At 42.1% G+C, this 144,179-nt stretch overlaps 1 protein-coding gene across 4 annotated transcripts; it reads left to right on the top strand.

Moving 5' to 3' along the window:
* The first annotated feature begins 46,676 nt into the window (after positions 1–46,676).
* ST6GAL2 (ST6 beta-galactoside alpha-2,6-sialyltransferase 2) lies at positions 46,677–143,795 on the top strand. 4 transcript variants are annotated; one of them, XM_084872475.1, is made up of 6 exons: positions 46,677–46,730; positions 97,518–98,473; positions 106,311–106,408; positions 107,934–108,035; positions 110,126–110,300; positions 139,112–143,795. In XM_084872475.1, exons 2-6 carry the CDS (start codon positions 97,567–97,569, stop codon positions 139,366–139,368), a joined length of 1,539 nt encoding a protein of 512 aa, XP_084728601.1. In that variant the 5' UTR covers positions 46,677–46,730; positions 97,518–97,566; the 3' UTR covers positions 139,369–143,795. The 4 variants fall into 4 exon arrangements, with proteins under 4 accessions (XP_084728601.1, XP_084728603.1, XP_084728600.1 ...); XM_084872477.1 differs by lacking the exon at positions 46,677–46,730 and adding an exon at positions 46,881–46,981 and having other exon boundaries at positions 139,858–143,795; XM_084872474.1 differs by lacking the exon at positions 46,677–46,730 and adding an exon at positions 46,881–46,981.
* The last annotated feature ends 384 nt before the right edge of the window (positions 143,796–144,179 follow it).

Raw genomic sequence — 144,179 nt, 5'->3', positions numbered from 1 at the left:
AAAAGAGCAATACTAAGGCATTCTTTTTGTCAAGTAACATCAAGCATCTGGATGAAAACCGACAAAAAAGAATCAAGCAAATTATCTACCATTGAATAGTCATGAAGTGCAGCACTCAGGTCTTTGGAAACATCAAACAACCTTTTGATGAATGTATCTCTCTTTGAAACTAAAATTCTATGAAGACTGCTTTGTGTTCTTACATTAAAATAATATGTAAGGACATAGAATTAGAGAGAAATTGAAGAATACTGGAGAGGCTGTATAAAGGATGGCATGTCCTCCGGCAGAGAAGACAGGAAATGGTGAGATTCTGTAAGAGATAATTCTTGAGAAATGGAATAACATGAACCATTATAGAGAGACTAATAGCTAACTTTACTGAAAGTTTGTTGGTATACAGTTTTTCATAGTATTCTCTTACAATCACTTGTATTTCTGTGGTGTCCAACAATCTGGACAACCTATATAAAATGGACAATTTCCTAGAAAAATATGAACCTGAATAAGGAAGTATCAGAAAACCTGAATAGGCCAATAACAATGGATGAAATTGAAGCAGTTATATATAAAAAAAAAATCCAATACACAAAAGCCCTGGTACTGATGGCTTCACATGGTATTTGTACTTAATATTAAAAAAAAAAAAAAAAAAGAGAGAGAGAGAAACAACAAAAACAAAAACTAACATCTATCTTCCTCAAACTATTCCAAAAAATCCAAGAGGAAGGAACACTTCCAACCTCTTTTTATGAGCCCAGCATTCTCCTAATTCCAAACACAGATAAAGACACTACAAAGAAACAGAATTACAGACAATTATCCCTGATAAACATAGATACCAATATCCTCAACAAAATATTACCAAATCAAATCCAGTAATACATTAAAAAGATAATAAACCATGACCAAGTGGGATTTATTCTGGGGATGCAAGGCTATTACAATATCACAAATCAATAAACATGATACATAGCATAAACAAATTGGAAGACAAAAATCACATGATCACAACAATAAATGCAGAACAAGCATGGACAAAATCCAACACCCATTTTTTATAAAAACTCTCAGCAAAGTGGGAAAGGAGGGATCATACTTCAACATAATAAAAGCCATATATGACAAACCTACAGCCAACATCATACTCACTGGGCAAAAACTAAAACATTTCCCCTAAGAATAAGAACGAGACAGGGATGTCCACTTTCACCACTCGTATTCAACACTAGAGGCCCAGTGCATAAAAATTCATGCACTGAGGGATGTCCCTCAGATCAGCCTTCCACTGCTCACAGTCTGGGAGCCCTCAGAGGCCGGAGGCGACCCAGCAATCAGGGGAAGGCAACACCGCATCACACCTCTGCTGCTGCCACTGCCAGCAGCACAAGCCTCAGCTGGCCCTGGTTACCTGAGCCTTGGGCAGCCCTAAGTGGCTGGACAGCTGCCATCTGAGGCTTTCTAAGCCTCAGTGGCCCTGGGTGGCTGGACAGCCACCATCTGAGGCTTACCTGTGCCTTGGGCTGGCCCTGGATCAGATGGCTGGGGGGTGAGGAACTCTAGAGGCAGACATGCAGAGTGACTGGATCCACCTGGGGGCAGGCCCAGCCTTGCCATGTGCCTGCCACCCTGGCAGGGCTGAGGGGACTGGGGACTGCCATCTTGTGGCTGTGGGCACCTCCATCTTTGAGGGTGGGGCATTCAATTAGCATATTCCCTCATTATTGGCTGTGGGCACTGCCATCTTTGCAACCGCATGAGAGTCAATTAGCATATTTCCTCTTTATTCAATAAGATAGTACTAGAAATGCTAGCCATAGTGATCAAACAAGAAGAAAACATAAAAAGCATCCAAATTAGAAAGGAGAAAGTAAACTCATTATTTGCAGGTGACATGATATTGTACATAGAAAAACATACTAAATTCAATAAAGGAATTTGTCAATGTAGCAGGATACAAAATTAACACCCAGAAATTGATGGCATTTTTGTACACCAATAATGAATTCTCAGAAAGAGAAACTAAGCAAACAATCCCATTTACCAGTGCAAAGTTTTGTTTTGTTTTGTTTTGTTTTGTTTTTAATATATTTTATTGATTTTTTTTACAGAGAGGAAAGGAGAGGGAGAGAGAGTTAGAAACATCGATGAAAGAGAGTCATCAATCAGCTGCCTCCTACACACCCCCCACTGGGGATGTGCTCGCAACCAATGTACATGCCCTTGGCCGGAATTGAACCCCGGACCTTTCAGTCCACAGGCCAACGCTCTATTCACTGAGCCAAACCGGTTTCAGCCAGTGCAGTTTTTTATTTCACCTTCATTTTTGAATGATAGTCTTGCTGGATAGATTAGTCTCAGATTCAGTCCCTTGGTTTTCATTACTTTGTGTACTTCATGCCACTCTCTTCTGGCCTGAAATATTTTTATCGGAAAATCAACTGACAGTCTAATGTGGGGGTGTCGAACTCAATCAGAGAAGGGGCCAAAATCTAAAATCCAGCCTAAATTGTGGGCCGAATGGTTTACTGACAATGTCATAAACTGACAGCGGAGTGCAGTGATGACAGCGCGGTGTGGGCCACATTGCAAGGCCTGGCGGGCTGGATTTGGCCCGCGGGCCTTGTGTTTGACACATGTGGTCTAATGGGAGTGCCCTTGTAGGTAACTTTCTGTCTCTCTCTCTTGCAGTCTTTAAGATTCTTTCTTTGGGAAAAAATTTTTTATTTAATTGTCTTTAATTTAGTTTGCCATTTTAAATATGATGTGGATGTGTGGCTCTTTGGGGGTTCAACTTTATTGGGAATTTCTGTTTCCTGAACTTTAGTGACTTTTTCCTTCACCAGGTTAGGGAAGTTTGTGTGCTTCCTTGATATGTCTCCTCCTCAGTGGGACCTGTTGGTAGTTCCAGGTGAATGTTTCCCAACTTAGTTTTATTTCCAGTCTAGCCCTGGGAGGAGTTGCAAGAAAGGTCTGCCTAATATACCACATCTCTCTCCTCCTTAAACCATTTTAGGAGAAATAACACCATATACTGGATGCTGATTTAGAACTTATACAGTCTCCTGGATAATCTTGTCCTGAAAGGTATTTCCACCTTGCTAACATTGTAGCCCTAAATCTTCAAAAGGCTACTCCACAACTCTATCAAGTCAGCTGCTTCAGGATGTAGGAAATACGGAAATATCAGTGAATTCCATGGTCGTGCCACACTTTATTTGCTGTGAAATGAGCTCCTTGCTCAGTAGCTATGCTGTGTAGAATACCGTGATGAATTATAAGGCACTTTGTACATACACAGATGATAGTTTCCACAGAAATAGTGCATGTAGAAAAGGAAAACCCTATCCTGAGTAAATGTCTCTTCCAGTGGGGAAAGAATGCTGCACCTTCTGTGATAAAGTGGTCCAATGTGATCAACCTGCCACCAGGTACTGGCTAGTCAACCTGGGAATGGTACCATATCTGAGACTCAGTGTTCATCTCTGCTGCTGGCATACAGAGACTCAGCAGTGACCATAGCCAGGTCAGACTTTGAGAGTAGAAGTCTGGGTTGCTGAGCCCATGCATGATTTCCACCTGCAACCGTGGCCACTTTACTCATGAGTCCATTGGGCAATGACAAAGGTACGCTGGGAAAAAGGGTGGCTGTTCTGTTCATTTGATTATTAAAATCCTCCTCTTCTGTGGTCACCATTTAGTGAGCACCCTCATAGTACACAGATATTTTCACATTTTTTTTACCCATTCAGAGAAGTCTATTCAATAAATCTTTCCCAGATTTCTTTATTGTCTATTTTCCAATCATGTTCTTTCCAGATCTTGAACATCCAGTAAAACCACAAGCCAGAGCCCATGAATTGATTTAAAATCACATGTCTGGCCATTTCTCCTTCCAGGCAATGTGAACAACCAGGTGCACTGCTCCAAGTTCTGCCCATTGGGATGATTTCTCTTCACCTTTGGATGGTGCGTATATGCCACCCAGAGCCATCCATAAACCAGGCCCAAGTCTTTCTTCTTCTCATAACTGATCATGGGGTCTTGCCATGAGGTTAAAGGTGCAGGCTAGAAAAGAGAAGGCAGTGTGTGAGAGAAGGCCACAGTGAGGACCATAAGCATCTAGGTCACTTTTTTTATAACTTACTTGTGCCTTACGGCCTACGTGGACCCAATCATATATATACCACTTCCATTTGGTGATGGAGTGCTATTCGGGCAACCCAACTTTAAGTTTGGTGAGTCAGGTAACATCAACTTCATGAGAGGCAGCTCAGGTCACATGGTAACCAATGGTTAAGTGTCCAGACTCTACTGAGGCCCAGTAGAAGGCCCAGAACTGATTCTCTAAAGAACAGTATTTATCTCCACGGAATAACAGAACATTGCCCCCAGATCCTAAAGGCTGGCTCTGTAATTCACCTGTAAGGCCTGCCAAAGGGTCCAAATAGTATCCTTATCTGCCACCAACACTTCAAACAACACTTCATCTGCTGAATATTATGGTCCAATGTGTAATATAGCCTGAGTCTGTTGCAGAGCCTTTACTTGTTGTGGATCCCAGCGGAAAGCAAACTGCATCTGATGGGTCATAATGACAAGGATGAAAAAAAATGGCATTTTCCAGATCAATAGCTGCATATCAGGTACCATTAAATGTGTTAATTAGCTCAAACAATGAAACCTCATTTAGTACAGCAACTGCAATTAAAGACAATACCTAGTTAAACTTACAGTAACCTACTGTCATTCTCGAAGATCCAACTACCATGTTTCCCTGAAAATAAAACATCCTCCAAAAATAAGACCTACTTACAGGTTTCCTTCTGAGTGAAATATAAGGCATCCCCCCACAAATAAGGCCCCCCTAGGCTCTGTCTCAGAATGAAAATTAATTTACCGTAAAATGGTTGCTAGGGCCGCCCTGACTGGCATCTAGCAACCAGTGACGTTATGTGGAGTCCTGACGTCACTGTTGTGTGGAGGCAGGGTGGGAGAGAGGAGGAGACTTTTGCAGATGTGTGTAGAAGATCAGGAAAATTAGAGTGGATGGGACTTGGTGAAGGTGGTGAGTGCTGGTCTGTCTCTGGTGACACTACCTGATGCTTGCGGCCGCCCTCATGATGACTAAAGGTTCTCAGTCAGTGGCAGACCCTGCTCCAGCCCAGATCCAGGCCCCAGCAAGCCCAGTGACAGTCCCCAGGCAGGCCCCAGGGGGTAAATGTCTGATAAAGGGGTAGGGGGGATGTCTGTTGAAGATGTTCAGTGGCAGAGGGATAGGGGGAGGGGATCACTTAAAATGACACAGGAGGATCAGAGGGGGCAATCAAAATGACACAGGAGGATCAAAAGGGGTCACTAAAATGATAATCCCCCCTCTGATTCTCCTGTGGCATTTTGATTCCCCCTCTAATCCCCCCTGTGTCATTTTAAGTGATCCCCTTCCCCCCACCTTGATACCCCAATTCCTTTTTTTTACCCCTAGAAATGAGCGCAAAAAAAAAAAAGCTACTCCATGGAGTACAAGAAAAAAATCCTGGAAGACTCTTGGGGCCAAAATCTTACTGCTTTCTGCAAAGAGAAGATGTTAAGTATTCGATTGGTCTGAAAATGGTAAGCAGAATATGGTATCCTCATTGAACACATGGACAAGGGAAATGCTAAAAAGCACAAGTGTGGATCAGGTCGGCAACTATTATTTTCCGAGCTAGAAGACCTGATCTGTGAATGGGTTGTTTACAGGAGAGCAAAGGCTTTGGTTGTAAATAGGGCTCAGATTCAAGAATTTGCCCTTGCAATGGCACCACAGTTTGACATAGCCCCCAAAGACTTCAAAGCATCACAACACTGGCTGGATAATTTCCTTCAGCGAAGTGAACTGTCTTTAAGAAGATCTACAACATTGTTTAGGTTGGAAGATACTCAAGTTATTAAGTGAGCACTTGCATTCAAGTCCTTTATTGATGATGCTGACTTCTCTAAATACAATCTTTCCAACATGATTGCTATCGATGAAACTGCAATGTTTATGGGCCAATCATATCAAACAACAATTGAACAGCAGGGTGCCTCCTTAGTGTACATTCCCTCCACTGCTTACGAAAGTGCACGTGTTTCCTGTATTTTGGCAATTCGTCTGGATAGCACTAAAATTCCACCTTTAATCATTTCTAAAGGCAAGAAGGAAAAGATTGAATGTGTTTTGGGCATTTTGTTCTTGAAACTGAAAAAGCCTGGGCCACACAAGCAGTTATAAGGAAGTGGGTCGATTTAATGCTGCCGCTTGTTATGCGAGGGAGCCAAAGAGGTCTGCTAGTCTGGGATGCAGCCAGCACTCACTGCACTAAAGACATGAAGACATTTCTTCACGAAAGAAAAATAGGTCAGATAATGATTCCCACAGGAATGACAGCCTATCTCCAGACTCTTGATATTGCAATAAACAAACCATTCAAAGACAATTTGCGCATGGAAATTAATGACTACATTGAAAATAGAATGGAGAGACATCAGTGTGGAAACTTTGTGAAACCTAAACTGCAAGAAGTTGTGACTTGGGTGAAGAATTCATGGGAGAAAATCACTGACAGTTGCATTGCAAATGCACTGCGAGCAAGCTACCTTGACAAGAAGTACTCATTTAAAGACAGTGCTATTGCTAAACATGAGAGATTTGGTCCACTGATTCTGAAAGAAATGGAGTCACAAGAAATTTACCAGGAAATTCAGGAATTGGATTGTTATGATGATGTTCCAGAAGATGATGACATGATTGTCATTGAATAAATGAGTAAATTCTTGATACTGTAGGATTCAGTTTGTCTGGTTTGTGTTGACAACTATCGTACTATTATACCATACTGTATACAGGTAATAAATTTCCTTTATTTTCATTTAACAATAAATGTGTACCGTATTCTTCTTCATGGAAAAATAATACATCCCCTGAAAATAATACCTAGCGCATCTTTGGGAGCAAAAATTAATATAAGACACTGTCTTATTTTCGGGGAAACAGGGTATCTTCTGCATAGAAAAAATCACTGATTTAAATAGGGATGTAGTTGGAATCCCACACCTGCATGTTTCAAGTCCTCGGTGGTGAAAATAATCTCTGCAATCCCTCCAGAAATATGGTATTGCTTTTTTGAATTAATATTTCTAGGTAGAGACAGTTATAGTGGTTTCAACTTTCACCTTTCCCACTGTAATGAACCCGACTCTAGAGGTTAGGAAACCAAATCAGGGATTATGCCACGCTGGTGAGTATGTCTATTCCAATTCTTCCTTTCACAACTGGGGAAATAATCACAGGATGTGTTCAGGGACACACTGAACCTACTTTGAGATGAACCTAAGCTAAAACTTCATTGTCACCTGACCTCCATAAGTCCCTATTCTTCTGGAGAACCACAGTGACATGTTGGGTCTCCAGGAACTGGGGTCAACTCAGAGATAGTACCCAATTGTCCCCAAAGGTTTTAATTATTTCTTTTTGCCCTTTTGCACTTATCCCAGTAAAAAGCTGTTTGTCCTTGTGAGGGAGGCTGTGAAAAAGATTTATAGTATAAACTAAAGGCCCAGTGAATGAAATTCATGCACTGGGGGGTGGGAGGGAAGGGATTGTCCCTCAGCCCAACCTGCACCCTCTCCAATCTGAGATCCCTCTCACAATCCAAGACTGCTGGCTCCTAACAGATTGCCTGACTGCCAACTTGATCACCCCCAAACCACTCCCCTTCCAGCCTGATTGATGCCTAACTGCTCCCTTGACAGCTCAATTGCCCCCAACTGCCCTCCCTTGTTGGCCCAATCACCACCAACTGTCCTCCCAGCAGGCCTGGTCCCCCCGACCCCAACTGGCTTCCCCTGCAGGCTTGGTTGCCCAGTACTTCCCTCCACTGCAGGTCTGGTCCCCCCCAACTGCCCTCCCCTGCAAACTGGTCCCCCCTAACTGCTCTTCCTTTTCTGCAAGCCTGGTCGCCCCCAACTGCACTTCCCTGATGGCCTGGTCCCCCCCCAATTGCCCTCCCCTGCTGGCCTGATCACCCACAACTACCCTCCTCTGCAGGCCTGGTCCCTGACAACTGCCCTCCTTCCCCTGCAGGCCAAGTCACTCACAATTGCCCTTCCCTACTGGCCATCTTGTGATGGCCATCTTGTGACCACATGGGGGTGGCCATCTTTTGCAAGCATGTGACAGTCAATTCGTATATTACCTCTTTATTATATAGGAGTTTTAGTATTTTATTAGGGTCTTTCCTCAAGGAAATTGCCTCTTTTTCTTTTTTCTCTTCATTCAAGAATATAGTTTTATTGAAATGAGAGAGGAAGGGAGAGAGATTGGGGGAAGCATTGACATGAGAAACATTAATCAGTTGCCTTCCATATGCCCTAAACCAAGGAGAAAACCTGCAACATAGTTATGTGCCCTAATTGAAAATCTAGCCCACAACCTTTTGGTGTATGAAACAATGCTCCAACCAACTGAACTACTGGGTCAGATGGATTGCCTCTTCTTGATTCAAGAAGTTCTAGATCTAATAATTGGTTTAACTTCATTGAGGAGCTTTAACTCTCAGTTTCTGTGATTCAGATTAGACATTTTTATTTGACCTAGAACTTTTCTGCTTGTATAGCTCAACTAATAATTTAGTAGGCTTTCTATCTATAGGGTCGGCAACTAAGTAATTGCGGGTTTCACACATGTATGGCTTCAGTTGAATTTTTAGGTTTGCAGACGTAGTACAAATGTAAAACACATTTTGTTATTTGATATTTGGCTATTCAGCTGTTAATCAGTAAAAAAAGTTTTTTGATCTGTTTTGTAGTTTTCGTTTGGCGTTCGTTAAAAAATGGAAAATCAAAAGGAACATTTTCGTCATATTTTGCTTTTTTATTTCCTCAAAGGGAAAAACGCATCGCAAGCTCATAAAAAGTTATGTGCTGTTTATGGTGACGAAGCCTTAAAAGAACGGCAGTGTCAAAATTGGTTTGCCAAATTTCGTTCTGGTGATTTTTCACTCAAAGATGAAAAACGCTCTGGTCGTCCAGTTGAAGTTGATGACGCCCTAATCAAAGCAATAATCAATTCGGACTGTCACAGTACAACACGTGAGATTGCAGAGAAGCTTCATGTATCACATACATGCATTGAAAATCACTTAAAACAACTTGGCTATGTTCAAAAACTCGATACATGGGTTCCTCACGAACTGAAAGAATCACAGTTAACGCATTAGCAGCTGCGATTTGCTAAAGAAACGTAATGAAAATGATCCATTTTTAAAACGACTGATAACTGGCGATGAAAAATGGGTTGTTTACAACAATATCAAGCGGAAAAGATCGTGGAGCAGACTCAAACAACATCAAAAGCTGATATTCATCAAAAGAAGGTTTTGTTATCAGTTTGGTGGGATTACAAAGGAATTGTCTACTTTGAACTCTTACCACCCAACCGAACGATCAATTCTGATGTCTACATTGAACAACTAACGAAATTAAACAATGCAGTTGAAGAAAAGCGGCCCGAATTGACAAATCGAAAAGGTGTTGTATTCCATCATGACAATGCAAGGCCACACACATCTTTGGTCACTCGGCAAAAATTAATGGAGCTTGGTTGGGATGTTTTGCCACATCCACCATATAGTCCTGACCTTGCACCATCTGATTACTTTTTGTTTCGATCTTTACAAAACTCCTTGAATGGTAAAAATTTCAATAATGATGATGATGTCAAATCGTACCTGATTCAGTTTTTTGCTAATAAAAACCAGAAGTTTTTTGAACGTGGGATTATGATGCTGCCTGAAAGATGGCAAAAGGTCATTGATCAAAATGGGCAATACATTACAGAATAAAGTTATTTAGTTCCATGAAAAAATTGTCTTTGATTTTCTTTAAAAAATCCGCAATTACTTAGCTGCCGACCCAATATTTCACATCTAGGACCACACTCACCAACTAGCCAATGTCATAGGTCTATGTGAGTCAGGCTAACTGACTCTGTGCCCACCTCACCTCTTGTGGCTAAATACTGCTTTAGGTTTTCCAATTATGTGGTAGCAGATTCTATGGGAAGGCCTGACCTGCAGAGAACCACTGTGGAGCTCCTCAAGGATGATACATTTTCCCTCGCAAATTTATTATTATAGTTGTGATGAAAGGTGTGTTTTATGGAGACTAACTATAAATGAATAGGTTCTAAATGACATATTCATCCCAACATTCCAAATTCCATAAGCTTTTGAATGCCATCCTCAACAAACCAAAGCAGGTCCAGCATTTCCAGTTTGCTCACTATAGGCCACCTTTTATTCATATTTAGTCAACCAATCACACAAACTGCTAGAGCCTCTTCTAACCCCTCAAGCTACAAATTGAAAGGAGAATCACTGTCTAGTGAGCTGATATTTATAATTCACTCCAATCTAAATGTATGTTTCTTCCACTATTATTTCACACCTTTATCTATTTCCATACATATTCCTTGGATTTTGTGTCTATATAAATCATAATACTCAACTTTTAGAATGTAGAACACCTTATCTTGAGCCACTCTTTGTATTAATCTTTAGGGACCTGCTGGGATTTAAGTCTAATTATAGGTCCAGAAGCAAAGGGGGAGTGAGAGGGTGGGTTCAGAGGAGAATCGCCAGGATCATGCATGGTAATTCGCTATAGTTTTCTTAGTCAATGCAGGCTTAATTCCCCCTGATGGAGATATGAAAGCTGCTTCTACTAGCAAAGAAGGTTCATCAGAATTTATAGACTCCATGTCCACAGCTTTATCGAGATCTTCCCACACATCCTGATTCCAACTTTTAGGATCCCATTCCTTAACCAGTGCCCTCATTTAAACAGTATATAACCTTCAAGGCTTTGTAGCTCAGCAACGTACAGGATGAGATTCTGGGTTTAGTTTTCAGCAAACTCTGTCTGGTGGTTATAGGAAACAGAAGACAATGAAGCCCTTAGGTCATTTATGTGCAACTTGAGATGGGAATTCAACTCCCTGAGCTTACTCTTTTTTCCCCACTTTGTCCAACACCATAAGGAGCAACCAGTCAATACAGTGGTGCCTCGCATAAAGAACGCCTCGCACAGCGAACGCTGCACACAACGAACTTCATTTCATGATTCATACAACGAACTTCGTTTCACACAACGAAGTCGCCCGAGCTTCCACGACCGCTTTGCCCAAGCTTCCACGACTGCTTCGCCCGAGCTTCCACGATCGCTGCCGATGTATTGCATCCTTCCGCGCAGGCACTGCAGGCAGTTGTTAGTCACTGCGCTTAACTTAAGCATGTATCGCGGCAATCGTTCTTCATTACGAATTAAATCATGCACGTATCACGGCAGTCGTCCTTTTAAGTTAAACTCAATATTTTTTTTATATCATGGCTTCTAAAAAAAGTAGGAAGGTGATTTCTGTTGAAATGAAACAGGAAATAATTAGAAGGAGTGAATGTGGGGTAAAACAGTGTGACCTCGTCAAAGAGTTTGGCCTCAGCAAGACCACCATTTTCACCATTTTGACAAATAAGGATGCAATCAAATCAGCCAAAGTAGCCAAAGGAGTATCAAAACTATTTCATGAAAAACATAGGTCTTCAATCCACGAGGAAATGGAGAGGCTATTAGCGATTTGGATTAAGGACAGGCAGGTGAAAGGTGACGTAACAACCCAAGATATTATCTGTCACAAAGCCAAGAGAATTTATGACGATCTAAAGAAAAACGTCCCTGGAAGTAGCAGCAATCAAGATAATGAAGAAGAATTCAAAGCCAGCAGGGGGTGGTTTTTTAGATTTAAGAAAAGGTGTGGAATCCACAGCGTTACTATGCATGGTGAGGCTGGCAGTGCTGACAAGAAAGAAGCAGAAAAGTTCTCTATTAACTTTCAAAAATGTATTAAGGATGAAGGATACTGCCCACAACAAGTGTTCAATGCCGATGAAACAGGTCTTTTCTGGAAAAGAATGCCGAGCAGAACCTTCATTACAAAAGAGGAGAAGAAATTGCCAGGACACAAAGCCATGAAGGACAGACTTACCCTTATGTTTTCGTCTAATGCCAGCGGAGACCTCAAGATCAAACCTCTATTGGTTTATCACTCTGAAAATCCAAGAATTTTCAAGAAAAATAATGTTATTAAGTCCAAACTGCCCGTCCATTGGAAGTCCAATCAAAAAGCCTGGGTGACCCAAGTTATCTTCAACGAATGGATTCTGGAAACCTTTGCTCCTGTCGTGAAGAAATTCTTGCTGGAAAAAGAACTGCCGCTCAAAGCCCTTCTGATACTTGACAATGCCCCTTCTCACCCAAAAGACCTAGAGGAAATATTGCAGGAAAATTATCCTTTTATCAAGGTGCAGTATTTGCCACCAAACACCACATCCATTCTTCAGCCAATGGATCAGCAAGTTATTGCGAACTTTAAAAAACTCTACACTAGAGCCCTCTTTAATAAGGTGTTTGAAGAATGCGAGTTTGGTGGAGACAATATGACTGTCCAAAAGTTTTGGAAGGAGAAATTTGATGTCCTTATGGCAATACGACTTATACAGAAGGCCTGGGAAGAAGTGTCACAAAGGACCCTCATTTCTGCTTGGAAGATGCTTGTGCCCTCGTGGACCCAGGAAGAAGCAGTAGTTGATGACACAGAAGTGGTGAAGGACATCATCACAGTGGCCCAAAGGTTGGAATTAGAGGTAGAGGAAGGGGATGTAGAGAAGCTTATTGAGGAACACGAAGAAGAGCTGACAACTGAAGAGCTCCAAGCACTTCTGGTCCAGCAACAGGACAATGCTCAAAGGGAAGCGTCATCTGATAACGAGGAGCAACAATCAAACAATTAACCAATCCCAACTGCTGACATCAAGAACATCCTGGTCAAATGGAAAGCAGTTCAGGAGTTTACCAATGCCCACTATCCGGATTCAGCTGAAGCAAACAGGATCAACGATCTTTACTCCGATACTCTTGTCCGTTATTTCCGGCAGATGTTGGAGAAAAGAGAAAAACAAACGACTTTGGACAGGTTTTTCATGAAACCATCGGCCAAAAAGCAGAAAATGGATGAAGATGTGCAAGATTCGGTAGACTCCACTTAGTCTGTCTTAAAACTAAAAAAATGTGTGTTTTTTTTTTTAAAAAATTATGTTTTTAGATGTATCTAAATAAAAATAATAATAAAAAATTTATCTTTTTTTTATGTCATCTTAGCATATTTTATGCTACAGAACGAATTATTTTTTTAACATGTATTGTTATGGGAAAACACGTTTCACATAACAAACTTTTCGCATAACAAACTTGCTCCTGGAACGAATTAAGTTCGTTGTGTGAGGCACCACTGTATTATTATACCTATTAGTTTGACACAAGCTTGTTTGAAAGTAAAAAGTGCATAATCCCCCAGAATTTTGCTTCATATACTGTTTGATTAGGACTATTCAGTGGTAATGTTTTGAGTATTTCTATTTTGAAATCATTCAATGGACTATATGTGATCCCTTTACTACTGGAAATTGAGTAGATAGAGTTTTTAAATATAATTAAATTAGATTTCCAGAAACCCCAGAATAAATTATGAAGACTTATCCTTAAGATTCTGTTCCTTTTATAACCACCCTTAACTGGTACCAAATCCATATTAGTTCAGTTTTTCCCAAGAAACAAAATCAATAGGATGTGTGTAATTGTGATATCCAAAGTATATAAGGAGATTCATTACACAAAACTGGTTCATGCAATTATGAAGGCTGGCAAATCCACATTTGCAATGTGGGCTGGCAGATGAAAGATCCAGGAGAGCCAAAGTGCAGTTCAGGCTAAAGGCCATCTTCTGCAAGCTTTCTTCTCTCTGGGGAGGCCAGTCTTTTTGTTTTATCCAGATCTTCAACTAATTGTGTGAGGGACCATCCATAATATAGGGGACAATCAACTTATACAAAGTTCGAAAATTTAAATGTTAATCTCATCCCAAAAAACCTTCTAAGTTGATACATAAAATTAAGTATCATATCTGGGGAGCTTTACAAAATACTGATGCTTAAGTCTCATCCTTGGTGGTTTCATTTCATTGGTTTAAATGAGTTCTCAGCATCCAGATATTTAAAAGTCTCTCCAGTGATGCTATTGTGCTGGTAAAGTTTAAGAACCTCATCTGATCAACTGAGATTTACAACCTTGAAGCTGGAGATGAGTCCTGGGAGCACAAAACCTTTTAATGCCTGAACAAAATTAGGATTAGTAAGAAATAAGCAGTTAGCAGTACCACAGTATCTAGATTGAGATTAAGAATTTACCATTTCTGCCACAAGTTTTGAAAATAAATTCTGTTTCTAAATGGTTTAATTACTCATTAATATCTTCTATCATCCTTGTTTTATATGGCTATTTAAATTTAAATTAATTAAAAATACATAAAATTAAATATTCAGTTTCTTAAATTTAAGTACTTTCTTAAAGTACTTAAGCTCCCTTTTAAGTACTCAGTATGACATGTAACTAGTAACTAATGTATCAGGCAGTGGACATATAAGATATTCCATCTTTGCTGAGTTTTGGGGCAGCTCTGATATAGCAGTGTTTAGCTAGTCTCTGTGTCAAAACTAAAATGAGAGATAAACACAATATTGCTCAAAGGATTTCAAGATGGCATCAGATTAAGTGGAAGCTACAATGACATTATCCCAAGATGAAACTGGAATTACTACTAAAATATAGAAAAATCATTCCAAATGACCAACTGAAGACTACCTGAAGAGAACCCTTATAACCAAGGATATAAAATGGATACCACATAGAGACTAGTAGGAAGTGCAGAGGTGCAAAAGGGCTGGTAGGGCTTCCATAGGCAGCAGCTGAAGTTCCAGAGGGATATATCATATGTAGTTGGTTCCCACTGAGAATACTGGGTTCTAAACCCTAAATGGGGTTCCCCAGCCCAAAGCACCAGAACTGAGGAAGGTGCCCACATAACATTTGGCTATAAAAAATAGCAGGGTGTCTGTCTGCCAGGGAGAGATGGCTAGAAATGCAGGTACCATCTTAAAAGGCCAACATACAAAATTTCATGTCCAGCCACTCATCTAGGGCTTGAGCAGAGGAATAGCAGAGTGGACTAGAGCTTTTTAAAGAGATTCCAGGATTGGTGGCTCTAGGGATAGAGCTCAGAGGGCAGCCACATGGTTTCCTGTGCTGAGTCTTTTCCCCGTGCTGCAGAAGACAACTTTCTCAAGCAGAACTGCACTAGTCAGACAGCTTTTACCTGGGGAGAAAGCAATTTTGCCACCCATTGGAAAACCTCTTGCTTCACCCTATAGAATTTACACCTTTCTATGGTCTCTACAGCCTGAGGCTCATTAAGAGACAGAATGGCAATCAGCCTACAGGCAGAAATGGATCTCTATATAATTTGAGTCTTTGCCTGATCTGCGTCTGGGCCTGGAGATAGAAAAAGCAGACTTTGGTATAAATTTTAGTCCTTTCCAAAGGCACCCAGCTCCAATAAAGAAAGTCACAAGTTGTGGATCGATGATAACTCCAAACAGGGCACTCAGGGCCAGTCACAAACAGTGTCTGACTATGTCCTGCTAAAAGACTGAGTCATAGTAGATCTACATAATACATAGAAACAAACCCAAATAGGCAGCCAAAATAGGAAAACAAAACAAAAAAAGCCCCAAATGAACAAAAATAATTCTCTAAAAGAGGTAACTGAAATGGAGATAAACAATTTATCAGATGTAGAGCTCAGAGTAATGAATATAAGGATGCTAAAAATCATAAGAAAAGAGCCAAAACCAGTTTGGCTCAGTGGTAGAGCATTGGTCTGCGGACTGAAAGGTCCCGGGTTCGATTCCGGTCAAGGGCATGTACATTGGTTGCGGGCACATCCCCAGTGGGGGATGTGCAGGAGGCAGCTGGTCGATGTTTCTCTCTCATCGACGTTTCTTAGCTCTCTATCCCTCTCTCCTCCTCTCTGTAAAATATCAATAAAATATATTTTTAATAAAAATCATAAGAAAAGATATAGAAACTATGAAAAATGAGCAATCAGAAATGAAGAATGACATAGCAGTAATAAAGAATGCATTGGAAGGAATAAACAACAGATTAGAGGAATCTGAAGATTAGATGAGTGAATTGGAAGACAAGGTAGAAAATATCACTGAATCAGAGACAACCCCCCCCCAAAACACACACACACACACACACACACACACACACACACACAATTAAAAAAACAAAAAAAATAGTTCAAGGGATCTATGGGACATGAAATATAACAATATACATACCATAGGAGTGCCAGAAGATGAATAAACTAAGCAAAGGATAAAGATCCTGTTTGAAGAAATAATGGCAGAAAACTTCCCAAACCTAAGAAGGAAAAAGTCATGAGTTCAGGAGGCACAGAGAGTCCCATGCAAGAAGAATTCAAACAGGACAGTGCCCGGGGACACCATAATTAAAGTGCCAAATATTAAAGATAAAGAGAGAATCATACAGGCAGCAAGAGAAAATCAATGTGCTACCTACAAGGGAGCTCCAAACAGGCTGTCAGCTTATTTCTCAAAAGAAACACCAAAGGCCACAAAGAATGGCATAAAATATTCAAGATAATGAAAAGCAAGGATCTGAAACCATTCAAGATAATGAAAAGCAAGGATCTGAAACCAAGATTACTCTATCCAGCAAGGCTATCATTCTAAATAGATGTAGAAATAAATAGTTTCTGAGACAAAAATAAATAAATAAAGGAGTGTATCAACACCAAATAAGCATTGCAAGAAATGTTAAAGGGATTTTTAGAGAGAGAGAGAGAGAGAGAGAGAGAGAGAGAGAGAGAGAGAGAGAGAATATAAGCATAAAGAATAAAAATGGCAAAAACTAAGTACCTATCAACAATAACATAAATTTAAATGTATTAAGTACTCTAACCAAAAGACATAGGGTAGCTGAATGCATAAGAAAACTTGACTCTACAAGAGACCCACCTTAGAACAAAAGACTCATGCAGGATGAGAGTAAAGGGATGGAAAAGAATTGTTCATGGAAATGGAAATGAAAAAAAGAAACTGGGTGGCAATACTCATATCAGATAAAATAAACTTCAAAATGAAAGACAATAAAAGAGACAATCAAGGTCACGACACAGAATTAGATGGACCAATCCAACAAGATGATAAAATACAGGTAAACACATGTATACCCATTATAGAAGCACATATATATATATATATATATATATAATATATATGGAGGATTTTGAGAGAGAGAGATCAACAGCAATACAGTCATAGTATGTCACTTTAACAAACCACTGACTTTACTAAATAGACTGTCTAGAAAAAAAAAAGTCAACAAAGAAACAGTCTAAATAACACAGTAGATCAGATGGATTTAACTAACAGAGAAGATTTCATCACAAAGCTTCAGATTATACATTCTTCTCAAGTGCACATTGTCAAAGATAGATGACATGTTAGAATGCAAAACAAATATCTACAAGTTCAATAAGACTGAAACATATTAAGCATCTTCTCAGATTACAATGGCATGAAATTAGAAGTCAACCAAAGTAAAAACACTCAAAAACATTCAAACACCTGGAGGCTAAATAGCAAGTTATTAAACAATGAATGGGTTGCCAATGAGATTAAGAAAAAAATAAAAAAAACTTCCTGGAAACAAGTGAAAATGAACACACAACAACCCCAAATCTATGGGACACAGTGATAGCAGTCCTGATAGGAACATTCATAGCACTGAAGGCCTACCTCTAAAAACAAAAATAAAATTTTAAAAACTACCTAATTCTACAACTTAAAGACAGAAAGAGAACAACAAGAAAAGCCAAGAGTAAGTAGAAATAATGAAATAATAAAGATCAAAGTGGAATTAAGTGACATAGAGACTAAAAACACAATATAAAATATCAATGGAACCAAGAGCTGGTTCTTTGAAAAGATAAATATACTAATAAAAGAGAAACATGCTAATTGACCATACTTTTGCGACACCCACCAGCCAATCAGAAGTGAGTATTAAAATTAACCCAACATAAATGGTGGGTTAATTTGCATAAGCAGGCGTTCTAAACCACCCCAGCCACTCGGGGGTTACTGGGTAGCATGGGAAGGGGGAAAGGCACCATTGGCCAGAATGAAGGTGCTGCCAGCAGCCAGGGGAAAAAAGGCCCATTCTTGCATGAATCTTCATGCATCGAGTTTCTAATTATATATATATATATATATATATATATATATATATATATATATATATATATATATAAATTTCATTTTAAATTTGTACTAGAGGCCCAGTGCACAAAATTTGTGCACAGAGTGGGGGTGTCCCTCAGCCCAACCTGCACCCTCTCCAATCTGGGACCCCTCGAGGGATATCCAACTGCCCGTTTAGGCCCAATCCTGGTGGGATCTAACTGCCCTCTCCTGCAGGCCTGGTCCCCTCCAATCTGAATATTACTCTTTTATTAAATAGGATTTCAATTCCTATGTTACTATTCTTCTTATATACCCATTCTCTTTTTACCTCCTCTATACTTAATTATGGCTATTGTCCCATTCTTTCAATTCTTTGTTGTTACCTCCTAGAAATAAGCTCTGCCTGCTCAGATTCATCCAGGTGTTTATTGTTTGGAGGTTTGGTTTTTGCATTTTTTGGATAAGCTGTTCTTTGTAGTTTGCATTCATTTCTGGCTGTTTGTTGTTTGAAAAACCAGTAACTGTGTTCATGGATTGGTAGAATCAACATCATTAAAATGTCCATATTACCCAAAGCAATCTATAGATTCAATGTAATCCCCATTAAAGTATGAACTGTATACTTCAAAGACCTAGAACAAACTCTCCAAAAATTCATCTGGAATTAAAAAAACAAAAAGACCCTGAATAGCTGCAGGAATTTGAGAAAGAAGAACAAGGTTGGAGGGATCACAATATCAGATATCAAGCTGTATTACAAAACCACTCTTCTCAAAACTGCCTGGTATTGACACAAGAACAGACATACAGACCAGTGGAACAGAACAGAGAACCCATACATTTACCCAAACCATTATGCTCAATTAATATTTGACAAAGGGGGCAAGAGCATACAATGGAGTTAAGACAGTTTCTTCAATAAATGGTGTTGGAAAAATTGGTCAGATACATGCAAAAAAAAAAAAATGAAACTAGACCACCAATTTACACCATACACAAAAATAAACTCAAAATGGGTAAAGTACTTAAATGTAAGTTGAGAGAACCAAAGGACTTGTATGCATTAACTTCCCACTGTTCCCCCTCTCCTAGGGGGGTGAGGGCATGTGCTGGGGTGTTGAGGTGGCCAGGGGGAAGTCAATGGGGCGGGGGGAGGAGAAGGAGACATATGTAATGCTATATGTAATATTTTAAACAATAAAATAAAATAAAAATTTTAATTAAAACTTTTTTCACCTAAAAACAAACAAATAAAGTGTGGTACATTTACACACTGGAATACCACCTAGAGCTAAAAAGAAGAAACTCTTACCATTTGCAACAGCATGGATGGACCTGGGGAGTATTATGCTAAGTTATGTTATGCTCAATTAATATTTGACAAAGGGGGCAAGAGCATACAATAGAGAGAAAGACAAGTATCACATCATGTCACGCATATGTGGAATCTAATAATCAAAATAAACTGATGAATAAAATAGATCTAGAGGCATAGAAGCATGGAATAGACTGACCTTTGAATATGGCCTTATTTGAGAGAAGGGTCTTTGCAGATGTAATTAAGGACCTCAAGATGAGCTCATCCTAGATTGTCAGGGTGGACTCAGAAACCAGTGACTAGTGTCACTGAGGGGAAGTGCACAGAGAAGGCTGTGTGAAGACAAAGCAGAGATTGGAGAGATGCAGCCTTAAACCAAGAGAACCTGGATCCACCAGGAACTGAAAGAGTTAAGGGAAGAGCCAAGCCTTTGGCCCTACTAACACCATGATTTCACACTTCTCACTTCTAGAACTTAGAAGTAACAAATTTCTTGCTGTAAGCCACTGTGGTGTGGTAATTTGTTACAGCAACACTAGGAATATAATACAAATGCTAGATAAAAAGAGTTTGCTGAAGCATTCAATACTTTGCTATAGAAGCTATATACCTAAAACCAATTTCTTGTTTGCATTTATTCTTTCTCTGACATTAAAGAATACTAAACAATATGCTTAGTGTTTTCTTCAAGCTCTTAAGTCAAAAGCAATCCCATTATTGATGGCCATTACAGGTGGCAGAGAAAGACAATTTTAAAAGGAATCTTTATCTTCAAATAAATTTCAAATTCTAATGCTAACCATGTGATTATTTTGACAAGCACACTTAAGGCATTTAAAAGACTTTTAATTTTTAGTTGCATATATTTACATTTCAGGCCAAGATAAAACAAGAAGAAAGGGTAAAATTGCTTATTATCCTTCAAGAAATAGAGGACACATTCTCCTCCATACATTTAAATTGGTTTCTTCATATTTTACATTGTTCTAAGGCTTACAGCAACTGAGGAGCAGAAACAGCACTTCCCTCCTATAAAGCATCACAGAGTTCCCAGCAAGGAAAGCATCTTATGTGACTATAGGAAAATTAAACAGTTATACTTTCAATTGATTCTTACAATGACCCAGTGTGGTAGTTCAATATTATCTCCAGTCTCTTGGCAGATGAAGAACCAAGGAGTTAAATGATTTTCCCCATAGAATTGTGGCTCAAGAAACAACAGACCTCTGCCTCCCAGCCACCTACATTAAGCACCAGGTCCTAGTGTTAATTTACCCACCCACATAGATCACTTGCCAAATCAAATCTTCAGAAGGTACCATATGTGCTTAAACTAAAGCCAAATGTGGGCTGGCTCCAGAACAGTGTAGGTGGCAACTCATTTGCAGTTGTGTGTTATCAAAGCTAGAAAAAGACAAACCTAGATTCCTCTCCTATCCCACATCAGGCAGCTACTCAGAGGCTTAGATGCCTAAAATTGCCTATTAGACACTCATTTATTCACCTCTTACAATGTAACTCAGCCTGGAATGGTAGCACAGCCAATTGTTGTCATCACATTATGGATTTCTTTGGTGTTCTCTTAGAAAGATGAGTCATGGTGTTGCCTGAGAGCAATGGAGACTGATCTTGAAGAAGGTTGAATAGAGAAAGATCAAAAAGGGCATAATAAAGATCATTATAAACTGATGAACCAAAAGATAGATACAGAGACAGTAAAGCAACAAGCAGATTGTCAAATTTCAGTGGGGAGGGGAGGAGGATCTGGGGGAGATAATAGATCAACTGAAGGACTTGTATACATGCATATAAGTACAACCAATGGACATGGAACTCTGGGGAGGGAGGGGATGTGTGGGAGGGAGGGAGGGGGGGAAATCAATAAAATATGTAAAATAAATAAATAAATAAATAAATAAATAAATAAATAAATAAATACAAAAAAGGGGGGGGCAGTGAAGATGCTGAAACAAAACACAGAGGAGAAGCAAATATCTTGAAGAAAGGGCTCCATCTAAAGGGGAAATTTATAAATGCATATAAGTACAACCAATGGACATAAAACTATGGGGAGGGAGGGGATGTGTGGGAAGGAGGGAGGGGGGCAATAAAAAAAAAATCAAGAAAATATGTAATAAATAAATAAATAAATAAATAAATAAAAATAAAAAATATAAAAAAATAAAAAAATAAAGGGGAAATTTTTCACTTAGGTATTTTAGATTGGGTACCAAAATATGTCAGTGGAACGTAATAGGTATCTGCTTGGTGGCTAAACTTTTTTGTTTGTTTTTAAAATATATTTTATTGATTTTTTTTACAGAGAGGAAGAGAGAGGGAGAGTTAGAAACATCAATTAGCTGCCTCCTGCACACCCCCTACTGGGGATGTTCCCACAGCCAAGGTACATGCCCTTGACCGAAATCAAACCTGGGACCCTTCAGTCCAAAGGCCAATGCTCTCTCCACTGAGCCAAACCAGTCAAGGCATGGTGGCTAGTTTTGCTAATGCTATTGGTGCTCTGCCATAGTAGTGCATCAGGCTGACTTCCAACTGCCATCATTTCATCTCTGTGCCTGGGAACATTCTCTAGTAGCTGGGAGTCCTCTTAGTCAGCATCAAAAAATTAATACCCCTTCCCACTGTTCTCATCCCCAAGGCAGCCCTTGAACAGAGACTTACAGGAACTAATGCATAAAACAATGACTCCATCATACCCCCTAGCTGTGTGTATTATGCTGGAGCCCATAGAATCCCAAAATAATTGAGTTCTGAGTGACCACACTGGTTATTTGCTTCACAATGCACTCTTTATTTTATTTAATTACTTATAGGTCTTCCCTCCTCACTTTCCCTCCCACAGGTATTTCCTGAGCTCACATCCAAACAAACTTGCACTTGTTTCAAAATCTGCTTATGGGGAAACCAAAGAAAAACAATTAGCAAAGTTACCTCTCCTCTGACTAATAGACAGCTGGCCTTCCCTGCACAAAGGCTTTCTCTGTCAGGAGTACTATCTTATTTTCTAAAGGAAATATCAGCCAAAGTAGTTATCCTGTCTAAATACATAGTTTTCTTTTTGGCTTGTGATTTGACTGTTGACAGATAATACTTTTAGATATATCATTTTTAATACACCAAATAAAGAAAAGTATGTAAGGGTATCAAGGTGGTATCAGCAGGTGCCTTGTGGGGTACCTAACCCCCATCCCTGCCCTGTAACATCAAGGAATCATGTCCTGTTCCAACAGAGGCCAAGAGAAGAACCTAGACTTTCATTACTACCTGTGAGTAACAAGGTGACACTCTTTATCCCTCACTCGAGTGGTATCATCTAGCCCTACTAAATTTAAATCAGTTCCTGAATCTTATAATATTCAGGTTTCAATTTAAAAAATCACTTGTCAGGTAAAACATCAAAAATTCCTCAATAGACATTGACACCAAGGTTACACATTAGAATGATCTGACAAGAATTTAAAGCAGCTATCATAAAAATATTTAATATCCAAATATGAAAAGAAATAAATTTTTAAAATAGAAAATCTCAGCCCTAGCAAGTCTGGTTCAGTGGATAGAGCGTCAGCCTACAGCCTGACAGGTACCAGGTTCAAATCCAGTCAAGGGCATATGCCCAGTTGCAGTTTCGATCCCCAGTAAGGGGATGTGCAGGAAGCAGCTGATCAATGATTCTCTCTCCTTCTCCTTTCCTCTCTGAAATCAATAAAAATATATCTCTGAAAATATAGAAAATCTCCAAAAAGATGTAGAAAATATAGACGAACCAAATTAAAAGTTTAAAACTAAAATAGCCAAGATAAAAAGCTCAATGATGGAGAAGAAAGAAGCCAAATGGAGAAGAAAGAAGAAAACATTGGTAAATTGAAGATACAACAATAAAAATTACCAAATCTGCACAACAGAGAAAGAAAATAGGCTAAAAGAAAGTGAATAGTGTCTCAGACACATCTACACTAATAAAAGAGAAAAATGCTAATTGACTATATCTTTGCTATGCCCACAGCCAATCTGGAGTGATATGCAAATTAAGCCAATAAAAATGGAGAGTAAATTTCATATACAGAAGGGGCGAGCTGTGTCTGACACCGCTGCAGAGTCCAGTCCACCATGGGGGACTGGGCAGGCCAGGTGGGCAGTACCTGATGCCACCAGCTGGGTCAAGGCCGCTATCGGTAACCGGGCAGGCAGGCCTGGGAGGCAGTGCCTGGTGCAGTTCACAAGGTCCAAGCAACCATCTGGATCAGGGAAGTCCAGGAGGGCTGAGCCTGATGCTGCCCACTGGGTGGAGGTCACCATTGGGGACTCTGGTTAGGCTGGGGTGGCCAGGGTCTCTGGATCACTGTCTGCCCCAAGCTGACTGTGGACACAGGTGGAGCAGGCCAGGATTGAACATTTTAATGAAAATGGGATGCCTGTGCCCCAGCCCACCACACCCAATCCCTGGCGAGGAGAGTGCAGTGGGCAGTTAGCAGGCACCAGGGCTTGGAAGGGACTGGGAGCAACCTGCAGGCATGCTACCAGGAAGAAGTGCTGAACCATGGTGATGCAGAGGGCTGGCTGATAGAGGAGCGAAAAGGTGCAGAAGAGGAGGCTCTTGGCGCTGAGCTTGAAAAGCGCATCAATAGCCTGATGGACTAAATCGCCATTCTGAAGAAGGTGCATGAAGAGGAGATCACTGAGCTGCAGGTGCAGATCCAGTATGCTCAGATCTCCATGGAGATGGACATGTTCTCCAAGTCTGACATCTCTGAAATGCTCAAGGACATGCAGAATGCAGAAGAATGGTACAAGAACTGCTCACCATGCTGACAATGAGCACTGCCAAGAACACCTACAGAGTGTGCGCCACCAAGGACGAGGTGTCTGAAAGCCACTGCCTGCTCAAGGCCAAGACCCTGGAGATCAAAGCATGTCGGGGCATGAACTAAGCTCTGGGAAAGCAGCTGCAAGAGCTGGAGGATAAGCAGAACTCTGATGTTAGTGCTATGCAGGACACAATCAACAAATTAGAAAGTGAGTTGAGAACTGCAGAGAGTGAAATGGCATAATACAATATTTAAAAGAATACCAGGGCCTCCTCAATGTGGCTTTGGACATTGACATTGCAGCTTACAGGAAAGTCTCTGAAGGTGAGAAGACCCAGCTCAGTTTCACCAGTATGGGAAGCATAGCCAGTGGCTACATCCATAGTTCACAGATCTTAGGTCGATCTGCCTTAAGGTGGTTTACAGACCAGCTCCTACTTGATGTCCACTTGCTCCTTCCCTTCTTAATACAACAGCCACATCCAGGAGGAGAAGATTGAGATGGAGACCATTAGGAGGCTAAGGATGAACCCTCCTCTGAAGGAGAAGCTGAAGAGAAGGAAAAAGAGAAGGAAGTGGCTGACAAAGAGGAAGGAGAGGAAGAGGAAGAAGGTGCCAAGGAAGAATTTTAGGATGCAAAGGAGGAAGAAGAAGGAGGTGAAGGTGAAGGTGAAGGAGAAGATTTCTGAGAATCTGAGGATGAGAAGAAAGATGAAGGTGCTGGGGAGGAGCAAGCAACCAAGAAAATATTGACCCCTCCTTTCTTTAATTATTTCAGGAACAATCCTCCTGAAACCAGGTCAACCCTGTCACCAACCAAGCAGTTGAATTCCCTATACTATGTGAATTAAGAAGTCAATATATATAACATTGTGAGGTCCTCAGGTTGGACATTAAATGTTGTGCTATGACTTTTCTTTTTATGCAGAGTATCTGTTTGCTTGCAGAGTGGCTTCCTGGTTTGCTGCCAGCCTGTGTATGGTCCATGCTTATGAGTTCAGGATCTATGACAATGTGAATAATTCAGACGTTTACAATAAAAACAGACGAATACATGAATTCACTGATGCTAATATTAAACTTCATGGAAAAAAATAGTTCTTTGAATCTTTGGTGGTTAGAAATTAAAGACCTCAAATCATGTGCCATAAATGGTAAATAAAGTTACACTGAATGACAAAAAAAAATACATTAGGGGCCAGGAAATGTTCAAGGAACTGGGGAACCACAGTATTTCTACTACTTACAACATATACAATGTAATGTATTAGATACCTTCCTACTGCATGAAGTATGTATTCTCATAGAGTAATACTGGTATACATGTTATAGTTATGGCAGTATGTAATATCCAATTAATATTAATAAAAGGGTAATATGCTAATTAGACCATGAGTCCTTCCAGAAGTCCTTCCAGACAAAGCCATGGTGACGGGGCTGAGGCAGAGGCGGTTAGGGGTGATCAGGCCAGGAGAGGAAGGCAGATGGGGATGATCAGGCTGGTAGGGGGGCAGTTGGGGGCAAGAAGGCCAGCAAGGAGTTGCATTTGGGGGCAATCAGGCCATCAGGCAGAGTGGTTAGGGGTGAACAAGCAGGCAGGCAGATGAGTGGTTAGGAGCCAACAGGCCCGGATTGTGAGGGGGTTGTCTGACTGCCAATTTAGGCCCAATCCCACAGGGGTCTCAGATTGGAGAAGATGCAGGCCAGTCTGAGAGACATCCCCCTCCCCCATGCACAAATTTTGTGCACTGGGCCACTAGTGGGATTATAACAAAAGATCTAACATTTATGTCATCAGAATTCCAAAAGGAGATCAGTCTGAGTTTGGAAATGAAAAAAATATTCAAAGAAATAGCAACTGAATATTTCCTAAATTTAGCAAAAAGTCTAAACCTACAGATCAAGAAGTGATAAATCTTCAAGTGGAATAAAATCAAGATATCCATGCTAAGACACATTATAGGAAAACGTTTGTACAGTGAACACAAAGAAAAATATCAGAAGCAGCCAGAGTAAAATGATACATTACCAACAAAGAAAAAAATAATCCAAAAACAAAATTTCTGACCAGAAATTATGGTGGTCAAAGGAAGTGAGACAACATTTTTCAAGTGCATAACGAAAAAAACTATCAATACATAATTCAATTTCTGGTGAAAATGTCCTTCAGGAATGAAGGGGAAATCCAGATATTTTCAGATAAAGTAACATTAAGAGAATTTAACACCAACAAATCTTTTTTTTTTTTTTTAAATGTCTAACAACCGTAGTGGTTTTGGCTCAGTAGATAGAGTGTCAGCCTGCGGACTGAAGGGTCCCAGGTTCAATTCCTGCCAAGGGCACATTCCTGGATCATGGGCTCTATCCCCAGTTGGGGACATGCAGGAGGCAGCCAATCAGTGATTTTTTCTCATCATTGATGTTTCTATCTCTCTCTCTCCCTCTCCCTTCCTCTCTAAAATCAATAAAGAAATATATTTAAAAAATAAAAATAAATTGCTAACAGAATTTCTCCAAGGAAAAAGAAAATAATTTCTAAAAAAAAAATCTTGGAGCATCAGGATGAACAAAAGAAAATATAAAAGCAAATATATGGGTAAATACAATAGAATTTATTTCCTTATATTTTTTAAATTATATTTTCTAGTGAAAGCAAAACTTGTAACAATGTCTAATATGGTGTTTCACTATGTAAAAAAAAATATTTAAGGCAATTGTAAATGCAAGAAATATATATATATGGATATGAAGGGAAAATAAGATTTCTACATTTCACTTACACTGATAAAATATCAATACTAGTAGAATTTGACAGATATGTACCAGCAATGTAATAGCTAAAATAATCACAAAATAAGTTATAAATGAAATATACTCAAAAACAATATATACAAGTGAAAATAAAATTCTAAAAACGTGTTAGTAATTAAAAAATTAAGAAAATAGAAAGAAATAAAAACCAGAGATAATAAACAGAAAACAAACAGAAAAATCACAGACTTAAGTCTTAACGTTTCAATAATTACATTAAATGTAAATAGACTATATATACCAATTAAAAGTCAGAGATTGTCTATAAGAAACTTACTTCAACTATAATACTATATAATAAAAGAGTACTATGCAAATTGACCCTAATCGGCAGAACAACCAGGAATGACCAGTCACTATGATGCACAGACTGACCACCAGGGGGAAGACACTCAATGCAGAAGCTGCACTCTGGTAGTGCGTTTCCACAGGGGGAGCACCACTCAGCCAGAAGCCAGGCTCAAGGTTGGCAAGTGTAGCAGAGGTGGTGGGAGACTCTTCTGCCTCTGCAGCAATGCTAAGGATGTCCCTCAAGGGCTCCCAGGGTGCCAGAGGGATATCTGATTGCCAGCTTCAGCCTGATCCTCCAGGGAGCTGCAGACTGCAAGAGGGTGCAGTCTGGGCTGAGGAACCCCCCAAGTGCACAAATTTTCATGCACCAGGCCTCTAGTGATATACATAGTTTGAAAGCAAAATGATGAAAGATTATATGCCTTGCAAACATTAATTAAAAGAAGGCATAGATGGCTACATTAATATCAAATAAAGCAGCTTTCAGAGCAAGTAATATTATCAGAGACAGAGACGAACATCATATAATAGTAAAAAAGTCAATCCATCAAGAAGACATAATAATCCTAAATGTGTGTGAACCAAATAAAAAAGCTGCAAAATTTGTGAGCTTAACTGAAAGGAGAAACAGTCAAATACACAATTATCATTGGAGACTCCAACACCTCTCTGGAATTAAGAAACCATTAAACAGAAAGTCAAAAAGGATTCAGAATCTAATTGGCACTTCACCTCACAATAGCAGAAAATATTATTTTCAAGTACTCAAGTACTAAGTATCAAGATGGATCATGTCTTAGACCATAAAGCCAACAGCAACAAATTTAAAATTATTAAAATCATGTTATCCGACCATAATGGAATAAAACTAGAAACCAATGACAGAAATATCACAAAGACTAGAGGTCCAGTGCACAAAATTCATGCATGGGGGAAGAGGGGCATCTCTCAGCTCAACCTGCACCCCCTCCAATCTGGGAACCCTCAGGGGACGTCCAACTGCCAATTTAGGCCTGATCCCTGAGGATATCCAGGACCTTTGGCTCCTAACTGCTCACCTGCCTGTCTGACCTAATCACTCTCTCTGCCTGCTTGATCCCCTAACTGGCCTGGTCACCCCTATTAACTTTTTTTTTTTTAATCTAATCCCCTTCACACACAATTTTATTTGACTTCTTTATTGGCTTCTCCCTCTCACACAATTTTTCTCTCTCCTTTATGTAACACTCTTTCCTACTGACTTGTCATTTATAAACTTTTCTTTCCTCCTTGTTTCCTACTTCTGTTCTATCATCCTTCTTCCCATCTTTCTCCTATCCTCCTTCCCTCCCCACATTCCTTCTTTCCTGTATCTTTACTTACCCCTTTCCTCCCTCCCCTTTTCCTTCCTTCCAACCTTAATTTTTTGTCTTCGCTGCCTCCCTCAGATCTGCTTTGCTCCCTCCCTCATTTTTTTCTTCTTCCCATTCTCCTTGTAAGCTCTACCAGCTCCCCTTTAAAACTTCTCTTCCCTCCCTCTTCCTCTCTCATCCTACCTTTCCCATGCATTCTTTTCTACTTACTCCCACTGTTTTAATATCTATCTACCTGCCTAATTATTCACTGTCATTTACCTTTTTCCTTTTCTAACTCTTGCTTTTAAAATCTGTCCCCAGTACACAATACTTGATTTTCATTGTAGCTCCTACAGTTCACTCATACATACTCTTTCCTTCTTTAACTCTGTTCTCTACTGACTTCTTTATAAAGTTCTTCCCTTCCTCCTCCCCTTCTTCACCATCCTTCCCCCTCCTCCCTCACTCTTTTACTCTTTTTACAGGCTAATTAAAAATTCTATGCTTTTCATCCTCTTAGTGCTGTCTTCTTTCCTCTCTGGGACCTGTAGCTTCCTCTGTTTGGGCACTTGGGCCCCTCTCGCACTGGCTTTGAGGGGCAGAGTGACAAAGCAGCTGTGTCTTGCCTACAATGGCCCGCACTTTCCCCCTCCGAGTCCGGGGAGGCTCCCTCTGGGCCAGGGCCCGCATCCATCGCAGAGACCACTGCATTATATGCGCATGCATGTGCATTCGTGCACACACAAGGCTTTTCTCCCATTGTGTGCTGAAGGGAGGACACGGAGGGCTTTCTGGTCGCCCAGTGTGCCTGCTCCGATATCTCAAGCAGCTCTCAGTCACTCCCATCCCAAATTCGCAGGTCATAGGCATGCTTGTGCAGGCAGGGTCAGGGCCTGGCTTATCCTTAGGTGTGTTTGGGGGGGGGGGGGGGGGGGTCCTCCCAGGATGCAAGCTTCTATCCAGGTCAGACCAGGGGTGGTGGAGCCTGGTCCACTTGGCAGGAGGAGGTTTGAGGTTGTGTGCTTAGCAGGATTGACCAGCATCGCAGGCAACGTAGGCCGCCCTGTCTGTCTGTGGCGGTGGGATCTCCACATTGTTTACCAGGTGACCAGTCCAGGTCTAGTGCCTTACATCGACATCCACTCTCTGTCATCATTCCAGGGCCCTTCCTTCATGTTGGACCCACACACCCTCGATTTGTGTGCACGATCCTTCCTGGGATCACAGCCGATGCTCACATCCCCCAGTTGGTGTCTGCTGGCCATGCCCCAAGAACTGGCCTTCTGCCATGCGGGTGTCACCCCTCGCGCCCCCCCCCCCCCCACCTTGAGGAGGTGGATTGGCTGCATCTCTGGACAGAGTGCTCTTGGACAGGGCACAGTGTTGCAGGAGTGTTTGTTGGGCACATGCACCTGGGAGAAAAAGAGGACTCTGGCATCAGGTGGGGAATGCAGCCTCACTTTCCCAGCCCAGCGCCAGGGGCAGGGAAGCGAACCTGATGCAAGTTCCCCTGCTGTGTGTGCAGCCTGTTGAATGGTCCTTACTGTGATGCGATAACAAACAAGTTGCATATTACCTCTTTATTATATAGACTAGATGCCCAGTGCATGAAATTCATGCACGGGGGAAGTTGTCCCTCAGCCCAGCCAGCACCCTCTCCAATCTCACATTTCAGGACTGCTGGCTCCCAACTGCTCGCCTGCCTGACTTCCTGATTGCCCCTAACTGCTTCTGCCTGCCAGCCTGACCACCTCCTAACCACTCCCATGCCAACCTGGTTGATGCCTAACTGCTCCCCTGCCAGCCTGTTAGCCCCTAACTGCCCTCCTCTCCAGACCTGGTAACCCCTAACTGTCCTCCCCTGCAGACCTGCCCCCCCCCCAACTGTTCTCCCATGCAGGCCTGCCCTCCCCTCCAACTGCTCTCCCATGCAGGCCTGGGTCAACCCCCTCCTCCCCAACTGCTCTTGCCTGTAGGCCCGGTCACCCCCAACTTCCCTCCTCTGCCGGGCCTGGTCACCCCTAACTGCCCTCCACTGTAGGCTTGATCATCCCCAACTGCCCTCCTTTGCAGCCCTTGTCCCTTCCAACTGCCCTCCCCTGCTGGCCATATCTTGTGGTGGCCATCTTGTGTCCACATGGGGGCAGGATCTTTGACCACATTGGGGCAGCCATCTTGTGTGTTGGAGTGATGGTCAATCAGCATATTACTCTTTTATTAGATAGGATAGAGGTCCAGTACGTGGGTGGGGGCCGGCTGGTTTGCCCTGAGGGTATCCTGGATCAGAGTGGGGGTTCCCTTAGGGCAGGGCCAAGTCTAGGCGAGGGGTCTGTGGTGGTTTGCAGTCTGGCTACACTCCCCTGCTACTCAAGCTGAGGCCCTGGTATCTGGAATTTTATTTATCTTCCACAATTAAAACTTTGTAGCCTGGAGCAAAGCCAAGCCTCCTGCTTGCTCTGTGATGGGCAGCCATTTCTATTGGAATTTATTTATATTCTATAATTGAAACTTTGTAGCCTTAACTGGAGGCCTGGGCCAGTCAGGGTGTGTGGAAAGCATGGTTTCATTGCCAGGGGCAACCTCTGCCATTTCTGTTGGGATTTATCTTCTATCATTGAAACTTTGTAGCCTGTAGTGGAGGCCTTGGCCTGCCAGGTTGTGCAGAAAGCTTGGCTTCCTCCATTGCTGGGGAAACCCAAGCCTCCCTCCTGCTCTCTGTGGCCGCAGCCATCTTGGTTAGAGTTAATTTGCGTAATCACCTTGAATGGCTGGTGGGCATGGCTTGTGAGTGTAGTGGAGTGATGGTTAATTTCTATATTACTCTTTTATTAGATAGGATATTATCAAAGCCTAGAAACTAACCAAAATACTTCCAAATAATCCTTTAGCTAAAGAGGAAGTCTACAAAATTAAATAAATGCATTGAACTGAATGAGAATAAATATACAACTTATCAAAATTCATGACATATAACTAAAGCAGTAGTAATGTATGTAGCACTGAATACATACATTAACATGGACAAGATCAACATCCAAAAATCTACTATATTTCTCCATACTCGCAATGCACACATGGAATTGAAAAAATGAAAACATGATATTTAAAAATAAAATTCTTAGAAATGAACTTAACACAAAACCTATCCAAAAATAAAAATAAATAAATAAATAATGCTGAGGGGGAAAAATCAAAAGAAAATGTAAAGAAATTTCCATATATTAAATTTACAGATTCGTGGAAATCTCAACATAGTAAAGAAAGCAATTTTCTTCAAATTGATGTACAAGTTTAACAAAATTCCTACCAAAATTTTAGGAAGAATTTTTGAGATAAAATTACTTTAACATTTTATATGGAAAGGTAAAAGAAATAGATTAAAATAATTCTGGAAAAAAAAACAAAACTAAAGTTGGAGCAATTACTTAACCCAATATTTGAGACTTATATAACTACAGTAATCAAAATTGTGTGCTATTTGGAATGATAAAGATAGATAGATCAACAGTTCAGATTAGTCCAGAAAACCCAGAAATAGTCCCATACATTTATGACCAACTAATATTTGACAAAAGTGTAAAACAATTCGATAGAGGAAGGATAGACTTTTCAATAAAGTGTTCTGTAGTAATTGGATAAAACAGGCAAAAACATGAAATTTGACCTTTATACAACAATTAAAATAGTTTTAAATATAAAGCATCAAATTATTAAACTTTTTAAAAATATATTTTTATTGATTTCAGAGAGGAAGGAGAGAGAGAGAAACACCAAGGATGAGAATCATTAATTGGCTGCCTCCTACACACACCCTACTGGGTATTAAGCCCAAAACCTAAGTGTGTGCCCTTGACTAGAATCACACCCAGGACCTTTCAGTACGCTGCCCGGTTCTCTGTCCACTGAGCCAAACCAGCTAGAGCAAATTATTAAACTTTTTAAAAAAAACATAGGGGAAAATCTTAAGGCCCTATGTCTCAGAAAAGAGTTCTAAGATGTGACATTAAAGAATGTGGTCCATAAAAGAAAAATATGGCAAAGTCAAGTAAATAAAAATTTGAAACTTTTGCTCTTTGAAATATCAATTCAAGATGATAAAAAGACAAGGTAATATTTGCAAATCACATGGTGTGACAAAGGATTAAAATCTAAACTACATAAAGAACTTTCAAATATCAACATTGAAAACAAACAGTCTGATTAAAAAATGGCTGAAGACATGGAGAGATATATAGATGGCAAATAAGCACACAAAAAGTTGCTCAAGCCCTAACTGGTTTGGCTCAGTGGATAGAATGTCAGCCTTCGGACTGAAGGTACCAGGTTCTATTCTGGTCAAGGGCATGTACCTTGGTTGCAGGCACATCCCAAGTAGAAGGTGTGTAGGAGGCAAGGCAGCTGATTGATGTTTCTCTCCCATCGATGCTTATAACTCTCTATCCCTTTCCCTTCCTCTCTGTAAAAATCAATAAAATATTTTTTTAATTGCTTATCATTAACCATTAGGAAGTGCAATTTAAGACCAGGATGTGATATCCCCACACATTTAAAGCAACTAAAATAAAATGCTAGTGAGCATGTGGAGAAATTGATCACTTATCCATTGCTGATGGGCATGTCAAATGGTATAGCAATCCTCACATAACAGGTGTTCTTTTGTGGCTGAACAATTTATGTTATTATTATGCTGATTATAATATTTAATTAATAAATTTCATATATATTAATATATAATTAGCACTATTATGCTAATATAATTACATTAGTATGGTTGAAAAACTTTGGAATGCTTTCATATTGGGTAACAAATAATACTGCTATAAAAATTATTTATTTATTATTGGTATTTTCAGTCTTTTATTAAATTTTAGTTATTCTGGTATAAAGAATAATTACAGATTAATTTGCATTTCTCTAATTGGAGAGGAGGTCAAACACCTTTTCAAATGTATTGGTCATTTGAAACACTATTTCACAAAGTATATGTTTGATTATCTTGTTTATTTTTTCATTTGTAAGTATCATCTCTCATTCTGTGCATTATAGTACTTTCATTCTCCTAATAATGCCTTTGGATGAACCTCTTTTCATATAGTACAGATGAATTTCCTATCCTAAGGTTAGAGAGAGCCCAATATTCTGTCCTGTTCCCATAGCAAAGGCACAGTTTGGGGAGAAGGAAGAAGTCCATAGGTAAATCAAGATGCTGCTGCGGTAAAGCAGCAATGAGCAGTGCCTCAGCTGGTGGTGCAGCCCCAGAACCCACAGAGGTCACCCAATGCTTGAGATTCGAATAGCACTGTACTCAGAAAGGACTGAAGCACAGAAAAAGTTTAATTTTTTTAACCCAAATTAGATCCTATCCCTTTTTCCATCCCTCTAAATCTAGGGATCCTGGAAATAAAATGTGAAAGACAGACAATTTAGAATGGTTAGCAATGGAGAACTATTGTAGAAAGAAAGAAAAGAAAAGAAAGCTGGCAAATTCTAGTTGTTACAATTGTTATAACTACAATATTGTGGTCTGAAGGGGGGGGGGGCAAGAAATAAAATATGTCCCTGAATTTCAGAGTTTCCCATCTCATGACAGAAGTTTGTATTGTGATAATGTGGCACCACAGTATCACCTGACACTTAGGATGCAGGAGACAAAATAGGAAGTGGCTAATGTGAACTGGAGAGAAGAAGGTTGGGAAAGAAGATTAAGTTACCAATAGCTTAAGGAGGAGAGAAGAGTTGAAGCCAGAGGTGCTCAAACTTCAGTGTACTGTGTCCCCCATGTCTCAGACATTTTCAAGGGACTCAAAGGTTAAAATAAATGTAATAGTTTGGTTCCTCCTATTAATTAATTGGGTTTAAGATAACTTTATTAGTATGTATATTCTAATAGCTTGATGCATTCCATTCTCATCCTTCCTGGATTCCAAATTTTTGGATTCAACATGCTACAATGTATTTGTAGCCCCCAGAAGCAATACTGATGGCACCAACATGGTCATTTTCAGATACACAGTGATGAAATGTTGACTCTGTGACACAGGTTTCTAGTTGAAGTCAAACAAGGGGATGTTCTTTCTTTCTGTCTCAACTCTCATACTGTTGAAAACAAACGTCTTTTTGTGGCCTTTTATTTATCATATTTCTCACATTTTTGTGCTCTTGGCGGGTGATTTCACTGAAGCTCCCTGAGCAGGTGATGAAATGCTGTCTGTTCCTGAGCACGGGAAAAAAGCACGTGTGTCAGGTCTGCCTCCTTTAAGCGTGTTACAGTGCTGCCGGCTGGGTGCTCAATACTAATGTGTCCACAGTAAGTAAGATGTCTGTAAGCAGAAACACTAATAGAACAAGATTGTGACTTGGTCAGTGGATGAAAGTGCTGTGATCAGGAGCTTACAGAATCCAATTTAGTATTTTCACTAGGAGCAATGATTCTATATTTGCTAATTCACTGTTGCAGGGAACATTCTAGAGCATGACTACTACAATTAACAAGAATCAAATGTAGCTATTTTAAAAGCAATACATACAAATTGAAGGAACAATACTTTTGCTTCATTCTTAAGTATCCAACGTTATTTAATAGTGTATGTGCCTGGAGAACACTCACAACTTCTCAAACTTGTAATCAGATTGAACATGGCTGCCCTTATTGCTGATTAGAGTATTTTCACATGACACTTTTTTTTTTCAGAGAGGAAGGGAGAGAAACAGAGAGATAGAAAGATCAATGAGGAGAGAGAGGGTCATTGATTGACTGCCTCCTGTGGGCCCCACACTGGGGATCCAGCCCACAACCCAGGCATGTGCCCTGACCGGAAATGAACTGTGACCTCCTGGTTCATAGGTCGATGCTCAACCACTAGCCACACCAGGCAGGCTTCACATGACACTTTTAATCTGATAACTGTCAGAAACACAGTTTGAAAGAGATATGACATCGTCAAAACAACATGGCACAAGCAAACATTGCAACTGTCATACCGCACTATCCCACGGTGTTGCCCTAAGCAATTTAAAATGTCCTGAAGCTTCTTAGTGAGCTCACTGTGGCACCTGGGCCCTCCACACACTGTATGAGAGCCATGGATCTAATTACAGAAAAAAGAAAGGCAAAGTGAAACAATATTCTTTAAAGAAATAATGAATTTGGTAATTTTTTCAATATAAAAAAAATTGCATATTTTTGCAGAAAATAAGGCTGGAAAATGAGGTTTGAACTAGCAGATGAACACTTTAAAGGCCAATTTAAAACAGGTTAGGTTTTATTATGAAGGGATTAAAGAGCAAAAGATGTTTTTAAAGAGAGGAAGGCAAACTGGCAAATCTACATATAGACATGTTTATATGATTTGTAGGTATATCTGTGCAAAAAGATAAACATATATTTGCATTTATTTACATATATGAATAATATATTACATATGCAAACAAGTGCATAAATAAATACATATTTAGAGAAATATGTATGTTTGTTCAAGTAAATTTTACAGTTGTTCTGATGGAAAATAATACAATTAATAAAAAATGATACAAGAATAAACTGTTTTTCATACAACTGTAAACCTGCTTCTGTCCCACCTTATATTTATGTATGCATATATGGATTTTAGAAACACAATATGGTATCCATGAAGGATAACTTGAATTGTGTAGAAATTAGAGGTAGAAAAAAAAAATAGACTACAACAGTTTTGGTGAGTGATAAGAATCTGACCCAAAGTGACAGAAGTGGAAATATATATATATTTTTTTGTTTGTTTGTTTGTTTGTTTATCCTCACCCAAGGATATTATTTTTTTTTCATTTTTTTAAAGACAATAGAAAAGAGAGAGAAGCAACTATATGAGAGAGACACATGGATTGGTTGACTCTCACATGCACCCAGACCAGGATAGGGGATTGAACTTGCAATCCAGCTATGTGCCCTTGACTAGGAATGAAATCTGAAACCCTACGGGGAACAGGCCAATGCTCTAACCACTGAGGAGCACCTGCCAGAGTGAAAAAAATACGTTTAAGAGATAGTGAAAATATAGGAGTTTAAGGAATTTAATTAGTTGTTAGGGATCGGATATGTATGTATCGTATCTTGTTTGACCTACAGCTTCCTAGCTTGGATAACCAGGTAGAAGGTGATACTTTAGCCAAACCCTATTATAACTTGAGTTTGAAATTCTTCCCTCTAGAGTCAGGTGAAAAGAATAAATTAAAGCTCAGTGTTAGTACATGCTCTAGTTAGCATGTAACACTACTGCAGGAAGACATCACTGTTTTATTTTTCTGCCAATGCTAAACCATGTTGAGTACTGAAGGCCTGAAATGTTGCTGCTTTTAGAGATTGAGAGGCCTATACTTGTCCAGACTATTTTCAGATTTTCTTTTTAAGTTGAGCTTTACTAAGTCAGATCTATGCCCCTTAGTAAATGCATTCAAGCAGGGGAAAGAAATGCCACAAAGGTTACATTTATTACCCATCTTCTCTCAGAACCATGATCACTGCCCATTAAAAACATAGATGGGGCTTTCTAGGGAAGAAGTAGACTAATAGGGGGAGGGGGGAGCTGTGATTGTTAGGAACTGAATATTTGTGTTTCCTCAAAATTCATATGTTGAAGTTCTAATCCCCAGTGTGATAGTGTTTAATGGTTGCCCATTTGGAGGTAATTATGTTGCAAGCTTGTTTGAGACAGGTCTTCGAAACAATAATCAAATAAATATCACAAAAGGTCTGTTTGTTCTTGTAGGTCTATTTTGAAGAGGAAATGCCTTCTCTAGTATTCAGTGCCTATTCAGGTACTCCCAAGGATGGGCCTGGAATCAAGTGTCCTCTGGGCAGCTTGGGACTAGAGCTGCAAGGGAGGGCAGTTGGGGGAAATCAAGTCCCATTCTGATAGGCCTTCCCTCTCTGTGCATGGAAATAAACACAGGGCATCCAAAGGAGAACTCAAAAGGCTATTTATTCAGAGTTGGCTAAAGCAAGGAAGTCAGTCACCATCACTTGCACTTGGTAGAGACCCAAAGCAGGCAGAGTACGGGAAAGTTCTGTGGTGTAACAAAGGGAAGGTTTGGGTGCATCCTCATTAGACTGATGGCCAGGGGAAGCTATTGGTGGTTGCATTTGTTTACTAGAGCTGCCGTAACAAAGTGCCACAGATTGGGAGGTAGAACTGTATTATCTCACAGCCCTGGATCCTGGAAATGTCAGATGAAGGTGCTGGCAGGGCAGGTGCCTCCTAAGGCCTCACTCCACTCCCTGGTTTGCGATGGCCACCTGCTGGCTGTGTCTTCATGCTCTTTGTGAGAATATTCCTGCTGTCTCTCTGGGTCCTAATCTCATCTTCACGAGAGACAAAGTCAGATTGAATTAGGGCCATTCTAATGACTTCATTTTAACCGAGCCACCCCTTGAAAAGCCCTAACTCCTCATATTCTGAGGTACATACAGTTAGGATTTCAAAATATGAATATTTAGGGACAGAATTCAGTCCATAGCCATGTGCTAACTAGAAATGAGCATCGTTGGTGATTGGCCAGGGACTGAATTGGCTTTCTACACATGGTCTTAAGTTGGAAGTGGGGCCCACAGTACAGAGACTGGGCTTCCTGGTCTGTTTGCTGTAGATCGCAGGTCAGTTTTATTGTCACATGTCGTCTGGTTGTGTTGTTCGTTTGTCTATTCAGTCTCACCTGGAAAAAATAAAAGGTGGTAAGACAAGAACCTGTTCTGCTATTAACTTCTATGCCTTTAGATGCTAAGACTGAGCCTCACAGAGAGCTGGCACTCAATAGATAGTTGGTGAAAGAATCAATTCAGGGTCAGAAGGCTCCTCAGAAGCAAGTAGTCTTATAGACCTCTCTTACCCTCAATAACTATACTTTCTTATCTATAAATGGACATCTCCCATCCTTTTAATAATGATTATTATTTCTTGAACAGTGACAGTAGTCATGCACCACTTTACAATGGAAAACTACCTGAGAAATGTGTCCTTAAGTGATCTTGTCGTGGAAACATCACAGACCTACATGGAGCAGTCTACCACACACCTAGGCCACACGGTACAGCCTACTACTCCTGGGCTACAAGCCGGCACAGCACTTTACTGTACAATAGATCACAAGATTAAATAAAGCACAAGATAAAAATGACACAATCAAGTCATGCAGTAAACAAAAGATGTATGAGGCTGCTGTCAGCATACTGCTGTAGAGCAGACTGTTTTTTTATAACTAGAGTCACTTTACATTATAATAAAATGTAGAGTATAGTAAACGCATACACCAGGAACAGTCGTTATCATCATTATCAAGTGCTATGTGCTGCACTTTCACATGACTGGCAGCGCAGTGTGTTTGTTTAACCAGCATCAGCACGGACATGAAGTAATGCCTTATGCTACATTAGAAAGCTACAGTTGCGCCGAGACCGGTTTGGCTCAATGGTTAGAGCATCGGCTTGGGGACTGAAGGGTCCCAGGTTCGATTCCGGTCAAGGGTATGTACCTTGGTTGGGGGCATATGCCCAGTAGGGGGTGTGCAAGAGGCAGCTGATCGATGACTCTCTCTCATTGATGTTTCTAACTCTCTATCTCTCTCCCTTCCTCTCTGTACAAAATCAATAAAATATAAAATAAAATAAAAGAAAGCTACAGCTGCATTATAATCTGTGGGGCCACTTTCCTACATGTGCCTGCACTGACTGCAATGTCATTATGTGGCCCAGGACTGTATGCTCTATTGGAGGCACCTCGAATTCACTCTCTCCTTTAATCCTCTCAGCAGCCCAAGGACATGGATGACTCTCATTTTACAGAGGAGGATTAAGATTCTGAGTTATTGTCTTGCCCTCATTACTCACAGGGGCTAGTCCTGGGATACAGCACAACTGCTTTCTTTCTCTGGGACTTGCCACTTCCTCTTCTTTAAAAACGGGTGACAAAAACACTTACATCAAAATCTTGCTATGAAATCAATAATGAGGGTGGGGGGAGAGAAAAGGCTCTTTCTTATGATACAGTGCCAGCCACACAGTGTGAAGTAATAAAGGAACTAGAAAGTCATCAGGATGGGTCAAGCACAGAGGCTAAAACTAGTGAGCAGGATTCTAAGGAGAAGCAGAATATTTACATGACTTCAAAGTATCTTCACACAGTTACTTTTTAATTATAAAGGAAGGAATATTCACCACATTATGGAGCAACTGGCAGATACCACCTTAACCGGGAAACAAAAGATAAGTCCCTCAGTATTGAAAAAAAATAGCATAATACATTCCTTTGAAATGACATAATGCAGTGGTATTACTGGCTAAAAGAAAATAGAAAGAAAGAAAAAAGAAAAAAAAAAAAGCATAACCTGAATCTAATCCAAATTTAATCATGAGAAACAAGCACAAATTGTGGGCATTTAACAAAGTAAATAGTCTGAACTCAGCATAAATGTGAAGGTTAAAGAAGCTCTGAGGAGTCGATCCAGATTAGAGACCAAAGAAGTATGGCAACTAAACACAACAGATGACCCAGGATTGCATCTGAGCCTTATTACTTATTACTAGAGGCCCAGTGCATGAATTCATGCATGGGTGGGATACAGCTGGCCTGCCCCAATAGGGGCCCATCAGGCCAGGCCAGCTGGGAGGAGGGGCTGTGGGTGGTTGGCCAACTCGCCCTGCCCCTGATTGGGGTGTTGGTAGCTGATTGAGGCGTCTGGCCTGCTGGGGGAGGAGGGGTGGCAATCAGGGCCTAGTTGGCTGCCACAGTACATGTCACAGCCACCAGTTGTTCTGCTGATCAGTTCTCTGGCTTCTATATATATATATAGACTAGAAGCCCAGTGCACGAAATTCATGCATGGGGGGTGTCTCTCAGCCCAGACTGCACCCTCTCCAATCTGGGACCCCTAGAAGGATGTCCAACTGCCCATTTAGATCCAATTCCAGTAGGACCAGGCCTAAACGGACAGTTGGACATCCCTCTCACAAGCCAGGACTATTGGCTCCCAATTGCTCACCTGCCTGCCTTCCTGATTGCCCATAACTGCTTCTGCCTGCCAGCCTGATCACCCCTTAACCACTCCCCTGCCAGCCTAATTGTCCCTAACTGCCCTTCCCTGCAGGCCTGGTCATCCCTAACTGCCCTCCCCTGAAGGCTTGATCACCCCCAGCTGCCCTCCTTGCAGGCCTGGTCCCTCCCAAGTGCCCTCCCTTGCTGGCCATCTTGTGGGGGCCATCTTGTGTCCACATGGGGCAGGATCTTTGACCACATGGGGAAAGCCATCTTGTATGTTGGAGTTATGGTCAATTTGCATATTACTCTTTTATTAGATAGGATAGAGACCTGGTGCATGGGTGGAGGCTGGCTAGTTTGACCCGAAGGATGTCCCAGATCAGGGTGGGGGTTCCCTTGGAGGGTGGGATGGCCTGGATGAGGGGCCTATAATGGTTTGCAGGCTGGCCATGCCCCCTGGTGACCCAAGCAGAGGCTGTGGTAACTAGGGTTTATTTATCTCCTACAATTGAAATTTTGTAGCCTGGAGTGGAGACAAGCCTTCTGCTCACTCCTTGGTGGCAGGGGATTTATTTATCTTCTATAATTGAAACTTTGTAGCCTTAAGCAGAGGCCTGAACTGGCCAAGGTGTGCGGAAAGCTTGGCTTGCTCCATCACCTGGGAAACCCAAGCCTCCCTCCAGCTTTCTTTATGGCTGCAGCCATCTTAGTTGAGTTATGATAATTTGCATACTCACTCCTGATTGACTGATGAGTGTGGCTTCTGGGCTGTGGGTATAGTGGAGTAATGGTTAATTTGCATATCATTCTTTTATTATATAAGATACTGCACAATTAAAAAGTGACCTGTCTATGGCGTTGATCCCCTCAAACCTTCAGTTGATGGTTCAGAGTTGAGGAAAATCCAATGAGATAATGACAGGAAAGTCTTTATATAAAGCTTGAAGTGCTGTGCTCTTGTGGTTGTTTGCTTGTGTAAGCTTGTGATGTGAGTTTTGGAAGCAACTATAAAATGAACTTACTTGGTATGTAAATTCACTAATTAACAAGGTCAGAACTAATCCCAGGTCTCTATCGCTTCAATCCTATCCTTAACATTAGATTATGGACTACAAGGAAGAGTTAAGGAGAGGAAATTTTCTCTCACACCTTGACTTGTTTTTATCCTGTGAGGTCTGAAAGGTGCTGGCCGCCAATCCAGAGGCCAGGCTGGATCCCTGCCCCTGTCCCGAGGCAGCTCTGTCTCCTGTCTCCTTGATGGGCCCTGGGACCAGGGGCAAGAGTGGATCTCGGTAAGTCTAAATATTAGGAGAAGGAATAGAATATTGGGGACCAGCCACAATTATAAGAAATATTAATCATGCTCTGTTAACCATGATCTTTCTGTTCTCATTAAAGAAAGCACATTGTAACCTCACTAAGAGTTGTACGCCATGGGGCATGGGAGCTAACATCAGACTGCAGTCCATCCTCCTGTCCTGAGAACTGCCTATCATTATGGAAAGATTTATTATATAACCTCGTGGCTGAAACAATCTCATCCCAGAGGCACCTGCTTTTTACAACCCCCCAATCCCTATTACCAGTAATCTGGTCCTGGGGTGCCAGCCCTCCGAGATTCCCCTCCAGTGTGAGACCTACAACTTTCAATCATTATCCCATGCCTACTTTCCCATACCTGCAATTCCTTCTTTCCCAGGTAATCTTTGTCCTTCTACCCATTATAAGCAGCTGGCTTATAGTGAGAGGCAGAGCATATTTTAGTGGATGACAGCTGCTCTCCCATACTGCTGGCATTATTGGAATAAACACTCATATATAACTCAACCTCACCTCTGCTTAATTGGCTCAAGCAATGACAAGCAGCCTGGATCCCTGGGTTGTCTGGTTACATACATAACAGACAGAGGCTGATTGCCTCTTAGTATTCTCTCTTCCATATCTGATGCTGAAATGGCATCTTTCTTAAATCTGATGCTAAGCAGACTTTTTTCTCTCCATCTGAAAATATTGAAGGAAAAAAAGGGAGGTTGGGAGGTCTCAATTAGGATTCTGGCCTCTACACATATCCAAATATCTAAGGTTGTTGCTTTTATTTCCTTATTAACATTTCTAAAAACAAAATATATGGGCTGACTAGGAAACACACATTTTTCCTGCTCTTAGCAATGGGTTCCAAATAAGGGTGCATCAAAATTTACTTTTTACACTGACTTCAAACAACTGTGTTTCACTGGTTAATTAGGAAGAACACATCTATAAGTGATTTTCCTCCATGAGGTGATAATTTCATTTACAAAATGACAATGTCTTCTGGTTCAGGTAAACAGAACCAGAAAATATTATGCGTAGATAAAATGGTACTAAGTATACCTGTTGGCCTCGGTTTTCCCACCTGTCAAATAAATTATGGATTTATTGTGAGAGTTAAAGGTATAATAAAGAGGAGATAAATATTTTCTATGAACAGTTGTTAAGTGAAAACAAATACCCCAGGCTCAACGTGGTGCAGTTAGAAAATGATTCTCCTCATTCCCTCCCTACCCCTATACTTCTCAGCTAGAAGACTCACTGAGCTTCTCAAATTGACTGCATACCAATGATAAATTCCTGAAATTGGAAAGAATGTTCCCTGTGAGACAGCCTATTGTTCAGTGGTGGACATGAGAAAGGACAGGGGAGGAACCCAGTTTTAAAAACAGAAAAGGAAATTCAGGTTAGTATGAACAAATGGATGACTGCAATCACATTTTGATGCTTTCTATTAGTGGGAATGCATTTATTCTGCTTGTTTTGTTTAAGGAAAGTGTTGTGAGGTTTTCAGAAATCCATAGACTAATAAAAAAATAATAATAATAACATGCTGCTATTTGGAGTGCCTCAAGCAGTTAAACTAAAGATATTTTATTTAGCATTGAACTTTGCCAGAAACAATCATCAGGTGATAGCTTTATTCATATCAACAAGTTCTCTGATTTCTTTAGGAAGCAAGAGACTAAGTTAATTAAGCCCCACTTTATTTGCTACCCCAATCATAAATAATAAACTAAATCCACTTAAAATTTTTCAGCAATGATTTGCATACTTGCCTTCAGGTGATAATTTCTTTACAAGCATAAAGTTAATTGTTATTTTGCCACTCATTTAATTTCTCATTAAAATTTCTTTAAGGTTGTCAAGACATTAACTTTTGCAACATCTATGCAAAAGGAACAGAAAGTGTACAAAATACAAATGTACTATAAGAAATATGTAAAAATTATTTTTCTGTTTCACAATTAAAATGTTTTAATAATAGCTACTGTTATTTATTAATTACTACAATGTATTAAGTATCACATTCCAGGCACTAGGGGAGAGGCTTTTAACAGGTGTCCTCTACTTCTTAAGACAAACCATAGCTGTTGGTACTATTATATGCTCCTAGAGCCCCTCAGCTAATGAGGGGATGAATTTTTCTGCTTGACTTTGTGGATGAAAAGGGGGCCTCATAATCCTGACAAGCTCAGGGGAGGCCTGCATGGCAAGCCTTACAAATTCAGAGTCTAAAGTAACCAGAGGATGATCTGAAATGAAAACTTCCTATCTAAAAGCCAGTCATGGTGGGTAGTCATGTCCTAGACCATACCTACTTTGACACAGGTCAATCTTTGCCAGTAGACTGAACCTGTCTATTGTCTTTTTACATTTATGATAACATACCTTTGGAATGTCGAAGAACTCCCCCTATTCCAGACCCCTCAGGTTGCCATCTCCCTCCAGAGCAGACCACAGAACCCCTCACTGCTATCTTGTTCCCCGCATACCATCTCTATGTGCTATAAAAGTTAACTATCCTGTACTCACTAATGTAAAAGTATGTGTCTATCATTTTACATTTTACCCAATCTCAGAGATTTTCTTCTTTTCTTTCTCCTGCCTCCCTAATCTACAACCAATGGATTTCTTGTAACCCCCTTACATCTCCTTTGATTCTAATGTATAGAATAAGGTGTCCAATTGCCATTCTCTGGAGTATTTTCTCTATCCCTTGAAATTTTGCTTTCAGGTAATTGTCAGTTGGCTCAAATAAACTCATAAAAAAATATCTCCAGGTTTTGACATTTCTTTCTTCCTGTATAACTTCATTCTCCCACCCCCACTAGGACTCTTATCATGTCACTTTGTTAAAAACTCACTTTTAGCTACTGAACATATTTTACATTTCTGGAATCCATCGGTTATTATTATTATTTTTTTAATCCGTATGACACATTGTCCCTTCCTGCAGTTCTGCAGAATTCTAGGTGTCAGAAGTGGTTAACAGAATTGGGGAAACATTGAGGAAGTGTTTCTGGTCCACAGTGAATTTGTGTAGTGAATTTTACTGGGTCAAATTTAGTTGAACCCTTCTGATGTTGGTCTAGCAATTAAATATACATGAGACAGATTAACAAGGGAAGGAATCCATTTAATTACATGCATAATTTGGGAACCTCACATATATGAGTCAGAGACCCCGGACAAAGGGAAAATGAGGTATATACAGCAACATTCTGAGCCAAGGATGCAGTAAAGCACTTTGGGGCTTCAGAGAGGAGGAAGGTTGTTTGCAGGGTGATAAGAGCAGATGCTCAGAAATCAGAAGTTTGCCCTTCCCTGAGGATAGACCATAAAAAAAGGTTTTCTGGTGATAACTCTTATTATGGGCAAGGCCCCTAATTTCAATTCTTCAAGGGAGAGGAAATTTTTTTCTCATGATCCCAAAGGGTTAGCCTTCCACTCAACGTAGGTCACATCCCAAAGTCGGACGTCTTGGAGAGGTCTGTTCTGAGTCCTTTCACATGAACCCAGCTTTCCCAGCACTTACTAGAAAACAATTAACTGTGCACCAAATTCATTAGGTATTTTACTAGGCACTCAAATACCTAATGAATTTGGTGCCCAATTAATTGTTTTCTTCTAAAAAGCCTTGATTAGTTAAATAAACTTAAATACGAATTTTTAAAATAGTAGATCTAGTGAAGGGTTTTTGTCTCCAAAATATTAGCCAGGGAGGGAGGAGGGAGGAAGGGTCAGAATGAGAGTAACTTCTTGTTCCTCTGAGATGGGCACTACTTAATTCAACCTTGTTCCACCTGGGCGCTCCCCCATACCTGAACAGCTCTTTGTGTCCCTAAGAGGACTACTGGGTAAGGAACAAGGTCCCACGGCCACCTTAGCACACGCGGGGAATCGCATTAAACTTTAAAGGAGCGTGTTTACCAGCAAACAAAGGGCGGCGGGTCTCTGGTCCCAGGACCAGCTGGGCCGCCTGGGAAGAGCAAGAGCTGAGAGCCACCGTAACAAATGGACATTCCACACTCCAGCAGATACACACCCTGCTGCGGCTACTGGGGCTGCATCCGCCAGATCCAGCTACCTGGCCCACAGCTGGTTCTCCACCACCCGAGAACTTTTCTGCCCCTCTGGAGCCAGAGGTGGGCAGGTGGAGTCTCTAAGACACCCCCCCCCCCCACACACACACACACACACACATACACTGAACTCAGTGGGAGGCCCTTTCCAAGTGGAAGGTGAAGCTCGTAAATCCTTAGAAGACACTCACAAGACAGAGGGCCAGCGGGCAGTGCAAAGCCTGCGGAGCAAGAACAAAGGGAAGCAGCGGCCCTGGAGGATGCTGTGCTCCGCGGTGCCCCACTCTGGCCGGCTCGCGGACGCTGTCTGGTGCGCAGGTACCGGCTTTGGGAGCTGCGGATGTGTGTTGAGAAGGTACACAAAGCCTCCCTTCCGCGGGGCCAGGCGCACGGACTCGCCTCCACGCCACCCATGGTCCGTCACATTCCTGCATCCCTGCGCCTTCTGGGACCTGAGGGCACGTTGGATGCCAGGTGCAGTGCCAGGCGGAGCCCGTACAGGTAACCCTTGGGGAAACCCAGGCTGCCGGAGGCAGTGGCTGGCTGGGGAGAGGCATGCCATTTTAGGCAGCCGCGCAGCCCGCGCAGCCCCCCGCAGCCAGGCTGCCATCGTTCTCTGCCTGGGGAGGGCTCGGCGAGCCGCCCAGGAGTGCCCGCCGAGCACTCCGCCAGCTCCAGCCAGCCGCAGGCCAGCCTGGGGGGGCGCGGGTAGCGGGGAGAGTGCAACTTCGCGGTGTGGCGCCCCCCGCTCGGTGAGCCCAGGCCCGTGGGGAGCGGAGGGGCCGCGGAGGCAGAGGCGGCGCTGACCTCGGGGCGGGCGCGGCGCTGCCTGTGCGCGGGGGGTCCGGAGCCTGTGCCCGGCCCGCCGCTGAGGCCGCCATCCTTCCCCCGCCCGCGCCGCCCGCAGCTGGAACAATGAGGCGACGGGCGCGGAGCCTCCCGCAGCCTCGCGCGGGCCCGAGGCCGTGCCACCCGCCGCGCTGCAGCTGTCGCCCGGCGCCGAGCCGCTCCGGCCCCGGGGAGGCGACCCTGCAGGCCCCCGAGACACGAGCGCGGGTCGCCCTGGGCTCCGGAGGCTGCCCGGCGCGGGAGGGGCGGCCGCCCGCGGGAGGACCTGAGCTGCGCGTTTGGGGTCTGCAGCCCCAAGTTCCGCGGCGCGTGGCGGGGGCTCCGGGCGGGGCCGCTCCAGGGGCGGCGGGTGAGTGTGGGAGCGCGTGGCGCGCGCAGCCCGAGCCGCTGCAGGAGGACAGAGTGTGACACGCACGTCCCCGGACGCAGCGCCCAGAGCCGGGGAGCGGAGCCCCGCGGCGCCGGAGCAGGCGGGTGAGGAGAGCTGGGGTCGCGCTAGGGGCCTGCGTCCTCCTCCGTGTCACCACCGCGCAGCTCAGTGCGGAGCTAGTCTGGGCGACGAGGAGCCCGACCTGTGTTTGGGGGGAAGGGTGGGGGCATTGAGGGTACTTTGGGGGGAGAAACAGGGAATTCTTGAAAGGGCGAGCGAAATGGAGGGCTTGCGCTTTGGGAAGGGGCAGTTGTGCCCCTGTGGCTCAGTCATAGTGACCTTTTATTTTATTTCGGTTCTGGAAAGGAATCTAGGTTTTTAATTGTCTTACTAGACCCTTCCCCCTTGAGAAACTGCACTTCTTAAAGCTTAAAGCGCATTCTACTGATTCTAGTTTTGTGTTAGCTGTAAGTGATTAGGGACAAAATGGACCTTGCAGATCCTAAATACCGGGTGCTTGTTTTTTGTATGCAGGAGAACTCCTGCTATTGGGTTGTCTTACTTTTGCTCCCTGAGAGAGGGTGGTTGATGCTTTCTTTCAGTACCAAATGGACCTCCACCGCGTTCCGATTTGACGGTGCTGGGAACCGAGACTCCAGCAAGCGCTGCCTCCCAGAGCCAGCAGCTCTGCAGGGAGAAGCTACTTTCCAGGAATCCGGGGACACTTGTGGTCGCCTCCCAGGTGTCTCCACGAACCCTGTGTGTTTGGTCAACTGAAGTTCCAAGGCTGTTTTGAAATCCGAGAAGCACTGTGGGAGAAAAGTCCGTGCCTGGCTGGATTTTTGTGAGTTTATTTTCCTGGTCATGCTGAAAATTGGGCGAGTGCAAACTATGTTTGGTCGAACTCTTTGTTTTCCGTGCCATTGATGTTCTAATCTGGAAAGGAGCACGCGGGGCCTCAGCTCGTGGACTCTGCTGGCTAGGGCAGCGTTGCTGGACTCACATGTTTGCTATTTAAGTATTATTTGCAGGTTTAAAAAGCCTGGTGCGAGTAACTTGATACTTTTTTTTTTTAATTTGGCCAACTTATTTTGCCATTTTGAAATAAAATTTGATGAATGAAGAATTTCAATAAATTAATATGCGATGTTTCATCCTGTTGTGAATTTAGTTAGGGTTAACGTATCTTTTAAAGGAAAAAGAATGTGTATCCTGGAACCTCTTTTTACCCATTCTCCTTTCTCTTTACCGATTTTCTACAACCCACAACAAAAATGTTTACACTTGAAGGTTTGCATTTCCTACTAATGCATTAGAAAAACTGTTGACTATAGCGTATGGATTTTGTGATCAAAATGGAGGAAAGCCTAAAATAATAGGTGCCTTAAATTTACAGTTAAGTAAAAGGAAAAAGGGGCACTTAAACATGTTGAGTTCTTGATTCAGCTTTTATTGTGATTGGTAAGAGTGTAGCATTTTACCTTTGCTTGGTGCAGGAGAAGCATCCACTCCTAGTGGAGCTCTGCGCCCAAGGAGGAGGTGGAGACAGCGTTCAGAGTCAGACCAGCATTGGTGAGTTTATTATGCGGGGAGACATGATACAGAAGTGAGTATATTTAGACTGGAGGATTCTAGGCCAACATAATTTAATATTTGAAAATATGTGAATAGACTTATTATGCAGAGAAGAGCAATCAACTCTGCTTGGTTTCTGATGAGGATAATTAAGAGTGAAAGGGATTCCTCTGAGGTGAAGACTTAAACTGGGTCTAGGGAAGGATTTGTGGCCAGCCAGAGAGATTAGTTAAGTCAGGAAGTGGTTGCTGAGAAATTCCTGTAGATACTTGCTTCTGGAGTTTTTGTGTTTTGTTCTCCACCCCCCCCCCCCATCCCAGTTTCTCCTCTTTATAAGATGATTTAAGTGTGTGTGTCTCTGATCAACTGTATATAGTAACTGAAATTTTATACTCTTGGTCTAGAATTTATCTAAGCATTTCTCAAGTGCTAAGTTTTCTCTAAAACAACAAACTCATTCCTAGGTTTCTACATCTTCTGCTTAGGTAAACAACTGGTGGGTTTCTTTCCAAAACTTGCAGACATGTGTCCTTTGAGATGTTTTCAATTAATTTGCAGATTTGATGACTCATTCTTGATATTTTTCAATAAAAATATCTTACACATGATGATAGTCTCTTTTGTTTAGAGTACTAATATGCATCTTCTCTTTAAATATGCTTTTTCCCCCTCCTGGATCTTCTGTTATATGATCTTAATTTTAATTGTACTTTATTTGATTTGCTTAACATATAAGCAAAAGCTAATGTCCTCATGGTCGATGTATGTTAAGTTTTGAGTGGCTAAGCCCTGAAAGCTGCTCCTTAAAAAAGAACTGTGGGATGAAATTCACAACTGACTGTAAGGGAAATAATTACACAGACTCAGGTACTAATTTTGGAACCCAGAAAGTGCAGCGGCACATTCATACAGAAATTTTTAATGTTATTCAGCTGATGCCAAGACCAAAGACAGTTTGTGGTATAGATGACCAGCTCCTGTTAGCAAGTAAACATCAGACTTTCAATTTAATATACCTGCCATTTTCTGAAAGCCCCCCTTCCTATTTTTTACAGATTTGTTTGTAAACATTATTAAGTATACCTCTTACTAAATCCCATCCTAATCTGAAATTCCAAATTCTCCCCCAAAAAGACATTGGTGGGGAGTAGCTGCAATTCAGAAATGCTTGGAACCCACCTAGACTTGCGTAAATGGCAGCCATACCTTTAAAGGGTGTGAGGTGGGAACTGGGCCATCTGAAGGCTTTTGCTCTTGGTAAAAGCTGGTTCCCAGCAGTTGCCACCTGCAGGTTCTGGGCTGTTGCACTACACCAAGTGCACCTGTTATGGGGAAGGAAGTGTTGTGTGGGTGGGAATGAATCAGAGGAATGCTGCTCATTCTTGGGGAGTTTTGTTTGCATGGAACTTTTCTCTGTGTCCCCCTCCCCCTGGTTTCTGCTGCCCTCTATGGTCTGCTCTAAAGGAGAATTTGGAATTCAAGGTAGACATGGGCTCTAACAAACTAGGAGGGTGTGAAGGTTGGGTTTGCAGTTTTGCACTGAACATTCTCAGAGCAAAGCATCCAGAAAAGCTCATGGGGCCTTCCGAACTGAGTCCCAGGGATTGTGGCCCTGCAGGGACCCACTCGGAAGTCTGGTCCTCACCCGAGCTCAGCTTTAGGGCTGTAAGATGAAGACTCAGATTAAATCCACTCCAAGGTGTCTTCTGGTGCTGAGATTCCATGAAATTGATAATTACACATTCTGGCATATGCAAAGCTAATTCTTATGCTCAAAAGAGAACATTTATTAAGCATGTTGGACAGCTCTTCAAACACCGTGTAGTACATGGGAGAATAGTAATTCAAAGAACGACACAGCCACTGATTGGAACTTCCTATATGCCACACCCTACCCTTTCCTCCTCATACTTATCAAAGCACACCTTAGCCACAGCCCTGGGACATATTATCATCCCCATTAGACAGGTGAGGAGACAGCCGCAGTAAGGTGAAGCACCTTCCTCCAAAATCTCCTGGTGAGAAAGTGGCAGAGCTGGGAATTGGACCTGGGGTCTTGTGTCTCCAAAGTCCATGCTGTTAGACTGAGAATGACTCTACAGGGAAGGGGAATGACTCCTCCTATCCTTTTGTCAGGGCCAGAGAATAGTTGGGACTGTGAGCTTTCACTTGTCCAAACAGTGGTTGGATTTTGAAGATTGCATAGGATGGAAGGGGCTAGCATGGGGCCATGCAGACAGAAAGCCCATGTATCTACCAGAAGCTGGAAGCTGAAAGAGGCTTCAGCAGCAGCTTACAAACTGCTCCTAAAGTTTGCACTATCCAGGCATTCAGTATTAGATAAAATTCAAGCTCATAGGAAGGGTTGTCAGAGCAAGTAAAATTTCCAAGGAAAAATTTAAGCTAAGACTCAAGAAAATTATCCTCGTGTTTGAGGTACTGGGTTGATGAAGAGAGCAAGTTCATAAAGTAGTCTCTTGGGACATTTAGAAATACAATGGCTAAATCATAAGGGACTATGCTGTGAAGAAAAACTCTGAATATCTTGATTACGAGTCTCTGTTTTCACAAGTTTATAATTCACATGTTACATTCTACTCTAGGCTGCTTCTAGTGTTTGAGCCTGAGAAGAAATGCTTTATTAAATTTAAAACAATTGGTTTCCATGCTCAAATTATACAGATTTTTCAAGTAAAAATGATTCCATGTTGGTGATTGTTGTGGTTTTCAAAATTATTTAGCTTCAAATTAAATTTGGGAAAGATTAAATGTGTTAGATATCCAGTAGCTTTCAGTATCCTATATAATAAAGATGTAATATGCAAATGATCATTACGCCTTGAAGCTTAAGGACTGACCATGCAAGGACTGGATCACAGATCAGCAAGAGGGTGGGGCAGCGAGTTACAAGCAGGTGGCCAAGAGCTACAGGAGGAGGCAGGGCAGCAAGCTATGAAGGGAAGGGGTGGGAGAGGGAGCAGAGGGAGCTACAGTAGGATGTGGCAGCAGGTGGAGAGCTACTTGAGGGTGGCAGCAAGCTACTGGTGCACAGATTTGTGCACAGGGCTACTAGTTCAGAAATAAATTTGAAAAGTAGTTTCCTTTAAAATATAGTGATGATTTTTCAGAAACATAAGTCTGTTATTATATGCTGAAAACTTATATTTGTAATTCTGACCACAAATGGGTAGAAAAAAGTACAGTTAATAATAGTATTTGTTTTCTAAAATGATACAGTTAACACAATTACAATATGAAACTTTAGGTGCATGATTAAATGAATTAATTTGGTTCTACGATTAGAAGAGGGATCTTGCTGAGTAAGTTATATTTTAAAATCAGATACACTATATCCCATGAGAAATCCTAATATGAAAAAGAGAGCTGTCTTTAAAAAGAGCATGTGCATTCTCTTTGTCTCTCCCTCTCTCTTTTACACACACACACACACACACACACACACACACACACAGGAGGAATATGCACTAATATGTTTTTACTTAGGAGTAAGAACTTGAATTAGGATACTTAATTGTTGGGATTCCCTTATAACAAAATCAGGACCTGACCTCTGGCCTCTGACTGAGAGAACATTGTGTTTCCTATATCATCTCTGAGATCATTGTGTGCCCCATTTTCTAGGTGGCTTTTGAGAAGATATCAAAGATGTTTCAGTTTTACACTTTACTCTTAACTTAATACAAATGGGATAGATATGGTAAAACACATTTATGTATGTTTGTGTGTTTGTTAATATTATTTTAAAATGTTTTTATTGATTTTAGAGAGAAAGGAAGGGAGAAGGATAGATAGAAACATCAATGAGAGAGAAATATTGATCGGCTACCTCTTGCACACCCGTAATGGGGATGGAGCCCGCCATCTGGGCATGTGCCCAGAACAGTGATCAAACCCCTGAACTCCTGGTTCATGGGTGGACACTAAGCCACTTCAGGTGGGCTATTAATATTCTTTATAACAGCAGCATCCTCAGGGTACCTTTGGTGGTTTGCAGAATGACTGAGTGCTATATATTTATTGGAATGGAAAGAACTTCTTAGGTGTTTCAGGTCAACCTAAAGTTGACCAAATAGTGTAGGTAACTCAGTATCTCTGCTGGAAAATGGGTTACTATTTGAGGTTTCCCTGAATTATAGTCCTCAGATCACTTCAGTCTTTAGATAAAAGAATTAAGACAATAAGCTCCAGAGTTTTATTTTTAAAAAGCACTATATCCCTTAATTCCCAAGGAATTTATTAATTTATGACTAAATGAGAATCTGACAAATGCAACATGGTTTACTTTATTGTGTATTTGTACATAACATGTGCATATGTATATAATTTCTATTTTATAAAGTGTGGTTTCCCTCTTTGAGTTACAGTAAAGTTAAAAAACTGTATTCCTCAGGCCTATGTTCAAAATTAGTAGCCAGAAGAATTGAACTAGTTAAGTGATTGGCCTGACTCAGTACTTGGTTCTTTATAATACTATTCAGAGATGCTATTAAATAGATTATATCATCACTTTAGGTAGGAGAGTTTCAGAAATTGTCTAGATAGGAGTAGAAAAATGTCTATAAAGTGCAGCTTAAAAATAATGTGATTGTTTCTGTTATTGCTTGCTTCACTCTACACCTTCCACCACTTAGTTAAAATATATCATACTGTATTATAGTCTTATCCCAATAATACACCCCACATCACTGTTTGACATATATGTAGAAATAGAAGCATGAATCTTTTTGGTTTGTGTGGTGGTGGTGGTGGTGGTTGTTTTTGGTTTTTTTGTTTTGTTTTGTTTTGTTTTGGTTTTGTTTGTTTTTTGTCAATATTTTCATGACTGATAAGCATAGTATTAGCTGTAAAAACAGAAGTGAGCAAAAGAGAAGCTTTAGATTGTATTAAATAATGTGCCTCATAAAAGGTAGTCAAAATAATCCTAGACCCAGGAGCCTTTGCTGTTCCTAAGTGGCCTTGTTATAACCCAATTATAAAACGGAATTCTGTGCATATGACCAAAGTATAATGTGCATGTTTTACTGGCAATACTAAACTCACCTTACCCTAGATCTCCTCCCGCAGACCCCTGCTTCCCAGGTGCCCAAATTTAACCTATTTTAAATTTATCACATCATACTGAAGATGAGAGGTGAGTTTTGAGTGTAGAAATGTATAAACTGATCCTGCATAGTGGCCAGAGAATTTGGTTCTGGAATTACCAGTCCTGGCTGTGCCCAGCAGTCCCCCTAAATGCCCTGTGCAGTCCTTGTAGCAGGCAGCAGAGGGTGCTATCTGCCAAGTGCCTACTCTACCCAGAACTATCAGCTTGGTAGGAGGGCCATTTTTTTTTTAACTGATTAAGGTATTACATATGTGTTCTTATCCCTCCATTGTCCCCCTCAACCCCCCATCCCATTTGTGGCCTCACTTTCCTTAGTGTCTGTATCCATTGGTAATACTTATATACATGCATACAAGTCCTTTGGTTGGTCTCTCTCCCTTCCCCCACCCTCCCTGCCTTCCCTCTGAGGTTTGATGGTCTGATAGATGCTTCTCTGTCTCTGGATCTGTTTTTTGTTCATCATTTTATGTTGTTCATTATATTCCACAAAGAGTGAGATCATGTGATATTTATCTTTTTCTGACTGACTTATTTTGCTTAGTATAACGCTCTCCACGTCCATCCATGCTGTTACAAATGCTAAGAATTCCTTCTTTTTATAGCAGCACAGTATTCCTTTGTGTAGATGTATCACAGTTTTCTAATCCACTCATCCACTGATGGGCACTTAATCTGTTTCCAAATCTTAGCTATTGTAAGGCAGCAAAATCTCAGACATACGCTGAAGCAATATTTTTACCGATAACAGCTTCTAGGGCAATGGAAATTAAAGAAAAAATAAACAAATGGGACTACATCAAAATAAAAAGCTTCTGCACAGCAAAAGAAACCATCAACAAAACAATAAGAAAGCCCACTGCATGGGAGAACATATTTTCCAATGTTATCTCCAACAAAGGTTTAATCTCCAACATTTACAGGTAACTCATACAACTTAACAAAAGTAAGATAAGCAATAAAATAAAATAAAAAGGGGGGGGGGAGGCGGGGGCAACAGACCTAAATAAATACTTTTTTGAAAGAGGACATACAGAAGGGCAAGAGACATATGAAAACATGCTCAAAGTCACTAATCATCTGAGAGATGCAAATCAAAATGACAATGAGGTATCATCTCACACCTGTCAGAATAGCTATCATCAACAAAGGACAAGTGCTGGCAAGGATGTGGAGAAAAAGGAACCATCATGCACTGCTGGTGGGAATGCAGACTGGTGCAGCCACTGTGGAGAACAGTATGGAGTTTCCGCAAAAAACTAAAATTGGAACTCCCATTTGACGCAGTGATCCCACTTACTTGAATATATCCCAAGAAACTAGAAACACCAATCAAACACCCCTATGTTCATAGCAACACAATTTAAAATAGGAGGGCCATTCTTTACAAGTCATTCCTGGCTGGACTGCAGTGCATACTTAGATTAATTTGCCTACCTGTTCTTTCCTTGGAAGTAAAAAATTCAAGTTGTGTATGTGGAGGGAGTTGGGCATAAAACAGGATTACAGGAGGGAGGTCATGTGTGCTTTTTTCCCTTTATTATTGTTCTTTATATTGTGAATTAAAAACAAGGACTGATGATGCAATTTTGTATTTAAACATTCTCCTGGTTTATCCTGTGTAGTTTGTAAGATCATCTTTTTTCAGAGATGACATAAAAAGTCCCTTGGAAGTTGATTCACGTATGTATATCAAGATGGCTTTTTCTTCACTGAGTGCCAATAGTTTGTAGGATGGAGAAAAGCAGCAACTGAGTCCTGGGCTCCATTGCTTATCTTGAAAGGATGTTAGGAGATAGATGTTCAAGTTTATGAAAGGAACTCCTGCCTTAGCATTTGTTGAACTTCAAGTGCTTGGATGAGGGACATCATTGAACTGAACATGTCTGGAGCCTATTTTTGTTTTGTTTTCTCTCTCTCTCTCTTTACAGCATTTATATGAAAAAATACACTTTAAAATGAAATTTTCCTTACTAATAGAATATATTTTCATCCAGGGGTCCTCAAACTTTTTAAAGTGGGGGCCAGATCACGGTCCCTCAGAGAGCTCGAGGGCCGGACTATATGAACTACTAATTCCTACTGTAACACCTCGGCTGCGCTCACTGCCCAAAAAACCTGGCGGGCAGGATCAGACTCCTCTGCGTGCCGCATGTGGCCCGCGGGCCGTAGTTTGAAGACCCCTGTGCTAGTCTCTGCACTGTGTACTAAGAATACTTTATATTGCAGGTGGATAGTGGATAATAGTTCTATGAGATATTTTGCATAACATAGTTGGACTCTCTTAGAGATGTTTTTAATGCATTAGCTGAGAGAAAAATTCAGCAGGACATGGAAGATTAAGATCATGTATATTCTTTAGAGTTTGTGTCCTCATAGAGAAATCCTACATTGCAATTTGGCAATAATCCTATATAGTAAAAGGGTAATATGCAAATTGACCCTAAAGGCAGAATGATCAGAACGACCTCTGGACCAGTCACTATGAGGCGCACTGACCACCTCTCTGTTCCTTTCCCTGGCAGGCACCGATCACCTGATGATGAATGGGGAGGGGAGGGGGCAGTACCAAGCCGAAGCCCCCGCCCCGCTGGTAGCCCCACACACATGGAGGGCAACCAACAGCAGGGGCGAGGCTGGTGAGCGGGCAGTAACAGCCAACCTCAGTCCCTTCCCCCAGCCATCAGGCACTGATCACCCTATGGCTAAAGGGGAACCAGGAGTGGGGATGCCAGGCTGTGGGCAGCAAAGGAGGATGGCCCTAATTGCAGGCCATCCCCACGCATGAAATTCATTCATCGGACCTCTAATGAATAAATAAAAATCTGAAACCTCAGTCTAGGTTGATAGTATCCTGGTACTTGGAGTGCACTGACCAACTTTGAGTGAGATTTTCATTATACCAGAAACTAAAGTTCAAAGATATATAAAGAAAAGTTAGGATGATACTTAAAATTTACTAGAAAGGAAGATAATACTAAATGAAAATGTAATTTAAAAAGTAAAAAGGATAACAAGACAGATTGCTTTATAAAGATGCAATGTACTGCCCTAACTGGGTGGCTCAGTCAGTTAGAGCATCAGCCAATGCACTCACTGAAGGGTCTCGGTTTCTATTCCTGGTCAAGGCACATACTGGGTTTGATGCCCACTCAAGACATTTACAAAAGACAACTGATTGATGTTTCTCTGTCACATCAATGTCTCCCTCTGCCTCTCCCTCTGCCTCTCCCTTTCTCTCTTGAATCAATTAAAAACATATCCTCAGGTGAGGCTTAAAAAAAAATCTGATGTACTCAAATTATTTGTATAAATTCAGGATTTTCCTAAAGTCGAAGAAATTGGCTGAAAACCAAAGCCAGATGGTGGTGGAACTGGTTGTGTGGATCTGCATGCTTGCAGCCACAGTTCAAGTTCACTCACAGCATTGGGAGTTTTGTTATTCAGTTTCTGTGTCCTGACAAGGAAGCTGTGTCTTACCTGCTCCTGAGACATGGCTGTTCGCACATGCCCTTGCCAGGTGCTGTGTAAATGGCTTGAAAATACTTGTATGCTTCCTGTGCCCATCTGGCGTCTCTTCTCAGATGAAAATGACGAGATTCACAGTTCCTGCAGGACAGTGAGTTTCCTGGGCTTCAGCTGCTAGTGTTGATCATATTCATTGCAGAAAAGATGGAGGGAAGCCCTGCATTGTTAGAAACTGGAGGGACATTTTACACTGAAAATTCATTTTATAGATCTCTCCACCTACTCTTATCTTTCTCCTGCACCTCTACCCATCCTCCATATTGGCAGATAGTCATCTCCCAAGCCCTAAGCTTGGTCATCTGGCATCTCATGTCCTTGGATGCTCCAGTCTCCCTCCAGCACACATGGGACACGTCTGGAAGTCATAGAGAAACATGGGCCTCTGCACTGGACACCAGCTTATTGTCTCCACTTTCCCTTCTCTTTTCTACCATATTAGGCTGAATCTAAGGAAGAACCTGGTTCTTTTCCCCTCTGTCAGTAAGCTCCCTTCCCCCTCAAGTACACACACACACACACACACACACACACACACATGTCTGTGCTAAAGCGTCCCCTCCATTGTTGGACTGTTTGCATCTTTCTTACCCCTGCTTCACTCTAAGGTTCCTGAGATGCTGAGCTTCAGCGCCTAGCACACCTCCAGGTCCTGTGCCCCCTAGACGCTTGATGAGAGTTGAATTAATGAAGCCAAGAGTACTATGAGACCAAACAGCTACTCCACTCCTAACACTCTTTCTACAAATAAAGGGAGAGAACAGGTTTTTTTCTGTCTTTTTTGTCAAGGTGAGTCTCCATGTACATACTCCCCAGTTCTAGCGATCATTTGTAAACAGAGCATTCTAAAGACCAGGTGAATCATTCTGTACCTACATCATCTTTAGAATTGTAGTGAATCACTTTGGAGGTCCTCATGGTTTTTTATAATGTTGATGGGATTCTGTAGGAACTTACTCTTATCTATATCAATTCACCTGTGATAAAATAGGTTGCACAGTTTAACTCTGACTCCCTAACGGCCAGGACAATGATACCTCACTTGATGTTGTCCAAACTTTAGGTGACTTTAAGTGCTTAAAGTCATAGAACCAATCAAGTCAAATTAAATGATTCAGCCTTATAATTCTTATGCCATTTGTGAATCTCACAGGAAAAACCTGAAATTCACATTTATTGTCATAATTATTACAAATGTGGTTGGGCATCTTTGTTTATGTCTGAAAACATTCATAACTGAGGGACATGTGTAATTGATAAGTAATTAGTAAATGAGTTAGTAAGTGCAGACCAGGGAGAGTTTATAAAAGTCATTAGGAAAAAGGAAATAATTTTGGGATTCATAAATGAATCAAATTCCAACAATTGGAGCTGTATCCGTGATCCACACTTGGTATGATAATAAGGACTCTCTGCTGGGGATGGCTTAGTAGTGCTTTGCTGTGTTCCACTGCTTTCTGCTTGCCCACGAATCATCTATATAATAAGTAGATATTAAAATTTGGAAAGGTGCTTCTAGACCTGGGAGAGTATAAAATATCAGCTCTCCTTGAAGAATGGTAAGTGCAGTGCCTCCACCCTGAGTTCAGTCCAGCAGGTGCAGGTGGGGCAGCTCACACGCACCTTAGTTGAAGGCCTAGGAGAGGCGCTGTGTCATGCCTTCAGTGTGGTGTCTGCTGTGCGGCGGTGACTTCCTCCAGTGTCCCCATCAGGAGACAGCTGCCAGGTCTGAGATGCACCTCCCAAGGACAAATGGTCAGCTTGTATTTGGGATCATCAGAGTTAGGTGGAACTTGAGTATTTTCAAAGTATCTTTCCGGATTTACATCTTCTTGAGGGCTAAGTGCTGTACTTCCCTCACTGTGATAAGAGTTTGCTTTTAAATTTTGTGGACTCAATTAAAGTTCGAGTTAGAGATGGGGGCATGCCTGAAATGAGTCTGTTAATTAAAGGATCTGTTTTCATTGCTCTGAACCAATAGTAGAATAAAATTTTTAAAATGTTGCCAGTGGTTGAAGTTATGGACCTTTAGTGATGCTCAGTGGTAAATAGAACATTGCAGGAATTGAACAAAAGCACACAGAGGTCAAATATATAGAGCATTTGAAGAAACAATTTTATTGCTATTTCCATAAGCATAAGATCCCAGGGACAGCCTGGTAGTAAAGAGACATCCTAAGTGTAGATTTCTCCTCCCCCATGGAAATAATTTTAAGTCACTTTCATATTCAGGTTGAGTGGATTTTAATGACTTAGTGTGTGCTGGCTGTTCCCAGTTGTGCTGCCAACAGTGGCACTCCAGCAGCTCTCCTATCTGTGGGTAATCTACATCAGCACCGACTCTCATCCGTCCCTGGGTTCACACACCAGGCAGAGCAAGCTCTCTAAGTCAGAAAACTCCGTCTGCCATGCCAAGTAGGATCCCAGGGCATCGGGATTGATGGTACTTAAGGTAATATATTACATTTTGAAAATTATTTCCTTTTTCCTAATGACTTAAGATCTCTGCATGCCTCAAGCCCTTCAAATGTCCTTATGAGTCCTGCTATGCCAGCTTAATCAGGAGTGCATTGCCAGTGGGTTTCTCTGTACTTTTTAATTATGTTGTTGTCCTGGACAGGGTTTTTGATAACTGGATGTGGTTAGAAAATTCGTTTACTGTGCTTTGGAATTCTGGTGCCAGCCAGGGAGGCATGACCTGCAATAAAACCAACCCACCCACTTATGCTGTGCTTTTCAGGAAAACTCATAATTATCAGATATTAGAACTGGTTTCAAATGGATGCCAAGCTTTTGGGAGGGGGCAAACTTGGCCTGGACCTGCAGGAATGGGGTTGGTGTTGTGCTTGCTTGTTTGCTCTTATTTTCTTTGACTGCTTTAGACTCTTTGAAGGTTTATTCTCAGGCAGTGAGCCTCTAAGTAAACAATTCAGTGACTTACTAGGATCTAACAAGAAATCTTGTGTTACCTTGTTTGCATATCATGAATGTCTGAAATAATTGGACATGTTTGGTGAATTACTATTAAACATTCAGTTTACACACCCAAACAATTGTCTTTATTTTTCTTTTGTAGAGAAAAACCTGTTCTGGATGTGCTGGGAAGGGAAGACTAGCAGCCTGCAGGGTGTATGCATAATGCCTCCAACTCTCCCCTCCAAAAGCAGGTGGGGAGGGTCCACTATGTGGTGATCAGAAGAGTTCCTCATCCTAAGAGTGGCCGACTACAGAGGCCCCGGGGGACAACCTGTACAGAGCTGGCTCTCCCTTTGAACTCCGAGGGAACTCATTTTTACACCACCATCCTCTCACTAGCTATTTTGTCACCCCAGGTCCCTGTATTGGTTGGCCAGGTAACAATGGGACATGGCTCAACACAGAGATCTGCCTGAGTAAAATCTTCACAAAGGAATAAATAAAGGAAAATATGTCTCCCAGGCTCCAAGCTTAGGTGCCTTTCGGCTGTGCCACTCGGATCCCCGCATTGCTGAGTGTGGTGTGCCCCTTAGTGTCAGTCAAGTTAATGAGAAGAGCATAAAACCAAGCAAAGTCACTTTTACACCACCACCCTGGGTTCTGGAAGGGCCTGATGCACAACGTAGAGGACCCACTTTTGCCCAGAGAGCCGAGGACCAGGGGTGAGATCTTCCCATCTTCGTTTGGAGGGAGAGTTGAAAGCATGATGCAGAGCCCTGGCAGAGGGAATCTGCCAGATGCTCTCTCCCTGACCTAGGAAAGAGGCTAGGGGCCTCTTCCCCTGATCTCTGCAGGCTTTCCAGGACAAGTACAGTTCCCCTGAGTTCAAAGGGCAGTTGTTGTTTGGAGGTTTCTGGGGGGAAGATAAATTTGCTGGAGGAAATTAATAGCGGAGTCCAAGTTTGGATTTCCCCGGACTATCGGGAGTGCAGGAGTAAAGCTCTTTCCAGAGGGAAGCTGCCAAGGCCCAGATGCCAGTGCCCCTGCTCACTGGCTGCACCCGGGGAAAGGTGCCCTCTCAGGTGGCTTAAACTAGGACCTCCTCAGTGCTGCGCATACCTCCTGGGTTTGTCTTATACTGTGAATATTCTGGTTACCATCACTAAGTCCTCTCCAATTTCTCTTCCCAAATTTTCAGCCATAATTAACATGGAAGCAGAAATTTATAGAAGAAAGGAACATTGTGATATGAGAAATTTTCTTCTTAAAAATGGAAGGAAGTTGGCTTATTATAATTGTTACTTAAGCTCCCAAACTCTACATTGATGCTAAACTGATGGCATTTTTTTCTAATATTGGATTCTCTCCTCGCTTTGCTTCAGCTTCCACTCTCCCATCTCTTCCTGTGACACAGGTGGGTGTGTTACCGTTAACAGCAAGCGCTGTTGAAGCCCTGCTCAAGGCTTTCGGCACAGTTATCTCTGCTGTGGGACTGTACACAGATAGTTTACTATGGCAGATTCTAAAAAGTTATGGCCTATGAAAAGTTTGTTCTCAGTGTAACTGAGGTCGGAATTGGGCATTTAATCTGAAATCCATGTGGCGTGGAGTTGCACAGTAGATGAGCACTCTGTTCACTGTAGAGACAGCCCCAGAAGAGACATGGGCTTGGAGCTTGCAGACAAGTCTTGGATTCCACACCCTCCACTGTGGGAATTTGTGTGAATTATTATCCCCCAACACACACACCTACTTTTTTTGTAATTAAGACTTTTAAAGCAGTGTTAAGTTCACAGCAAAATGTGCAGAGGTTTCCCATATACGCTCTGCCCTCACACATGCACAGCCTCCCCCACTAACAACATCCCTACCTGTTTACCTTAAGGTTCACATGGTTTTATGTAGTCTCTGGGTGTAGACAAATGTATAATGACTGTATCCACCATTGTAATGTCAAACAGAGTATTTTCATCTGTGCTCACCTATTCATCCTCCCTCCAAACGTCCCACAGCCATTGATCTTCACTGTCTCCATAGTTTTGCCTTTTCAGAATGTCATAAAGTTGGAATCAGTCAGTATGTAACATTTTTGGATTGGCTTCTTTTACTTAGTGATATGCATTTAAGGTTCCTCCATGTCTTTTCATTTCTGTTCAGCACTGAATAATATTCCATTATCTTGATTTAATCTCTTGATGTACCCAGTTTATTTCTGCACCCATTTACTGAAGGACGTTTTGACAGTAATGAATAAAGCTGCTATAAATATCTGTGTGCAGGCTTTTGTGTGGACATGAGTTGTTGTCTCTTTTGGATTAATATTAAGGAGTATAACTGCTGGATTATAATATGCTTAGTTTTGTAAGAAACCGACCGTTTTTCCGAAGTGGCTCAGGATTGCGTTCCCACCAGCAGTGGCCACCTTTAGTGCTGTCCTGTTCTGAATTTCCGGCCATTCTAATAGGTGTGTGGTGATGCCTCATTGATTGTTTTCATTTGCAGTTTCCTGATGTGGAGCTCCCTACTATGTGCTCATTTGCCACCTATATGTCACCTTTGATGAGGTGTCTGTTAAAGTCTTTGGCCATTTTTCAATAAGGTTGTTTTGTTCTTGTTGAGTTTTAAGAGTTTTTTGTACATTTTTTCTAACAGTCCTTTACCAGATGTTTCTTTTGCAGATATTTTCTTCCACTCTGTGGCTTGTCTTCTCATTCTCCTGACAGTGTCTTTCAGAAAGCAGAAGTTTTGTTTTAATGAAGTCCAGCTCATCAGTTATTTCTTTCTTGGCTCATGCCTTCAGTGTTCCATTGAGAAGGCTTCACATACCGAAATCCAGGTTTTCTCCTATGTTATCTTTGTGAAACATGAATTTTAACTTCCAAGGCTGAGAGTGGTTTTTAAAAGAAAGGGTTTATTAGGACATTGCTAGTAAGAACATGCTGCCATCCCCCGGCAGCATTTTAGATGGAAAGTCGAATGTGTTTCTATCCAGGAGTGCAAAGATGCATGATACATCTAGTAGGGGAGAAACCGCTGTAAGTTGTTTAGTAAGAAGTTATATTTTCTATAGGTGAAGGAGTAGGAGAAAGGGAGGCGGGGCTAGTCTGGAATGGGTGCAGTCTGCAAGGAAGAGTGTGTGCTCCTGTGTATTGGGGGTGGGCAACAGTCCGGACAGTCCTTGTGCAAGCAAGAAGCCGAGGCTCCTGCAGTGCTGTCTGGTCATACTCTAGATAATTATGGAAATAGCACCTGGAAGTTAATACAAAGTTCCAACAGAGCACAGGAATGTGAGGTCTCTGGTCAGTTGGCCCATAGCTATTAGCAGGCTAGCTGCTCCGTCTCTTCCTCTCACTCTCCAGCAGGTACATCTCAAAGGTTTTTCTCATCATCTCCTAGGAGTTTTATACTATTGAATTTTACATTTAGGACTGTGATTCTTTTCTACTTTTTGTTCTAACAAAATAGGAAAAAGTTAACCCTATTCTAAGGTTTCAGTTTCCTCCTCTATAAAATGAGAGTAAGCGATTTGGTTGTTTTCTGACAAACAATATTTTACATGCTAACCAGCACATCTGCACTGGGCTTGAAGGTGGCCTTTGTTGCTGTTATTGTTAGAACACAATACAACAGGAAATGGAGTTGATGCATGTCTAGCAATTTTTTTTTTTTTTTTTTTTTTTTTTTTTTTTTTTTGCCCTTCCTTGGAGCAGTCCTCGTAATGTTTGTCTGTTTGCTACCACCAATATTCTTCTGTAATATCTTATTATTTGAAGTGACTGATGGTTGATATAACTTACCCAGACAGTGGTTCGGGGGTCCTGAAGATGCAGATGGGTTATGGGATAAAATGCCCTGACTTTGAGTTCTCTTTCAGACTCAAGTACACACAATTTTGTTCTGCTGCTTCTAGCCCACGTCTTGTGGCCAACAGAGCAAGCCCTCTTTGAAAGGGAATGCCTGCTTATCTTCCAGGCCCCATGTTATCTATCTCTGCTCCTTCCTGCCAGCTCTTCCTTTCACAGGTCACACCTGCCTCTGGGTATAGAAAGAAGCCGAAAAACTTTCAATTCCTATAAAACTTGTCACTGGTTTATTTTTATTAAGGATCTTGGAAATCACTAAGCTATGGTTGTCTCTATAATTGTAGGCTTTGCTGAGATACTGTAGGGTAACCGAGTTATATGTTCCTGACACAGTGACTACGTGCCCAGAAATTGGAGAACATACAGCTTAAATGATTAAGAGAAAACAAAACAAAACAAAACGCCAAAGGGAATAAACAATCGTCAGGCACAGATTGATAACAACAGAATAATGACAAGGTTGTTCTGAAACTGCATGAACCCCACTGCATTTAATGGGAGCTGAGTCAGACCGCATGGCAGCAATGGCTCTGGGCTCCAGGCTGACTGCCATAACAAGCTGGGGAGCCCCCAGGCAGAGTTATAGTGCCGGCCCCTTGTTCTAAAAGCAAAAATAAAAATACCCTTAGTGGCACTAAACAAAACATGTTTCCTTCCCTTTCTTTCCTCTCTTGACTTGTGATGATGTTTTCAATGAAAAGAAAATATAAGATTTGAATAATCATAGCCATGGTTGTCTCTAAAAATACATTTCACCCTTCATCTTGTGCAATGCTGGTTTAAGTGCAGAATTAAGAGCATTAAACTCTTGTGAGGACCCTGAAATCACAGGATATGGACTTTGTAACTGGCCATGCCTTTGTGTTCTGTTTCTCCAGAACCGTGGAGCCAGGCCTCGAGCTAACCCCTCTGAGGCAATCTCACTCCATGCACCTGCGCATTCCACAAGCACTCAGTCTTCATCTTCTAAGGAAGGAGGCACTCTTCTTCAGTGTCATCAGTTCAGCATTTTGGATGGCTAAACAGGGAAATAAAAAAGGACACCTTAAGAATCCTTGATTAAGTGTGTTTCTGAGAACAGTATTGCCTTTTTTTTTTCTTCTTCAGAAATAACTTTGGTTCTAACATAAAGCACGGCCCATGGGGGCTGTCAGATCTCCCCCTGAGCTGCAGAGGAACCTGTTTCTACGGTTCTCACTTGGACACCTGCTGACCCCCAGGCCTGTGAGCTTGCTGGGACTTTGCTCACAGAATGTCACCAATACTGTGGCTCAGTGCAGATGGGGCATCAAGGAATGGTGGACATCTTACTGCACATGTTACACACATCTGCTCTGTTCACCCACACGCTTCATTGTTCCATCTTCCCATAGGACTTCACTTATAGCACAAAGTCAAGTGACAAGAGAACATCAAGCCATTGCCCTTCTGATCCGGGCCCTTGGACCACGTAAGTCACATGCCCATGAAGCTGGCCCTAATGATGTTTAATGGGTTCTTACCCTGAGAAGTCTCTGCTTCCTCATCATTACATTGAGGCAACACTGTCACCAGACTCACAGGTTGTTCTTGTGTTTAAATGAATACCTGTTTATAGTCCACATAGCACCACATAGTCCTTGCTAAACACCATTCCGATACTTCTGCTATTAAACAAGTCCTCAGACAGGATGCCTCCATTGTCTCAAAGACAGCCTAATGCAGGTGCAAGCCAGAGCCATTAGATATCAATGCTAGAATTGAGTGGGGTGAAAAACAAGTTGTGTCACAATATATCTTATTATCTCTTTGAAATGATTCTGTGCCTGAACAAATGAGTAAGCAAATAAAATAGGATGCCTTAAGGGCTTTGAAGAGCAAAGTGGTTTCATAAAGATGTAAGACATCCATTCACTTTCACAGCTCTCTCCTTATGGCCAGCTTACTGTCCTCTGGCTTCAGTTTCCTCCTATGAAAGCAGAAGTGTCAGATGTCAGACACGGGTACTAGAAATTGTCACATCATAGTACAGTGTCTTGTAGCTAGAATGTGCCTAAGTTAAAAACAAAGACATAAAAATATATGTAATAAGGACAGGATGGAGAGAAGAGCTACAATAATCAATTTCATCATTGCCATTCATGTTGGCTAGGAGTTGGCAGTGTACTAAGCTCTACAGATCTTTCTCTCCAGGGTACGCATTTAGACAGACATGAGCAGAGCAATGACGATGGGCCAGGAATAGAAGGTCATCAGGGTGAACAGCCCTGACTGCTCAGCAAAGGACAGTCACTTGTAGTATGGGACATTCCCTAGCATATCACTGGTCATGCAGTTTAGACCCCCTGATCTTTCCTCCCTAGAGATAACCTCTAGGTCTCAGATGCGTTTCACTCCAGGCCCCGAAAAGCAGCAAAACTGGACAGGTGACCCCACAGCTGACCTCATGATTAGCTGCATTGAATAATGACCCCTGCCCTGGCACCTGCCAATCAATCAGTGGAGACCCTGACTGAGAGAGCACACATGGAAAATTGCTGAATATTCTATTGAGATCTTCCTCTGGGACTTTACCTAAAATCTCCACCCTAAAACCCTTAGGATAGAGGACCCAGCATGATCTCCCTCCCAGGAGCACTTGCATACCTTTCTCCTGCCCCTCTCCCTCCCCTCAGGCACATCACCTTTACCTTCCTCACTTCTAAAATCCAAGGGCCCTTCTTTTGCCTCTATAACTTATTTCCTGAGCCCATTTCTTCTATAAATTATTTCTTTTACCTCTGTGATTTTGGGTCTTGGCTCTGAATTGGTTCTTAGCCAGAAGTCAAGTACCAAGGTTGCTGAACCCAGGTCCGGTCTCACCTTTAGTACCCCACTGACACCGCCATCTTCAAGGCCAAGGCTGCTATCCAGCAGGACCAATGCACGCATGCACTATACAGACATGTGCTGTTTTGTTTTCATATTTTACCTTGTAGAAAGTCTCAGCATCTACTTTCTCATCTGTCCCAAGGGTCCTGGAAGTAAACCCCTGCCCAAGCTGAGAAACCTCAGGCCCTGGGAGTATTCCCTCTTGTAGGCAACATTTTTGCAATGGGGTAAGGTACAGTGGACCTGGCTTGTAAGTTTCCAGCACTTTTATGAGACAATTATTAAATTATATTAAAAATAAAGGTAGTAAATTCTCAAGACCCATCACTTTGTAATTATTTCATCACACTTTCCTGTGCCTGCTGCCTCAGGTTGCCTCTACATACTGCCTGTGTGGTGGTGGGCTTCTGTGCACCTCTTTCCACCTGTGTTCTGTGGTAGTTAGAATGGGCCAGGGTGGAACTCTTTACACTGTGGAAATGGGCAGAGGCTAAAAACCAGGACTCCTTCCCCACACCTCTTCCCTGGAAGCCAACTGTAAAACATTTATCAGCACAGGACTGAGCAGGAATGAAATTTCATGCAGAAGATCCTTTTGGAAGATTTGTTGCAAGGTGTGGCTATTGTAGGCCATTAGAGAACCCATTAGAATGTATAAAAAAGGAAAACAAGACAAAGGGAATGAACATTTCTTAACATCTGTGGCTGGCAATACATTAATTGACTTTCATATAGCAGTCAATTCAAACCTTCTTAAAGGCTGGAAGAGCTGTGTGATAGTACCTCCATCTTGCATTTGAAACGGATCTGTGGTTTAATAACTTGCCCACTTTGCCACAGCTAATCAATGAAGAAATTTATGTTTCTTAAGTATTTGAAGATAATTGTTTGTGACTTGATTCCTTATTATTGTTTTCCCTGTGAATAAATTTTGCAAAGGAAATAGTGTTAAATGATATGGTAAGATTTTTTTAGGTATAAGTAATTCTATACTTTTTTTCATTCATTTTTTTGTACATCAAGCACTTAAAGTCAAATACGTGCCAACACTGGTCACTCAAAGTTTCTACCTGAGGAAGAAGTAGGTTTGAATGCAGTGCTGGGGCAGCCTGGGAGATGACCAGGAATGTCAGAGAAGGAGGTGGAAGCGGGCTTTTAAAAAGGAACAGCTCCTTTCAGTGCTGAGAAAGTAGCCCGGCAGAGGCTCATTGGTGTGTGCCTGGTGCTGTGTGCAGTCTCAGAGCTTTGCTGTGGTGGAGGTGACAAGACTTCAGAGATTATGGTCAAGGGTGTCTGTGGGTGGTCTGGTGCTGGGCTGACCAGCAGAGCCTGAGCTGCAGATGAATATATCACATGTTTCTATGAAGGCTAGGGAACTGTTTGGCTTTAGAAACCAAAGCAGCCTTGATTGCCTGCCTCGTTAGGCTTTTATTTAGATACAATCAGCAGGGTAAGTATCCTTGAGAAAGCACATGCTTCCTCAAGGTCAGGTTTGAAGACTAAACATAGAGATTCCAGTAAAACATCTGGGGGATCGAACTTGTTTGGAAAAGTCAAGGTAGGGGCGGCCGCCTTCAACAAGGTCCCCCTAAGAAGTCCCAGACCTTTCAGAGAATCCAGACCTTCCAATCAAGTCCCTTGCTTCCCCACAGTCTGGTAATTCCCTCCACACTCCCACCTGACACACATGGTCTCTCTGGCTTCCCTGGCTCAGCAGCAGCCTCCCAAGCCATGCAGTCACAGGGAAGCTTCTGCCATCAGGCTCCTGGGCCTACCCTCCGGTTCTGCTCAGTAAGCCTAGGATAGACCTGAATTTTCATTTCGTTATGACATCTCTAAAGGCTCGGAGGCAGCACTGGGGCCACACTGGAAATGTCCTTGTTCTCTAGTTTCTGTGCTGTCTTCACCAATGAAAAGAAAGGACACTGTATAATAATGGTAGTTATTCCTAGCTTTATTCCATTTTATACCCAGTCTCTATCCATCCCCTCCATCACCCTCACAGTAATCAACTTTATATATTTTACACTTGAGAGAACTGAAGATGGAGGTGTTAATTACTAGGACCCAGCACTAGTACATGATGGACCCAAACTTTTAGCATTTGCCTGTGTATTTTCTGTGGGTGCATGGTGCCCATAGGGAGAACTGCCCCCATGTCCGGGATGCCACCTCATGGTGATCTGTTCTGGGACCAACTCAGAAACATTGTGCCTTAAAAAGAGGACCATCAATGCCCCCAAAATTATTTTCAACTTTTTTGGAATGACTACACACTTTATAATATAGTAATTTAATTTTAAGGCTTCCCACTCTCAATTTCTGCAGAGTTCTGTTCAGCTACAGAACTTTAAAATACTTTAGAAGTAAAACCTACGATCTGATCTATTTAGTATCATTAGCTTACAAAAAGGGCATTGCCAGGAGACTGGATTTCTATAGGCTTTCGGTATTCAGTCTCTTTCTGTCACTTAATGAAGAGAACAAGACAGAATGAGAAAGGGGGTCCAGCCAGGAAACCTGTCTTCTCCTTCTGTGTCTGTCTCTGACTATTTCATAACCACAGGCAACACATGTTCTTTCCCCCAGACTGTGGGCTCCTCATTAGTCTATTCCAGCTTTTGTTAGGGTTCCTGAGTCTCCAGGATGGAGGGAGGAAACATCACCACTGCTTTCATGTTTTTTGGCTTTTCTGAGACAAATAGAATAGTACAATTCCATTGTGAGCATTGAAGGCATGGCTCTAGCACTGTATTCATTTATTTGGGGTTGGGAACAGAGAAATGTATTTTACCCATCAAGTTAGTTAGATAAAATAGTTTCTTTTGTTTTGTTTTGTTTTGTTTTCTCTAGAGTTGATAACTTTTTCCCAACTGCCAAGCATCTAGAAATGTGTTTTTCTTATATAACCTGCCTCTGGGTCAAAAAGTAACACATAATAAAATTACATTTGTCTCGGCACATGCTTCTTAGTTGTTTCTTTTATAACTGATATCTTACTTCATTGTAGAATTGGGACTAAAAGTTTTACTAAAACAAGAAGGGCAACTGGTATCAGAAATGCTCTTTAGCCCACAATGCAGTGTAAACACACAGCAGCCACCCATGGCTCAACTTGGACTCAACTTGGAAAGAGAGCAGGACATCTTTCAGAATGCATTCTTTTCTGTTGACTTCAAAGTAATAACTCTACACTGCTCAGAAATGAATTCCAGATATGGATTTTTTTAAATCAAACTCCTCTGATATTTTAAATAATTTTAAACTGATGAATTTAGTGTTTCTAAGATAAAGATCATAAATACTTTACTTTTTCCAAAGTGCAGTCTGGAGAGCGTGTGTCTGCAGTGTAGTTGATGTTGTGCTCAGTCAGTATAGTATAGCTGCTGCAAACATTTATGGAACAAAGGAAAGAAAGTCTTAATTTGAATTTTCCAGGAGCAGAAATAAAATGAGCAAATGCATATTGGATTGAAAGGCAAAATAAAAATAAAGATGAGTGCTGTTTCATTACTGTGGTGCAGTGCTATTAGCATCCTATATAATAAAAGGCTAATATGCAAATTGTCCCTACGGGGTGGGGAATGGAGAGTTCAACCGCCCAGGGGTTAAACATGCACTGACCACCAGGGGGGCAGCATGGGACATGGCAGGCATCAGCAATGCAGTGCTGGCAGTAGGTGGCAGTGGAGGCTCTGCTGGCCCTGATGGGCCCAATGAGAGAGGGCTGTGGTGAGATGGTGGAGCAGGTGAGCTGGCAGCACCAGGCCAAGGTGGCTGGAAAGGGAGTCCCTGGCCTGTGGCTTTGGCAGGCAGCCAGAAGAAGGGAGTCCCAGGCCAGCAGCCAGCAGCTGCTAGGGAGCCTACCCATGCATGAATTTCATGCACTGGGCCTCTAGTCTCGTTTAAACTGCATGTAATACATAGTGTAATCACTAATAATTTCATGTCAGAGTATGTACCTTATAAGAGATGTTTGTTGAGTGAATAAATGTTGGATCAGTGATTTTTTTTTTTCTGCTACAGAACTTTTGTTTACTCAGCAGGGAAATTAGATACAGATACTCTAATTGTAATACTGTTTACATGAGTAAGAAATACAGATAAATGAATATCAATTTCATTGAATAATCAAGTATTATTGGCTGACAGAAGTACCATGAAGACAACTTTAGCAGGTATCTCCACTAAATTTTAGAATCATGGAAGAAGACTGTTTTATTGTCCCTTCAATTCCAACCATCTATCACAGTGCTCTATTTTATTTGCATGCATGCTGTGTGTGTGTGTGTGTGTATTTCCATACATCTTTTTTATTTTTATTTTTTTTTATTGATTTCAGAGAGAAGGGGGGAGGAGAGAGAGAGAGAGAGAGAGAGAGAGAGAGAGAGAGAGAGAGAGGGAGGGAGGGAGAGAAAGGGACATCAATGATGAGAGACAATCATTGATAAGCTGCCTCCTGCACACCCCACACTGGGATAGAGCAGGCAACCCAGGCATGTGCCCCGACCCAAAATCAAACTGGAACCTCCTGGTTCATAGGTTGATGCCCAGCCATGAGTCATGTCAGCTGGGCTTGGGTGAGCATCTTATATGTCATGACTTGTTTACAAATTATACAGAAGAGCTTTTGCAGGCCAGACAGAAATGAGAGCATAAGGAAAAGGGCTGGGTCAGTTGCACTGGGGAGGTAACCAGAGTAGCTTTTTGGCAGATTTGAATCAGAACTCATCAGAATGATTTTATGATTCATGGCATCATCTCAGGAACACAATTTTCAGATTGCTCTTCCATTTCTTAGGATGTGCCATTTTCCTATGTCATCCTGGTTAGTTTCAAGCTCAGCTGCTGAGGATTTACACATGACTATGGTCTCACCTTTAATTTCTGTTCCTTACTCTTCAAAAGTTGGGCTGGCCCACTGAAGAGCCAGACCTGGTCTCCAGCATCAGCATCCTCAGTGTATTAGCTGGAAATGTTCGGTTCTGCAGAAGCCCTGAAAAAGTATGTGCAATCATATACCTACAGTTGAGTGAATGTATCCTCCTATCTAATAAAAGAGTAATATGCAAATTGACCATCATTCCAACATACAAGATGGCTGCCCCCCTGTGGACACAAGATGGCCACCATAAGATGACCAGCAGGGGAGGACAGTTGGGAGGGACCAAGCCAGCAGGGGAGGGCAGTTGAGGGCAATCAGGCTGGCAAGGGAGCAGTTAGGCATCAATCAGACTGGCAGGGGAATGGTTAGGGGGTGATGAGGCTGGCAGGCAGAAGTGGTTAGGGGCAATTAGGAAGGCAGACAGGTGAGGAGTTGGGAGTCAGCAGTCCTGGATTGTGTGAGGGATGTCCCTTGAGGGGTTCCAGATTGGAGAGGGTGCAGGCTGGGCTGAGGGACAACCCAACTCTCCCTGTCCCACCCGTGCATGAATTTCGTGCACCGGGCCTCTAGTATATATTATATTATTTTTACTTTCCTTTCTTCTTTCTAGTTCTAAAACTAAGCGTCTGAAAGTCATACTGTTACTGGACACTTCTGTGCCAGGGGCTGGCCCTGCCCACGACAATCCAACATGTTTCACATGTCACACTGGGCAACCTTCAGGTCCTTGATTTGCTCAAGAAAGATGTCAAGGGCCAGCCAGGATGAGAATAAAGCAAGTTTTATTCAGGTGGAGAAAAGGAAAGAGGCCAGGGTGCAGGCACCACTGTGAAAGAAGCCAAAAGTGTGCCTGAGCAGACTCCAGAGTGAGTCTGCATCAGAGGTCAGTTAGTCCTTGGGATTTGATGTGTTTCCAAGGAGAAGAGGGATGTTGTCTCCAAGCTTTAGGGAGTCAATTCTGACTCCACCTTCTGGTTGGGAGAAGCTTTATTCCTGACAGTGTGTCTAGAAGTGTCATGGTGTTTGTCCCCTCAACTCCCCTTCCACTGCGGTGTCAGTTTTCATTGAGATGATGGAAGAATGAGTTTGGGGTCAGTCTCAGTCAGTTTTTCCGCATCTTGGAATGATCTGGTTCTGACCTGTCCTTGTTGTTGTTGACTTCTGAGATCACTGCCCTAAACTGTTTTCTCTTTGATCCTGTCCTGAGGTGGAGGCTCTGGGGACTGTGGTTTGAGGGTGGCAGCTCCTGCTTCCTTGTTCCATTGTTGGGATTTTCCTTAACTTCTTCCTGTCCTACCTTAGTTCTAAGTTCCCATATCTCATATGGTTGCGTTTTAGCTGAAACAATTTGGTGGGGGTGGGAAGACGGGTCACTGACCCTGATGGAGAGATTAAAACCTTGATATGCTATTTATGTCACTAAATGAGGTGAGCACATCCAAGTTATTATGGTGCTTCTCACAAGTTCTCATGGGTGTATTTCATAGAGACCATCGTTTCCTACCACTGTGTGTTTGGAGAGTCAGCAGCAAGAGGTTTGATTCTTTATAAAGAACATCTGTTATGCACCCATTCACTTATGGAGTTCAGGCCACCTCAGCTTTCTCTCTGCCTGACCTGATATCTCTTGTTCCTCCTTTGAAAAGCTCCAGCCCCCATGTGCCTAACTCCTCACCATCCACTTGATCTCAGCTTCACTTTTACTGCCTGCACTCAACCTTCCCAGGGTCCCCAATCTAAATTATGCCCTGAAGTATTTTGCTTACAGCCCTCATTTCTTTCCTTCCAACCTCCTGTGAGAGGCTGAGCACTTACAGGTCCTGCACCAGCACTGAGGGAAGACAGGTCTCCCTCCTGAGTTCTGCCCTTTGGAGAAGAAAGGCAATAACAAATGAACTTATCTGGTGGTGATCAGTATCGGAGTGAGAACAGAGAGGGGTAGAGGAGAGAGTGAAAGCCTTTCTGAATAGAGTGGAGACTTCAACAAAGCATGAAGAAGCCAGGCCAGTTTCTAGAAGAGGGTTGCTCCAAACCCAGGCTGCTTAGGCAAACAGCCTGCCTCGCTGGGGTGGGAGCTGAGTGTGTTCCAGAAGCAGTGGGGGCAGGAAGGAGGAGGGAGAGGGAGGAGCATGGTGGGAAATGAGGCCAGAGACACTTCATGTACTGCTTTGGGGAGAGGAAGACCAAATGCTTATATGAGGGAACCGGCCACATTAAATCCCTATTAAAGTTACCCACTGTTTCCTGGAGCATTCCAGGCAGGGAGGAAGTAGGGGGAAGCCCTGCTAAGGTTACCACACTGGTGCAGATGAGAGAGACTAGGACTACTCCACTACTACGGGGCAGTGGATAAGGCAACCAGCTGTCCGAATTTAGATATATTTTAGTGTCAGGAACTGTCAAAGTCAAGGTCAGGCTGGTAGTTGGGATTGGATATGGGTTTAAGTGTAAAGAAGAATTAAGAACCACAACACAGTTTCTGAGCTGAGCATGATATTTACTGAATGGCCATGATATTTACTCAATAGGGAAGACTAAAGAGGAAGAAAGAATAATAAGTGTTTTATGTGGATATGTGAAGTTTAAGATTCCTAGAAAACTTGGAAGTGGAGAGATCTCACAGACGGGGAATATATGGATCTGCAATTCAGGGCAGCAGCCAAGGCGGTGGATATACAGTAAACGTGGGAGGCATCAAAGGATCGAAACAGCACAGTTACAGCCAGACATTTATGTAGACGTTTATGTTCAAGAAATGACACTTTATCTAAAACAACTTCAGCTATATTTTGAGACCCCATTCTGTTACCAGAGAATTGTATGGATGGGCTTTCTCTGTTGCTAGTTAGAGTGGGGTTCTTGGGGCACCACTGGAATAAGGATTTCTGGGAGTACCCACTGGTGATAAGAAAGCTTTATTTACATGAAATTGCAACCATGAGTTTCAAAAGCTCCATTTCCCTTAAATCAGTTCTGGAAAAGGCGTAGCTGGAGATTCAACAGAGTTAAAAGCAAAGCCAGTAACCGGAGTTTCTGTCTATGGTGAGTTGAGTCCAGCACAGTATCAGGATAGTAACAGCCCATTAGTTCGTTATGTGTGGGGTCCACATGGCTCTGAGCTGAGAGCCCTGTAAGCCAGGAGTCAGGTGCAGGTGCTAGCAACAAGAGAGAAGAGATGGAACTCCCTTTGTTTAGGAGCTTATATTAATAAATCTCAGATTCATGCCCTTGCAGTGGCCATGCCTATTCTGGCCAATGACCTGCTCCCAGGTGTGACTGACAAGTAATCACCTTTCCTTTGTCATTCAGCTTACTGGGTATGTATTCTTTCTTTGTCCAATCCCTTCCCCCAGGATCTGCAGAGATCAGATCTGAAGAGTGTTAAACTGCAGCTTTCTGGAACAAATGGCATGCCTATATTATTTGTCTGTCACTTTGCTCCTTTTTTTGTTAATTAATAACTCAGTTAATTACAATGGTATCAGTTCCACTAAGGGAAAATTTAACTGCCAAATCAGCCAACATTTATAAGTTGATTAAATTAAATGAGTTGACAAACTTTTGGGTTCTTTTTTTCCCCTCTAACTCCTGGGGCTTAAATATCTTCGCATCAGGGAATTGTCAGCACCCACTTATACATGTATTATACTGCTGCTGTCTGAGTGTTTGATTGCCTGCCTGGTCTCTTCCCTTGTAGTACATTACATATGTGCTGCCCCCAATGCCCATGCCTGCAAATTTTATTTTGGGGCTGAGGATTCTCACTGTTTTGGAGGCCACATTGGTTTTTTTTCTCTCATGCTATTCTGGGCACAAAAAGCTATTTTATGGTCATAGCTGTGCTACCATTTCCAGCTAGCTGAAGAATTCTTGCAGCACTTTCAGGTCCCAGGGTTTGAAGTACAGTAGGGCAAGATCCCTTCTAAATGTAGTCCCTTGACTTACCTAGGATTGTATTGTCCTCTTTCTCCCGGTGTTACCCAGTGGGTGTGGGGTTGGCAGGATGCTACAGTAAAAGGCCCTTTCCACTATCTAATTCTTCTGTTTTAGTTTCCACTCTCCTTTTCAAGAGCCAAAAGTTAGTGTTTATCTCCCCTTAGGCAAGATAAGACTGGTTTGGCAAGTATTATTCCCAATTTGTGTCCTCTCCTTCACCACTCTTTGAATATAGCCAAGAATTGACATCCTGTCTTCCGGTTCTTTGTGACAATTATTCTTAAGGCATGATAGGTCTTATGTTTATCCCTGTGAGTGGCAGGATGTCATGGAGTAAAGGAATGTGGTAAAAATAAATAAATAAAAAATCATCTAAGACAGCACAATATGCTGCAAGATTTGAGTACTAATTTCTTCTATCTTTCTCACATTACTGAAAGCTCAGTGTGGGGAGAAGTTATATTGGATTTGCTCAGCACTTTGAGCTGCTCAGAACTGAGGGCTTTTTAAAAAAATAACCAATTAACTTCCCAAGCTTTTCGGGCTTGCACTGGGTCCACCTTCTAACCAGTCCATTCCATTCTTCTTTTTTTAATGGATTTAATTTAGTTCCCAAGAAATGGTATTAAATAGAAAAAGTCTCAGTCTAAGGATGACAGCACCTACTGTTAACATTCTACCTTCACTGGATTATCACTACTGAATGGGAAATTGTCATGTTTGAAATTACTGATGAAGAAAAAAGGTTGGTTGGTAGAAGACCACACTTGAGACTCTTTAATTCTATATCCTTCTCAAAGCTTTTGGATGTGTTCATTTCAAAATAACAAATCAATTAGAAGCTGTGCTCATAAGATGTCTTTTATCTTTAGACCTGGGAGTGCTCTACAAACACGCATTAATCCTTCCAAAAGCTGCTGCCAGCCAGGTAGTAGTATCTTCCTTCCCACTGAGAAGGAAGTGACGATGTCAAGAAATGTTTCTTTTCCCCAAAGTCTTTGTGTGAGGTGCAGTCATCATTTCAAGTATACAGTTCCCAAACCAGAATAAAGGCGGTGGGCCTGTACATTTAAACAAAATGAATACAGATGAAGTCAGAATTCCTTAGCATAATTACAACTGAGTGAGAACCTTAAGGGTTTGTACTTTCAAATAGCACAAACCACTCTAGGTGAGAGGTGCCATCTTTTCTAAGGCGTATACAATTTTTCATTTAATAAACTTAGTTTATGGCCTGTTTTCTTCTAATGATACAGGCCCTGCCTCCATTGTATGCTCTTGCCTCCTTTATCAAATATTAATTGAGCATAATGGCTTGGATCGATTTCTGGGTTCTCTGTTCTGTTCCATAGATCTATATACCTGTTCTTGTGCCAGTACCAGTGGCTTGGTAGTATAACTTGATATCTGGTAGTGTGATCCCTCCAACTTTGTTTTTCTTTCTCAAGATCGCTACAGCTACGTGGGGTCTTTTTTGGTTTTATATAAATTTTGGAGTCTTTGTTCTAAATCTGCGAAATATGCTATTGATATTTTAATAGGGATTGCATTGCACCTCTAGGTTGCTTTGGGTGTATATGCATTTTAATGATGATAATTTTACCAATCTATCAACACAGTATATTTCTATACTTGTTTATATCATCCTCTGTCTTTTTTTCAACTTTCTATAGTTTTCTGAGTACAGGTCTTTTATTAGTTAAATTTATTCCAATGTTGCAATGATAAATAGGGTTGTTTTTTATTTATTTTTTTTCTGAGAGTTTATTATTGGTGTATAAAAATGCAATTGATTTCTGGGTGCTAATTTTGTATCCTGTTCATTACCAAATTCATTTATTAAATCTAGTAGTGTTTTGGTGGAGTCTTTAGGGTTTTCTATGTACAATATCATGTCATCTGCAAATAATGTCAGTTTTACTTCCTCCTTTCCAATTTGGAAGCTTTTATTTTTTTTCTTCTTGTCTGATCTCCGTGGCTAGGACTTCCAATACTATCCTATATAATAAAAGCCTAATATGCTAAGTGTCTGGCTGTCTGGTCGTCCATTCAACCAATCAAAGTGTAATATGCTAATGATATGCTAAAGCCACTCTATCGCTAGCTATGATGTTCTGACAGGTAGGTTAGCTTGCTGCTGGGGTCCAGCCAATTAAGACTGAGTGAGATGTCCTGAAACCCTCATGAGAGCCCTCCCTGGCTGCCAACATCCCTTGTCTCTCTCCAGCCCCGATTGTGCACCAGTGGGGTCCCTTGGCCTGGCCTACACTCTCTTGAAATCCAGAACACCTTGGGGGGATGTCAGAGAGCCAGTTTCTGCCTGATCCCACAGGCCAGGCCAAGGGACCCCACTGATGCATGAATTTGTGCACCAGGCCTCTAGTGTTTAATAAGAATGTGAAAGTGGCATGGGCAGGCCCCACACACACACCCCCACCCCTCCAACTGCAGGTTCAACGCCTTCAGCAGGGGCCCCTCCTGCCCCTCTGATCGTAGGCTCAGCCCCTTCCCATTTTTGTTGGGTTAATTTGCATACTCACTCTGTCTAATTGGCTGTGGGTATAGGGGAGGTATGGTCAATTTACATGTTTCTCTATTATTAGGTAAGATAATGAGAATCATTCCAACATGAAAAAAGATGTTGCCGAGACCGGTTTGGCTCAATGGATAGAGCGTCGGCTTGGGGACTGAAAGGTCCCGGGTTCGATTCCGGTCAAGGGCATGTACCTTGGTTGCGGGCATATCCCCAGTAGGGGGTGTGCAAGAGGCAGCTGGTCGATGACTCTCTCTCTCTTCGATGTTTCTAGCTCTCTATCTCTCTCCCTTCCTCTCTGTACAAAATAATAAAATATATTTAAAAAAAAAAAAAAAGAAAGAAAGAAAAAAGAAAAAAGATGTTGAAACAATGAATAAGAATCAAGTGGAAATGAAGAATGACATAGCTGAAATAAAGGAGCCAGGCCTCTAGTATTAACTGTTCTTAGAAGGAATGCTTTTAGTTTTTGCCCATTGAGTATGATGTTGGCTGTATTTTGTCATATATGGCCTTTATTATTTTGAGGTATGATCCCTCTACTCCCACTTTGCTGAGAGTTTTTATCAAAAATGGGTGTTGGAGTTTGTCAAATGGTTTTTCTGCATCAATTGGTATGATCATGTGATTTTTGCCTTCCAGTGTGTTTATGTGATGTATCACATTTATTGATTTGTAAATATTGTACTAGCATTGCATTCCTGGAATAAATCTCACTTAGTCATGGTATATGATCTTTTTAATATATTGCTGGGTCAAATTTGCTAATATTTTATTGAGGACTTTAACATCAATATTCATCCAGGATATTGGCTTGTAATTCTCTTTCTTTGTAGTGTTTTTATCTTGTTTTGGAATTTGAATAATGCTGGACTTGCGGAAATATCTTGAAAGTATTCCTCTTGGATTGTTTGGAATAGTTTGAGGAGGATAGATGTTAGTTCTCTGAATATTTGGTAAAATTCCCCTGTGAAACCATCCAGGCCAGGGCTTTAATTTGCTGGGAGTGGGAGTGTTGTGTTGTGTGTGTTTGTTTTGTGGGGGTTTTTGTGTGTGTGTGTGTGTGTGTGTGTGTGTTTAATTACTACTTCAATTTCATCAGTTGTTATTGGCCTATTCAGGTTTTCTGATTCTTCCTGGTTTGGTTTTGGAAGGTTGTATTTTTCTAGGAATTTTCCATCTCATTCCAACTATATGTATTTTTCTAGGAATTTTCCATCTCATTCCAACTATATGTCAACAAGCTGGGTATCTTGTATTTGTTTACAATCCTTTGTATTTCTGTGATGTCTGTTGTTATTTTAGCTCTTTTATTTCTGATTTTATTTATTGGGGGTTCTCTCTGTTTCTTGATGAGTCTGAATAAGAGTGTGAAAGTGGACATTCCATGTTTATCTCTTCGAAGAACTAGCTCTTGGTTTCATTGATTTTTTTTTTTTTTTTTTTTTTTTGGTATTGTTTTTGAGTCTCTGTGTCATTTATATCTACTCTGACTTTTATTTTTTCCTTCCTTCTAGTTATTCTTGGATTTCCTTTTGTTTCTAATTCTTTAAGTTGTAGGGTTACATAATGTATTAACAATTTTTCTTGTTTCTTAATTTAGGCCTGTAGATCAATGCACTTCCCTCTCAGGACTGCTTTTATTGTGTCCCATAGATTTTGGACTATTGTGTGTTCATTTCCATTTGTTCCAAGGAAGTTTTTGATTTCTCATTTTGATCCCAGAGTAACCTATTCATTTTTTTTAATAACATGCTATTTAACCTCATATGTTTGAATATTTTGGGGTATTTTTGTTGTAGTTGATTTCTAGTTTAATACCATTGTGATCCGAGAAGACACTGATATGATTTCAATTTTCTTGAATTTGTAGAGACTTAGTTTGTGTCCTAATGTGTGGTCTCTCTTTGAGAATGTCCCATGTGCACTTGAGAAGAATGTATATCCTACAGCTTTGGTATGGAATGTTCTGTGTCAGTTAAATACATTGGTTTTATTTAAGTTCTCTGTTTCCTTACTTATTTTTGGTTTGGAAGAACTATCAGTAATGTCAGTGAAGTGTTAAAGTCCTCTACTAAGACTGTATTGCTATTAATCTCTCTTTTATGGTCCTCCAAGAGCTTCTTTATATATTTAGTTGCTCTTATATTGGGTGCATATATATCCTCTTGTATTGATCCTTTTAATATTATGTAGTAACCATCTTTGTCTCTTGTATGGCCTTTGCTTTGAAGTCTATTTTGTCAGATATAAGTATTGCTACCCCTGTATTTTTTTCATTTCCATTTGCATGGAAAATGTTTTTCATCCCTTCATTTTCAGTTTGTGTCAATATTTCGTTCTGATGTGGCTTCTTGTAGATAACATATATATGAATCAAGTTTTCTTATCCATTCCACTACCCTATGTCTTTTGATTGGAGCATTTAAGTCTTTTATGTTTTGGGTTATTATTGATAGGTACTTATTTTTTGCCATTTTTATTCTTTATCCCTGTGCTCCTCACTCTCTTTCTTCTTCTTACAATAGTCACTTCAGCATTTTTTTCAGTGCTGCTTGGGTGTTAATAAACGCTTTTTGTCTTTTTTTGTCTGTGACACTCCTAATTTCACCTTCAATTTTGAATGATAGCCTTTCTCAATAAAGTATTTTTGGATTTAGTCCCTTGATTTTCATTACTTTGTATACTTCATTCCATTCCCTCTGGCCTAACGTGTTATTAAAAAATCAGCTGACAGTCTAATGGGAACTCCCTTGTAGGTACCTGTCTCTCTTTTGCAGCCTTTAAGATTCTTTCTTTTTCTTTAATGTGTGCCATTTTAATTATGATTGCATTGATGAAGATGTTTTTGTGTTCATCTTGATTGGGACTCTGTGTTTCCTAGACTTGTGTGTCTTTTTTATTCACCAGGTCTGAGAACATTGCTATCATTTCTTCAAACAGGTTCTCTATTCCTTGCTCCATATATTCTACTTCTAGAACCCTTATTATGCAGATGTTGTTACATTTCATGTTGTCCCCAAACTCCCTTAAACTCTCTTCCTGCTTTTTAATTTTTTTTCCAAATCCTACGCCGAATGGGTATTTTCTTTCTAGAGTCTTCTAATTTGCTGATTCCGTCCCCAGCTTCTAGTCTACTATTGAATCCTTCCAGGGTATTTTTAAAAATATTTTTATTGATTTCAGTGAAGAACAGAGATGGAGAGAGAGCGATAGCAGTATCAATAGGGATCAAGCCAGCAACTCAGGCACTCAACCACTGAAACACTGGCTCCTTTATTTCAGCTATATCATTCTTCATTTCCACTTGATTCTTATTGGTTGCTTCAACATCTTTTTTCATGTGGGGGTGATTCTCATTATCTTACCTAATAATAGAGAAACATGTAAATTGACTATACTTCTGCTACACCCACAGCCAATCAAAGTATGCAAATTAACCCAACAAAAATTGGAAGGGGCTGAGCTTGCCATAGGAGGGTTTGTGGGGAGGAGGAGGAAGGCTTTAGGCTTGGGCAGGGGCCGAGCCTGGGATCAGAGGGAAGGGGGAAAATTCAATGGAAAAATATCCTCAGGTGAGGATAAAAAGAAAAATAAAGAAATAAATGTCATATCCTATGAAAGACACATCTTGAAATTGCCTAAAGGAAGTTGTTATTTTTTCATGGTGAAAGGATTGGAGTTCATGTTGATGAAAATACTTGGTGGCTGTGGTGACTGGCAGTGGCTACAACAGTGGGGTGATGGGGCTGGTGCCTTCCCCTGATCAGCCTGATTGCCTCCCACAAAGGGAGACCAGACTGCAGCTTAGGTCCTCTCCCAACGGGGAGCAGGCCTAAGCCATCAGTAGGACATGCCCTGGTGGCTTCCAGTATGTGAGAAGGGGCAGGCTGTGCTGAGGGATCCCTCCCTAGTGCATAAATTTTGTGCACTGGGCCCCTAGTGTTCATTATAATTCTCATTAAGTTGTTTATAGTTCTTACTAAGTTGTTTGAGCACCTTATAATCATTACTTTGAGTTCTTTATCTGACAAACTGCTTGCCTTCATTTCATTTAGTTCCTTTTTTGGTGATTTAGGCAGGCCCCACATACTGCTTTTCCTTTCATTTGGGGGTTGTTTCTTTGTCTCCCCGTTTTAGCACTCCAGTAGTCCAGAGTGCTGGGTGAGGCAGGTGTAGTTGCAGGTCAGGTGTGTTTTCCAGAGGTGACTGATCACATTGGGCCTAAGTGGTGAGTCCAATCTTCTGTTGAAATTAGGTTTGGCATTCCTGGTCTATGTGGCAGGTGGGTGTGTTGGGGAGCATTAGCTCACATCTGCTGCCACTTAGTTGAGAATAGGTTGGGAAAAAGCATCAATGCCAATGACACCTGCCTCAGATCTAAAACTTCCACTCTATTAATTCTTTTCTTTGGCAAACACAGAAATGAATGGCAGAGGGAAGGAAAAGCTGAGAAGAGAGTGAGGTATAAGAAACAAAGAGCAGTGACTCTTTATCTAGGTCTTTGCCACAGCCTTGCTCATTTCCCAGGTATTTGTCCAGGGGCAGTGAATCAGGCATAATGGATCAAGGTAACAGGTCATGCATCTGGGTGCATGGTAGGATCAAGTGCACCATGTCAATGTGTTTGAACTGGTCATCCAGGGACAATAGATCAGGCATGCTGGGTCGGCCTGCTACGTCAAGGTGGGCCATGTGTCAAGGTGGCAGGGCAGGCCAGGCACTCCACAGGTGGAGGGGCTAAGACAAGCCAAGCACTGCTCAGCTGATGCAGCGGACAGGCTGAGCTGGGTGCTGCTCTGCTATGGCACACAGTGGGGTGCGTCAGGTAACCTGCTTGCCAATATGGCAGGGCAGGCCCCACATACTGCTTGTCAAGGCAGCCAGCCAGTACTCTGATGCCCACAGTTCAGGCGCACCAAGCTGCTATGTCTGGTCTGTGTGTCCAGAAGCTTCTGGTCCCAATAGTGGGTCCATGAGTGTTCACCTGCCCATGGTCTGTCTGTCTGAAGCTTAGGGCATTGGAGCAGGGCTGCTCCACATAGCCTCCTACCAAGGAGGACCCTGTGGCTCATCAGAATGGCTAGCTCTCTACTCTCAAGTAGAGAGAAAGGCATGGCCCAGCAACACACTGTGACCTGCTGCTTTTTTACCAGGAGCACCCAACTGCCTTCTTTGAGCTCCTGCTCCCACAAACAGATACCTTCTCACACCGATGCACACTCTCCCTCACACACAGTACTCACACACACCCTCACCCTCACTCTGACCTGTTTGCACAATGCTCCATTCCATTTTTTCTCCAGGCTAAGCAGGCTTCTGCTCCCTGGATTATTGTGCCTGATAATGTCTGATATCCTTTGTTCCCTTCTTTTATTAATATCTAGCTACCTATAGAATTGATGACAAAATAAAGTAATGGGTGAGTGTGTAATGCAAGATCACTACTGTGTCACATGTAAAAATGCACACATATTCAAAACATATTATGCTGTTGTTCATATGGGCATTGTGACTGGGTGACTGGCCCTAACTAGGGTGTGTTGGCAATTAGGCACTATTATAAGGATGAGCTAATTCTCAGAGTTAGAAACTAGAAATTGTTTCATAATATGGCAAATTTTTACAGGCTTTGAGAAACGAACACTAGAGGAGCATATTTGAAAGGAAACCTCTGAACTATGTCTATTTTATTATAATATCCACAGTAGGCCTTTTTCTTGAATCTCACCCCAGTTGCTCAAACTTTTCCATAAGGGAAGTTCTGAGGATGGAGAACATTCAGTTTTTGCTTTGTTTTGTTTTGTTTTTATATTTTATTGATTTTTTTACAGAGAGGAAGGGAGAGAGATAGAAAGCTAGAAACATCGATGAGAGAGAAACATTGACCAGCTGCCTCCTGCACACCCACCACTGGAGATGTGCCTGCATCCAATGTACATGCCCATGACTGGAATCGAACCCAGGACCCCTCAGTCTGCAAAGCCAAACCAGTTTCAGTGTGAACATTCAGTTTTGAAAGCGCAAAGGGGAGGTAAGGACGAAAATGGGGGCCACTCACTAACCTGACAAGCTGGGGACAGGTCTATGTGATGTCCTTACAAACTCAGACAGGAAGGTAACCACATAGGATGATCTCAAATAAAACTTCCTTACTAAAAGTAGTTTGTGGCAGGTAGTTATGACTTAGGGCAGTTTTCCCTAACATAGTTCAGCCTTCACTTGTCTGTTGTCTTTTTGCATCTAAGATAACATATGAGATAACATACCTTTGGAATATCAAAGTAATTCTCTCCCCCACACTCCACCCCAAAAAACCCTCAAAGCACAACCTCAGAGCAGAGACCACAAATCCCCTCATTGTTAGTATTATCATGTTTGTTGTTGACTGTTAGCTATCATTTCCCCTCAAATGTAAAAGAAGCATGTGTCTATTAATTTACTTTTTTATCCATCCCTAGATTTTCCGTTTTGCTTTCTTTCACCTCCCTAATCTATAAGCAATAGGTTTCATGTAACCCTCTTTATGCCTCCTCTTTTGATTGTAATGTATAAAATAAACCACAAATTGCCATTCTCCAGAGCATTTTCTCAATTTGTTAAGATTTTGCTTACTGGCAGTTATCATCAGTTTGGCCCAAGTAAACTCATAAAAATTATCTACAGATTTGGAAATTTCTTATGTTGATAAAGGGCAAATTGAAAGCTCCACAGTGAGAAATGTATTTGAAGTTTCATGTTTCATATTAAATTTTTGAGTTTATTTTATATTTGACTTCATAATATGTGTTTACATGTGTTTTAATGTAAAAATTAATGTATTTCTCCCATCCCAAGCCTTCTGTTGCAAAACTACCCCAAGAAGACATGACTGGCTTACCCTCATCTATGGCAAATGTAAACAGCATATTGTTGGGTCATTTAACAAATTTGCATTTTCTCTTAGTAAGATTTTAATATTTCTCCAAAAACCAACCTTGGGAGTATTAAGGCTGCATTACTAATCCTGCGAAACAGCCTTGCAAAGCAAACTGCTACCATCTTCACTTTCCAAGAAACATGTTGACCTGGGCATGACTTTCCCTGGCACTCTCCATTTGGCAAGGTGATGTTTTAGTATACTGGAATCATCTTTTCACTTAGCCTTGATATTTCATGAAACAATCAGCTAAGATTAATTTGACATAATTCAATCTAACTAATGTTAATCCCTCATATCATGAAAACAATGAATTTTAAACAATCTAAATTTAAAATGTTCTCACTAACACATTTTTCCTTGTCTCTTTACAACAATCTGGGAGATAAGGAGAGCATACATTCTCATTGTCCTCATTTTGACTGTCTACAAATGTGCCAGGTACTATCCTGGCTCCAACGCATAATAAAATGGTGGGAACTTTTACATAACCTCATTGTGACTCATGTTTCTCACATGAAAGGGGCTTCCAAAAGTTCCCAGACTATAGGATCTGGAGTGCATTGCCCAGCACTTTGGTTAGCACGATAACATCAGACAGATGGAGGCTGACATAATATGTGTATTACTGATAAAGTCATGTGCAGCCTGGTTGTGAGAACAAACTAGATCATCAATGTTGAGAGGTAATCATTGACTGGCTTCCTCTTGCACACCCACTACTGGGGATCGAGCCCACAACCTGGGCATGTGCCCTTGACTGGAAACGAACCCAGGACCCATTAGTCCATGGGCTGAGGCTTTATCCACTGAGACAAACCAGCCAGGTCTCTTTTTATTTTTTTTAAGATGCTCCTCTTGACACCTAAAACACTTTCTTTTCTTTTTTTTTTTTTCCTTTTTTTTTAGTATATACTTTTTTTTTTTTAATTTTGCAATTACAGTTGCCAAAATACTTTCTTTCTGACAGAGAAACCAGCGCCCCACCAGACTGTCTCCGGAACAGGAAAGTGAGTCTCCCTGTATCCTCTCTGCTCTGTGCTCTCATCAGAAGCCTATTGTCAGGACTAAAGAAAGGTTTTGGGCCAAAACCGGTTTGGCTCAATGGTTAGAGCGTCGGCTTGGGGACTGAAGGGTCCCGGGTTCGATTCTGGTCAAGGGCATGTACCTTGGTTGCGGGCATATCCCCAGTAGGGGCCGTGCAAGAGGCAGCTGATCAATGACTCTCATAGATGTTTCTAACTCTCTATCTCTCTCCCTTCCTCTCTGTACAAAATCAATAAAATATATTTTAAAAAAAAAAAAAAAAAAAAAAGGTTTTGGAATTTTTTATCTGTACTGTACTTCTTATCCATTCTTTTGTTACTCAAAATTTAAATTTAAATTTCCCCAAGAACTTAATTCAGTTCCTGAAGACCATGATCTGCAAACTGCGGCTCGCGAGCCACATGCAGCTCTTTGGCCCCTTGAGTGTGGCTCTTCCACAAAAATACCACGGCCTGGATGAGTCTATTTTGAAGAAGTGGTGTGAGAAGAAGTTTAAGTTTAAAAAATTTGGCTCTCAAAAGAAATTTCAATCGTTGTACTGTGATATTTGGCTCTTTTGACTAATGAGTTTGCCGACCACTGCCTTAATGGCTAAGCGTCATATAATATATATATATTCAGCTTTACATTAGGCTTACTAATATTTGTTAAATTATAGTAGCATAATTATAATAAGCTGACTAACACAATGAAGCCATTAGAAGATACTTGGCAGGCACTGAATCCATGATGGAGACACCAGAGAGAGGTCTTCACTCAGGCAGGGTTTCCAGGGACATTTAGTCTCACTAGCTTGAGTAAGGGTTAGTTCTCATCTACACCAGGGCTCACTTAAAGAGAGGGGTGCCTACTGGGAAACTGTCCACTGTAAACACATTCAGTGAAATCCACGCTTGTTATACCACTTCTTAACTTTGACAGAATTTCAAAGGCTGGACTGAGAAGTCACATTGATTGAGCTCTCGTTTTGGGCCAGTCTCCATGCTGGTCAAATCACACAATGCCTGATTCATTCCTCTATAAAGCAGCAATGATCTAGGCAGGGTTATGACTCACACTGGATGAAGAAACTGGGGCTTAAATGATTTATCCAAAACCACACAGCTGACAAGGATCTGAACAGGCTGTCTGCTCCCAGGGCTTCCTGGTCAACCATCCATTGCCTCTACTCCTCTTAATGAGTAGCCATCTGTCTCAGTCCATACCCTCAAGTGTAGGCCAGAAATGGTGACTCAGACTTGCCATCCTGACTGGTGCCTGTCCATCCTCACCATCATATGCCCACCATGTGGGCCCACACTGATGCCGGTGCCCCCTTGGGCTGTGACAAAGGATGTGCTTTTCCTAAGAAAGGGTGGCTTCTCCTGATACCGAGTTCTCCCTGTTAGAGCCACCTACACTTTGACCAAAAAGCCCACTTACGTTTGAAGACTCAGAGTAAAACTTTCAAATCTCAATGGCAGGTATACAAGCTTCCATCTGTTTTATTATTAAGCATCAGTACCAAAACTAATTCACAGCTTCAATCATGAGCCTGGGCACATTATTGGTATAAAGTGTAAATATTTGAATGCTAATTATCATAAAACAAACAGGCCACTGTGTCCAAAGCAGACAGATACTGTTTCTGGAAGCCAGCAGACCCTAGCTAGAAGGCAGCTGTGTTGTCTCTATAGAGCCAATAATAGGTGTCTGGAATCATTCCTGCCTCCCTCTGCCCTAACAGCACCTGCCATCTCATTGCAGAAAGTTCTGAAAGCCAAAAGCCACACAGAGGGGCTCACATATGTGAGTCTGACTTTTAAATTATTTTCCATCTGCCCTGCCACTGAGGAGAAATCCTGTACAGCTGAAATTATTTGCCCAGAAATTAATCTTCATAAAAGTATCTCACCCTTATTCAGGTTGAGCCCATTCACTCCCAGTCACCAGTCTGTGACAGTCTCCCTTCATACTCTTGTGTCTTTCAATGTTCAGCTCTGCTTCCCTTCTCTTTGAAGCACTCAGGATTACTTAAATCCACTTCACTGCTCTGTACATTCACCTATCCTAAAACAGGGCAACAAAGCAGTCTTCCTGCCTACATAACTCCTTGCGGTCATGAGCCTTCACACCTGTAGCCTCTCTGGAAAGGTCAGCAAGTTAGCAGCTCCTTCTGCCTGGCAAAATCCCCTTGGTTGTTGTGCCAAGGCTAAGCTCCCTTGGGCACTGCTGAGCATGGCAGGTGTGGATTCTGGTTTCTGAGGTGTAATTGGGAAGATTATCTTCTCCAGCAATCAAAAATATGGATATTAGGGAAAATGGGATGTTAGGGAATCACTTGGTCTAATCAATTTAAAAAGCTGGCCTGAAATTCGGCATCGTAACTTTGTGGCAGAGAAAAAGAAAATCTCATAAAATTTTTAGTCATGGTACAACCCTCGTAGCTTTGTGATATAGTAGGAAAGATGGGGATATTGTAACAACAAGGAGACCATGTAGAGCTTCAGTTTCTTTATGAAGGGGTTTGTTTTAAAGATTAAACTGATTATGAATAATTAAAATGAGAGTAAATATGAGGTGCAAAGTAAGGGCCTGTTACATAGTAGGTATCTGGTACACAGCAGGGTCTGACAGGACTGCCTTCACCACAATGGATGCTGACCTAACCATGCAACTGCTGGCTCCATGTGCTTGAAGCCACCCAGACACTCATGGCTTGGGCAGCACGGCAAGCGTTGCACCCCTTCCTCCTGATCCAGCCAAGAGCCCGTCCAGGCAGTTCCATTTGCTTTACTTTAATTTCGGTCATTCATTTCATTTACTTCAGAAATATTAATTAGTAATCTTACATGAAACAGTCTACCTTGTGCTTTTTAGGAATACAAAATTGATTATATGTAATCCAGCCTTTGAGTAGCTCATACTCTTCCCCACTGAGATGACTCAAACATCCAAATTTTAAACTAACCATAAGTGCTGGCACACATTTTTCAAACTCTGCCTTAGCCAAGTAAGCTCATGAGATTGCTAAACCCATTCTGGAGTCCAAGGCTCCCAGTCACAGGGAGAGTTGGCTGGAGCCTGGAGGAGCTGCTGGCCTTCAGGGCCCATAGCAATGGCCATGCCACTGCACTTCCAACAATGAACTGGCCATTCTGACCCCTCCCCAGCTCTGTAGGAGAATGGAGTAGCCCTCTCTTCAAGCTCTACGGGACCTAGGCTGACCTTTTACTTTATGGCGTCTGGACATTAACTTGAGCATGGGCTAGGATCAGAGAGGGACTGAATTAGGGAGTGGACCTTAAGTGGCATGCATTTGGCAGACTGGAGGTATATATATATATATATATATATATATATATATATATATATATATATAATTTTTTTTTTCAAAGAAAAAAAAGAAAGGGGGTCATTTGCTAAAGGAGCCCATGAGCTGTGAAGAGAGAAATTCAGTGGGAGCTGTATCTCATGCAGACTGGGCAAAATTTTCTTGGATATGTGACAATAGCTAATTTTAGAAAATGATTCTTGAAAGAAAATGATTCCTGAGGCTGTTATGATACATGAGTGCCTCACTGTTCATACTAAATCTTTTTTATTTCAACTAGAGGCCTGGTGCACAAAATCTGTGCGTGGGGGGAGGGGTGTCCCTCAGCCCAGCCTGCACCGTCTCCAATTTGGGACCCCTCAAGGGATTTCTGACTGCCCATTTAAATGGGAAGTCAGACATCCCTCTTACAATCCAGGACTGCTGGCTCCCAACCACTGGCCTGCCTGCCTGATTGCCCCTAACTGCTTCTTCCTGCCAGCCTGATCACCCCTAACCACTCCCTTGCCAGCCTGGTGGTCACCCCTAACTGCCCTCCCTTGCCAAACTGATCACCCCTAACTGCCCTCCCATGCCGGCCTGGTTTCCCCCAACTGTCCTTCCTTGCAGGCCTGGTCCCCCCAACTGCCCTCCCCTGCTGGCCATCTTGTGGTGGCCATCTTGTGTCCACATGGGGCAGGCAACTTTGACCACATAAGGGAGGCCATCTTATGTGTTGGAGTGATGGTCAATTTGCATATTACCTCTTTATTATATAGAACTAGTAGGCCAGTGCACAAAATTTGTGCATAGCAGGGGGTTGGGGGCGGGGAGGAGCTCAGCCCAGCCTGCACCCTTTTCAATCTGGGACCCCTTGGGGATATCTAACTGCCAGTAAGTACAACACAGATGAGAAAAAGCCTATAATCTGATAAATAAAATTATTGGGAGGTACTATTTTGAGGTATTATTACATATTCCCACACATTCTCCTTTTTTTTTTTTTCTTTTTTTCTCTCTCCAAGATAAGTAATTGGTTCTGCCTTTGTTACTAATGGAGAAAGATTCAAGAGAACATTCTGGATGGTGGCTACTTGGGTGTAGACATAGGTAAACATTTATTGAGCTGTACAATTGAGATTTCTGTATTTTACCTGGACATTTGGCTCTTGTGTTTGCATAAAAATAAGCAGTGGCTTCTAAACCACAGGTTAGAATCATTCAGGGTCTTAAAATTTACTGTTGGCTCGATACTCTCCAAATCAGCAAAATCAGAATCTATGAAAATTGAACAAAATTGGAACACTAATTTCTGAAGGGGTAGACTTGTTGTTTGAAATATTTTACGCACACACACACACACACACATACACACACTCCTCAAGTAAAATTCCCTTGAGCAGCTATCATTGAAAATCAATCCCTGAGGGAATTTAGAGTCCTTGTAAGTGGGCAGAAAAATTCAGGCACAATAAATAGACAACTGTGTTGATAGAAACAGCAGGACATGTGGGCCTTCCCTCATGCCCAGCAGCCTAAAAAGCCTCATGCTGCCTGCCCTGGACTTGGGCCCCCAATGGACCTGGACCCAGGGTTCGGGCCTGGCACTACCCGCCCTGGCTCCCCGGCCCATGATGAAACAGGACTTTTCAGGCAGGACCTGGTGCTGCCTACCCTGACTCCCTGGGCCCCCAATGAAACAGGATTTTGCAGGCGCTGCCCGCCTTGCCTCCCTGGCCCTCAATGGACCTGGACCTCACAGTTTGGGCCTGGAGCTGCCCATCCCACCTCCCAGCCCCCAATGGATCTGGACCACATGATTGGGGCCTGTATCTGTCTCCTTGGGCCCCCACGGTTTGGGCCTGGTGCTGCCCGCCCCATCTTCCTGGGCCCCTAATGAAATAGGACTTTGTGGGAGGGGCCTGGGCCCTGCAGTTGGGGCCTAGTGCTGTCCATCCCAACTCCCCAGACCCCCTTTGGAACGGGACTTTGGGGGCGGGACCTGGGGCTGCCCCCAGCCCCTCCCCCCCATTGACCTGGACCCCCATGGTTGAGGCCTGGTTACTACCTGCCCCGCCTTAATATGCAAATTTGTCCACCATCTTGGTCGGGTTAATTTGCATATCATTCCTGGTGGCATTGGCTGGTGGCATAGTGGAGGTATGGTCAATTTACATATTTGTCTATTATTATGTAAGATGTTAAAGTAAATACTTAGATTTAAGACCGGTTGAGACAACTTTTACACAAAATAGAACACAAGTATTTGTCACACCACAGAAAGCCTGGACATCAGGCACTGCAGCAGACAAGTCAATCAAAAAGTGTGAAAAATACTCTCCATTCAGGCAAATCGGTGATCAAAACTTGTCACCCTCAGGGGTTATGAGGGACATCATTCAAGTGGCAAAGCATCATTCAAGTGGTCTTCACTTTACCCTGAACAAAATCAGAAGGAAGTTGTATTCACCATCACCTGCATTGTAATGTTCATCTGAGGCAATTCCTACACTTTATAATTTCATCTGACAACTTGCAATTGTGCCTTTTGGAAAATGTGATTTTTTTAAACATTCTTTTGTCCTGTTTCAAATATCCATGTGAAAATGTGACTTATTTCCTTGTTTGATAATTAGTATCTAAGATATGGGCACTAAAATTCCTGAGCAGGTAGAACAATTAGAATAACTTCTAGTAGTGGGTAATTTTTATTTATTTATTTATTTATTTATTTATTTATTTATTTATTTTGCCTATAGTCATTGCCTTAGTGTTGCCAGTTTCCCAGAGGCTGGCTACAGAGGCAGCAGAATGTGTGAGGAGGGTGGGGATGGAGAAGTGCAGTTCAAATAGCAGAGAACATCACTTGGAAGTTAAACCTGAGCACAGCCAGGGAGCACTGTTGGAAACACCATGGAAAAGAAGAGATGGCCACACCTTACAAAGTATACATACAGTCTTGCCAATTCCTTCCAAGGGAAAACTGGTAGGAACTCAGCAGCCAGTCATGGAGGGACCTTCCCCCACAAAGCTCAGGTGGGCCTACAATCAGGGGGCACCTTTTCATTGGCTCCTGGGGACAGATCATTTCCCTGATGTGCCACTTATATGTCCCCGGTGCTATTTATATCACACCAGCTAATGATGGGACAGAGCAATAAGTATTACAGAATCACTTTGTTTAAGCAATGTCCTTATAATATTTCCGATGTACTATACTAGAGAAAAATGTGTATTTTTTCCTACCTCTTACCAAACATTTCTTCCTCTTAGGTTTTGTGGTTACTTTATAGAAAGAGGGATCAAGGCTGTGACATTGGTTGTGTCCTCCAACCATCTCTAACCTGGATTTTACAACTATGTTGATGAAGGACCCAGAATGCATACAATGATTTTTGTAGCATTGTGCTAGCAGAGGATTTACTGATGCCATGGGAATTTATCATTTTGGAGAATGTCCCCTTCACTGGCAGCAGCAGGTCTGCAGTGACAGCAGTTGCAGGGCAGCTTTTGGATCTACTAAAAGTTGAACCCTAATCATGAGTTGAGGCAGGATCCCACCACTTTCTATTACTACTGTGGATGAGAAGCTATAAATCTGACCTAATGGAAATTCTCATTCTTTTCATTGTGATACTTACTCATATAAGGTGCTCAGAGAGCTGCACAGATCCCACCCTTCCTACTTTCCAGCCTGGAAGATGGAGAGGACAAAATCTTTCCCAGGGTCCTGGCCCCACTATGCATCTGGGCTTTCCTTTTACTTTCTTTGTGTCTACAGACTTCCTCTCATTTTTCTCTGCACCCCCTTCCCCTCATTTCATGTCTGTCATCCCCCCATAAAAAACAGATGTCACTTGTCTTGAGTTGGGAACTGGCCATTTCTCTATAACCAAGTCTATATGTCTGATACTCTGAATCTGGACATGAAATTTAGCAGGTTCACCTTCTAAGCCCATTTCCATAGCTTCCTAACTCGGCAGAACTGGGCAGCTCAGGGTTGCCTGGCATGCAAGACACATGTCCTCACTCCAATCCCCAAAGCCTTAAGTTTCCAGTTCCTCTCCAACCTATCAAGGTTTCCTGTTTGTTTTTTCATCTACTGAATTCTGTGCACATACCTCACCATTTTGACTTAGTGCTTTAAGTCTCTCAAGCAAATGTTGTTTAAGAAACCTCCATTTCCCTTTCTTTAGTAATCCATTAGAATAAGCCCCCAGAGCTGTTGTAGGACAACCAGGAAAGGAAGATTTCTGCCAGAAGCAGAAAGACTGCCTTTTAAATCAGCTACTAGAGCTTTATGGCATTTTAATCTTTTGTCTGGTCTTTGTCCTGGGTTCTTGGCATGGAGTTTCTAAAACCACTGAATTTTCCTCAGCAATAGGGGTGTCTTTGTTATGCTAATAAGGTCACTTAATGAGCTCCTAGATAGCTTCAGGATGGGAGCTGGTCATCAGAAAGATCTACCCTGTGATTAAAAGGCAGGGGACTTTGGGCCAGCCTGACCTCTGGGAAGAAGAGGGGACTGGAAATTTAATTCAGTCACATAGTCAGTGATTCAACCAGTCATGCCTACATAATAGAACCCCAATAAAATCTCTGGATGCCAAGACTCAATGGAAGTCTGTGGCGGGTGAACATATAGATGGCCCAAGAGGATAGATACTGTTGCCTGACACCATGGGAAATGGATATGGAATCACTCTCCATTTGGTCACACATGCACACCTTGAACTACATATATCCCTTACCCAAAAAAACCCTGTAATCATTAGTATAGTATAACTTTCAGTTCTGTTAGTCATTCTAATAAATGATTAAACCTGAGGGGTATTATGGGGATCTCCAGGGTGAGAAGTGCAGGGGCCTTGGGATATAAATTCAGGCTGATGTCTGAAGTCTTGTGGGACTGTGCTAACACTAGTAGTTAGTGTAAACTTGTGTTGCAGTGTATTCATTTGGGGTGGAAGCAGATTAACTCTTATAAGAATGTTTTTCTGGTTTCTAATAGAACTGTGGAAATATTGGCAATAGTTTTATATCTTCAGGTTGTAAATTACAGTTTGAAGCATAATCTGCTGAATGGTCAGGTTTAGAAAGATCATTTTGCAAATTCTACTACAAGTGTGAGTAGTTTGTGCACATCCACAAACTGTTCTCAGTTCCTGATTGAAATATGTACAGAGCTGATTGTAAGCATTTAGAAACCTTTACACCACTTTGATATTGCCAAGACATTCAGGAATCTTTACTAATATTGTAAAAGGGTAATATGCTAATTAGACCAGGAGACCTTCTGGGTAAAGCCATGGTGGTGGGGTCAAGGCAGAGGCTGTCAGGGGCAATCAGGCCAGGAGGGGAGGGCAGTTGAGGGTGATCAGGCTGGCAGAGGAGGGAGGGGGAGAAAGAAGCAGTTGGGGGCAAGCCGGCCAGCAAGGGGGGGGGGCGGTTTGGGGGTGAGTAGGCTGGCAGGTGGAATAGTTAGGAGCAATCAGACAGGTAGGCAGGTGAGCTGTAAGGAGCCAGCAATCCCAGATTGCGAAAGGGATGTCCTATTGCCAGTTTAGGCCCGATCCCACAGGTATCAGGTCTAAACCAGCAGTCGGACATCCCCCAAGGGATCCCAGATTGGAGAGGGTGCAAGCCAGGCTGAGGGACACACACACATGCCTGCACAAATTTTGTGCACCGGACCACTAGTGGAAATATAAAAGTATTAGACTGTGACCATTTGTGAAAAAGAGATCCAAAGGCTCATTTAGAAAATACTGCTTCAGTTGGTATGATCAGATGGAATCAGAAATTAGTGTTAAAAGTGTGAGAGTTGCTTATCCTGTCCCCCAATTTGAAAAGAGGTCTTAGAGTTTACGGTGCTTCTCATAAATTGTGGAGGGTCACAGCAAAGATAAGTTTTTTTTCTGTCCTTACACTTTCCTCTTATTCCTTCAGAGACTCATGGTGAGGTGAAATAGGTGGGCATTATTTGGGGCACTCTGAAATCCACAGACACTTTGGCATAACATCCCCCTGCAGCAATAGACACTACAGTCTTGCTTATTCTGGACCATAGGTGTATTTCTGGTATGTTCCAGGCAGCTTCCTAGGCCTGGGAAAGACACCGAAGAATCAGATATGGTTGCCACTCCCTAGAAATACACAGCAATGCTGCTGTACTGATGGGGAACATAAAAATACATTTTTGGGAGGGGCTAGCAATCTGACTCTACCTAGTTAATCAGTATCTTTAAATGCACATTCTTGCTCGCCAATAATTAACTCACTATTCCTTCCTTAATTATCTGGTCTTACAAGACCTATTTACCTAAATATTCCCATTTTACAAAGGCCATAAACCATGAACAATACACAACCCCCTGAGGGGTTATCAGCACTGGCAGCATAGGTGTGGTCTCACGACCCCCATCCTGACACATGGGGCTTTTCGCAAAGCCCGCGAAAGGTCTGGAAGCCTGATCCATATTTGGGGAACAAAGAAACTAAAGGGTTTATAAAAGGAAAGCTTCTTCCATATTCAGGGGCTCAGGATTAGGGAACAGGCTCCCCTGAGTCACTGTACTAGTACTTGTGAAACATCTGAAAATAAATGGGTTTATCTTGAACCTCCAAGTACTCCTCTATGTATTTTTCTGTCTCCTAGTAAATCCTGTAGTAGTACAATATGTGAACTTTGAGCTTTTGGCTGATAAGTAGGTGAGAGATGGAAAACTCTGCTCAACTCCTGCTTTGTTTTACTAAATTATAATTCTACTGGACCCTCTCCAATAGGGGACTCCTTGAGGGATGGCCGTCTGCTGGTTTAGGCCCAATCCCACAATCTGGAACGGCTGGCTCCTAACTACTCACCTGCCTGCCTGCCTGATTGCCCCCAACTCTGCCTGCCTGACTCCCTGATTACCCCTAACCTCCATGCCTGCCTCCCTGATAGCCCCTAACTGCCTCTGCCTGCCTGCCTGATCACCCACAACTGCCCTCCCCTGCCACGACACACCTCCTCCTCCAGGACCCACTTCCTCTGTGTGCACAGCCATCTTGTGACGACATTAGGGTGTGATGCATGAGGGCGTCGGCAAACTGCGGCTCTTTGGCCCCTTGAGTGTGACTCTTCCACAAAATACCACAGCCTAGGCGAGTCTATTTTGAAGAAGTGGCGTTATAAAAAGTTTAAGTTTAAAAAGTCTGGCTCTCAAAAGAAATTTTAATCGTTGTACTGTTGATATTTGGCTCTTTTGACTGAGTTTGCCGACCTCTGACCTAGGCTATTTATTATTACTATAGATAAATCCAGTTTCAGGGAAAGGTTGTTGGGATGGCTCCTATTAAGCAGCTGTCATGTGGGAAGACTGAGTGACCTGAGGAGGGTTTCCACTCCACCTCCTTTCTTCCAGGACAGCCAACTGAGATGGTGGGACTCCTTTGCAGAAGTCAGGGGTTGAGGGACATGTGACACCTGAATTTAGCCATAGCTCCTCTGGTTCCCTCTCCCTCCTCCACTCAACCCTCTCCTATAGGAACACTGCAAACATAGATGATCCTAGTGATGTCTGAGCAGATGTCCACATTAGTTAACTGTAGACCTGTTTTTCAGGATCATTCCACCACTTTGGGACACCAGCTGCTGAACCCAGAGACCCGCCATGAAACCACACTTGAAGCAATGGAGACAACGAATGCTTTGTGGGATATTTACTTGGGGGCTCCTCTTCCTGGTGATTTTCATTTACTTCACCAACAGCAGCCCTGCTGAGCCTGCGCCCAGCTCCCTTGCCTTCCTGGAGACTAGGAGGCTCTTGCCCATGCAGGGGAAGCAGAGGGTCATCATGGGTGCCATGCAGGAGCCCTCCTGGCCAGAAAGCGTGAACACAAACAAGGGGCTGCTGGACGGACACCCCACGGGGCCTCGCGACCTGCAGAAATGGGCCAAGCTGCAAGATGGGGTTGAAAATGAAGAAGAGTTCTTTTTATCTCAGATTGGGAGAAAATCCCCAAATACCTTCTACCCAGAAGACGACGACTACTTTTTTGCTGCAGGTCAACCATGGTCTCACAGCCAGGCTCCGGGGACACTGGAGCCCCTCGCCCCCAGGCACTCCAGCAGGTGGAAGGCGTGGCTGCCGGAGAGGAAAAGGCACCGGCCCCGAGGGGGCAGCCCCGCGCTGGAGGAGGGCGAGGCAGGAGACAGGCTGTACTCCTCCATGTCCAGGGCCTTCCTGCACCGGCTCTGGAAGGGCACCGTCTCCTCCAAGATGCTCACCCCGCGCCTGCAGAGGGCCATGAAGGACTACCTGGCGGCCAACAAGCACGGCGTGCGCTTCCGCGGGCGGCGCGCGGCCGGGCGGAGCCGGGCGGCCCTGCTGTGCGCGCTGCGGCGCCGGGTGCGCCTGCGCACGCTGGACGGCACGGAGCCGCCCTTCGCGGCGCTGGGCTGGCGCGCGCTGGTGCCCGCGGTGCCGCTCGGCCAGCTGCACCCCGGCGGCCTGCGCTCCTGCGCCGTGGTCATGTCCGCGGGCGCCATCCTCAACTCCTCCTTGGGAGAGGAGATAGGTGGGTGTCCTGGGGTGCGGGGTGGGAGGTGGGGGACTGGTCCCTGTCCTGGGCCCGATGCGGGTCAGGGGCTGGCGCTTTCCCCACTTTCCTCTGGTTCCCGCGGGCGGGGCGGCCTGGGCCGAGCACTGGATGTTTGGAGGTTAGCTGGAGACTGCTTTTCTGTAGCCCGGACTGAGTGAACCAGCAGAGGCATCCTTTGGGCCGTTTTAGAGCAGAGATGTGCTCCCCAGAGCTGGGTCCAGGGGTAGTGGAAGGCCGGAGTGTCCCTGCCTTTTGCAGGGAGACCCTCCAGCTTCCTTAGAAACTATGCTCCCTGTTGTGAGTCTCCCAGCCTGGCCCACGGAGGCTGAGGAACCCATAGTGCGGTAGAGCTATGAGCAACAAAGCGGTGAGAAAGAGCAGTCCCCGCGGGGTTAAGGGAGTCTGCTCCACAGAGATGTCCTTTAAGACAAACACGGTTAGTCTGGGACCAAACCGCTGTTGTGGGCTTTGCGGAGGGATTCCTGCCCCACAAGAGATCTGACCCTTTGGCACAAATCTGCCTTTCAGGTCACGGCCAGTTCACCTAAGCAGGGCGCTTCTCCAAGTTGGTAAATAATAGGTCCACACCCGCCTCCTCTCTTCCCTAATGAACTATCTTTAAATCCATGCCAGAAGCCTCGGGGAACACTGCTACATAGTTCCCAGTTAGGGATGGGATGTACATGTAAAGAGAAAGGGGCTTCTTTTAAGGACTTGCTCCTGTGATTGTGGGGACTGACAATTCTGAAGTTTGAAGGGCAGGCAGGTAGGAAATTGAGGTAAGAGGTGAAATTGAGCCTGAGATCTGGAGGACAGGTTGGTAGGTGGAAACTCAGGCTGGGCTTCTCTATAGCAGTCCAGATGCAGAATTCCCCCTTCAGGAATGTCAGTCTTTGCTGTAAGGACTTAGACTTCCCTCTCTGCCCTGGCCCATTCTATTGCTTCACCCGTGAGCAAGCAGCTTGGCCCTGTAGGCCCATTAACTCACTTAACAACCTGTGTGCTTAGCCCTACAGTGTGCCGGCTTCCGCATCAGGTGTCAGAGAACAAATGGGAATCACACAGCCTCTGCCTGAGATGTAAATATGAAGCAACCGAGCTTAATACATGCTCACAATTCACTAACCTGGACGTGACATTCAGGGGCAGCTGTTGTTTGGGACCCATTCGCTGTTCTGTCCTTTAGGAGTGCTTGATGTTCTGACCATCTTAAAATGGCGTGGTGCCATTGTAATCAAGCTCCACAAGCCAGACCTCATCTGAATGTGAAATTTTTTTAAGTTAAAATAAGCAAGACACAAGTCTACACTTGAGGTCTGGGGTCCCAGAGTCCCTGTGTTGACATTACTGCAGGCCCATAATAACACTGTCCATGTGTCAAATAAATGTGCAGCCTGCAATTGATTAAGAAAAGCAGTGGTTAGAGGTCCCTGGAGTGCAGTAACACCAGTTCCTTCTCGTTTCCAGGGCCATTATTAATAATGTATGAAGGAATTTAAGTCTTATGCTGTAAAGCAGGCCATAACTAGCTTCTGGTTTGGTTTTGCTGTGTTTTAAACACCTCTGCACCGCTGCTACACATTTGGAATGTTCTTGCATGTCAGGGAGAATTCCCCTGCCCCTTACTGTGGCATAAATGCCTCTAACCAGGGCCTCATAAACTCTATGCAAAATTTGGAATAGAGTGTGAAAAACACTGGGCATTACATGTTTTGGGGGAACGTGAAATGTTATATCTTGGTTCATTTCTAGTATCCAAGTGTAATTTATATTGTCTGCATTCATATGAAACTTCATGATTAGAATTGTCTGACTCAGTATCTTAACTGAAAAACACAAGTTTTTAAATTCTTTATTGTTTTGTCTAGGTTCTTTAGAATCCAGTTTTGTACCTACCATCTTAAGAATATGTTATCATAGCATAATACAAGTTATAAAAACAAAATGTCCTTCATTTTTACAAGCTGGTATCACTTACCATCAGCATTGGCACAGTGTGAGGTGATGCCTTCTCCTTTCTGCTCACCAGGAATGTGGGAATGTGCATGTGCTCATCAACATAGAGTTGTTAATGGCTCTCTTAATAAAAATGAAGTCACTAGCAGACCCCTCCATGCAACTTGGAATATTGGGGCATGCTATACTATTTAGCTAAATTCATCTTGAGCTCTAAAAATCCCTCACGAATTGGCTAAGTGAAGATCAAAAGACTTACCAACATAATTTTATGAAAAACTGAGAGCAGAGCTATAAAAGTACCTGGGGCTAGCTCCATGTCAGCACTGCCAGGAGGCCCCTTCAGGCAGAACTGTGCCTGAAGGCTTAGCAGTCACACCCCCAGGCCCGGAGAGCCTGCTGGCTTCCTCTAGCTCCCTCTGCTGGTCCTATTGACAGTGCAGTCCTTTTTCCAAGTTCTGTTAGCCCGAGTCATGCCCTGTAATTGTTTTTAAGGACATTGTAGCAGTTGTCAAAACCTTCTTGTTGAATATGTCATTGAAAAGAAAACTGAACTGTTTTGGAAATGTGGAACATTCTTTCCTAGAGACTCACTGAGATCTTTTTTCACCCACACATATAAATAATAATTTGGTAGCGAGATCATCTGCCAGCAGTCCTGTGGAAACTCACTACAGAGGAGATATATCTGCTCTGAACTAACATTGGTGGCCTCGATCTGGGCAATCAGGATCTGTGTACTTAAATAAAAATTCTGGGAAGCCTGTGGGAAATGGGGGAGGGCCTGTATAGGGAGTGGAGCCCCTGTTTTGTTACCTTAAAAAAGCAAAAAAGATAATAGAGTTATTTAGCAAGCATTGAGTATTTATTGATCTCCACCTCTCTGAGGCCTGATAACAATGCTAGCTACTAGTGACACAAAGATGAATAGGGAACAGACCTAAACTTCAAACCCTCTGCAGTCCGGTGGGGAAGACAGACTATGAACAGGCAGTGGTTAGGAGAAGAACTGAGAGAGGTGTAGACTGACAGGGAAGACAACGGAATCCTAGCCCACGGTGAGGGCTGGTGCCTGGACAGAGAGGAGTTCAGCAAAGACTGCCCAGAGAGGGGAATCCAGGCCAGAGGTGCAGCGAGCTGCAGGGCACCACCAGTGGGAGGGGAGAGGAGAGAAGGCTGGACAGGTGGCAGGAGGTCAGCTCCCAGATGTTTTTGAGCACCATTCCCAGAAATTAGACTCCACTAAGTAATTGTTATCATAGGTATCACTCAGTGCGGTGTTTACAGCAGGTTCGGTACCAAATGCTTTTATGTGTTAACTGCTGGAAGCCTTACAGTTCGAATAGATAGTTATTCCTATTTTATGGATGAGGCAATGTAGACACCTGGAAGGCCCAGTGGGCGGAGCCTGAGTTCCATCAGACTTCAGTCTGAGTCTCCAGGAACTCCAGCTCTGACCCTGGGCCCTTGGTCAGAGGCACTGCAATGTTTGAAGCAGAGGATTGATGGGTTGACTTTTTATTTTAGAGAGATTGCTCCAGAGCCTAGATTTGAAGGCATGAAGATATAAGTGCCATTACAGGAGTCTGGGGAGAGGTGAGGTAGAATCAGAGAGAAATGAAGTCCTTAAGGACTGCAGGCTTTTGCTTGCTTAATGATGCAGATTTCGAGTACTGGGTGTGTGGGGGAAAAAAGGAGGAGAACGAGGACCTAGTGCCCAGGGCAGGACAGTAGCGGAGGGCTCCTGCACCTCCTGGCTGGCTGTTCCTCAAAAGGCTTTAATGTTCCTTCAGTGAGTGCACTTAGCCTTTTCTCAAGGTCAACGTGAAATGGCTCTACCCCAGAAAAGCCTTCTCCAGAATGATGCTTTACTCCCCTTGTGCTTGCTGTGTGATTTCGTTCTTCTCTTCTAAATGTGAACAGACAGTGTAGTTTTTAAAGCACATTTATCAAGGTGATGCACACACAGCCAAGCAGAGGTTTACAAAACACGGCGTACTCTCAGCTCATCCTCCCCATTCTGGTCACTGACAGCTTTAAGGAGGGTCATCCCGGCAGCAGCAGCTCTCCCTCCAGTCCTCCACAAAACGGGCCTTTTAGCTCTTGACTCACACCACTGCTAAAGGAGGTCAGCTACATTGCATTGCTGTGCCCTGTGCCTATGAAGTCATTTGAAATCTTAAAACCCACCTCAGTGGAACTCTGGCATTTAAAAGCTGTGATGTTTTCAAGAGTGATGCAATGAATTTGGAATTGCCTGATTAATTTGAAATGCAGCCACTGCTTAGGTGCCTTGGCTGACTGACCTCAGTCTCAGCCAGAGCTGCCTGGGGGCAGTGTGGTCCAGTGTGAGACCTGTGCAGTAGGAGGGCTGGCGCTGCCTCGCCCTGGGGTCCTGATCACCTCCCAGTGCCCAGAGCCTGCCTCCCTGCTTGCAGCCTGCACTCCTGCTCCCCCCTGCCAGGCAGGTTGCCTTAGGTCCAAGTTTACACAGTGGGGGTCTGCTTACACTTGGGGAGACTCTCTCAGGGATCCATGAAGTGAGAACTATTTTTATAATAATACTCATAATAATGTTGACATTGGCATTGATGTTGCAAAAGCATTGGTGAATAAAATGCTTCTTAATACGAATCAAGGCATCAGACCCAACTCTGCTGGGCATGGCATTTTCGCTGCCAAGCTCAGCAGTAAAAGCGAAAAGGGCCAGCTTCACTTACAGATGTCCTTGATGAAACAGTAAAAATTGTTGACTTTATTAAATCTCAGTCTCTGAGTACCTGTGAATTTGGGGCCCAGGGGGAAATAACGTGAAAAGCACTGAACTGATAGTCCCAGGTGATCATTGCACAGTTACAGAATTATGCACAGGTGAATCATCCATTTTAAGAGCAAGATAAACTGATGGGTTTTAAGGTAACAGCATGAAAAGCTCATTGATACTGTGTCACAGTCCTCATTGTGGCCATCTTTTATAAACTAGCACTTACCAAGTTTTGATGAAATATCAGAGAAGACTATTCCCAGTAATCTGCAAAGACTTCAGATGTTTCGTCCATTTCTAGTGATACATCTGAGTCCTTATAAACTTCAACTAAAGCAATACATTGCAGCAGTCTGTGTGCATCAGCAGCGAGGAGAAGCCAGCTGTCTTCTGAAAAGTCACTCATTAATGAGATTTGCAAACATTTAAAACAGTGCCAGTCTTACTGTTTTTTTATTTTGAAAATGTATTTTTCATAAAAATGTATTTTAAATTAAATTAATAAACATTTAAAATTTTACTTTCTAATATTGATGTAGTTCAAACCTTTGGGTTGTCATAGATTTTCAAGAATGTAAAGGTGTCCTGAGACCAAAAAATATAAGCCTGTAGAGCAGTGGTTCTCAACCTTTCTAATGCCATGACCCTTTAATACGGTTCCTCATGGTGTGGTGACCCCCAACGATAAAATTATTTTCTTAATTTTTTTTCTTTTCTTTTTCTTTTTTTAAATATATTTTATTGATTTTTTACAGAGAAGCTAGAAACATCGATGAGAGAAACATCGATGATAGAAAGCTAGAAACATCGATGAGAGAAAAACATCAACCAGCTGCCTCCTGCACACCCCCCACTGGGGATGTGCCCGCAACTAATGTATATGCCCTTGACCGGAATCGAACCTGGGACCCTTCAGTCCGCAGACTGACGCTTTATCCACTGAGCCAAACCGGTTTGGGCTCTTTCTTTTTTTTTCATAAAATTATTTTCATTGCTACTTCATAACTCTAATTTTGCTACTGTTATGAATCGTAATGTAAATATCTGTGTTTTCCGATGGTCTTAGGCTCTACAGCAGTGGTTCTGACCTAGAGTTGTGACCCACAGGTTGAGAACTGCTAGCAGGGTTGCCTAAGACCATCAGAAAACACAGATATTTACATTACAATTCATAACAGTAGCAAAATTAGAGTTATGAAGTAGCAACGAAAATAATTTTATGGTTGGGGGTCACCACAACATGAAGAACCGTATTAAAGGGTCACGGCATTAGCAAGGTTAAGAACCACTGCTCTAGAGATTGGCAAACTTCTTATTATTAGGAGCCAGGTAGCAAGTGTTCGGTCTTGGTGAGACACAAGGTCTCCCAGCTCTGCTCTGCTGTTACTGACAATAGATACACACGTGAGTATGTGTCATAGCACAGCTTTGTTTATTAAAACTGGTGGCAGGTCATAGTTTGCTGACTATTGAAAAATTTTCCCTAAAAGAACATTGCAGGACTTTTTTATGACTTAGCTAGGTACCCTTTATGCATTGTTTGTATTCCAAAAGAGTGTTGATTTGGTGCTCATAACTGGAATCTGAAATCTTCTGAATCCAATGCTTGTCAAGAGAGGCACCTTTTGTAACATGGTTTTAATGGTGGCACACATGCCAAGTTTGTGCTACTTAGGGGGTAGGAGAATCTATCCCAAGGAGACTCCGCAGGAGGGGACAGACTCAAGTGGAGAATGGGAGCTGCTTTAGGGACCTGAGAGGAGTATGGTCACTGTAAAGGTGGCATGTATCCACAAGACTCTTTGGCAGATCAGACAGGCATAATTTCACCTGACTCCCTCACAAATAGGCAGTGTTATTGCTCCAAGTTGAACCTGAAACACGCATAGGAATTTTGAAGCTAAAGACAGCCTGTGGAGATTCCCTTATTGCTGCTGATTAAGTCTGATTTAAGCTGGTTTCCAAAAAGTTAATAACTTGGCACAGGAACTTTCAAGATGTGTATAGAGACTGCTCCATGGAAAGGGAACAAACATATCTCCCATTTCCATCCCTTACTCAGGTGAGCCCACTTTTCCTCTAGCTCTTGTCTCCCTTGTCAGACTCTGTGATATGGAAGCTGTCTTTTGGGACCTCAGAGAACTTGGGGAAGTCTGACTTTTGAGTCAAATGAAGGGAGACATGGCTTTGTTGTGGGTAAAGCTCCATGGACCACAGTGTGCCCGATGGACTATAAGTAGCATTGGTAGCTGGTGCCTCCCTTCCTCCTTGGTGAGGCCATTGCTGGAAAAGGGAGAATGTACTAAGATTGCTCTCATATGGCTCTTCTTGGCATTGTTAGCAGTAGGTAAAGATGCACAGAAACTATAGCTGGTTTTCTTTTTTAAGCACAAACCAGCACCCAAAAGTGGTCACGCTACAGTGAAGGCTGTGGCTCTGACTGTGAGAGACACACTTGATCTTGGTGCAGGCAGTGGCGTTGGAGGCACCAGGAGCAGCCTCCACTCCGCTTCAGTGAGAAGACAAAGTGAGCAGCCTGTTTGTAGCATCCTGTTCCAGTAGATTCCATCTTCAAAAAGTTTTGGAGTCTTTAGAACACATGTGTCAAACACAAGGCCCGCGGGCCAAATCCAGCCCGCCAGGCCTTGCAATGTGGCCCGCACCACGCTGACATCACTGCACTCCTCTGTCAGTTTATGACATTGTCAGTTTATGACTGTTCAGTAAACCATTTGGCCCGCGATTTAGGCTGGATTTTATAATAGATTTTGGCCCCTTCTCTGATTGAGTTCGACACCCCTACTTAGAAGAATGGCTGCAAAAAGCATGTCCCCTTATAAAGATGTGGACACGTAAGCATCTCTGAATAAGATGACACAGGACCTGCTGTAATTGCATGGATTGTGCCTCCATGCTGATCTGCCCCTGGGCAGCATCTCAAAGAAACAGTACGCTGAGAATGTGCCCATGGGTCTCTTCATTTTTGGTGTCTGTTTAGCTTCCGGTTTTAAAGATTCACTTTTAAGATATTATACTAGATTATGTTTATTCTACAGATAGAAAAAAAAGTGAGTGTCATTTATGTGCCCCTAGATTCTCATGATGCAGTCTTGAGATTTAATGCTGCTCCCACCCGTGGCTATGAGAGAGATGTTGGGAATAAAACCACTGTGCGCATCATTAATTCCCAGGTAAGATGGATGGAATGCTTGCATGGATGTATGCTCTATAGGTATATAGTTTAACTGGATGAGTGAAGTTATCCAGAAAAATCATGATAATGATTTTCCTTATTTCTATGGGTCTTATAATTATAAAGAAGTAATGAGGAAAAAATGTAGAGAAATGGGAATTTGTGTGTAGCATGAATAGGGAGGAAAATGAGTAAATAAGCTCAAAAAAAGTATACACACACACACACACACACACAGACTTATCATGTTGCATCTTGTGGATTTCAAAGGATGTTAAACTTACAAGAAGTATTGGCCAAGAGAAGGCAGGGGATGGAGGAGAGAAAAGCAAAGGTACAAAATTCAAGGTTAGTAGCATAGCTTGAAACTTACTTATTTGAATTTTTAAAAAATGAAAATGGATTGTTGAAATAAAAATATCTCTTTTCTTTGTATTCTTAATAAGAATATCTTCCAAATTTGTAGCAAAATTATTCTCAGAACAAACTACAACAATTTCTAGAGTTTCAAACTATATAGAAAAATATGAGATGGTGAATGATTTCTGATGAGTTGCTTGCAAAACAAAAGATTAGATTTCTGCCTAGTACCCTGAGCCAGGCAGCACACAGCAAGGTAAGAAACAATTACCACATTTCTTTCATTTATACCCTGTTTCCCCGAAAATAAGACAGTATCTTATATTAATTTTTTCTCCCAAAGTTGCACTAGGTCTTATTTTCAGGGGATGTCTTATCTTTCCATACGCTAGGTCTTATTTTCGGAGGATGTCTTATTTTCGGGGAAACACTGGTAGATGCCATTGATTATAAGGTTCACCATTCATTTAATAACAGCCTTTCAGAGTGGAGGAGCTAACCCTCACCAAATTAAAATACATGTCATTGTAGGATACCTTTTAACTACAGAAACATTAAAATGTGAAGAAAAAAAGTATATCTTAGAAACTGAAAAATTGCACCTTAAAAATGAAATCAGCACATTTTTTCTCAAAACTGTAATTTAAAAAAAAAAAATGATTGACAAGTGAGATTAAAGAACTCATCCAGAATAGACAGGGCCCCAGAGGAAACTGTCACGCAGGCTGACTCAGGATGACTGGCTCGCTGTGTCCCCCTTGTCCTAGGCTAGCACGCTGAGGCACCTGCAGAATTCAATTCATCAACATCTACAACTCTCTCCCAAGTTACCTGTGAAGACAATTGAAGAAGGTTGCGGAGCCTAGGTTACCACTTTCAGGAGCCGATTTGATTCCACTAGATACGAGTACAGTGCTGGGTGAAAATGTAAGATCTGGGGGATTTAAAAACAAACAAACAAAAAAACAAAACCTAGTTTCCCCAAACATTTTTTAGGTACTTTAGCATGCAATGCCAGCCTCTCTCCCTCCCCCAAAGGAAAACAAAGCCTGAGGGACTTTTGAAAAATGGATCAGAGCAAGGAAACACTTTTCTCCATCTCTTTTAAAACTATGATTTTGAAGAACCAAACGCTTTGAAATTATTTTTCTATGTATTTGCAGATTCTGACCAACCCCAACCATCACTTCATTGACAGTTCATTATATAAAGATGTCATTTTGGTGGCCTGGGACCCTGCTCCTTATTCTGCAAATCTTGACCTGGTAAGTCTTCATTTGTCGCCCCTACAATGAATCTAGTGATCAGAAGGTGCCTTTGATTACTCATGGGAGTAAGTCAAGTATTGAGCTTTGATAGACATAATGAAACTGATCATGAGTGCTGTTTAAATACATGTGTGCCCATGCCATCCTGTTACCCACTTCCCGTAATGTGCTTGGTGAGCATTGTCCATCTAAAAAGGGCTTTTGCTCTGGAGGATTTTTTTTTTCAATATCCAATGTCCAAATGTTCAGAAATTCCTACTTACACTGGAGGTTGGGCTGATTAAACTCAACATGTTCCCATTATGATAGGGTTACATTACCTTCCAAACAGTTACAGACCTTTTGAAATAAACTTGAAGTGCTTGTCAAGAAAAATCTAAACTTGTGTATCACCAGTTTGTTATTTAAATTAACCTGGTACTGCCTTTCCTTGAGTGGGTCACTCTGGCTTCAGCTTCTCAACCTTTTTAATCTTGTGATGCATAAACAAAACCATTGCTAGCATCAAAATGTAGGAAGTTATATACACAACTTTCTGGCAAGTCGATGGCTATCTAAGCAAGCTGCCAGTTACTCCTGGTAAAGCCTGGGATGAAGAGCCAGTGTCACTGGAAGATGGATGATAATTTCACTATGACAGATGCTATCCTCTGTGCCAATGGGTGTCTTTCTATTTGTTTCGCTGTGACTCGAGAATGCAGTCTTGTGAGGGGACTGATCTTGGCTCTTCCGTCCCCATCCCCACCCTGAGGTATCTTTCTAAGAGAGCTTCCCAGGGTTGATGGGTCCCTCTGAAAGGAGTGTTTCTGTCACTGTTCCTCATGAAGCTGGACCTTTACCTAGCGTGATTACTAAACACTTTAACCAGAATTGCAATTAGAACCACCTGGAGAGGATTTTTCAGCTATATCTGTCAGAGCCCATTTCCAGAAATGTAATGCACATCATTGATGAGTGTTTTCTGAGAAAGCCTTTTGGGCTCTCATTTGTGCCCTCCATTGAGAATCAACCATCACGTGAGTGTTCGAACTTTTCATCTTCCTTCCTAACCTGAGGTTCTCTGGCTTGGAGTTCAGATAGCTCTCCTGCTGTTTGAGGACAGACCAAGAGCTTCTAGTTGTTGAACCTTGCTTATTTCTATGTTGGAAGCATCCAAGTGCAAGGCACAGGGCTATGCAGCCCCATACATGTGAGCGTCATAATGCTGAAGTCTGAGTGACAGGCTGCTGTCCAAGGGCCTGTCCTTCCATTCGCTGTGTCAGGATCGAAGGAGGGGAAGAAGCAAGTCCCACATTTCTCTGCTTCCTTCCCAATGCCTCACTTAAGATGATCTGGCCCAGCCATCCTCAACATCTTCAAAGCAACAGAACACATTCAGCCATGGCTGTTCCCCAGGATCTTACTCTAGACCAGGTGTCTCTCTGAGGGAGCTTGGAGCCTGAGCCCAGCCTCCCCCTCACACACCTTCTCCAAATTCTATTTCATGGTGAAAACTGACACGCTTCTGCAAACATTTTTTTAAATCAACCTATAGTTTATTTTTTTCATAAAATATTTTATATACAATGAATGTAAGCATAATTTTGTTGAGTATTAACAAATATCTATAGTCATGTATCTATACCACAATTAAGAAATCGGATATTTTCATCACTCCAGAGTCCCATGTGCCACGCGCATGGGTCATCCTAGCTCTAGCCCTAGACATTAACTGATTTGCTTTCTGTTGCTTTAGCTTCTATTCAGAAAGCATTAGTTTTTAGCCCAGAGGTCAGCAAACCACAGCCATAGGACAAATATGGCCCTGGTTTTAAATAAAGTTTTGTTGGAACAAAGCCAAGACATTCATTTGACATCTTGTGTGGCTGCTTTCCCAGCACAGAGGCAGAGCTGAGTGATTGCCACAGAGACCATAAACCCACAAGCCCTTTGCAGAAGTCTGCTGAGTGCTGCATGCAGCATCTGTCTAGCGGGACCGCTGATATCTGTCCACATTCCCTCCTCCCCACTGAGTCCCTCCAGTGCTGTGCTGTGTCCTTTGCACAGTGTGGCTCTCAAGACTGGATTGTGTTGATTTTTCCTCTTAGTGGTACCAGAAGCCAGATTACAACCTGTTCACACCATATGTCCAGCATCGTCAGAGGAACCCAGATCAGCCCTTCTACATTCTTCACCCTAAATTTATATGGCAGCTTTGGGACATCATCCAGGAGAACACCAAGGAGAAGATTCAGCCCAATCCACCATCTTCTGGCTTCATTGGTAGGTGCATTGGTAAAACTGGAAAGAGTGGTGTGCAGGCAGGTTAGCAATAAATACACACTCATGTTATACAATAAGAGCAAGTAAATGTGGTTTTAGAGGGAAAATAGACCAGCTGAAGAAAAGAGAAATATTCCTCTCCAGTTTTTACTGCCTTGTAGCCCACTACCCAAAATTCCAAGAACTATTATACTTTATTTTCTTGCAGTTTTATGGGTCATTATGGGCTTGTCTGGGGCTGCTGGGTTGTGTTCAGTTGCTTCATGGGATGGCTTTGCTCCATGTCTCACCCCATGGAAGGAGTTCAGCCTCAGCTGGGACTGTTGGCCTGAGGCCACACATGGCCTCTTACCTGGTGGTCTCAGAGTAGCTGCACTTCCTAAATGGGCTCCAGGCAAGTGGTCCAAAACATAGGCAATAGAACTATCAGTGTGTTACAGCAGAGGCCTGGAGATGTGCACAGAATCACCGTGCTATGTTCTGGGGGTTAGAGCAGTTGAGGTCCTGTCATATTCAAGGAAGGACACACAGAGCCCACCTTGGCCATCTCTGATCCACCACCCACTGCCACACACAGTGCTGGCAGGAGGACTGGTTAGGAATGAATGTGTGACCACAGGACAGTGCCAGGTGGCCCAGGCTCTGGTGAGACTAATTTTAGGACTTTAGGCAGCTCTTACCACAAGAGTCCACTAGCTCTAACCCAAAACTAGATTTGATATAACAAGATTATCACATATTTTTAGCCAGGCTTTGATCCTCAAAGTTGTGGTTTTACCCCTTTTTTTTTTTTTACCTACATTTCAGTATATTGCTCCATTATTTCTTTGATTTCACTGAGTTGAGTAACATTAAAGAATTTCTTAGATCTCCTTGGCAATATAAAGGCAGTAATAGAACCAAAGCTATTAATTTCATGCACAGGGAACTGTAACCTTTTCCCCTGATTTCAGTGTCTTTAGAACTGCACCTTGGCGTGTGCTGTGCAGTGCGTCCCTGTGTGATAAAGGAGGGCTGAAGGAGCTACACTGGCTTCCTCGTAGATATGGGGGACATGCACAATATCTGTACTGAAACTTACAGGTGTTGGAGTGGGTTTTTAGTTTTGTAATAATGTGAATATTTTATGCAGAATTAAAGACAAAATTTACACTGTGACCGCATATTACTCTTAAATTTTTAAAGCCAAGACTTTGACAATCCTTATTTCCAAATCAGTCTTGAAATCCTAATCTCTTTATCTTTTGTGCAATTCCATTAGATCTGTTGATTTAGGGGAAACGGGTATAATTAATTTCTCTGCAAAGAATGATGGAATAATGCAAGACAGCATAATAGTGTGTGACAGGAGTTTAATATCTTTTTCTTTCTGTTGCTTTCTCATGAATACATTTGGCTAATATTTGATTAGAGTAAAAGTTTTAGTGCACATTGGTGGGCTGTCAGATACCCTTATTGTGATATAGTTTGAGATTTTCAAGTTAGCTAGTCACAGCTGGAGAGGAAATTTTCCTCAGGTGTTTTGTTGAAAGAAATCATGCCTCGTATATATGGCCAGCCTCCTGTCATAGCTGTTGACTGAGAATTTGGAGTTTCCCAGGCTGATAATTGCCTTTCAGGCTCTTTTACATGAAAAAAGGGATTGCAGTTTGAAGAGAGAGTGTCATTGGGTCCTACAGACTCTGACTTCTTCTCTGACATTTACTAACTTTCTAATTATGGGCAAGTTGCTTAATTCAGTGCCTCTCCATATGCATATGTGAGAAATGCAAATAATAATAATAAAACCTTTGAAAAGATGAGTTAGTGGGCCATTTGCAGATGTTATTTTCTAGTTGTGCTCTGTCCTGTATTGCAGCTGTTAGCCACAAATGGCTATATACATTTAAATCAATTGGGATTGATAAGAGGAAAACTTCACTTCCTCGGTGTTACCTGCCCCATTTCAGGTTTTTGTAGCCACGTGCTCCTGGTGGCCACTGGCTTGGGCAGTTCAGACAGAGAACTCTCCATGGTCACAGGCAGTTCTGAGAGCACACTGTTAAATTTGACCAGAATGAAAAAGAGCAAGTCGCTAAAGCACCATTGTTCCCACTGGGCAGGCTGGATCTGTGGGGACGTAAGTGTGTACTAGTATTGTAGAAGGTGTGGCTTGACATCATTGACTCTGCAACTTTTGTCCCTTGCCATAGCTAAGTGCGAGCACCTCGCTAAAGGTGGCAGGAGATACCACCTGGGCAAGCCATGCCCAGCAGAGCTGTCACTCTCTGCATCTCCCGCTGATGTTACAATCTTTGTACTCTTCCTGGATCTTGCTAGAAATATGCTCAGAGCAGAGACTGTTCTATAATTTATCTGACTTTTTAATATACCAGTAAGACAATGTCACCCACATCGGAATCTATCTGCCAGAAGAATTTTTAAAGGTCAATGAGTGTTTTCTTCACTTATCAAAAAGTGTTCTTCGAATGTGCCTTCATGTTCTAAGGTCATGTTGAAAAGCTATTGACTTATTGTCTCGTCACCTCATCATTTCCAAACATTCCAACCTGTAATGTCAGTTACTGAACAAAAGAACCCATGGTGGAGCCCGTCCACTAGGTGAGAATGTCTCCATGTGCTGCATTTCCAGGTTCTGCCCAGGTGCACGGTCAGCAGGACATGCTCCTTCAGAGAAGAGCAGCACACAGCCCCTGGACTGGCTGTTTTGCTGATGAGCATAGGGTTCCACCTGCAAGTGAAGCAGGATGAATCATTTTCTTTATTGATGAGCTGCTCATCCAGCTGGGAAAAAAATTGTCTCATACTGTGCATCAAAGGATCACTTGTTTGATTCCCAGTCAGGGCACATGCCCATGTTGTGGGCAAGACCCCCAGTAGGGAGAATCAGAAGGCAGCTGATCAATGTTTCTCTCTCTCTCTCTCTCTCTCTCTCTCTCTCTCTCTCTCTCTCTCTCTCTCTCTCTCTCATTTGTACATCAGGCATGGGGAACCTTTTCTTTGCTGAGGGCCATTTGGATATTTATAACAACATTCATGGGCCATACAGAATTATCAACTTAACTAGCATGCTACATTTGGTCAAACATTTAATTAACTCACCCCTACTGCCTTGGCAGGGCCAGACCAAATGATTCCTTGTACAGGCTGGATCTTCCCTATACCTGGTGTAGGAGGAAGGCAGTGCAGGTGGAAGGGAAAAGTCATCCACAAGTGGTATTAGTTGAGCACCTCCTGTGTGCCAACTGCAGGCAGACCACAAGGCTGTGTGATCAAGGAAGCCACACAGAGGTCCTACCCCTGGAACTTACTGGTACAGTGTAACAGGTGCACACAGATAAATGTACAAACTTATAAATGCAGTGAAGGAAAAGAGCAGGAGGTATGGGGGTCTGGAAAATTTGCCCATCTTTTGGTTCCTGCACTGGAACATGGTTGGCATCAGCAGCAGGTGGCAGAGCACAGAACATGGTGGGCAACAGCCATGGCAGGATGGTGGAGCAACTGAGCAGAGATGCCAGACCAAGGCAAGACACTGGTCATGTCATTGGGGCGAGCTTCTGGTGGTTACTGAAAACTTTTTGCTTCCATGTGCCACAGTCCCACCGGGTGCTTGAACCTGCTACTGGCACCAGCCCCACTTGCACCCACTGTCAGCACTGGAGCCACTGCTCATACCCGCTGCCGGGCCCAGCGCCGGCCCCAATTGCTTGGCACTGTCAATGGGTGTGAGTGGCAGCTGCTGGCCCTGATTGCCCCTCAGGGCTTCTCCACACCCCCCTGCTCCTGAGGGGCAATCAGGGCAGCAGCCACCGCTCGCACCCACTAATGGCGCCAATTGCTCCACACCATCAGTGCATGGGAGTGGCGGGAGAGGGAGGTGCTGCCAGCAGACAAGGGACCGCGTGCCCTGATGGGAGGGGCTGCAGTAGGGGTGTGGAGGATTGGCTGAGGTCCACCCCTGTGCCCACCATAGCCTCGCAGCCCACAGTTCCTTTCAAGATTCACAAATTTGTGCCCTGGGCACCTAGTTGTAAATAATTCTGCTTTGAACATAGGGGTGCATACATTCTTTCTGATTGGTGTTTTCGAGTTTTTAGGATATATTCCTAAAGTGGGACCACTGGTTTCAAATGGCAGTTCCATTTTTATTTTTTTTAGGAAAATCCATACTATTTTCCACAGTCTGCATTCATACCAACAGTGTACCAGGGTTCCCTTTTCTCCACAATTATCACCAACACTTGTTTGTTGATCTGTTGATGAAAGCCATTTTGATAGGTATGAGGTGATACCTCAATTGTCATTTTAACATGCATCTCTCAGATGATTATGACTGGGAATTTTTTCATGTTTCTTGGCCTTCTGTATGTCCACTTTGGAGAAGTGTCTATTTAGGTACTCTGCCCATTTTTTAGTTGGATTGTTTGTCTTCCTTTTGTTAAGTTGGATCAATTCCTTATATATTTTGAAAAGTAATCCCTTATTGGATGATTGGCAAATATGTTCTCTCATGCATTGGGCTCTCTTTTCATTTGTTGATCATTTCATTTGCTGAGCAGATTTTTATTTTAGTAGTCCCATTTATTTACTTTCTCCTTAATTTTTTTGCCCTAAAAGATGTATCAGTAATTATATTGCCATTATGAGAAATGTCTGAAATTTTGCTGCCTATGTTTTCTTTTAGGATTTTTATGGTTACACTTAAATCTTGTATCTATTGTGAGTTTATTCTTTTGTATGGTGTACAATTCAGGGGTCTTCAAACTACGGCCCGCGGGCCACATGCAGCCCCCAGGGGAGTCTGATCCTGCCCGCCAGGTTTTTTGGGCAGTGAGCGCAGCCAAGGTGTTACAGTAGGAATTAGTAGTTCATATAGTCCGGCCCTCCAGCTCTCTGAGGGACCGTGATCTGGCCCCCACTTTAAAAAGTTTGAGGACCCCTGGTGTACATTGTAGACTAGTTTCATTTTTTTGCATGTACCTGTCCAATTTTCCCAACACCATTTATGTAAGAAATTGTCTTGACTCCATTGTATGATCTTGCCTCCTTTGTTAAATATTAATTGAGCATAATGACTTAGGTCAATTTCTGGGTTCTCTGTTCTGTTCCATTGATCTATATGCCTCTTCTTGTGTCAGAACCAGGTTGTTTTGAGTACAGTGGCTTGGTAGTAACTTGATATCTGGTATTGTGATTCCTCTAACTTGCTTCTTCTTTCTCAAGATTGTTGCTGCTATTTGAGGTCTTTTTTGGTTCCACATAAATTTTTATTGTATTTGTTCTAGGTCTGTGAAATATGCTGTTGGTATTTTAATAGGGATTGCATTGAATCTATTGATTGCTTTGAATAGTATGAAGATTTAAATGATGTTGATTCTATCTACCCATGATCACAGTATATTCTTCCATTTGTTTATACTTCCTCTATAATTTTTTCAATATCCTGTAGTTTTTCAGTACAGGTTTTTTACCTCCTTGGATAAGTTTATTCCTAAATATATTAATTTTTTGTTGCAGTGGTACATGGGATTATTTTTTGTTTAAGTTTTTCTCTCTCTGAGAGTTCATTACTGGTATATAAAAATGCCATCAGTTTCTGGGTGTTAATTTTGTATTCTGGTGCCTTGCCCACTTCATTTATTAAGTCTAACAGTGTTTTGGTAGAGTTTTAAAGATTTTCTATCTACAATATCAGGTCATCTGTGAATAATGACAATTTCACTTCCTCAACAATGTAGATACCTTTTATTTTTTTCTTCTTGTCTGATCACGATGGCGAGGATTTCCAGTATTCTAGGATTTGAGTAAGAGTGGTGAAAGCGGGCATCCTGTCTTGTTCCTATTAGGGAAGATGGTTTTAGGTTTTGCCCATTGAATATGATGCTGGCTGTATGTTTGTAATATATGGCCTTTGTTATGTTGAGGTATGATTCCTCTATTCCCACATTGCTGAGAGTTTTTATCTAATAGAGTGTTGGATTTTATTGAATGCTTGTTCTGCATAAGTTAATATGATCATGTGATTTTCATCTTTCAGTTTGTTTATGTGATTTATCACATTTATTGATTTGCAAATATTGTAGCAGCCTTGCATTTCTGTAATAAATCTCACTTGGTTATGGTATATATCTTTTTAATATGTTGCTGGATTCAATTTGTTAATATTTTGTTGAGGATTTTAGCATCTATGTTCATCAGGGATATTGGCCTATAATTCTCTTTCTTTGTAGTATCTTTATCATGTTTTGGAATTAGGATAATGCTGGCCTCGTGGAAAGATTTTGTAAGTGTTCCTTCCTCTTTGATTTTTTTGGAATAGTTTGAGGAGGATAGGTGTTAGTTCTTTGAATATTTGGTAAAACTCCCTGTGAAGCCATCCAGACCAGGGCTTTTGTTTACTGGGAGTTTTTTCTTGTTTGTTTGCTTTTTTTTTTTTTGTTCTTTTTATTTCTTTATTGATTATGGTGTCACATAATTGTCCTCATCCCTCCATTTCCATCCCAAACCCTTCCCTAAGTATACACCAACCAGATCTGAAATACTATGGCTGACATGTACACATAAGGAACTGTTTGACATTGAAATAGGGACTCAAAAGAACTGTTGGCCCAGAAAGGAACTCACTACAGACTGATTCATTTGCCTCTCAGCATAACCATTATGGCTTATCTCAGTTTTGGTCCTTATAAGGGAATATGGGAGGGTTTTTTTCTTAGTAGTAGTTCTGTTGCAATTAATCAGTAGTTATTGGCCTATGGAGGTTTTATGATAATTCATGATTGAGTTTTGGAAGATTGTATTTTTCTAGAAATATGTCCATTTCATCCAGTTTGTTGGACTATACTTTTTCATAGTTTGGTTTTTTTGTTTTTGTTTTTTGTTTTTGTGATCCTTTGTATTTCTGTGGTGTCAGTTCTTACTTCACTTCCTTCATTTCTGATTTTCTTTATTTGGGTCCTCTCTCTTTGTTTCTTTTTTTTTTAATAAACCTTTATTGTTCATATTATTACAAAAGTTCCTCATTTTTTATCCCCTCCACCAGGTTCCTACCCCACCCTCTGTCCTTTCCCCACCCACCATTGTCCTCATCCATAGGTACACAGTTTATGTTCAGTCTCTTCCTGCACCCCCTACTCCTCTTTTCTCTCAGAATCATCAGTCCACACCCCTTCCATACCTCTGATTCTATTATATTCAACAGTTAATATTGTTCATCAGGTTTTTTAATTCCCTTGGTGTTTTTTGTTTTAGTTTTTGTTTTTTAATTGGCTTCCAAAAAGGAGTTTAAGGTCAAAAGGAGTTTTGGGTGTGCCCAGATCCTATTCATCAAAATCTGGGTAAGCTCCTTAATTTTTGGTACAAGATTTAGATTATCGAGACCTAGGTGAGTCAAGGTCCTATTTGTTCCTCATTCCAAGCACATGGATTAAGAAATCAGTACTGTTAAGAGGATTTGCCAGTGCCCTCGGGCTCAGCTGATAAGAATTAAAAGAATGTCCATGTGCCTTCTCGGGCAGCTCTCTACATCTCACCCTTTCTTACTAATTAAAATAAAATTTAAACATCGATAATAGGGCTCTAAAATTAAAAACAATTGCAAACAATGCCAATGCAAAAACTAAACCACATACATGTTATTTTCAAAACTTGAATGCCAAGAGCAAAACTCTGGCTATTAAATAATAACAACAATGCCAATGCAAAACAACAAAATGAGAAATCAGAATTATGGACCTATTAATATTTTTAGCTACTAAATGAGTCTCTTTTGTTGCTGGTGTACATTTACTCAGAGTCCTTGGACTTGCTGCATAAGACTTTGTAGAAGACTGGAAGCTAACAGATGCTAGCATAAGCAGGAACATGATTAAAGAAGTAGCTTCCATTTCAGTCTTTAATTTCTTCGGATAACTCCATGTTGGCACCTCAGTCCCTTGCGTAGCCTTCAGTTTTCTTCTCCCACTTTGCTGTTGTCTGGGTAACTCTCAGTCCTTTTGGGTGAAGGGATACAGGAGCTTCTCTGAGTCCATTGTGATGACGGTCATAACACTCTGGTACCCGAATTGGCTGCATTGCTCCTTCTTTCCTTTCATTTTGAACCCAGGGTTTGACCCCACAACACTTCGGGCCTGGATGCTCCAGGCCTGGATGCTCCGGGCCTGGCTGCTCCGGGCCTGGCTGCTGCTGCTCTGGGCCTGGCTGCTCTGGGCCTGGCTGCTCTGGGCCTGGCTGCTGCTGCTCCAGGCCTGGCTGCTCTGGGCCTGGCTGCTGCTGCTCCAGGCCTGGATGCTTCAGCCCTAGCTGCTTCGGGCTTGGCTGCTGCTGCTCCGGGCCTGGCTTCTCCAGGCCTGCCATTCTTCCATTTCTCCAGCTGGTCACATTCTAAAAGCCCCATCGGTCCCCCATTGCTTCCACATTCATGTTAACCATTGACCACTAACTACCCAGTACCTCCTTCCTGCAGTCCTGGATGACAGATGTCCTTCATATTAGTTTCAATCCTCAAATTGTTGTGGGAGTGGCAGACCAAACACTCACTCATGCCGCCATCTTGGTTTCTCCTCCAATTGGTACTCTCGTTTGTGATCTATTTCTCTTTGTTTCTTGAAGAGTCTGTCTAAAAGTTAATCTTGTTTATCTTTTCAAAAGAGCCAGCTCTTGGTTTTATTGATCTTTTGTATGTTTTTTAAGTCTTGATGTTATTTATTTCCACTCTGATCTTCATTATTTCCTTCCTTCTACTTATTCTTGGCTTTTATTGCTGTTCTTTTTGTAATTCTTTTAGTTGTAGGGTTAGATGGTTTATTAAGAGTTTTTCTTGTTTTTTGAGGTAGGCCTGTAATGCTATGAACTTCCCTCTCAGGACTGCTTTCACTGTGTCCCACAGATATTAGGTTATTGTATGTTCATTTTCATTTGTTCCCAGGAAGTTTTTAATTTCTTCTTGATCTCTTTGGTGATCAATTCATTGTTTGTTTAATAACATGATATTGGACCTCCATGTGTTTGAATGTTGTTGAGTATGTTTATTGTAGTTGATTATAAATTTCATACCATTGTGACCCAAGAAGATGCTTGATAAGATTTCGATCTTCTTGAACTAATAGAGACTTAGTCTGTGTTCTAACATGTAATCTCTCTTTGAAAATGTCCTATGTGCAGTTGAGAAGAATGTATATTCTGTAGCTTTGGGGTGAAATGTTCTTTTAAAAAATGTCATTTAATTCCATTTAATCTACTGTGTCATTTAGAATAGCTGTTTCTCTATTGATTTATTTTTCTAGAAGATCTATCCAGTTATGTTAGTGGGGTGTTAAAGTCCTCTGCTGTGCGGGCAGAGATCTCTTGGAGGTGTGTGAAGCCAGAGGCCATTACTGCAGGACTTGGGAAGGAGCTGAAGGGAAAACAAAGTTTGTCTGCACCAACCCGAGACTCTGCCCCATCTGTGGCTGAGCACAGAAGCTCTCCCAGAGGCTGGCTTTCTCTAAGGAGGGACTGGCCAGAATCCAAAGCTTGTCTGCACCTTTACCAAAGAGGTGCGCACGCCTGCAACCAATCTTCTGAAACTCTCCAGGAACAGGACTTTTCTAAGGCGAGACTGACAGGGAACCAAAGATTGTCTGCGCCATCCTGAGACCCTGCCCTATCCAAGCAGAGTACAGAAGCCCTCCTAGCCGAGACACTGCTGACTCTCACAGTCAATTGGCTTGGAGATCAATGCTTCCCAGTGATACCAACAATAAACAACAAGACTGCACACACAGCCCACAAAGGGCTACACCAAGACTGTCCACCGCAGGTAACTGGGAAGGCTGTGCTACTGGGCTCTACCAGAACACCTAGCACACAAAGCTATTCCATCAAATCAGGGAAACAACTAAAATGCAGACAAGAAGAAGGACACAAAGGAAGGAGATGGAGGAAAAGAAAATATTGGACATTGAGTTCAAAACTACAGTTACAAGGTTATTCAACAATATCCTAAAAAGGCAGATAAAATAAATGAGACCTATGAGGATATGAAAAGGGAGCAAATAGAAATAATAAGGGATCAACTAGAAATGAAGAAAACATTGTCTGAAATAAAAAATATTATACAAAGTCCTAAAAACAGACTGGAAGATCGCAAGAATCAAGATAAAGATTTAGAACACAAAGAGCCAGAGGACACTCCTCTGCAGAAGGGAGAAGATAAGAGAATCCAGAAAGTTGAAGATAGTGTAAGAAACCTCTGGGACAATTTCAAGCAAACCAACATCAGAATTATGGGGATTCCAGAAGAAGAGAAAGAGCAAGATACCGAAAGAATACTAGAAGAAATAGTGGCAGAAAACTTCCCCCACCTGGGGAAAGAAATAGACTTACAAGTCCAGGAAGCACACAGAACCCCAAACAAAATGAATCCAAGGAGGACCACACCAAGACACATCATAATTAAAATTCCAAGAGCAAAAGACAAAGAGAGAACATTAAAAGCAGCAAGAGAAAAGCAGGTAGTGACCTATAAAGGAGCACCCATACGATTGTCAGCTGATTTCTCAACAGAAACCATGCAGGCCAGACGGGAATGGCAAGAAATATTCAAGGTGATGAATAGCAAGAACCTACAGCCAAAAATAATCTACCCAGCAAAGCTATCACTCAGAATCAAAGGACAGATAAAGAGCTTCACAAATAAAAAAAAGCTAAAAGAGTTCATCACCACCAAACCAGAATTATATGAATTGCTGAAGGGGGTTATTTAGGAAGAGGAAGAAGATAAAGATAAAAATTATGAACAACAAATACGTAGCTATCAACAAGTGAATCTAAAAACCAAGGGAATTAAAAAATCTGATGAACAATATTAACTGGTGAATATAATAGAATCAGAGGTATGGAAGGGGAGTGGACTGACGATTCTCGGGGAAAAGGGGAATGGGGGTGTGGGAAGAGACTGAACAAAAACTGTGCACCTATGGATGAGGACAATGGGGAAAGGACAGAGGGTGGGGTCTGGTGGGAACCTGGTGAAGGGGAGCAATTGAGGGGGGGGGGAGAGGATCACATTTGTAATAATCTGAACAATAAAGATTTATTTAAAAAATAAAAATTAAAAAAAAAATAAAGTCCTCTGCTGTGATTGTATTGCTGTCCATCTTTTCCTTATAATTCTTCAGAAGCTGTTTTATATATTTAGATGCTCCTATATTAGGTTCATATATGTTTATCAGAGTTGTATCCTCTTGTTGTATTGATTTATTTAGTATTATGAAGTGGCTTTCATCATCTCTTGTAATGGACTTCACTTTGAAGTCTGTATTGTTATATCTGAGTATTACCACCCCAGCTATTTTTTTCATTTCCATTTGCATGGGAATTTCATTTTCCTCTCTTCACTTTCCTGTGTGAATCTTTTGTTCTGAGGTGGGTCCCTTATAGATAGCATGTATATATAATGTTTTCTTATCCATTAGCTATCCTATGTCTGTTGATTGCAGCATTTAAGATCATCATTTATAGATACTTATCTATTGCCATTCTATTCTTTATGCCTATGTTCTCCTCTTTCTCTCTACTTCTTCTTACAAAACTCAGTTCAGCATTTCTGCAGTGCTGGTTTGGTAATAATAAATTCTCTTAGCTTTTTTTTTTATCAATTCTCTCAAAGCTCTTTATTTCACCTTTGATTTTGAATGATAGCTAGTCTTGGGTTCAGTCCCGTGGCCTGAAGTGTTTCTATTGATAAATCAGCTGACAGTCTAATAGGAGCATTCTTGTAGGTAACTTTCTATCCTTCTCTTACAGCCTTTAAGATCCTTCCTTTGTCTTTAATGTTTGCCATCTTATTTATTATGTGCCTAGATGTGGATATTTTTGGATTTATAGTGATTGGAACTCTCTGTTTTTCCTGAACTTGAATGACTTTTTCCTTCACCAAGTTAGGGAATTTTTGTGCCATTATTTCTTCAAACAGGTTCTTTATTACTTTTTCAGATTCTTTTCTTCTGGCACTCCTATGATGCAAATTTTATGTTTCATGTTTTCCTAAACATCCCTTAGACTCTCCTGCTTTTTAATTTTTTTTTTCCATTTGCTGCTCTGATTAGGTGTTTTTTCTGCCTTGTCTTCTAATTTGCTGCAATGCTCATCACCTTCTTTTGGTTTACTGTTGAAACTTCCAGGGTATTCTTTATTTCCACTGTGTCACTCCTTGTTCTTACCTATTTCTTATTGTTTCCACCTCTCTTTTCATGTTGGTGTAGCTCTCATTAAGTCCTTTATAAATCTCATTAAGTTGCTTGTACTTTCTTTGAGTTCTTTGAGCACCATTATTACCATTACTGTGAATTTTTTATTTGGCAAAGGCATTTCCTCCTTTTCTTTCATTTTGGGGTTCTTTGTTGCCACATTTTTGCTGTTCCTTTTGTTTTAATTTCTTTGTATTAAGATAAAACTGCTATGCCTCCCAGACTTTGTGGGGTGGTTTTATGTAGCAGATGTTCTGTGGGACCCAGTTGTACAGTCTCTTGTATCTCCTGAGCTGGGTGCTCTAGAATGGCCCTTTGCTTGAGTTATGTAGGTTCTCCTGTTGTACTTGGGTTTTGAATATTATTGCCATGTTGGTGGATGGAGTTTCCTCTCAGGCTCACTGAGTATGTGATTCATCTCTGACCATGTTGTGATTGCTGTTGTGGAAGTGCTAACTGAGCAGAACAAAATACAACACAACAAACATGAAACAAAATAAAATAAAATAAAATAAAATAAAATAAAATAAAATAAAATAAAAACATACACAAGACCCCTGTTGAACCAATAAAAGCAACCACAAGCAAAGAGAGAATTAGGAAAGAGATATGAGAGCAAGAATGATAGAAAAGAAGGAATGAAAAATATGAGGAGAAAAGAAAACAAACAAAAAAAATAGCACAAACAAACAAAAAAAAGGCAGGGGAAGAAATATGTAGTTGCAGAGATGAAATAAAGGAAATTAAAAAATTAGGGGAATATGGGAAAGAAGATGGTTTAAAATAAAGGAGGAAGAAAAGAAAGAAAAGGGAAAAAGTTTGAAAAGGAAAATATAGGAAAAAGCAGATAGACCTAAAATAAGAAAAGAAAGAAAGAAAAAAAAGATGAGAGAGCAGGAGAAAAAGAAAAAAGAAAGAAAAGGAAAAAAAATTAGTGGAAAAAAAAGTTGAGTAGGAAAAGGGAAGAGGGAAATATATGAACAAAACAAAAAAGACTAGAATAATAACAAATCAATAAAGCAGATAGGTGAAGAAGATAAGTTTAAAAAGGAAAGAGAATAATAAAAAGGAAAAGAGAAGAAGAAAAGGAGGCAGGGAATGAAGTGAAGTGGCATTTGTTTCATCAGAGTTTAGTGCCCCATTGGAGCTCCCTTTGGAACCTACTCTTCTGATGGCTGTGGCTGACTGTTCTGTCTGCCAATTCTGAGCTTCTTTTGAGGTACTTAGATGCTTACCACTGTCATTAACTGTCTTCCTTTGGCTTTCATCAAATTGCTTGAAGCTCCACAGTTTGTGTCTGTCTCCATAGAACTTGGCTGCAAGCAGGCGGGGCTAATCTTCCCTCTAAAATAGGTTTGTTAGCAGCATGGGGCTCAGGGCTGGGTCAGCAAACTTCTAGTTCCCCGGGCTCCACCTCTGTCTGCCTTTTCCTGCTAGCCAGCTGTCAATCTTAATCTCAAAAGTCTGTTTCTGAAAGGACGTTAGGTGGGGCAAGTGCTATTCAGTTTTCAGGGAATGTTTGTGGGTGTGTTTCCCTGCCCCAGATATACTCTGCAAATACTGTGGCTCAAAATACTGTTTTGCCCTTGGCTGGGCAGTGATCCTTGTACTCAGTCCAGTGGGATCAGCCGGAAACCTCGAGTTACCAGCACTCCCATGTGGGACAGCACCATTCAGGTTTCTGGGATAGTGGGGCTGATGGCCCCTCTTCCAGTCCAGTCACTGAAGCTCCCCAAAACTTTTCAAACCTATAGGCTTGGCCTCTGCTTTCGTTTTTTCTGAAAATGTCAAAATGCAAGGTGTGGGAGGCAAGGCTCCTGAGGCTGGGACAGGTTGTATTACCCAGTGGGGGGGGTTTTCCTTTTCCTTCCCTGTGGCTACTGGGAATGGCTAGCTCCTCTCAGGAAATGTGTTTGTTTCAGTTTGGGGGTGTACAACCAAAGGCTGGCTCCTGCCTGCTGCTTTTCCACATCTCCCCACAATGCTTCCCACCCCAGCTTCTCCTAGGCACCTCAAGTACTCACCTCCCTGCCTGCATGGAAGCTTAGGGTGAGTAGCTACAAATAGAAACTGCTCTGGGATAAAAAACAAAAACAAAAACAAACAAACAAAAATCTGCAGCTTTGTCTCCCACCGGCTCTGATCTACCAGCTCCATAGCGACACGCAGCCCTGCCAGCTGGATGTTATGTTGACTGCTGTTTTCGGCTCTGGTGCTCTGGGTTGTGAAGCCCCGCCTTGGTTCCGGGCCTCTATCTTCTGAGAGAACAGACCCTCTGTAGCTGGCAGCTCACTCCTCACTCTTGGCTTCCCTACCTGCCACTTCTGGAAGCTGGGCCAGCTCCTCTCATCACCTCAACCTTCTTACCAGTCTCCAGGTGTTTTGTCCTTCCTTGATATGTCTCCTCCTCAGCTGGACCTCAGTTGGTAATTCCAGGTATGTTCCCCACTTTAATTTTATAAGTCTGGCCTGGGAGGAGGTGCAAGAAAGGTCTGCCTATTCGGCCACCATTTTTCCCAGACCTTCAATTACTATTGAAGGGAAGATGAGTCTGGAAGAAATTTCTTTTCAGTGCACCATTCTGAGTGTTTCCTAGTGAGACTGGACTGCGATACTTCTGCATCAGCAGTATCCAAAAATCTCAATGCAGTCACAGGGCTGTATTTTTCCTGGATTCTGTGCAACTTACGCATTAGCGGTTCTTATGGAGAAGTTTTCTTTGGGCAAGATGTCCAGTTAAATCAAATTTAGGCACAAATACTTTTCAACTACATAAATTCTTCTTGTTTTATCTGCAAATCAAAAACTACTCACAGAGGAAGAGCAGCTCGTGTAGGTTTGAGGAACACTCCAACCTCTTCACTGAAACCATTTTACTAGTATTGTTGAAAAACACTTCAGAAGTGTGCAATTCACTTACTCAGAGAACTTACCAAAGCTAATAACTTATTATGGTTTTTTTAAAATATATTTTATTGATTTTTTTTACAGAGAGGAAGGGAAAGAGATAGAGAGTTAGAAACATCAATAAGAGAGAAACATCCATCAGCTGCCTCCTGCACATAATGGGGATGTGCCCATAACCAAGGTACATGCACCCTCTCCAATCTGGCATTCCTCTCACAATCCAGGACTACTGGCTCCCAACTGCTCGCCTGCCTGCCTTCCTGATTGCCCCTAACTGCTTCTGCCTGCCAGCCTAATAACCCCCTAACCACTCCCCTGCCAGCTTTATTAATGCCTAACTGCTCCCCTGCCAGCCTAATTGCCCCTAATTGCCTTCCCATGCCAGCCTGGTCACCCCCAGCTTCCCTCCTTTGCCAGCCTGGTCACCTCTAACTTCCCTCCCCTGCAGGCTTGATCACCCCAACTGCCCTCCCTTGCAGGCCTGGCTTTTCCCAACTGCCCTCCCCTGCTGGCTATCTTGTAGTGGCCATCTGTGTCCACATTGGGGCAGCCATCTTTGACCACATGGGGGCAGCCATCTTGTGTGTTTGCATATCATTATTTTATTAGATAGGATTAGATAGGATAGAGGCCTAGTGCATGGGTGGAGACAAGCTGGTTTATCCTGAAGGGTGTCCTGGATCAGAGTGGGGGTTCCCTTAGGGCATAGGGTGGCCTGGACAAGGAGCCTGTGGTGGTTTGCAGGCCGGCCACACCCCCTGGTGACCCAAGCGGAGGCCCTGGTATCTGAGATTTATTTATCTTCTATAATTAAAACTTTGTAGCCTGGAGTGGAGGCCTGGACCAGCAAGGGCAGGCAGAAAGCTTGGCTTTCTCCATTGCCAGGGAAACCCACACCTCCCTCCTGCTCTCTGTGGCTGCAGCCATCTTGGTTAGGTTAATTTCCTATTCACTCCTGATTGGTTGGTGGGCATGGCTTGTGGGTGTAGGAGAGGTATGGTCAATTTGCATATTACTCTTTTATTAGATAGGATTCTCCTTTACAGGGCTTATAAAAAGGGGATGTATACATTATAATCAAATATTTAAATATTCTTTAAAATGCCAAATAACCCCTCACTCTTAGTATGCCATCCTGATTTGATTTTATTCTATACTCTTCCAAATCTTGACCTTATCTAGATTTTACTTATTCTAAATGTTGTTGTAATAAAAGGGGTTCTTTGATTCATGGCACCACACAATAGACACAATGAATGTTAGCTTAATGAATGCAGGGAGGTACAAAAGAATGGGAAGTTGTACCTTATATCACCTTTTAGACTCTCACCTACGGTTCAACTAGTCTCACATGTAGAAGGATATCCACCTCCTTCTGTATGGTTGATATCTAGACTCTACAAAGACCAGAATCAAATCTTGGCTCCAACAGCCAATTAAATATGTGATCATGCGCAAGTTACTGGATTTATCTAAATCTCTTTTTCAACTAGAAAATAAAGATACTAATAGTACGTTTATCTTTGAAGTATCATGTTCCTAGCACAATAGCTAATATTTACTGTTTACTATTATTGTGATGTGCCTCACCTCAAACTTTATGCTGGTCAAATAAGACTATATTCCCAAATGTATAAAGATCTTTCTTTCATTAAGATAAATAGATGTAAAAATAGACTTTTGCTTTCTTTGATATTGTAGAGGCCATATCATTACATCAAAATAGGTGTATCATAATTTATGCCTGCCTTTAGTTGTTGAATAATTTTAAATACTTTTCAAATTATTTGATAGTATCAATCATATTGATGAACATTATTATATCTATGTACTAATATATGCTATAATCTATTCTATATGTGAATATATAGATTTTTCTCATTTAAACCATTCCCTTAAGATATATTTTCAGGAGTATTAGTGCTGAGCAAAGGGTATGACATTTTGATACTTGTTAGAAAGTGCTAATATACTGCTTTTTTCATTGAATTTCTGATCAGAGCCCATATTTGTCTTACAGTTCAGAGAAAGAGGCACCCAGTAGATACATTGGAAATATATTACTTGTAGGATCCTTTTCTCTAGAGAAGCAATGAAGGGGGCCTTGCACCTCTTGGACTGCACGTGTATTTACTAAATGAAAAGGAAGTAACATGGCTCACATTCCATCCATAAAGACTTGTTTCTTTGGAACAACTTTTTCATCTTATTGGGGAGCTGGTTGTGCGCATATGAGTTGCAGTTCTCTCTCTAATCCCTAGTTGGGTTTTAGAGATTGACCTTGTAACTTGGCACTGTGAAGTTCCTTTATACTTATAGCCTCACTGAGGGTAAATAGCAATTTACTTGGAATCTCACAGCTTCCATTTTGCTCTCATAAAGACATATTTTTATAGAAGGCTGGTGAACTCACCTGGGGTCACAAAACATGGCTGGATTGGTTTGCCACCTATATGAAGTTGGTGTCCACCCAACCTGGCTCAGAGGCTGAGTACCACCTGGCAGACAGGCTGGTAACACAGGGTGCACCACCAGCACAGAGGTGAGTTCACTTAAATCCACAACTGACAACGTTTTTATTGTAGAAACCACCAACAACCCCTTACCCTTTTAAAAGGCAGGCACTACTGATTATAAGTAATATTTCTGCAATTCTTCAATGCAAACACTATCATTTCAGGCTATTTAATATACACACAAGCATAATATGCTTAACAGTTCATAACTTCCTTTTTTCTGTTTTATACTGTTATTTGGGTTTTGATTTTCCAATATAGCATCCATACTCATGATTAACACAAAATAATGACATTTAACACAAAATCATAAGCCACAGAACACCCATATTTATGATTATGTAAAAATGCATTGCAATTATGTTCATTAGAAAATTTTGCATTTTCCTGTAAATAATGAATCCTGAATGTGTGTTAGTTACCACCAAATAAATGAGCTAAGTAGTGGCCTTCAAGTATTATTTTTACATTATGTGATTTTATTTACTACTAGAGGCCTGGTACATGAATTTGTGCATGGATGGGATCCCTTAGAGAAGCCTGCAGTGATCAGGCAGAAACTGGCAGTCCAACTCCTGCCTGCCACTCCTGCTCATACTGGCCCTGCTGCTCACTCCCAGTCAGTCCTGATCACCTCTAACTGCCCTCCCCTTCCAGTCTTGTCACCCCTAACTGTCCTCCCCCACAGGTCTGGTCACCCCTAACTGCCCTCCCCTGCTGTCCTGGTCCCCCAACTGCCCTCCCCTGCTGCCCTTCCCCTCCCCCCAACTGCTCTCCTCTGCAGGTCTGCCCTCCCCTTCAGTCCTGGTCACTCCAACTGCCCTCCTCTGTCAGCCCGGTCACCCCTAACTGTGCTCCCTGCTTACCTGCTCCCCCCCAACTACCCTGGTCTCCCCCAACTTCCCTTCTCTACAGGCCTGGTTACCCCTAACTGCCTTCCTCTGCCAGCATGGTCACCCCCAACTGCCCTCCTCTGCAGGCCTGGTCACTCCCAACTGCCCTCCTCTACTCTACTGGCCTGGTCACCCCTAACTGCCCACAACTGCCCTCCCCTGCAGGCCATCTTGTGGCAGCCATCTTGTGTCTTGGAGTGACAGTCAATTTGCATATTATTCTTTTATTAGATAAGATAGTAGATGCTTCTTCAATTTTTTTTTTTATTATAAGATGTTTAAATTTCCAAACCATCTTTTAATTACAAATATTTTCAGGAAATCTAACTTGAATAAAATAAAAATAAAAAACACTTTTGTTCCATAAATAATACTTCTCACACTTTTCTATTTTATAATGAACTAGAGGCCCGGTGCATGATATCATGCATGGGAGGGGTCCCTTCTCACACTTTTCTATTTTATAATGAACTAGAGGCCCAGTGCATGTTATCGTGCATGGGTGGGGTCCCTAGGGATGGCCTGCAGGGATTGGGCCCCAGCTCGCACCCCCAGCCTTGCAGCCCTACAGCCCCATCTGGCACCCCTCGTTAGCCTGGTGCCGCCTACTCACCTGCTCCATCATGCTGCCTTCAGGGCAATCAATAGGGGCTGGGCCCCTGCCCAGTTCTCTCAGCGCCTGAGAGCCAAGCTGCAGCCCTGCCCCCCACCACCTTCGCTGGTCTCTGTCTATGGAGAATAGGGCCCCTGCTCGCACTCATCTTGGCGTGGCACCGCCAGATCACCTGCTCCACAATCCTGCCATGGTGGGTGGCACTTTCATCAGGGTCCATTAGGGCCAGCAGCACCTCCACTGCTACCTGCTGCAGCACCGCATCACCAACATCCGCCAGGTTCTGCACCGCCCCCTGGTGGTCAGCACACATCATAGCGAGTGGTCAAACTCCCAGTTAAATGACCACCCAAGAGGACAATTTGCATATTAGGATTTTATTATATAGGATTTATGGAGAAACCACAAAACAGCTGTTAGATTTCCATTAGACTGCATATTTAATACACTCAGCCTTTCACCCTCATCACTCATTGAAAAACATGTGTTCTATTGGTCAGTCTCAGAAATCCTAATTTACCTAACATAAAAATTGCATTCAGTAGTTAGTGAAAGTGATATAAACCAGTATTTTTCTTGTCACTACCAATATGTTCTGTTTATACATAGCTTATTTTGCCACATGTTGAAAGAATATGTTCATTAAGGAAAAAAGTATATTATTTTTAATGATATTGGATGTTATTTTAAATATTGCCGGTTGAAAAGCAAGAACATTTTAGTGTAATTACAGTTCAGCTAATGGCTAAACAATTAAAAATAATTTCAAATAAAAATAGATTCTGAAAGCACATCAAATACTTCGATATCTGCATAGTAGAGTTTTAGAGAAGGAGCCTCATTCATTCTGAATTTGTGATAATCAGAGCATGAGTTGAAGTTTGCTTTTTATCCACACACTAAGCAAATGAATACACATTGCTTGTTATGCTGAGTTATGTAATGTGATATTTTATTAAGACCAGTATAAATGCTTTTTAATTGGCTTGATAATTATGTTGCATTATACAGTATTTTAAAAATTCAATTTGGCACATGAATGCCTCTTGAGTCATAATTGCCTGGAAAAATTATGCTTTTTTTTTTCTTTAAATGAATCCCTAGTATGGACTTATTTGTAAAATCTGGCCAAAGAAACTTAACATTAATTGAATCATGTTTAATTATTTTAAAAAGCTGGCCATGTGCCCATTTGATTGGCTTCTTAAAACACATGAAAAAGAGTTTAAAATATTGATCTACTTATCAAAAACTATAGTTCCATTTCAAAAGCAGTAAAATTTTATTAGTGATGAAACAGCTTCTATTTTGTAATCTATAAATAAAATTATTTAACATAAAAGTTCCTTAAGTGATTATTTAAAAAAATTCTTTACTGGAGAAACCAAGATGGCGGCATAGGTAAACACCTAACTGCAGCCTCACACAACAATTTCAAAATATACAACTAAAATACAAAGTGGATATCATCCAGAACTACAGGAAAGTTGACTGACTGGAAATTCTACAACTAGAAGGAGAAAGAAAACCAGAAGAAAAATCAGAGGAGCTGTAAAAGCCTAAGGTGCAGAGACACGGTACACACGTGGGGAGAGGACAGAGCTGGAAAGGAGGGGCGGCCGAGTGCCTGGTTGGCGTTCCCTAGCGGGAAGGAGATAAAAGCTCTGGACTGAGGTGAGCCCCAGTTCCAACTGCACTAAACCCCAGTTCTGGGCGAGACCCTGTGGACCCATGTTCATATAGAGGGATTCTAAGCTGTAAGGTGGAAACTCAGGGGAGCGGTGAAAAGCAGAGCCCCGGCCGAAACCGGTTTGGCTCAGTGGATAGAGCGTCGGTCTGCGGGCTGAAAGGTCCCAGGTTTGATTTCAGTCAAGGGCATGTACATTGGTTGCAGGCACATCCCCTATAGGGGGTGTGCAAGAGGCAGCTGGTCGATGTTTCTCTCTCATCAATGTTTCTAGCTCTCTATCTCTCTCCCTTCCTCTCTGTAAAAAATCAATAAAATATATTTAAAAAAAAAAAAAAAAAAAAAAAAGCAGAGCCCCGGAGTCACGCACATTGCGTGCAGAGGATGGACTATTAGACTGTGCTGCTGGATTGCCCTAGTGGGAAGGAGACAAAAGCTCCAAACTGTGCAGAGCCCCAGTTCCAACTGCACTGAACCCCAGTTCTAGACCAAACCCTGGGGACCCAAGCTCATACGGAGGGAGGCTGGGCTGTAAAGCAGAAACTCAGGGGAGTGGTGAAAGGAAGTCCCGGAGGAGCGCACATTGAGCTCAGAGGACTGACTGTTGACTGTGCCGCTGGATTGCCCTAGCAGGAAGTAGACAAAAGCTGTGACTGCACTTAAACCCCACTTCCAACTGCACTGAACCCCAGTTCCAGGCTCATTGGGGGTGAAACTAGACTGTCTGGTAGTGGGTGAAACTTGAGAGCACATTTCTCTCAGAGGTGCTTGCAGCGAGTACCAAAGCAGCAAGTACCAAAAGACACTGAGGAACACTAAGACTCAGGAACCTCATAGGGCGGGGCTGACAGAAAGCCAAGGCTGTAGGCTCCACCCTGAAACTCCGCCCCATCCAAGCTGAGCATAGAGGCTCTTGAATAAGACTGTCTCCCAGCATAGACACAGCTGATCCTCACAGCCAATTGGCCTGGAGGTCAATTCCTCCCAGTGATACCAACAACAATTAAGACTTAACTACAAAAGGCTGTATACACAGTCTACAAAGGGGTGCACCGAGATAACTGGGAGGCTGACCCACTGAACCATATAGAACACCTTAACACACAAAGCCACCCTACCAACTCAGGAAAGCAGCGAAAATGCCGAGACAAGGAAACAGATCACAAACGAAAGAAATGGAGGGAAAAAATCGACTGGATATAGAGTTTAAAACCATGCTTTTAAGGTTTTTCAAGAATCTCCTAGAAAAGGCCAATAAAATAAATGATACCTATGAGGATATGAAAAGGGATCAACTAGAAATAATAAAGGATCAACTAGAAATAAAGAATACATTCTCTGAAATAAAAAATATTATACAGAGTCCTAAAAACAGAATGGAAGATTGCAAGAATCAAGTCAAAGATTTGGAACACAAAGAGCCAGAGGAAACTCCTCCGCAGAAGCAAGAAGACAAGAGAATCCAGAAAGTTGAATATAATGTAAGAAACCTCTGAGACAACTTCAAGCGAACCAACATCAGAATTATTGGGGTCCCAGAAGATGAGAGAGAGCAAGATACTGAAAACATATTGAAAGAAATGGTGACAGAAAACTTCCCCCACCTGGGGAAAGAATTAGACTTACAAGTTCAGGAAGCACACAGAACCCCAAACAAAAGGAATCCAAAGAGGACCACACCAAGACACATCATAATTAAAATTCCAAGAGCAAAAGACAAAGAGAGAATATTAAAAGCAGCAAGAGCAAAGCAGGTAGTTACCTATAAAGGAGCACCCATACGATTGTCAGCTGATTTCTCAACAGAAACCATGCAGGCCAGACGTGAATGGCAAGAAATATTCAAGGTGATGAATAGCAAGAACCTACAGCCAAAAATAATCTACCCAGCAAAGCTATCACTCAGAATCAAAGGACAGATAAAGAGCTTCACAAATAAAAAAAAGCTAAAAGAGTTCATCACCACCAAACCAGAATTATATGAATTGCTGAAGGGGGTTATTTAGGAAGAGGAAGAAGATAAAGATAAAAATTATGAACAACAAATACTTAACTATCAACAAGTGAATCTAAAAACCAAGGGAATTAAAAAACCTGATGAACAATATTAACTGTTGAATATAATAGAATCAGAGGTATAGCAGGGGAGTGGACTGATGATTCTTGGGGAAAAGAGGAGTGGGGGGGTGCAGGAAGAGACTGAACATAAATTGTGTACCTATGGATGAGGACAATGGGGGGTGGGGAAAGGGCATAGGGTGGGGTGGGAACCTGGTGGAGGGGGGGGGAAAAGGAACTTTTGTAATAATATGAACAATAAATATTTATTTTAAAATAAATAAATAAATAAATAAATAAATAAATAAATATTGAATAGTATAGTATTAGGTTATTTGTATTCTTGCTTTTTGGATAATCCTGAACAATCATAAAAGAGGAAATGAAAGAAGTAGTAGTAACATTTATATCATCTACAGATTTTAATTCCCTGTGTGTATACTGCATGGGGAAATGATTACTAAGTCACACTTTGAATTTACGTGTATATAGTATATGTGCACAGGAGGCCTGCCTGCTGCTCCATAAAGGCCTGGTACAAGGTTGGCATCTGGGGACCTGGATTTGGGGAGGGTTCTCACTGTCATAACTGGTAAGATAAGAGTGGTTCACTCTGTCTAGACTGTTTGTGCAAGCAGTGTGGCTCATCTGCATTCCTCCTTCAAGTCCGGAGTTTTGGTTTGCGCCAGATAGAGCCTGCCTATGTGGCTAGCTCCCGGTGTTAACCTTCCTAGGTTCTCTAAGAAGCTTTCCTGGTTGGCAACATTTCACAGGTGTTGCTGGGATAATGAGTAATCCTGTGTGACCACTCAGACAATATTCTGGAAGCCTCCCCCTGAATCACCTGGATTTCTCTCCCCCTGTGGCTTTTCCTTGCTGATTTTGCCTTGTATCCTTGCTTATATAGTCCTCACAGCCAGTCATAAAGCCCTAGGGTTGGGAGGGGACTCCTGACCTGGAATCTCATTGGCAGTGGCTGTCGTGTCTGGATGATGGAGCTCAGCATCGCAGCACCTCAGCAGAGAGGCTGGTGTGGTGGCCAACACTTTCCTCAGCACAATGTTTAAAACACTTTCCTCAAGTCACCCTTAGAGCTTTAGGTTATGGGCTTAGCCCCCATTTTTAATTTAAAGGTTACTTCTTTAGTTTAACGTTTTCTAAATCCTCAATGGTTAGCACTGTAACCCATTTAATAAATGTTGAATTTATTTGAAGAGATCTCCCAGTAGTACCTGGACTCTGCTCTTTCTAGTCCTGTCCTTACCCTTCCCCCCTCTCCCACAGTATTTACTTCCCACACCCCCTGAACCTTTATACACATACTCTGAACTTGTCAGAAGAAATGCCATCTTTGGAGTTTTGTGTATTAACAACTCTTAGGAACACTGATGTGTAGATATATCCACATTTAATAATGATTTTCAGTACATATTATATGCCGAAATCTGAATCTAAACTCAAATTTACATGTAATAACAGCCTTAATAAATTAAAATGTATTCAAATGCTAAATGAATTGACCAGATAGCCTGAAAAATAATTTCAAATAAAAATATTCGCTACCTTTGGAACCATAAATTTTGTCCATCTTTTACATGTACCCAATGAGTATAGTAATTTAATTTTCCTACTGAAGGTGCTGCCATTCTAATTTCACTATTAATGGCTGCCATTTAAACACTTAGAGCAGATTCTGCTACTACATATATTTTAGGGTGCATGGCAAAAGCTCATAGTCACAGGAAACCACTCATACTTGTGGGTACAGCACAACATGGGAGCACTGTTGCTAAATCTGTGTCACACAGATGCTGAGCTGAGAAGCCAAATGCTCTGCACCTCCATTGATTGCCCTTTGTTTGGGACTGTCATGAACTAATTGGCAAGTTCTGAATTTCTGAAGCCCTAGAAGTTATTTTAAAATATAAAATATTGCCTACCTCAGTGGTCGGCAGACTCATTAGTCAACAGAGCCAAACATCAACAGTACAGCGATTGAAATTTCTTTTGAAAGCCGAAAATCACCTTCTGCGCATGGACCACGAAGTTTCAGTCACACTGTATGTGTGCGCCCGCACATGGTATTTCATGGAAGAGCCACCCTCAAGAAGTCAAAGAGCCACATGTGGCTTTTGAGCCACAGTTTGCCAAACACTGCCCTAACTGGTTTGGCTCACTGGATAGTGTCAGCCTGCTGACTGAAGGATCCCAGGTTCGATTCTGGTCAAGGGCACATGCCCAGGTTGTGAGCTCGATCCCCAGTATAGGGTGTGCAGGAGGCAGCTGATCAATGATTCTCTCTCATCACTGATGTTTCTATTTCTCTCTCCCTCTCCCTTCCTCTCTGAGATGAATAAAATAAATAAAATAAAAAATATTTATGAAAATGCTAAAATGTACCTATTTACTTATAGTGAAACCATAACATTTTGTCTAGTTTTATGACAAGTCTATCCTATATAATAAAAGTATAGTATGGCCTTAACCCGTTTGGTCAGTGGATAGTGTCGGCCTGTGGACTGAAAGATCCCCGGTTCGATTCTGGTCAAGGGCATGTACCTAGATTTTGGGCACATCCCCAGAAGAGGATGTGCAAGAGACAGCTAATCAATGTTTCTCTCTCATCGCTATTTCTAACTCTCAGTAAAAGATCAATAAAATAAAATATATATTTTTTAAAAGTGTAGTATGAAAATTATCCTCTCCACTGGGAGTTGTCCCAGAGTTCAACCAGGGGGCGGAGCTGGCCGGTTGAAGGGAGGTAGGCCCCTGCTGGCAGCCAACAGCTGATAGGGACCTTACCAATACACGAATTTTGTGCACTGGGCCTCTAGTATTGTATATGTAGCAAATATGTGATTTAAAATGTAGTTAACTCACAACAAGATTAAAAATCTTTTCTGAAAAACTTTTTTTTTAAACATCAGATTCAAGCACCTAGTAGCTCTTTGAAACCAAGACAATAGCAGTAAAGATGTATAGGGAACCTACCCCAAGATCTCCTGGTGTGTCCGCTGCCCAGCAGGTAGAATGACTGGCTACTGTGAGATAGCTTGGATAGCTTGGGGACTCCCTGACAGCAGAGTTTTTCAGAGAATGTATGTCTTAGACCAGCATGGGTGGTGGGCCAGCACTGGACCAGGAATGCTTGTGATTGGTCTACAACCAGATTGCTGTGGAAATGGAAAGTATTTAAATATTTTTATAGAAATTTGACACCAAATGTCATCCAAATACGTGTCTCTAATAACTCATTGTTACTGTGTTTTCAAAAGTATTGCTCTGTCATCTACTGGGACTTTCTAAATGGGCTTTCACCACAGATAGTTTAAGAGTGCTTGTTAAGAATTCAGTTTCCTGAGCTTCAACATAAGCCTCTGGAACCCAAATCTCTGAGAATGGGGGCAAGTCCAGGAGTCTGCATTTTAACAAGCTGTTCAGGCCATTCACTTCAGTCTGAAGTGTGGGAACTGCTTTAGGAAGAGGAACAACATACTGACTGACACTATAGAACCAGAATTGCAAAGAGCAGCTAGGATATAGTTGCTTGCAGTCCCCATGCATGAGTGCCATTGCCATTGCCTCTCAGAACCGCCTGGAGAAGACTCCCTCCAAGCCCCTTCATTGCCACCTGCAGGCAAGTTGTAATATTGCACTCATGGATAATGTGTAGTACTGACCACAGGCCAGAACCAGGGCAGGGATGTCAGCCAGTGCCAAGAGGCCATGTCCAAGAATTAGTTCCCTAGCTCTGATTAGGAAATGCCAAAGCTCTTCTCTCTCCACAGACACAGGCCCTTTCCCTCATCGAGAGAAAGCATACACATCACACAGGTTCTTGTTGGTTACAGGTTGAAAATAACTGTGAATAAAGGAGAATTTAATTCTCCCTGGGCACATGGCATTCTCATTTACCATGTCAGTTCTTAATAGATGATTTTGTGAGGAATAGAAAATGTTCATAGAGCTGTAACTGCTTCTCAGAGGCGGGACTTCATCGCCTGCGTGGCCCGAGCTCAGAATAGTGCCCACTCCCCTCCCAGACTTCAGGAAGAAGAGGCTGACCTTGCCTTGGTGGGTCTCTCTGGGCCCCACCTGAGTGCCTGTCACTTCCTGCTAACCCTGGGAAGGGGCCACAGAGGGGCAGCAGGAAGAGGAGGAGGAAACCACCAGAACTGAGAGGAACTGGGGGTTTTAACCTTGCCCTTGGGAACAACTACTTACTTCCTCAAATTTGAAGGGCCTCACCTTCTCTTCGTTAGGAATGTGCTTTACTCTCAGATGTGGCTCTCGGCTCACATCTTCAGAGACTACCAAGCAGGTACCTTTGGCCTTCCGGCAGCAGCACCCCTTCTTCTGTTTCCTTCCTGCCCTCTGTCTGCAGGCCGCCCTTTTAGGTTTGGGCCTCCCCTCCCTGGGCAAGCTTTCTGCAACTCCTGGGCAAACCCAGCCCTTCCTCTCTTCTCTCCTGGTGCCTCCTAGGCAGGACTTTCTCTGGTTGTGGGGATTTTCATGGTGCAAACAGGGCTGATTAATTAGAAGTATGGTTATCCTCTATAAACAAATATGGTCTCTTACTTTGTGACTTTGCTTTTCCATGGTAGGGATATCTTTGTAATGAAAGGAGTGTGCACATTTTTTTAGTGTTTAAAGAGTGTTAACGAGGTGGCTCTAGGAAAAGAAAGCCTGTTGGCCTAGACCACAAACTCCGTTTGCTGTGATGTTTTGGGTTACAGCTCTCTATTTGAACAGTAAAACAAAGAAATTAAAGCAACTCCAATACTGACAGTTTCAGTGAAAAAAATAATTTTTAGTATGAAACTCTGTTTAAAATTCCATTTCTTCTCATTCAAACAGCTATTTTATATTAATTTAAAATCAAGCAGTTATTTTATAATCAGTTTTATATAACATGTTTCTTTGGAAATCAGGTGGGACCTGAGGGTAGAATCTGATACCTGATAGTCTAACTTGGGGGATATAGATCTGTCACTCACTAGATTGCAGTCTCTAAATTTAGTAACTTTGTGTTTTATTTTCAATCCACAGTACTCAACTGAACAAATTTATATATATAAATATATATACAACTTTTATTTTAATCCTCACCCAAGGATATGTATTTTTTTAATTTTAGAGAGAGGAAAACATTGATGTGAGAGACAAGCATCAATCAATTGCCTCCATACGTGCCCTGACTGAGAATTGAACCCACAACTTTTATTTTACTTTATTGACTTTTTACAGAGAGGAAGAGAGAGGAATAGAGAGTTAGAAACATGGATTAGAGAGAATCATTGATCAGCTGTCTCTTGCATGCCCCCCAATGGGGATGTGCCCGCAACCAAGGTACATGCCCTTGACCAGAATTGAACCTGGGACCTTTCAGATTGCAGGCTGATGCTCTACCACTGAGCCAAACCGGTTTCGGCTGAACCCACAACTTTTTTATGTAGAGGATAACTCTCCAACCACTTGAGACTCCGGCCAGGGCTGCTAGTATAACATCTTTATATATAAAGGATTATATATATATATATTAATGATTTCAGAGAGGAAGGGAGAGGGAGAGAAAGATAAAAACATCAATGATAAGAGAGAATCATTGATCGGTTGCCTCCAGCATGCCCCACACTGAGAATAGAGTCCACAACCCGGGCATGTGCCCTGACCAGGAATCAAAGTGTGATCTCCGGGTTCATTGGTTGATGTTCAACCACTGAGCCACACAAGCCAGACTAGTATTATATCTTCATATGCCCCATACCCATGAACCAGTATACGCACTCACTGGAAGTGGAAAGCCTGGAGAGCAAGGTTTTCTGGTCACCGTCATTCCCCACCACCCTGCCAGTAGGAACTTCCCCGTGGAGGTCATCGGGTTCCATTTTCTTTCTGCCTCAGGAATCCTCCTCATGATGTCCCTGTGCAGTGAGGTGCACGTGTACGAATACCTCCCGTCCGTCAGGCAGACAGAGCTGTGCCACTACCACGAGCTGTACTACGACGCAGCCTGCACCCTCGGGGCCTACCACCCCCTGCTCTACGAGAAGCTGCTGGTGCAGCGCCTGAACACTGGTGCCCAAGGGGACCTGCACCGCAAGGGCAAGGTGGTTCTGCCAGGGCTGCGGGCCGTGCACTGCCCTGCCCCCAACTCTTGAAAAGGGTCTCTGGGGAACCAATGTGCAATAAGTACTACTGTTGTGCGCTAAGTCACAAAAGAATACTTGAACTTGGATTTTAGGTGTGGTCTTGAGTCTTTAAACTGCAATTTAGTGATGGCCTCGAGAATTCTTCTCTTTCTAAGCCCTTGAGTATTTATTGCTGCCTTGAATATATAATGGAATTCAAAGGGGAAAAAGATCAAGAAAGATGCGCAAAAAAGAATAGCTGGAAGAAAATAAAATGTACAACAACACTGCTAAGCTTTTTCCACGCTGTGGGCACAGCTTATCAGGGCTGGTGTTAGTGACAGAGCTGATGCCTGCAACACATCGAACACTAAAGAAAGGTTTAGACCCGTAAGCAGGGACATTGAGGTACGGGGTTTACAGCATCGAACGTCACTTGTGCAGGCATTCATCAAAAAGATTCTGGAGTTTATGACAAATATCTGACTTGCCACTCGGCTGTGTTTATTTTAACACCAGGAATCTAGGATTCCTGTGAGGTGCCTGTGTTTCCAAACCGTTGCATTCGACATCTGTGCTTCCCGTGGCCACAAGTGATTTGCTCTATGTCAAGACACATTTCTGAAACCATAGAGCATCAAGTCAAGCAGGCCAAGAACAGTCCAGCCTATAATTGCACACAGAGAAGACGTGGTTTTCCTGCACGATTTTCTTATCAACGGGGAGCATCCCCCAGAAGGAAGGAGCAGCACTGGTGAGTAGCACAGAGTAACGCGGCTGCAGGGTAGCCCTGTATGGGACTTTTCCCCGCCCCAGCACTCCGCCTTGGACCTTCTCACCAGCCAGTCCTCCCCATGGCCTTCCTAGTTGTACACAGGACAATGAGGACACTCCTAATGGGAAGGGCTCCTTCCAACCCAGAAGGAAGGGTTTGGGAGCAGTAACTCCCTGCTTCTGGGATGCACATCTTTGTCTTTTATAAGAATTTCTTGCAGGTTAGTATCAGCTGTTGGAAACCTGGTACTAATTCTTCCCACAAATGGAGAGATGAATGTTTAGGAATCCTGTCCTCATTTCCACAGGTGTGTTTTATGTCAGCAACATAACAAAGCCATATAGTTAAATAAGATGGTGTGAAAGCGTGGTTCTTTAGCAACAATGAAAACATGTATCTGCTTCAGGGGAAAGACAACTGGAGGGGAAATGGTCACCTAAGGCAATAGCTATATTCAGTTTTATTTTACTTAATCTAAACTTTGGTCACTCATATATTGGAAAAAAAAGATTTTGAGATGAACAGAGTGAAACAGAAACTTTTGAAATACTTAAATTAAACATTGCATTATTTCAATATGCAACCAAAACATGTTTCACTGATCTGTTTGACACTTCTTTGCAATGACTACAATAGCTTAGTTAAGTACCTTTCCCCTAGAGAGTGTGTGAATGGCAGGAAGGCTTATGGAAAGTTTTTTTGTTCAAGATTGCTTTTTGCTGAGCCCTCTCAGGACTGCTTTCTTGAGCAAAGTGATTTACAGAAACTGACGACTATTTGGCTCATCTCAGCAGAAATCCAAATGGACAGCAGAATCCTATAGACATCTTTACTGTAATAGTGAAGTAACTGAAATTTTAATGTGGCAGTGTCCATGAAAGTCCCTGTGAGAGCTTCGTTTCTGTGTGTATGAGAAGGGATGGGTAATTTTTTCCTGCACATTAGCTTATGTTAAGCGCTTGACTCCCTTATTTCCCTAAAGAGCTCAGTCTCATCCCATGTCTAGTGATACTGGATGCAGGTGAGAAAGCGCTGGTGCAGTGAGCAGTCCTCTTGCAGTCCTGGCCCCAGCCCTGGCTCTGCCCTCAAATGCAGGGAATGGAGGTTCCCCAGTGGTCCTCGTGAGCCCTTACCACATCCCGTCACCAGGACAACCACTGGATGACTGGAAAGATTGGTTAGAGGAAAATGTATTGGGTCAGTGTAAATACTCAAGGTCCAAAACCCCAGAAAACACTTCAAAGATTTTTAAATTGCATTATGTTGTAACACATATACTTTTTTAAAGTGCTTTCTATGTCACTGAAATGATAAGAAAGACTGGAGGATATAGAAGGAGTTTAATTAAAATCTTTGAATTTATTATGGTCTTGACTCTTGGGACTCAGGATTTGTTAAAATTCCAAAAATGTGGTACACATACTAATATAGCATGGGCTGGGCATTCTCCAATTTAGAAGTTTAAATTGTTTAGCCTCTCAAAATATTAGGCAGTTAGAGTTAGCATGATGACTGCTTCGAGTATTAACCAAATGGGTCTTAAGTGCAATATTTGGCCAGACGTTGATTAAGTCCTTATAGGCTCCGTATGAACTGCAGTAAAGCACACAGGCCTTCTGTGACATAGTTGATAATGAACAGCCCCACTGTGTTTTTTCCAGGCCCTGCCCCTTCTAAACCCTCCATCCTCTGTGAAGGGACACTGATCAAGACCTCATAGTGCAGCCTGAGGCCACTGGCCCCTTGCTTCACTCTCAGGATGAGCAAGGTCACACTGCTATATATTTCCTGATCTTTTTTTTTGTTTTTTGTTTTGTTTTGTTTTGTTTTGTTTTGTTTTGTTTTGTTGTAATCACAAAGAAATAACTATTGGCAAAGGATGACAGCTTATGTTCATCTAGATTCTCCCTAACTCCTTTCACCAGTCCGTCCAGGTGTGAGGGTAAGGTGTACCAGGTGGAGTGTTCTCACTGTCCCCATGAAAGGCAGTGCTGGCCCTGTGAGCATGACCCTCCTCTCAGTCAGTACGGGGCTGCTTTTCTCAAGAAATAACCCTTTTTGGTGGCAGCACTTCCGTCACTGAATTAACCAGGTCCCATTGGGCACCTTAGGTGGGGTCAGCTTCACATGCGTCATGGTATGTGATGTCTGCACAGATGACTAGATTCAGGTCTCCAGAGACACATGGCACAGAGCATGTTTGGGCTGATGGCCAAAGTCACCTGGCTCACTTCTGCTTAGCTATGAAAAGAAATGGGAGAAGGATGTGGGAGGATTATGGAGAAATACATGACTGAATATATAGGCCAATAGCCTCTGCATATACTCTACAACACTATCTATGTGACTTCTCACATTCTGATAGTCTAGAACTCTATCCAGTGGTTGCACAGCTGGTAAAGGCAGATACATTTAGAAATGAATTGCTTGCATAAAATGTGCCTGAGTTCAAAATTTTTTTGTACTCTGGATATTTCCATTGTGAAAAATATTCTGCATGTTTTCTGTCACTAGGACTTTACAAAATTGGGAAATGAAAGGTATTTCTGTCAATTCAAGGATAAAATGTAAGTGCTGGTTTTTGTTTTATTGAACGGGTGAAGCTTTTTAGTAAGAAAATATAATCCAGCATATTCCTTTACAAGTTTGGGCTGGTGGAATTTAAAGAATGAGTTCTCATTCTTGTTATAAAAGTGTGCATATGGATATAGTTATATAATTGTATATACACATATCTACACACATGGTTGGATTTAAATTGTCTTTTTTCATCAAACTTTATTTCTTAAATCTTTGTAATAATCCTATTTTAATTATGCAAACACTAGGGGGTTTTTTGTTGTTGGGTTTTTGTTTTTTTGCTAATCCTCACCCGAGGATATTTTGCCGTTGATTTTTTTTTTTTTTTTTTAAGAGAGTGGAAGGGATGGAGAAAGACAGAGAAACATCTATGTGAGAGAAACACATCAATTGGTTGCCTCCCACACATGCCCTGACTGAGGCCTGGGATTGAACCTGAAACCAAGGTATTTGCCCTTGACTGGAATCAAACCCTTGACCCTTCAGTTCGTGGGCCAATGCTCTTACCACTTAGCAACTGGCTAGAGCACAAACACCAAGTTTTTAAGAGAAGGAAACAAATGTTATTTGTCCTTCTGTTTAAAAAAATTAGTCTTCCATACACTCGGTATAGTGAACATATTTAAACATCACTGTGAAGATGAACCCATAACATGAAGACAGCCTAATGTCACTCTGAAGTTTGATGAGAAGTTGACAACTCATGACTTTCACAAGATTCAGGGAAGAAACATTGATTGGTTCTACAGAAAAGCATCTTCTCATTAGGTAGGTTTCAAGCAAATTAACTGTACTGGTAGCATTAAGACATAATATAATATCACACATTCTGTTTATCCTAGATTAAAAAAAAATACTTAGAAAACTTTTCTGGTAGAAACCAGTGAACTTTTTTAACAGCATTGGGACTTTTTTTTGTATGACAATTTTTAAATGAAATGTGTGCTCTTCAAACTAAGGCTTGAGGTTTCCAGGGGTTGCATTTTAAAGGTGTTTGTACACGTTTTAAGGTTTTGATATTTTCTATTTTGATTTTGTATATTTTTACGTATACACAGTGTACAGACTTTTTCTTGTAAATAAAACATTTTTTTCAATTGTCTAGGAATTTCTCTGTTTTCATTTGTAGAAGTTGCACATGCAGATGAGTGAGTGGCAAATAATGAGTCATCCTAAACAAAAGGCAGGAAACCGAAATCCGGTTAGAAGTTGTGGAAGAAGCAACAACATCTTGCCTCCAACTACGAGCATCACACTGGGCTTCATCCTGGGCCTAACCCCATAGCACAGGGAGCAGTTGCAGCAAAGCCACAAGCGGAAAAGACAGGGACAGACTATCATAGCCTGATGTAGACTTCTCCCAGCATTGTGATTAATTTGTTGCCTTGGAGGACTTTCCCAATTCCACAGGGCTTTACATCAAAATTTAAATAAGTTATTAAAGGGGAGCCCCGGGGCAGCAAATTCACCTCCATCCACTGCAAAA

The sequence above is a fragment of the Pipistrellus hanaki genome, assembly GCF_964339955.1.
Source record: "Pipistrellus hanaki genome assembly, chromosome: 2".
Taxonomy (NCBI): Eukaryota; Metazoa; Chordata; class Mammalia; order Chiroptera; family Vespertilionidae; genus Pipistrellus; species Pipistrellus hanaki.
The sequence above is the reverse complement of the archived record's forward strand: the minus strand, read 5'-3'. Positions and strand labels throughout refer to the sequence as shown.

Coding starts and splice junctions, on each gene's coding strand:
- ST6GAL2 (XM_084872475.1), top strand. CDS start 97,567: ATGAAACCACACTTGAAGCAATGGAGACAACGAATGCTTTGTGGGATA. Junction 98,474..106,310: donor CTCCTTGGGAGAGGAGATAG/GTGGGTGTCCTG, acceptor ATGTGCCCCTAG/ATTCTCATGATGCAGTCTTG. Junction 110,301..139,111: donor ACCATCTTCTGGCTTCATTG/GTAGGTGCATTG, acceptor TTTCTGCCTCAG/GAATCCTCCTCATGATGTCC.